Source organism: Capra hircus, chromosome 29, assembly GCF_001704415.2.
Source record: "Capra hircus breed San Clemente chromosome 29, ASM170441v1, whole genome shotgun sequence".
Lineage (NCBI taxonomy): Eukaryota > Metazoa > Chordata > Mammalia > Artiodactyla > Bovidae > Capra > Capra hircus.
Window position 1 is genome coordinate 762,738 of NC_030836.1, and position 121,896 is coordinate 884,633.

Sequence of the window (121,896 nt, forward strand, 5' to 3'; positions counted from 1 at the left end):
AATTCCATAGATCAGCCTAGCACCACACACAGTCCCTAGCATACTGTAGGCACTCATTAAATACTGATGCATGAATCAATGACTGAACAATTGGGCTGAATTGAGAAGACCTTAAGGTCCATTCCAACCACAGAATCACCTTGTCTTCTTTATCCTTTCACTTGGACAGTGTTGAACAGACTTTGCCCCAGCCAGAGGCATAAAAATCTGGAATGCTATCCACCATGATATCTTCACAGAGGCCTGGGAGAGGTGAAATTTATGCTCACTTATCATCCTACTAATGTCTTGGTCACCAAAGTGTTAACAGTACCCTGACCCTATTGTCCCCGGACTGCATGAACCTGAGACAGGCCAGGGACGGAGGAGGGCAGCTCATCAGCCGAGAGCAAGCGTCACCCACCACCCACCCCGTCAAGAGCCCTGCGCGGATCAGGAGTCTGCGGGTGACATAGGCTGGGACCTGGGACCGCTGCCAAAGTAAGAGTGCTTGCACCTGGACAAAGTCTCCTCCAGCAACCAAACACAAAGAAACTGTGAGGACCGAAAAATAACTGCATGTATGGACAATTGGGACAATTAGGAGAAAAGGATACCAACGGCCGTTCCCGAGGTGCCGGGAGCAAAAGCGGGCTACTGCGCATGCTCCCTGCACGCACACCACCGGGGGTGGGGAGCAGACCCCCCAAGCTACACCTCTCGCCCCACTCACCGACCTACCCCTGTCCTCACCCCAGTTAAGGAAATAGCGGGACCTAGAGATTAACATGCTGAGAGAAGTAAGTCAGAGAGAGGAGAAACATTATATAACACCCCTTACATGCAGAATCAAAAAGACATGGTACAAATGAACTTATTTACAAACAGAGACTCACAGACTTAGGGAAGGAACTTATGGTTGCTTGGGGACTTGGCGGGGAGAATAGGGGGAGAGACAGGAAGTTTTGGATCGGCATGTAACTCTTCTACGTTTAAAATGGATAATCACAAAGTATCCTACCATATAGCGCAAGGAACTCTGCTCCATGTGATGCGGCAACCTAGATGGGAGGGGAGTGTGGGAGAGAATGGATACAAACGTGCGTATGGCCGAGGCCCTTTGGGGTCCACCTGAAACTATCGCAACGTTGTTAATCAGCTATGTTCCAATACAAAATAAAAAGTTAAAAATAAAGAGGAACCAGCTCACCTCTGGCCCCAGGTGGATAGAGAACAAGAACACCTGCTTCTTGTTTTCATCCCCTTGTGCTGTAGCCCGACCCCAGGAAGGCCTCATTAGCATCTATTGATTAAAGAGTTTTCAAGAGCCTGGGGTGGTAACACACATGGCCCACAACTGGCGTCTGGATGTGATCATCCGTCTTCCCGCAGCTGGCCAAAAGCTCTTTTTTATAAACTTCAGGCCTGAGACATTTGCCAGGAAAACAGTTAAGCTTTTTATTGCCTGTCATTCTTTTAGGCTGATGGAGAGAAGCTGGACTGTGTCAACAAAAGCAACACTGTTAATGCAATAAGACTAATAATACATGAAAAAACAAATTCATCAGCAATAGTTTAAAGAAGACAGTCTCAGCTCACTGAAGACAGGTGAATTTTAATCTCAGATTGGGTTGGATCTACATAAATGAAAGCGGGATCATGTCTTTGGGCTGCAGGGAGGCAATATTTTTAGACAGTGCTCGTGTGTTTTCCCCGAAGGCCTCACCCCAGGTTGAGTTGATTGCTTTTTCCTTATACTTACTAAATTTGTGGGCATATATTTCTTTCTATGCCTGTTTCCTCTTCTATACCAGTGGTTCCTGGAGAACAATACTCACATCTTATTTACTTCTGCATCTCCTGCTCCTGCTACTTGGCCTCAAATATTGAATGAATAACTTAACAAGGAGATTTAAATATTGACTAGCAGGTACTGCCAAAATGTCTTATGGCAGATTAATCAGAGACATATTAATTACTGTCATAATCATCCAATATATCCCACTCTCAATAATTTTATTTACAGAATTAAAAAAAAAACAAAAACAAAAAACCCACTGGTTTTAGCCTAAGGCTAAAATTTCTTAGAATGGGCCATACCATGCATGTTTGGGGGAGGAAAGAAGCCAGAAGAAAGATGTATGCATGGCCCACCTCTGGGAATGTAAAGTGATTTTCCAATTATCCCGCATCAGACAGAATCAGAAAAGGAAATGTATTGGGACTTCCTTGGCAGTCCAGTGGTTAAGAATCCGTCTGCCAATGCAGGGGACATGGGTTCAGTCCCTGGCCTGGGAAGACCCCACATGACACAGGGCAACTAAGACTGAGCGCCACAACTCCGAGGCCCTTGCTCTAGAGCCTGGGGGCTGCAACTGCTGAGCACACACACTGCAACTGCTGAAGCCTGCGTGTCCTAGAGCCCACGCTCCGCAACAACAGAAGACCCCACAGTGAGGAGCCCACGCACTGCTACTCGAGAGCAGCTTCTGCTCACCACAACTAGAGAAAGCCTGTGCACAGCAACAAAGACTCAGTGCAGCCAAAAGTAAATGAATTAACTTTAAAAGAAGGAAACGTCTTAGAGGGGAGTCAAACCCCTGGAAGTGAAGTGAAGTGAAAGTTGCTTAGTCGTGCCCGACTCTTTGCGACCCCACGGATTATACAGCCCATGGAATTCTCCAGGCCAGAACACTGGAGTGGGTAGCCGTTCCCTTCTCCAGGGGATCTTTTCAACCCAGGGATCGAACCCAAGTCTTCCGCATTGAAGGCGGATTCTTTACCAGATGAGCCACAAGGTAAGCCCCTAAATACCTGGAACACAATGCAAAGCATTAAAAAAGTCATCATGTGCTCCAAATTATACACAGTATTGTGCCACTTGATAATGTACATAATGGTAAATTAGCTCTAATTATTAATACCAATAACCTCATTCACTGAGAAATCAGTGTATAATAAAGAGCTATTTAGCTTCTAAGCTCCTGAGGCCACAGCCAGAGAGGCAGTCACAGGGGATCACTGTTAATTATCTCCCAATCCCGCCCCTCTCCCTGAGGAAGAGCCACAGTGTATGCTCCACATTTAATGAGGGCAGGAAGGCGCCATCCGTGCCTCCCTCGCTGTTTGAGGGTCCTTTCAACAGGGAGATTGTCCTGGGTTGGCACCGAGGACCATTTAGCAGGTAACATAGCTCCATAAGAAGCTTTTAGAGCTGCACAGAAATTTCCTTCTTGAGCTAATCTTTCTCATTGTGCTCCCAATCAAACTGATTTTTTTTCTCTTTTTTGGAAATAGCTTGGGGATGTGTTATGAAAGAACCAAGAAGCATCCTTAAGTTGAATCGTGCTTTAAAAAATTACAGTAAAATACACATGAAATGTAACATTTTGACCATTTTAAAGTGTTCAGTTTAACAGCGCTTACTTCATCCACAACACTGGGCAAACAGCACCACTACCCAGGTCCAGGAGCCTTTCATCTCCCCAAAAGGAACCCCTCCACCTTTAAGTAGTCTGTCCCCGTTCCCTCTTCCCACCACCCTCTGGCAACCACTGACCTGCTCGTCATCGCTATGGGTTTGCCTGTTCTGAATATTTATTATTCAGTCTGTGACCTATTTCAAAGAGCCGCCTTTGCTTAGCTAGGTGCATCCACTTTGTGACATGTGTTAATACCTCACTCTTTTTTATGACTGAATAGTATTCCACTGCATCACATTTTGTTCTTTAGTTGATGAACTCTGGGTTGTTTCCATCAACCAACCATTTTTTTTCCTTTTTAAAAATTTAAAAAATTTATACAATTTTTAAAGTTTACTTTCTGTTTATAAAATATTGGCTATATTCCCTGTTCACCAACCAAACCTTTTAAGGCTAGCCCCTATGTATTATCTCCACTTCCTTAACCTAGTGGGATCTGGCTTTGGCCTTAACCAGAATAACAGCTAGTATCGACTACAGCCGATGGTGATGGAGAGTTTGCCCTGTTCTGGGTATTGTGCACAGCGGTTTATGAGTATAACCCCACCTAATCCTCATGGGGCAAAAGCTTGTGTAGGTTAGCCTTACATCAGACGGCCCAGCAGAGGGGCTGGGAACTGAAAACTAGCCCAGATTCTGGTGGCTGTGTGTGCTTGGAGGGAGAGGCAGGGGCTCCCCAGTGTGCACAAAGGCAACTCTGTCACCAGCACTTTGGGTAAATATTATCTTTATTCCTGGAGAGGGAAATGGAAACCCACTCCAATACCCTTGCCTGGAAAATTCCATGGACTGAGGAGCCTGGCAGGCTACAGTCCATGGGGTCGAAAAGAGTTGGACACAGCTGAGCAGCTTAATTTTCTTTTTTCTAACTATCCTTGTTCTCCTACTATACTTAGTGTGCAGTGTTAGTCACTCAGTCGGGCCTGACTCTTTTCGACCCCATGGACTGTAGCCCACAGGCTTCTCTGTCCATGGGATTTCCCAAGCAAGAATTCTGGAGTGGATTGCCATTTCCTTTTCCAATCTACACTTAAGGAAAGGGAAAATTCGAGAGTTTCCATGATAGTCAAGATTATGCAAATATCTAACAAAGAGGAAGACACCAGGGCTTAAACCCAGACACAGATGAGTTTATATCCTCAGCCTTGTACCCTGTACAAGGATAACATTGGGAAGAACTTCTGTGCTCTCCCTCTTTCAAGATTTTCTTCCACCATAATCCAAAGCAAAAATTATATCTTACACTGTTACCCATTACCTAATCACGTATATAACAAAATAAGTTTCATGAAACTGTACTTAAGCTCAGTACCTGCAAGGTACTTTTCCAATCTGTTTCATTAAAAGAAATACTGGTGAAGCTCCCCTAACCTGACTTTTGACAGGTTGTCATCCACAGTTTCAAAACCATGGCTGAAAACAAACCATTCATCTTTCAGTCTTTTTTACTTGAACTCTTGGTGATATTTAATGTTAAATGATCATTTACTTCTTGAAATTCACCCTGTTTTATGATCACTCTCTCGCAGGCTTGAGAATGCTATGTCCACCTCTTTCTCTACGGCTCGCTTATCTTAGTTAATGCCTTCTCTACTTTCCCTGTCTCTCAAGGTATATAACTAACTCATAATCAAAAGACAGAACAGGTGCTTTATATTTTTCACCTTAAAAATTTTTATTTATTTAGTTTATTTTCTGGCTGTTGTGGGTCTTTGTTGCCGCACAGGGGCTTTCTCTAGTTGCATGGCTGCTCTTGCTGAGGAGCGCAGGCTGGAGGCACGCAGGCCTCAGTAGCTGCAGTGCATGGGCTCAGCAGTGGCGGCTCCCTGGTTCTAGAGCACAGGCTCAGTAGTTGCAGCCACAGGCTTAGTTGTCCACAACATATGAAATCTTCCTGGGCCAGGGGTCTAACCAGTGTCCCTTGCACTGCAAGGTGGATTCTTAACCACTGGACCACCAGGAAAGCCCCCAGAACAGATGTTTTACAAAGAATACATACAAATGGACAAGTGTGTGAAAACACTGCTCAACATCATCAGTCATCAAATAAATGAAAATTAAAACCACCATAAAATAGCATTATATACCCACATGAGTACTTGCTAAGTCACTTTAGTCATATCAGACTCTGTGCACAGGAATGTCTACAATTAAAAGGACCAACAACATAAGTGTTGGCAAGGACATGGAGCAACATCTATTGCTGGTGGAAATTCAAAATGGTGCAACCACTTTGGAGAACTATTTGGCAGTTTTTTATAAAGTTACTTTTACATTTACTCTGTAATCTGGCAATTCACTCCAAGCTATTTCCTTAATAAGAAATTAAAAACATATTTCACACAAAGAAGCAGCTTTGTTTGTAACAGCTTCAAATTGAAACCAACACAAACATCCATTGGCGAGTGACTGAACAAATAAAACAGGGCACATAAAACAACACAATAATATTCAGCAAAATGAAGGCACAAACTACTGATATAGACAACATCCTACATGAATTTCAAAACTATTGTGCTGAGTGAAAGAAGGCATATACAAAAATAGAGTGCATGCTGTAAGATTCTACCTACATAGAATTCTAAAAGAAGAAAACTGACTTACAAGGACAGAAAGTAAATATATCAGTGGCTATCTGGGCAAGGTTCGGTTCAGTTCAGTTCAGTCTCTCAGTTGTGTCTGACTCTTTGAGACCCCATGAATTGCAGCACCCCAGGCCTCCCTGTCCATCACCAACTCCCGGAGTGCACTCAAACTCATGTCCATCGAGTTGGTGATGCCCTCCAGCCATCTCATCCTCTGTCGTCCACTTCTCCTCCTGCCCCCAATCCCTCCCAGCATCAGAGTCTTTTCCAATGAGTCAACACTTAGCATCAGGTGACCAAAGTACTGGAGTTTCAGCTTTAGCATCATTCCTTCCAAAGAACACCCAGGACTGATCTCCTTTAGAATGGACTGGTTGGATCTCCTTGCAGTCCAAGGGACTCTCAAGAGTCTTCTCCAACACCACAGTTTAAAAGCATCAATTCTTTGGTGCTCAACTTTCTTCACAGTCCAACTCTCACATCCATAGATGACTACTGGAAAAACCATAGCCTTGACTAGATGGACCTTTGTTGGCAAAGTAATGTCTCTGCTTTTGAATATGCTATCTAGGTTGGTCATAACTTTCCTTCCAAGGAGTAAGAGTCTTTTCATTTCATGGCTGCAGTCACCATCTGCAGTGATTTTGGAGCCCCCCCCCAAATAAAGTCTGACACTGTTTCCACTGTTTTCCCATCTATTTCCCATGAAGTGATGGGACCAGATGCCATGCCCAAGGTTAGGGGTGGCGGCCGAGAGGAGCAACCCCATGTCCAAGGAGTGGTGGCTGAGCAGGCGCAGGAGGGTCGAGAGAAGCTACTCCACATTCAAGGTCAGGAGGGGCTGAGGTGAGGAGATACCCCTCATCCAAGGTAAGAGAAGCCCAAGTAAGATGGTAGGTGTTGCAAGAGGGCATCAGAGGGCGGACACACTGAAGTCATAATCACAGAAAACTAGTCAATCTAATCACACTAGGACCACAGCCTTGTCTAACTCAATGAAACTATGCCATTCCCGCAGGGCAACCCAGCAGGCAACCTAAGATGGGCGGGTCATGGTGGACAGGTCTGACAGAATGTGGTCCACTGGAGAAGGGAATGGCAAACCACTTCAGTATTCTTGCCTTGAGAACCCCATGAACAGTATGAAAAGGCAAAATGATAGGATACTGAAAGAGGAACTCCCCAGGTCGGTAGGTGCCCAATATGCTACTGGAGATCAGTGGAGAAATAACTCCAGAAAGAATGAAGGGATGGAGCCAAAGCAAAAACAATACCCAGCTGTGGATGTGACTGGTGATAGAAGCAAGGTCCAATGCTGTAAAGAGCAATATTGCATAGGAACCTGGAATGTCAGGTCCATGAATCAAGGCAAATTGGAAGTCGTCAAACAGGAGATGGCAAGAGTGAACGTCGACATTCCAGGAATCAGCGAACTAAAATGGACTGGAATGGGTGAATTTAACTCAGATGACCATTATATCTACAACTGTGGGCAGGAATCCCTTAGAAGAAATGGAGTAGCCATCATGGTCAACAAGAGTCTGAAATGCAGCACTTGGATGCAATCTGGGCAAGGTAGGGGAACTGTTTACTGACTGAGAGCATAAGAGAACCTTTGGGATGATGAAAATATTTCAGGTCTTGGCTGTGGTTACATGGATGTAGATATTTGTCAAAACTTATCAAAATCATATATCAAAATTGACACATTTTGACTTTATGTAAAGCATAAGTTTGTAGAGTTAATTTAACCAGCCAATAAGAACTTTTCAACCTCTTCCTTCTATTCCTTTTTGTCACCTCCTCCAACTAATCATTTATTCAAGTCTCCTGCTTTGACTTCAGACATTTCCCCCAGATGGATCTCTCCTCTCACCCTCTGTCCCTGGGTTTTAGTTCAGGTCCTCAGAGTCTCCCTGGGCTGAGGTGAGAGCCTCCAGTCTTTCCTCAACCCCTCTCCCCTCAACTCCAGCCAGTGCTTTCCTCCCCACTGTTCCTATTCACATGCACTCCCTGGTGAAATCGCTTCCGTTGGATACACTCTGTTGACAGGCTGAGACAAATGCTTCCGCTTCCTCCCTCCCTTCTTGCTCTCACAGATGCTCCCTGGCTGGAGCCTCTCAGGGCCTGGTCTCCCTCCAGGCGCATTGTTGGTCCCTGGGAGCTTTCACAACTCCGTTTCTTTGTACCTTCAATACCTGCCACCTGTTTGCCCTTCCTTCTCCCTCTTCTTGGGCTTCCCAGGTGGCTCAGCGGTAAAGAGTCCTCCTGCCAATGCAGGAGACACAGGAGTCCCAGGTTCCATCCCTGGGTCAGGAAGATCCCCTGGAGTAGGAAATGGCAACCCACTCCAGTATTCTTGCCTAGAAAATTCCATGGACAGAGGAGCCTGGTGGGCCATGGCCCTTGGGGTCACAAATAGTCACAACTGAGTATGCATGTACTTTCTTCTTATTGATTTCTATTTCTTAGAGATTCTCACTCTGTGAAGCTTTCCTCCATCTACAGGCAGATGTATGAGTCTCAAGACCTTTTGCTTACCCCTAAAGTAACATCGCCCGGTTATCATTTCACTATCTGTGAAGACTGTTCCCCTTTTAGACTGTATAATTTGATGCCATAGCCATATCTGTGCCTCTAATAACTAACATGATGGTGCTTAATAAATATTGTTTGAATTAGAAGAACCAGACACATCGGCCATATTTTTTTTTGATGATGAAGTTAGCATCATAAAAGCTCCTGTAGGAATTAATTTTTTCTTCTCCTATCCTCCTATAATCTTTTAACAATGCCTCTTTTATATTGCTTTTCATTTTTCCACTTGATTGGGACTTCTTAAAAGTTTTGAAATATTCTAAGCACCTTACAAAGTGTATAATGAATAATAAACTCCCAGGTACTCATTCTTGTCAAATCATAACATTTTTGCTCTATTTGCTTCAGAGGTTTAAAAAAATTAAACATAACTTTTGTAGATACAGTTGAAGTCTCCCTTCCCCTTTCTTCACTCTCAAAGGTGCTCATTCTCTTAAATTTTGTATTTATTGTTTATTTGTATATTTTTATATGGCAACCCACTCCAGTACTCTTGCCTGGAAAATCCCATGGATGGAGGAGCCTGGTAGGCTGAAGTCCATGGGGTCGCTAAGAGTCGGGCACGACTGAGCGACTTCACTTTCATTTTTCAGTTTCCTGCATTGGAGAAGGAAATGGCAACCCACTCCAGTGTTCTTGCCTGGAGAATCCCAGGGACAGAGGAGCCTAGTGGGCTGCCGTCTATGGGGTTGCACAGAGTTGGACACGACTGAAGTGACTTAGCAGCAGCAGGAGCATACCATGTATGAGTGAATTCACAAACAGTGCATGATGGTTTTACATATTTAAACTTTGTACAAATAATATAATATTGCACATATTATTCTGTAAGTTGTTCTTTTGTTTTGTCTCAACATGATATTTTGATTTATCCATGTTGCTACATGCAACTCTAATTTAAGTGAGGTAAAATACATATGCCTGCATAAACGTTAAATGAGGTGTAACCCATTGTAAGCAGAGAACAGATTTATGCTGTGCAGTCATGATTCTCTTAATTTGCTTGCAACAATACGAGGCATCATTAGCTCGCCTACTGTTGTCTGCTGTACTGGAGACCATGTCACAGTACAGGACAGATATCTCTGCAGACACATTACGTGAAGAATCAGGACTGGAAAGCATCTTTCATAAACTATGGAGATGGACTGAATCTACAGATTTGAAATTTAATGAAGACAAATGGAAGATGCTACATTGGGGTAAAAGAAATCCAATGGCACAAAGGTAAGGGGGAGATGTGGCTTAGAAGCAAAACATGAGCAGAAAATGGGATGTTCTTTAGTTGACAAGCAAGCAGGGCTGTGAATGGAAGCCCCAGCTGGGAATCGCTGAGATGAAGTATGGAATGAGGGGGCTTGGTAATGGATATGCTTCTTGGGGCTGCTTGGACCACACAGGGAGGTGGGCTTCAGTTTCTGGATGTGGAGCTTGTTCAGAAGAAAGTGATGAAGATATTTGAAGGAAAAGTGTTGCTTTCAAGAAAAGAGGTTGAGGCCCACAGGGATCTTGACGTTTGATTTCCATGATGGAAAAGAAGTTCTCTGTGGCCTCGAGAGAGGGCTGAACCAGTCCTGCTCCTCTTTCTGAATTCCCGCCTGTGCACACCACCCACCCGGTCCCAAAGCTGGAAGCCTGCCCAGGGTCCCCTCTCCTGCCTCGCTGCCCAGGGTCCCCTCTCCTGCCTCGCGGCCTGCCTCCTCCCTGTGTGGCCATCACCTGACTTGATCTCTCAGCAGCCTCACGTGCTTGGAACCAGTCTTCCTGCAGAAGACACTATCTTCTGCTGGTTTTGTGTATTGTTTGTTTTCCTGAACTTCCTCCTACCTCTAAGAATGCCAGAGGTGCGACCAGATTTTGTGGAGACAGAAAGAGTTTCAATTTTGGGGTCTTTCTTTAAAAGAATACAAAATTATGAATAAAAGGCCTTGGATGGGGCTTATACCAGTGGGAGAATTATTTCCCGGCAAAACCACCTCAGGCCTTTTTACACTCATCTGCTTTTTCCAAGCTGCATGGTCAAATCCCTGAAGACACCCCCAAGCCCTTTTCTCTCCTGGCTTGGAGGATTCCATTCATATCTTAGACGTCCACGACTGCCTGGTGACGCCCAAGTTTCCACCTTCAGCTCTGGCCTGCCTGTCTCCAGTCTCGTGCTGAGACAGCCATCCTCACCAGTCTGTCTCAAGATACTGTAGACCCCCTGTGGCTGAGACGGAATGACCTTCCACTGAAGCATCTGGCCCTTCTATAGGGCTCCCATCTCACTAAACAGCACCAGCATCTACCCAGTTCCAAAAACTAGACGCCCAGGCACCATCCTTAAGACTCCTTCTCCCTCAGGCTTGTATCCAACCGTCTTCAGCCTCATCACATTTAACTTAAATACCCCTTTCTCCTCTCCACCCTCTTTACCATCTTCCCGGCCAAGGCGTCTTCAGGCCTCGGCTGGACCGCCACTAGAGTCTCCTAACTGGTCTTCCCACATCACGATCTGACCACCTCCCTCCTCCTCTTCTCTGCACAGCTGCCAGGGTGTCTTGCCAAGAGGCCTGTCTGATCAGGTATGAACTTAGGACGAGGACCAGACGAACCACAGAGCCCTGACGGCCCCGCTTGGACTAACTCCGCCCGGCTCTCAGCTCCCCTCCCATCAGCTACCTGCTCTCCAGTCTCTCGGGCCCCCTGCTCCCTGGCCTTTGCTTGGAAACCTCTTCCTCACCCTCTCCACTCCTAACTCCTCATTCTAGGCCAGGTCCCCTGATTGCTCCCTCTTAAAGATATCATTTGACTCCTGAGTCTGTGGATTCAGTAGCACACATTAGCTAGTGTGACTGACTTGATTGATTTAATGTCCGGCTTTTAATTAGACTCTCAGCTTCATGCAGCTTAGACATGCTTGTCTCTGTTGGCTTCTCCATGTGCCATAGCAAGCCCTTCAACAAATATTTGTTAAAGAGCATTATGAATAGATTGCTGGAAATGGATAAAATAAAGTAAGATAGGATGATGCAAGCCTAGCTTCTAAGTTTTGGGTCAAAGAATCTTTAACTTTGAAAGAACAAGATTCAAGGACACTGTACATTGTGGAGGCATCTACCCTATTAGGTCAGAAAATATATTTCTCTTCAAAGGTTGGGATTTAGCAATTCCCAAAACCCTGTCAGAAGCCAGCTGGCTGCCCACACTTTTGAAAGCATGGTGATACATTAACCCTCAGTGGCAAAGTCCAAGAGCAAGGCTTTGCCATCAGGGCCGCCGTATGCCTGCCTGTAGCTTTAACAGCCTGTCGCCAAGTATGCAGTGACGTCAGAGGGAGTTCCTTGGGCCCAGAGCATCTGACTTGGCCTCTGCAGTGCAGTTTGGAGCAAAGGATTTGGCCTGAAGACATTTCACCTGCTACCTCTTTGGGGCTTGGAGTGAAATTTAGCTTTTATACTTCTCTTTTGACCTGGTATAATTTAACCTTCAGTTACTGTTTTTATTTCCTATTTCATTATTTACAAACTATTAAATAAAACTCAGAATGTGGCTCTGGGGCTGGTGAAGGGGAGCAGAATCAAGTTCTTTCTAGTCTTTTCCCAAAGTTCCAAACTGGCACTGTTAAAGGTACAGGAGAAATGTTCTGTCATTTTAGGATATGACAGGAGCTGCAGGATCTAAAGTGTTTGGTGGCTTTTATTATTATTATTATTAAAGCAAATCTGTTCTAACTTTCAAAAGAAAATGGATTAGCCTATGAAATCCCAGAAAATTCATACCAAATGACTAATCAGAGCAACATATTATATTGGGTTGGCCACAAATTTCGTTTGGGGTTTTCCTTACTCATTGGCCAATCCAATAATACAAAAAAGATGCTTGTAATGAAAAAAAAAATCCTGTCAACTCTTCTTTAAAATGCAATATAGTAAGATGCCCCAATATTGTCAGAAATGTTTCCAGGAGCCTTAAAATAAGTTCCCCCTCTTTGTGCTCTCCAAGTTTCGCAGACTCACGTTCCCGGTGCTTCTCAGGGCACCATGATGGCTGTGGAGCGCGTCCTTGCGGAGACTGTGAGTCCCTGAGGCGCGAGCGCGTCTTTCAGCTCTCTGTGACTTTGTGACAGGCCGCGCTTCAGGGTGTCTGGCACACTGTAGGTGCCGAGAGAACAGGAACTGGAATCAGAGAATTCTGTGCTCCAACCCTGTTCTCGTGTTTTCAGACTCTACAACCTTAGCAAATTCTTAAACCCCCCATAGTTCATTGTTCTGTAAAATGGGGACTCACACGTCCTCACAGAGCAGCTGTGAGAATAAAACGAGGTGCGTGTCCTGCATGCAGCAGCTACTCAGTAAGCTGTTGTCACTAAGGACTTGGAGCTGGGGAGCTGGGCTCTGCCTTTTGCTAGCTGTGTGACCTGGGGCAGTCCCAGAACCTCTCTGAGCCTTGGCTTCTGCTTTGTAAAATAGGAGTAATATCGACCCATTAGAGTTGTGAGGAACAGGTTTTAGACTATTGGATTCAATGGGCCAAAAACAGTCTAGTGACTCATGCATGGTTGCCAATCTTTTATTTTTTTCAGATAGGAATATTTCAAAAAATAAACTATCATCTATCCTCACGATAAGAGTATTTTAACACCAAAAGAGTAGGAAAAGTTAATTTCTTTAAGTGAACATAGCTTGAAAGAACAGTGTTTTCCAGTGGCTTTATTTTTAGACTGATGGCATCTTTAGTCTCATGCCAGCTCTAGTCCATGTCTGGCCTCTGGAAGCCATTCATTATGAGGATTAAATGAGATGATACGTGTAAACAGCTGAGCATAAAGCCCAGCACATGGGAAACACTAAATAAATTTAACTGCTGCTAGTTAATATTATGACCATAAATCAAAGTACATAACTCATCCATTAAAAAGCGTGATAAATGAATGAGCTAAATACCTGTTATGCTAGTAGTCAGTGGAGCTAAAGAAGGAAAAGAGGGGATGATATGAATGACTGACCAAAAGCTTTAGGAAGAAGAGTATTATTGATAAATACTCACTGAGGACTTTCTATGTTAGGTGCTCCTCTTAAGGAATTTAAATGCACGATCTAATTTGTGCCTCATAAAAGCCCCATTTTTACAGACAATGTAGCAGAGATGTTAGGGGGCTTGATCCAGTCACTGGTTGGTAAATGGTGAGGCTGAGATTCCAACCCAAACAGACTCCATCACCATGAGCTTTTGCCTCCCTCTAATAAACATAGAGGCTTCCCAGGTGGCACTAGGGGTAAAGAACCTACCTGCCAAAGCAGGAAATGGAAGAGACACGTTTTTGCTCCCTGGGCTGGGGAGATCCCCTGGTGATGGGAATGACCACCCACTCCAGTACTCTTGCCTGGAGAATCCCATGGACAGAGGAGCCTGGTGGGCTTCAGTCCACGGAATTGCAAAGAGCTGGGCATGACTGAAGCAACTTAGCACATAATAAACATAAGATATAGGATAAATTTCCATTTAAATGATATAAAAGTAGAGAAAAGTGAAAGATGATTCAAAGGAAGAGTAGTAGACTGTCATTGAATTAGATTTGGGGCAGAAAGAAAAGCTTTAGAAGATGGGCATGTTGCCCTGTAATCGTATCCAGTTTTATGTAAAGTGTTCTGCTCTGGAAATGTGTCAGGTACCATTTTCAGTGCAGCTGAAGAATTTGATAGGTTGAGTGTTTTGCCGCATCTCCTTTGTTTTCTGCGGGGCTTCTCCATGTGTGTTTCCTGAAGTGTGACATACCTCTGATGGCAATAGTTGGAAGGGGTTGGGGTGAGAGTGAGGGAGGAGCCTGCCCCTTTGGCTCTGAGTCTTGCTGAGGTGTTTTCAGTTCTCTGTATTGCCACAACAGCTAGGGGGGAGTTCTGGGAGGGCAGCATGTTCTGGCTAGGGTCTGGAAGAGAGATCAGATGGGCAGGAGGCCCCTCCTTGTCATCGGTCACCCGCATGGAGCCCAGGCTGGTGAGTCAGTTTTCCTGAGGAGCAGCCGCTGCTCCATCGCTCTGCACCAGCTCCATGCCAGAGAGAAAGCAAGCTCTGGAGACGCGCCCGTGCAGAACAGAATGAAGCAAGAGGTCACATTTTCCCACAGCCTCACTGACAGCATGTGGCCAGCGTCCAGCTAAACTTGGCAGTCGTGGCCACCCAAACCTCCCTCCAGCCAAAAGCAGAGTGACTGACTTCTTGGAGACGGTTCAGTCACAGCCGTGCCTGGACTGTTGCCCGGCGGACGCTTTGCAGCAGGGACCCGCGGAGGGCCCAGCCAAGGTCCCGGCCACCTAGAGGGGGTGCCAACGCCAGTTGCTCTTTTGAGGACTGGACACCTCTGTGTGGATTGGGATTATGCCTGTGAGGGTCACAGGATGCCAAGTCACATGTGATTTCCATCATCTCATTATCAACCTTGTTTCTTATTAACCCAAACAAACACTTTAGCCTTGACATCTGTGCTACTCAGCACAAAAATTATCCCCTCTTTGGGGTTTAAATTGATAGCATTTTCTATGTTCCAGGTGCTTATCTAAGCACTTTCTGTAGATTATCTACTTCTCCCAGCTGCCCTTTGCAGAAAGCGACAGGAAAGCTCAAAGAGCTGGAGCAATTCACCAAGGGGTGCACAGTACCCGAGTTAATTCCGGGTCTAAGAGCTCTGACCACATATCAGCACCTCTCTTGAGTGAGGGTCACAAAAAGAATTACTATATAAGGGTTCAGGTCTCTTTTTTCCTTCCTGAATGTACTACAAGCTCCTTGAGGGAAGGGACCATTTCTTACCAAGGTGCTCCCATAATGTCTGTTTCATCTTGGATTTCTGCAACAAATACCACAGGCTGGGTGGTTTAAATAATAGGCATTTATTTCTCAGGTTGGAGGCTGGAGATCAGGGTGCCAGCCTGATCAGATCTTTCTTGAGCGCCCTCTTCCTTGATGGGTGCAGGCAGAGAGAGACCTTTCTCCCTTCTTATAGGGGAACGGATCCTGTCCATGGGGGGTGAGACCTGATCACGACTTCAAGTCTCCCAAGGACCCTACCTCCTTATCCTATCACGTGGAGGGTTAGGAGTTCTTTAACACTTTTTATTTTGTATTTGGGTATAACTGTCACAATGTTGTGATAGTTTCAAGTGAAAAGCAAGGGACTCAGCTGTACATAGTCATGTATCCATTCTCCTCCAGACCCTGCTCCCATCCAGGCTGCCACATGATGTTGAGCAGAGTTTCCTGTGCTATACAGTAGATCCTTATTGGTTATTCATTTTAAATACAGAAGTGTGTACATGTCCATCCCAAACTCCATAACTATCCCTTCCCCTGGCAACCATAAGTTCATCCTCTTAGTCTGTGAGTCTCTTTCTATGTTGTAGGCAAGTTCATTTGTATCATTTCTTTTTAGATTCCACATACAAAAGATGTCATACAATATTTTTCTTACTTACAGATTGGGAAGGGGACCCAGGCATTCAGTCCATAATACATAATATTCATTGGTGCATTTGGGAAACATTTATTGAGGACCTATTATGTACTAGGACCTGTGCTAAGTATTTGCCAAGAGAAAGACAAAAAGATCACCAGGTCTGTTCTTTGGGAGCAGCCAACCGTCCTATAGGACTTCCCTGGTGGCTGAGATGGTAAAGCGTCTGTCTACAATGCGGGAGACCAGGGTTCAATCCCTGGGTTGGGAAGAACCCCTGGAGAAGGAAATGGTGATCCACTCCAGTACTATTGCCTGGAAAATCCCATGGACAGAGGAGCCTGGTAGGCCCCAGTCCATGGGGTCTCCAAGAGTCAGACACGACTGAGTGACTTCACTTTTCTTTCTTTCTTTCAACAGTCCTGTGAGGGTAACATCTAGGGACGTCGATGACTTTACAGAATAACCAAGACTGCCTGGCACGACACATGCCCTGCCAGCAGATCTGAGCGGTTATCTACAGACTATTAAGACATGTTGTCTTAGACTCAATGAGCAAGAGTGTTATTCTCAGGTAAAATAGTTAGATTAGTCCAACGATGGGTGTAGCATAATCAGAAATATCTATGTGGCCTTTATTTCCCATTCCGGACACAGAGCTCCTAAATCTTTTGGAATTTCCTGAGTGATAAGGATGCAAGGAATGTTAATGAAGTACTCTTGATAGGCCCCTGGATAGCTTCAGGATGGGGGCGTGTTGCCAGAAAGACCAAATCTTTATTAGAAGTCTAGAAATTTCAGCCTCATTCCCCAGCCTCTGGGGAGGGAGAGGGGCTAGAGATTGGGTTAGATGGGTTAGATTACTAACCCATCAGGCCTACCTGATGAAAACTCCAGGAAAAAAAAAGCCCTAAGCAACAGGGTTTGGAAAGCTTCTGGTTCAGTGAGCAAACACTATAGGGAGCCCTCTTTTGGACTCTTCCTGAGTTCTAGCTTTTATATTAAATTGATAATCATAAGTGAAGTGTCGTAGGAGTTCCACAAGCCATTTTAGCAAATTATCAAGCTGACTAGGGGGAGGTGGGAACTCCCACCTTAAAGCCCATCACTCAGAAGTACAGGTGCCCCAGGACTTGTGATGGACATCTGAAGTCAGGCAGCCTTGAGGAACTGAGCTCGCTGCATTGTGAGTGGTGATGGTTTAGTTGCTAAGTCACATCCAACTCTTGAGACCCCCTGGTTGATAGCCTGCCAGGCTTTTCTGTCCGTGGGATTCCCCAGGCAAGAATACTGGAATGAGTTGCCATTTCCTTCTCCAGGGATCTAACCCGGGTCTTCTGCATGGTAGGCAGATTCTTTACCAACTGAGCCACCAGGGATCAGGTTGGTAGCACCAGAATTGACCTGTGGCTTCCCCAGCTGGTGCCTGGAGACTCGGCATGGGTCACTGGTGTTGGAAAACACGCCGGTGGCCTTCTTGAGAGAACAACGTAAAGCTGTTCATCTTTAAACATGAAGAATGTCAGAAGATACAAACATTTGTCAAAAGTGGGCTGTCAACTCAGAAGTACATACAGTTTGAATTTTATGAATTGTGTAAAGATCAAAATAAGAGATGGGTGTTCAGACATTTTATGTTGTAAAACCTCGCATCCAGATTCTTATAAAGGCCTCCTAACTCCTCTCTCTGCTTCCACTCTTGTTCTGCTCTAATCTCTCTGCACTGAGCAGCCCTGGATCTTTTCAAAACAATAACTCAGACCATGTCACTTACCTGCAAACTCCTAATCAATGACTTGCAGTTGTTTTTAGATTAAAACTCAGATTTCCTATGGGCTGCAGTGACCTGCATGGTGACCTCACTCTACAAACTCATATGATGATGACAGTTGATAGACAGATAGCACTTTTTGAGTATCCATGATGCACTTTACACACTTTCTCTCACTGACTCATTTCAACAGCTCTCCTAGCTGTTTCTCTAGCTCTCCTGCCCTCGAATTTACACACACACGCGGCTCCTTTTTATTCCAAATACCCAGAGAACCCTTTCCCAATCTGGACCTAGGCATTTGCTGTGCCCTGGACCTTGGACGCTCTATACCAGTTCTCATGACTGGCTCCTGTGCTCCCAGTCAGGAGTCTGCGCAAATGTCACCTCATCTTAGAGGCCGTTCTGATGGTGTAAGCAGCTCCTCCCGCTGTTTCCTGATGATGAAGACTTATTAGGGCCTGCTGTGGTCATGTCTACTTCTTTCCTTGCGTTCATCTGCTTTTCCACTTGGAACATTTTGTAAGCTCTTCATGGTGGCTTTCTCACGAGTTTTGCCCACTACTCTATCACCAGCACCTAGTGTGCTCAAGGAACAGAGGAGACACTCATTATGTAATTTTTAAAATTTTTATTGGAGTATAGTTGCTTAAGAAGAGGTGGCAAGAATACAGAGAAGAACTATACAAAAAAGATCTTCACGACCCAGATAATCACGAAGGTGTGATCACTCATCTAGAGCCAGACATCCTGGAATGTGAAGTCAAGTGGGCACTAGGAAGCATCACTATGAACAAAGCTAGTGGAGGTGATGGGATCCCAGTTAAACTGTTTCAACTCCTAAAAGATGATGCTGGTAAAGTGCTACCCTCAATATGCCAGCAAATCTGGAAAACTCAGCAGTGGCCACAGGACTGGAAAAAGTCAGTTTACATTCCAATCCCAAATAAAGGCAATGCCAAAGAATGCTCAAACTACCACACAATTGCACTCATCTCACACGCTCGTAAAGTAATGCTCAAAATTCTCCAAACCAGGCTTCAACAGTACATGAACTGTGCCCTTGCAGATGTTCAAGCTGGATTTTGAAAAGGCAGAGGAAACAAGCAAAAGAATTCCAGAAAATCATCTACTTCTGATTTATTGACTATGCCAAAGCTTTTAACTGGGTGGATCACAACAAACTGTGGAAAATTCTTCAAGAGATGGGAATACCAGACTGCCTGACCTGCCTCTTGAGAAACCTATATGCAGGTCAGGAAGCAACAGTTAGAAGTGGACATTAAACAACAGACTGGTTACAAATCAGGAAAAGGAATACGTCAAGACTGTATATTGTCATCCTGCTTATTTAACTTATATACAGAGTACATTATGAGAAACTCTGGGCTAGATTAAGGACAAGCTGGAATCAAGATTGCCAGGAGAAATATCAATAACCTCAGATACTCAGATGACACCACCCTTATGGCAGAAAGCAAAGAAGAACTAAAGAGCCTCTTGATGAAAGTAAAAGGAGAATGAAAAAGTTGGCTTAAAGCTCAACATGCAGAAAACTGAGAGCATGGCATCTGGTCCCATCACTTCATGGGAAATAGATGGGGAAACAGTGGAAACAGTGTCAGACTTTACTTTTGGTGGCTCCAAAAATCACTGCAGATGGTGACTACAGCCATGAAATTAAAAGATGCTTACTCCTTGGAAGGAAAGTTACGACCAATCTGGATAGCATATTCAAAAGCAGAGACATTACTTTGCCAACAAAGGTCCGTCTAGTCAAGGCTATGGTTTTTCCATTGGTCATGTATGGATGTGAGAGTTGGACTGTGAAGAAAGCTGAGCGCCCAATAATTGGTGCTTTTGAACTGTGGTGTTGGACTGCAATGAGATCCAACCAGTCCATCCTAAAGGAGATCAGTCCTGGGTGTCATTGGAAGGATGGATGCTGAAGCTGAAAGATGGAAGTGAAGAACTGATTCATTGGAAAAGACCTTGATGCTGGGAGGGATTGGGGGCAGGAGGAGAAGAGGACGACAGAGGATGAGATGGCTGGATGGCATCACCGACTCGATGGACATGAGTTTGGGTAAACTCCGGGAGTTGGTGATGGACAGGGAGGCCTGGCATGCTACGATTCCTACCCTCAATCCCTCCCAGCATCAAGGTCTTTTCCAATGAATCAACTCTTTGCATGAGGTGGCCAAAGTATGGGAGTTTCAGCTTCAGCATCAGTCCTTCCAACAAAAACCCAGCACAAATCTCCTTTAAGATGGACTGGTTGCATCTCCTTGCAGTCCAAGGGACTCTCAAGAGTCTTCTCCAACACCACAGTTCAAAAGCATCAATTCTTTGGTGCTCAGCTTTCTTCATAGTCCAACTCTCACATCCATATATGACCACTGGAAAGACCACAGCCTTGACTAGATGGACCTTTGTTGGAAAAGTAATGTCTCTGCTTTTGAATATGCTGTGTAGGATGGTCATAACTTTCCTTCTAAGGAGTAAGCATCCTTTAATTTCATGGCTGCAGTCACCATCTGCAGTGATTTTTGGAGCCACCGAAAATAAAGTCTGACACTGTTTCCACTGTTTCCCCATCTATTTGCCAGGAAGTGATGGGACCAGATGCCATGCTCTCAGTTTTCTGCATGCTGAGCTTTAAGCCAACTTTTTTGCTCTCCTCTTTCACTTTCATCAGAGGCTTTTTAGTTCCTCTTCACTTTCTGCCATAAGGGTGGTGTCATCTGCATATCTGAGGTTATTGATATTTCTCCCAGCAATCTTGATTCCAGCTTGTGTTTCTTCCAGCCCAGCATTTCTCATAATGTACTCTGCATATAAGTTAAATAAGCAGGGCGACAATATGCAGCCTTAACATACTCCTTTTCCTATTTGGAACCAGTGTGTTGTTCCATGTCCAGTTCTCACTGTTGCTTCCTGACCTGCATACAGGTTTCTCAAGAGGCAGGTCAGGCAGTCTGGTATTCCCATCTCTTTCAGAATTTTCCACAGTTTATTTGATCCACACAGTCAAAGGCTTTGGCATAGTCAATAAAGCAGAAATAGATGTTTTTCTGGAACTCTCTTGCTTTTTTGATGATCCAGCAGATGTTGGCAATTTGATCTCTGGTTCCTCTCCTTTTTCTAAAACCAGCTTGAACATCTGGAAGTTCGTGGTTCACGTATTGTTGAAGCCTGACTTGGAGGATTTTGAGCATTACTTTGCTGGCTTCTGAAATAAGTGCAATTGTGCGGTAGTTTGAGCATTCTTTGGCATTGCCTTTATTGGGATTGGAATGAAAACTGACCTTTTCCAGTCCTGTGGCCACTGCTGAGTTTTCCAAATTTGCTGGCATATTGAGTGCAGCACTTTCACAGCATCATCTTTCAGGATTTGAAATAGCTCAACTGGAATTCCATCACCTCCCCTAGCTTTGTTCATAGTGATGCTTTCTAAGGCCCACTTGACTTCACATTCCAGGATGTCTGGCTCTAGGTGACTGATCACACCATCGTGATTATCTGGGTCATGAAGATCTTTTTTGTACAGTTCTTCTGTATATTCTTGCCACCTCTTCTTAATATTTTCTGCTTCTGTTAGGTCCATACCATTTCTGTCCTTTATTGAGCCCATCTTTGCATGAAATGTTCCCTTGATATCTCTAATTTTCTTATATTCAGTAGTGTGTATATGTCAGTCTGGATCTCCCATTTATCCCTCCCCTCTTCTCCTCTGGTAAGCTCAATATGTATTTGGTAAATGTCTTAAGAATATTAAGTAATACATTCTAAAAATATCCTGAACATTTCTTTGTAAGTAGTGACCACCTAACCATGTTAATATTCATAAATTAGCATGACTTGTTTTAGTATGGTCCTCGATGGGCATGCATTTGTTGCCTGAGTAACCATACAGAAAGCAGGTCAGGGGAGATTTGGGGAAATGCACCTCAGTGTTTCAGAGGTAACTGGATGGTCAGGAGGGCACTGCCATGCATTTAGGAGCAGAGCTGTGGGACGGAGCAGTGACAGCCATCTGGGCCCCCAGGAATGAAGACAGTGTTTGGTCTTTGGATAGGGGTGGTTTGATGTGGGTGGGCCTTGGGGAGGATGGAGTGGGGATGGAGGGGTGAGAGGAGGCAGGAGACGAGGTTGCAGGTTAGACACAGATGGTGGGGAGAAGTACTAAGCACCATGCTGAAGAGGCCAGAGTTTGCACTGGAAGCTGTGGTTGGCTGTGGAAGTGGGAGGAGCTTAGGAAATGAGAATGGTTGATCCATGCCACGTAGGAGAGAGGACACGGACTGCAGAGAGAGAGCCTGCTGGCATGACGTGAGGCCCACGGTGCAGTAGGAATGGAGAGGGTCTGGGCACTGGGTTCATGCTCTACGTGTTTGCTCAGGAAACAGCAGGTGTTAGAAATACGCATGATGAAATATACAACATATCATATGAACTGGTTAAAGGAAATCTGGGTGCTGGGATAGAGAGGTATGTACTTCCATAAGGCCAGCATGATAGACAAGCATTGCGTGTCCTTGAATGAATGATCATAGATACAGTTTGTAAGTAAGGCACGGTATTGAGAACCGGAAGGGTCTTCAGAGCAGGCCTGTGTCCTATGCTTCGTTTTCACCCGTGCGGCCTTGCTGCTTTCACCAGGGCTTTCTTAGCATTCCCTGACTATGTCACATGTGCGCCACCTCCAGAGTTGTGCTCTTGATGGTTTCTTTCCCCTTTCCCTGCTGGCTGAGACCCTACGCATTTTTTTGGGCAAGATACAGAGTCACGTCTGATGCCTTCCTTACCTGTGTTCAGGTAAAATCAATAGCTCAGCTCTTTGTTTCTGTGTCATTTGCATTGAGGACTATTATGTGAATACTCACTGGGGCACTGTCTGTGGTGAGCGGATAGTCCAGGGCGGACTCTTTTTTAAAACTGAGGTTTAGTTGACGTCTTACAATTTTGTGTTACTTTTAGATGCAGAGCATAGTGATTCAGTATTTTTGCAGATTATATTTCATTATAGGTTATTACAAGATAAGGGGTATAATTCCTTGTGCTATACAATCAACTGTTATTGTCTACCTATTTTATGCATAATAGTTTGTATCTATTGCTCCCATGCTCCTAATTTGCCCCCACCTTTCCCTTTTCCTTTTGGTAACCAGACATTTGTTTTCTATATTTGTAAGTCTGTTTTGCATATACATTCCTTTGTATTATTTTTTAGATTTCACATATAAATGATATCTACAGTATTTTTCTTTCTCTGACTTATGTCACTAAGGATAATATTCTCTAGGTCCATCCACATTGCTGCAAATGGCATTATATCATTCTTTTATATGGCTGAGTAATATTCCTATATATATATACATGTGTATGTATGTGTGTGTACATATACACACACATATATGTAGTCAATCCTAAGGGAAATAAACCCTGAACACTCATTGGAAGGACTGATGCTGAAGCTGAATCTTCAATATTTTGACCACCTGATGTGAAGAGCCAACTCATTGGAAAAGATCCTGATTCTGGGAAAGGTTGAAGGCAAAAGTAGAAGAGGGCAACAGAGGATGAAATGGTTGGATGGCATCACCGATTCAGTGAACATGAATTTGGGTGAACTCCAGGAGATGGTGAGGGACAGAGAGGCCTGGTTTGCTGCAGTCCATGGGGTTGCAAAGAGTCAGACACAACTTATTGACTGAATAACAACAACAACAATAGATACACGTTTCCTTAACCCAGTCATCTGTTGATGGGTTGCTTCCATATCTTGGCTATTGCAAATAATGCTGCATGAATTTTCTTGAATTAGTGTTTTTATTTTTTCTGGATCTATACCCAGGAGTGAAATCACTCGATCATGTGGTAGTTCTGTTTTCCATAGTGCCTGCTAGTCTCTTACTAGCCAGGTAATTACTGAACCACCCTGTGCTTTAGTTTCCTCATTTGTGAAATGAAGGTAATAATAGTATGAGTAATGGTATCCACTTGTAGGGATGTGGGAAGGATCTTATGAGTTAACATGTATGAAATGCAAGAACAGCCCTTGGCGCATGGTCAGACCTTGAGTGTGCTAGCTAAATCGCTGCTTGACTGGCTCTGTGAAAGCAGAAGGTGTAGCTCTTCCTTTCTTCTGTAACCCAGACCCTGGCCTAGTGGGCGGCTCCCTGTGATCCTCGGCGAGTGCTGCTGAGTGAAGAGCCTGCCCAGGTGCAGAAGCAGGCTCCACGCCATTAGGGGACACGTGCACGACCCCCGGAGCGTCACACGGGCCTTGAGAGCCTTAGGTTGGTATTGACCTGGTCACTCGTGCATGTGCAGTAGGTGGTAAGCTCTTCTATCTGTGTACCTGGAGCAAAGAAGGCTCAGTGCATTTAAACTCACTTTTCAGATTGCCTTTTATGATATCTATAGAGCAGCATTTGCAGTTACAGAACACGTGAAAAAAAGTGAATGTAAGTGTAAACTTTTGATATTACTGTGATTTCGGGAATGATAGGTGTTATTTTTTCTCAAGTTTTATGTAATGTGAATGCATGCTCTGGAATAATCTGAACAAAAGTTGTAAATAAGCCTGAAGAGTATTTATTTCTAGGATAAGGTGTGATGGCAGTGTGTCCCTTATCTTTCAAATGTTGGCAAAATGTGTGGTATTTCTAACGGTGCAAGTGTGAGATATTTCCTCACAGTATTTGTTGGCCTGAGATGCTATGAAACAAAGCCATACTCTTCTTTGGAGCCCTGATTTAGAATCTTCAGTCCTCAAGGATGCTGCTGGGAGCAGGAAGGTCAAGGGAAGTTTTGACTTCTTACACTCACAGTTAAGACTGCTTGTCCTCCACCTGGAGGTGTCTACCCTGCCCTGGCTCTGGGCCCAGTTCTGATTTGAGGGCAAAGTGAAGGAACCCAGGTCCCTTGCAAGTTAGCTCTGCTGTTGGACTCATTCTGATCTGGGTTCTGATTCCAGGTAAAGAAACCAACTTGCTGATTGACCTATCTATGTCAGGCTTCTACATGCTTTATCTGGTTTACTCTTCATTAAAAACGTCATGTGTGATGAAACAGGTGCCTAGAACGATTAAGTGACTCGACTTAACCAGGATTCAAAATCTGGTTCATGGTGGAAACAACCCAAATACCCACCCACTGGTGAATGGATAAACAAAACATGGTATATCCTTGCAATGTGATTGTATTCAGTCATTTAAATAAATGAAGTACTGATCCACGTTATGTATTAGTCAGGATTCTCCAAAGAAATGGAACAAATAGGATATGTATAAAATATATATTTTATAATTAAATATATTAATATTGGTATACCTATGTACCTACATATCATCTACCACTAGGAGATATATAAAATATATTAATATATCAATATATACTTGGGTCAGACAGAGAAGGAGAAATATTGTATGGCATCCCTTATATGTGGGATCTAAAAAGAAGTGACAGAAATGACTTACTTATAAAACAGAAAGAGACTCACAGACTTAGAGAATGAGCTTATGGCTGCCAAGGGGAAGGGGTAGTTAGTGACTTTCAAAAGGTCATGTACACACTGCTGTATTTAAAATGAATAACCAACAAGGATCTATGGTATAGCACATGGAACTCTGGTCAATATTATATGCTAGCCTGGATGGGAGGTAGGTTTGGAAGTGAATGGATACGTGTGTATGGATGGCTGAGTCCCTTTGCTGTTCATCTGAAACTACCACAACATTATTAATTGGCTATACCCCAATCCAAAATAAAAAGTTTGGGGAAAATATATAAATATATAAAATATATTAATATATTATATATTCATACTATGTTATCCCTACAAAATGGGGAAATAAGTCACACGGTGATGGAGGTTAACAAGACCCAAGATCTGCAACCTGCAAGCCAATACTCAGTGGAACCAAAATGGTATGGTTTTAAGTCCAAGTTCAAAGGCACGAGAACTCGGACAATCAATGCTGTAAGTTCCAGTCTAAGTCCAAGTTCAAAGACCAGCCTCCCTGCTTGAAATCAGTCAGGCAGACAGAGAGATAGAGGGCGAATTTTCCCTTGCACAGCCTTTTTGTTCTATTCAGCTCTTCAGTGGATTGGATGAGGCCCACCCACACTCTGCAGGGAAAGGGGCATAACTCAGTCCAGCAATTCAAATGTTTATCTCATCCAGAAACACTTTCACAGACACACCCAGAAATAATGTTTAACCAAATATTTGGGCCTTTTATGGCCCAGTCAAGTTGACACATGAAATTAACCATCACAGACTACTCCACAGATGAACCTTGAAACCATTATGCTAAGTGAAAGAAGCCAGACACAAGAGGTTACCTGCTGTGTGATTCCATTTAAATGAAATGTCCAGAGCAGGCAAATCCAGAGAAACAAAAAGCGGACTAGTGGCAGCCCAGGAACTGGTGGGGAGATGGAATGCCAGTGACTAATTCGTGGGTATGGGGCTTCTGTTTCACACTAAGTCACTTCAGTCATGTCTGACTCTGTGCAACTCCAGGGACTGTAGCCCGCCAGCCTCCTCTGTCCGTGGGATTCTCTAGACAAGAACACTGGAGTGGGTTGCCATTTCCTACTCCGGGGGATCTTCCCGACCCAGGGATCGAACTCGTGTGTCTTACATCTCTCTGCACTTGCAGGCAGGTTCTTTACCTCTAGCGCCACATGGGAAGCCTAGGGTTCCTGCTCAGGGTGTGGAAAATGTTCTGCAGCTAGACAGTACTGATGGCTGCGTGGCACTGTTAATGTAACGAATACCATTGAATTGTACACTTTAAATCAGTTAAACTGATATCAGTTTATGGCAGGTGATGTGTATCCTGCCATAATTTAAAAAACCTCACACCTTGTTTCTCTCATACAACAGTGCTTCTGCTGTGTCCCTAATTCACAGCGATTTCTCTGTGGAAAAGCTGCTCAGCCTTCCAGTCCCCGCCCCTGCAGCACGGGCTGTACTCTTTGACGCCAGCCCCCCACGTCTCGCCCCTCCAGGCCTCGGCCCTCCCCGCGGGGGCTGGGCTGGAGCTTTGTCCTCCAGCAGGGGCGGGGGTGGGCGGGTGCATGACGTCACTCATTCCGACTTCCTGCCTGCTTGTGGGCGGGCTGCTCCTCCGTCGCTCTGCGATCCCGCCAGAAACCTGCTCCCCTTCTAAGCGCTCATCTTCAGCCTGACCCTGCAGGGCAGAGTTTCCGTGGCCGGTGCTGCCTGTCCCAGGGAGCTGCTCAGGCTGACCCGCGTCAGACGCTTCCTCTGTCCCCCTGCCCCTCGTCTCACGCCCTTTCCCCCACAGACGCTGCCTACCCCTCCTACCGTACCCCTGACTGCCCGTACCTGTCAAAGTGTCCCCAGCGGGACGATCAGTCCTGTGTGGAAACTGGGTGAAGCCTGCTCATTCTGGGCTTTCTTGCCCTTTCCCAGCTGGACCCATCTCAGAAAACACGTGTCATCATACCCACTCTGCCCCTAATTACCCTTGCCAACAACAAGTGGGTCTAAGGCAAGGCAGTGTAGAAGGGAAGAAGCCACATAATATAAAACAGAGAAAAACTGAACATGGTAGGACATTTGAGCCCAGAAAGGAAGCAGAAGAAACCATCACAAGGTCAGAGGAACATGGTAGGAGCCCCTGAAATCTTCTGGGTCTTCTGCCTCCTGAAATCTCCTGGTGCACCACCCCCACCCAAGGCCTGTCCTCTCCTGTGGGTGCCTAATGCCGCTGAACCCTTTCTTCTTGCCAGCATGATCCACATGATCTTTCGTGGTCTCAAGTGGCTTGAAGCAGGATTTTGGTTCCCACCCAGAGACTGAAGTCAGGCTATGGGAGTGAGAGTGCTGAATCCTAACCGCTGGACCACACCAGGGACCAGTGCCCAATGACAGGCTCTGGCCCTTTGACCTTGCAGAAATGAACTCCCACAAAGACGGAAAGTAATAAAACGTGTAAAGTGTTTGTTACGAAGAAAAAGAGTACAGTATGTGTCAATAGACACAGGCAGACTCAGAGAGCATCGCGCCCTTGTGGAAGTTTCAATCACTTATATGGGGTGTTTTTTCCAGATTTCCTTGGGCCAATCACCTTCCCTTGTCTGATTCCAAGTCTGTACTTGGTGGATCTCAGGATCCTCTTAGGTGTTCGTTTGAATCTCTTAGCCAAGGTGGATTCCAGCAAAGAGGCTTATGGGGTTGTCATCACTCACCTTTTGACCTCCAAGGAGTTTTTCTGTGCATGTGTATTTGGAATGATCTCCTTGACATCAAGAATGAGAAGTATCTTGTCTGTATTATTATTGGCAGGGCTCAGTCTCTCCTGTTATCCTCCTGTTATCCTCCTCTTAGAACATCTATCCTTAGACGACAAACTCCAGCTGCTCAACCCGGAGCCTCTCTATCCCTGCCTCACACATTCCACCTACTTGGCAGCCTGCTATCGCCGGGACACAGGGCCCAACCTGCTCCTTCTCCGAATGAGCAGCCATGCTTCACTTCTGTGAATCCCCCAATGTCCCTGCTGGAGAGGGGTGACTCCATTGGACACGTAAAGGGAGAAAGAGCCCTTTCCATCGTCCAGCTGCAAAGGCAACAGGCCGCGTTTGTGAGAGGCCTTGCAGCAGGAACAAAGCCCTGAGTGCGGCCGGCCCCCCTGTGCAGGGGGAGCGGTGTAGAGCAACTCGGAGCCCTGTCAGTCTTCCCGGTGCAAGGAAAGGGGCCAGGGAAACAGGCCTGAATCTTCAGTCTGAAAAAATATCCATCTCCTGCTGATGGGAGAGAAGCAAGCGATTTCTGTCTCTCAACCCTGTCAGGTACTGCATGCAGTAAAGACAGAGGGAAAAGACACAGGCCCTGCTCTGAGTGAGGGGTTTGCTCTGGGTGTGGCATGGGGCAGGGCAGGGAGGCAAGACCCAGCATGGCTGCGGGTGACGCCTGCTATGCTTGGTGTATGCTGGTGTAAGAAGTGCATTCAGAGGAGGCCAGCACCCCAATGGGCTGAGAAAGCTTCCTGGAGAGGGGGAGCCACACCCTGAGGAATGAGGGGGTTCGGGGTGCAGAGGGGAGAGACATTCTGGGTGAAGCCGCTGTGACACAGTCAGGGGCCAAGGAGGGGAAGGCCGGCTGAAGCTGAGCACAGGAACGGAAGCTAGAGGATGGAAGGGAGGTGGCGGGACACGGGGAGGGCTTGACGAGTGCGACCCCGGCCTAGTCTCTGCATCTGTGAACGACCGTGAGAAAACCATGATGTTCACAAGCGTTGCTGAAGACACCCAATTGGAAACCTAGCCCAGCAACCAGCACTGTCTGGGCCCTCCTGAAATGACAGTTCTGGGCTTGAAACAGGAAGAGAGGAGACAAGGCACAACCTTGGAAGCCTGAGGGCGCAACGTACACTGCTGCCGCTGCTAAGTCACGTCAGTCGTGTCCGACTCTGTGCGACCCCATAGACGGCAGCCCACCGGGCTCCCCCTTCCCTGGGATTCTCCAGGCAAGAACACTGGAGTGGGTTGCCATTTCCTTCTCCAGTGCATGAAAGTGAAAAGTGAAAGTGAAGTCGCTCAGTCGTGTCCGACCCTCAGCGACCCCATGGACTGCAGCCAGGCTCCTCTGTCCACGGGATTTCCCAGGCAAGAGTACTGGAGTGGGGTGCCATTGCCTTCTCCGACGATGTACACTAGTTAGAATCAAATGGGTCCGGAATGACAGACAAGTCAGCTTCGACTAGACCTTGACCCTCAGTATATACTTGTGACATCGGCAAGCTGAATGTCTTGACACCAGAGGTGCCATGACAGTTCCAAGGCCAACCGTCAAAGACAAAAAGTGGGCAGTGGCCCAGTTCCTGGTCATATCCGTCCCTTCCCCAAAACAGTCGGAATAATTTTCCCACTCATGAACCTATGAAATTACCCAGCCCATGTGGCACAGTGGTAAAGAATCCACCTGCAATGCAAGAGACTCAGGAGGAGTGAGTCTAATCCCTGGTCCGGGAAGATCCTGCAGAGTAGGAAATAGCAGCCCACTCCAGTATTCTTGCCTGGGAAATCCCATGGACAGAAGAGCCTGGTGGGCTACAGCCCGTGGGGTGGCAAAAGAGTCGGAGATGACTTAACAATAACATGAAAAGTAACCACAGCACGTTCTGAGGCTGCACTCGTCCTCTGCAACAGCCCTCTGCAGCACGCTCTGTGGAGTGTGTTTCTCTCTGAATAAAACCACTCCTTACCTTTCACTTTGCCTCTCAGTGAATTCTTTCTGCCACAAGACAGTAAGAACCTGAGCTTCACTGGGTCCTCTGAGGTAAACGGTTTCAACCTGAGATACTTGGGCATTATCCCACAGGCTGTGTGGAGTCACAGGAGCTGGTGAACAGGAAAAGGATTTCAAAGCCCAGGCAGAAAGGGAATTATGAAGGATGTGAGAGGGGCTTGTGGAAGGTTAATCCTAGCCTTCTCTGACGGAGGCCAGCAAGAACTGAGAACCCTGGTGGGAGCCGCAGAAGTCCTAGAGCTACCGGGATGGGAAGCCTTCCAGCGACCTCTCAGACCCTGCTTGAGTTCATCAGATCATGCTGGAAACCTTCCCTGAAAACTCTCTAGAGCTCTCAGGAGGTAGGGGCTGCCAATCCCTAGCTCCTCAAGGCGAAAGCAGAATGTGTGGGTAGGATGGGAGAGACTCTCTCCTCCCTTCTCGGTCATCACTGTCAGCCGTTTTTCACTCCAGTGAAAATTTAGTAGGTATATTAAAATGCATCCAGGCACAATAAAGCCTTGTTTCAAGTTTAAAATATAGCTTGTCAGATGAGTATTTAGTGGTGTGTTTTAATGTGCATAAGTGCAGACCAGAATTTCATGTGTAGCCTAGGGTACACATTAGCAATTTCACGAGTGTCCATGGGCCGCTTGAGGGGCAGGATGGGGAGGAGAGGGAGCAAAAGAGCTTGAAACTTTGGGACCTTTTTACTTTATCCCCCTAAGTAGGGCCTTGAATTCCCAGGTGACTTTATAATGGAGTTTCTTTGCACTTATTATTTTATCTTATGTTTTATTGAGAGAGAATTCATATAAAATTAGCCCTTTTATGGTGGGTATTACAACGGCATTTAGTGCACGCACAGGGTTGTGCTCTCCGACCGTCATCGGCTCCTAGCTCTGTGACGTTTTCATCGCCCAGAAGCAGGCCCTGCATCCATTAAGCAGTCACCCCTCCTCTCCTCCTCGTTTCAGCCCCTGGCAACCAACCACTCATCTGCTTTCTGTCTCCATGGATTTACCTATTCCAGACCCTTCTATTTTTAAAATGTCTCATTAATTTTTGGCTTTTGTTTCTGTCTTATGATTCATAGAAGGGTTTGTGTGTTTCTCTGGACCACAGGCAATCATGCCTGCTGTTTTGGAGGGATTCAGAGATTGCAAAATGGTAGCCGAGGCATCGAGTTGTTGCAAGGAGAGGGACTGCAGGGAGGATGCTACACAGGTGCCGCTGCAGAAGCCAGCACAGGCAAGGCGGGAGATGGTCCTACCATCCTACCAAATTGTTCCCAAGCAAGGCTGTTAACCTTTTCGTATGACTAGTGACTAACCCCTTGGCAGTCTGATGAAGCTCTTGGACTTCCTCTCAGGATGGTGATTTGGATAAAGTAGAGCATAGAGGATTACAAAGGAAGCTAATTATATTGAGATTCAGTTATAAAATATTAAAGTATTTAGTGATCGTGTTTTATTTAATGCTTCTTTATTAACGTATTGAATAAGGAGACCTAGTTGTGGGTCTAATAATACTGTAATCTTAAAGTAGGGAGAGGTGCAAATTATATTTGGAGGTATCTGTAACACTAGAAAGTGGTATGAAAATATCTTATATTGGTGGTGAAGTCACAGATATTGCTAATATTACTGTGATTTGTCACTTATATTCATAACGGAAAGGAACATGCGTGGAAGCTAGGGGAAACAAAGTTATCATTTTTCCCCAATCCTTATTCTGGAGTCAATGGTTTCTAATCTATTTTCAGCCATGGATGTCTTTGAGAATCTAACAAAAGCTATCTGTACGCCGTCTCACCCTCCTGCAAATGCATTTATTAGTACAAAATTTACATCATGTACAAGTACATGTACAAAAATTACAACATGTCTGTGGACCTCCTGACACCTGTCCGTGGACCATGTCCAAGCCCATGGACCCCAGGTTAAGACCACCAGTTTTACCTGCACCAATAGTCAAGGGCACTGTATGACTTAGCATTTCTTGGCTGTAGATAACAGAAAATGCCTGGAGCCTGCAGTTCTAGAGGATGGCTGTAGCAGAAGCTTCTAGACAGTCTTATCTGCACTCCACATCTAGAATAAGTAGGTTCCATCTGGGGCCAGGCTTTTGACCCTCAATCATCATTCCAACATCTGCGTGTCCTCAGTCGGGTTAGGAGCCCATTGCTGCACTAGAGGAGAACTGGGTACCTTGATCAGATACCTCAGCAGGCTGTCTGTGATGAGGAAGAAGCATTTCTCAGAAGGAATTTGAGGCACACACACACACACACACACACACAGAAAGAACAGAAAAAAAATTGCTGTGGATATGAGGCAGAAAAAAGAGAATATAATTTTTTAAGTTCCATGAAAACCATAGACAAGTACTATTTTATTATTATAAGATACTTTCTGGGAACATTTTAATATTTCTGCAATCAGGATATAACTCTCAATATAAACACACATTGAAAGCACCCCAACTCTCCTCCCCACGCCCAGACAAGTAAACTGCTGTTATATCAAATCAGTTTTGTGTCTTACAGCTTAGTCTTAGAACTGTGGCCTCACAGAGTCATACAAGCTACATTTCCAGAAGCTTCAGAAAGTCCTTCCATTCCTATTCTCTTCATGCTATTTTCTTTTAATCTTAGCTCTTCTAAAGCATACTTTATTTGTCTAGTTTGGCTCCTTTTTCATATCAGATGTTTACCATATGACTAAACACTGAGATGAAGCCTGATGCAATTAAGCAGGTGTCCTCTGAAGAGCAGCTACCAATCCAGCTCCTTTCTGAGCATTGTGAGCATCAGACAGGGAGAATAAAGCAGAGTCACGTGCTCCCTGAGAGCTTACAGCGTAGATGTGGAGGCTGCACACACACAGGAACCAGGTACAGCACTCATCTGGACTGCTAGCCTAAGTGATGCACACTTTGGTGTTCAGGTGCTCAGTCGTGTCCCCATGTTGCTCTGAGACCCCATGGACTGGAGCACACCAGGCCTCCCTGTCCTTCACCATCTCCTAGAGCTTACTCAAATTCAGGTCCATTGAATTGGTGATGCCATCCAACCATCTCATCCTCTGTCGTCCCCTTCTCCTCCTGCCTTCAGTCTTTCCCAGCGTCAGGGTCTTTTCCAAGGAGTCAGCTCTTCACATCAGGTGGCTGAAGTACTGGAGTTTCAGCTTCAGCATCAATCCTGCCAATGAACACTCAGGATTGATCTCTTTTAGGATGGACTGGTTTGATTGCCTAGCGGTCCAAGGGACTCTCAAGAGTCTTTTCCAGCACCACAGTTTGAAACCATCCATTCTTTGGCTCTCAGCCTTCTTTATGGCTAGGTGAGCCTTTACGAGCTGCTGCTGGGAGTCAGGAATTGAGAGAGCAGGGGACAGGTTGGCAGCAAAGCAAGACGCTGGGCTCCTGTCCCGGGTCTGTGCCTGTGTGAACACGGGGCTGTCTGGGCATCTCTCTGAAAGCAACGAGTCTTTGAGAAGTTGCACTCCTTGTCTTGGTCATGATACAAGAAACACAGAATCTTTGAGTAAGGAAGACCATGTGGCCCCTGGGCCCCTCACAGGGCCAACCCTGCATTTACCTCCCAGGTCTCTGCTTTAAGGTCACTTCCAGAAAGTTCCTCTCCACCCTCTCAATTTAGAACTAAATCCTGTTATGAAACTTTCTCATAGTACCTTGTTCTTTTTCCTCAAAACACTTAAGATCATTTGTAATTACATGTTTATTTTTCTCTCTCCTGGTCTGCAAGGTTTTCTAGGTAGGCAAAGGACTGTGTCTTTTTCGCTTACCTCTGCATTCACAAAACTCAGTGCAGTGTCTGTGTCTTTGAAGTGCTCAGGAAATACGTGCAGAGTGATTAGAGATTTAAGTGTAGGCTACAGGCTTCCCTGGTGGCTCAGGTGGTAAAGAATCCACCTGCAATGCAGGAGACCCAGGTGCAACCCCTTGGTTGGAAAGATCCCCCAGAGAAGGGAATGGCAACCTCCTCCAGTATTCTTGCCTGGAGAATTTCGTGGACACAGAAGGCTACAGTCCACAAGGTCACAAAGAACTGGACATGACTGAGTGATTTATGTTTCAGAAACCACGTCAGTGTTTTCTGATAATGATGAGGTTCAGTTGAGGACAAGGGCACCACTGACAGGAAACATCGTTTGATGTTAAAATTGTGCCAGACCAAAAGGACAGCTGGTATATATGTCACTGATGCAGATCTTAAGGGTTATGAATCTGAGAGTTACGGTAATTAAGAAACATTGCTTTCCGGTTTGGAATTGAAAACCTGTAGTGAAATACAACCTATGGAATAAAGTGGAGAGGCTCCTGCTCTGTTGCATCCATGCCAACTGTTTCAACTGTTCTGCCTTTAATGGGACTCTGGGGAGTTGTGTGTTACTGTGGTCTTATTTTCTCAAGCCAGGAAAAAAAAAATGCCATGAAACCCTGAAAGGAATTAGACGACTACAAAGACAGGCAAGTTAATGAAACTCTTATTTCTCTTCAAACAGAAACTTAACATTTGCCAGCAGGGAGAAAGTTGTGAAGAACTGAAGTTGAAAGAGTCCACTGGCCTTCCTGGCTTGAGAGTTTGCTTTGGTTGTTGGCAGTGGGGTGAAGCAGGGATTCCTTTCCATTTTTTAGCTGAAGACTTAAACTTCAAAAATCAGAGGCAGTGAGCATAAAGGTCTTGGTTGAACTTTGCATTACTGCTCCAATGTGTGTGTTAGTCACTCACGTCTGACTCTTTGCGACCCCTGGACTGTAGCCTGCCAGGCTCCTCTGTCCATGGGGATTCTCCAGGCAAGGATACTGGAGTGCATTGCCATTTACTCTTTCAGGGGATCTTCCTGACCCAGCTGGATCTCCTGCATTGCAGGCAGACTCTTTACTGTCTGAGCCACTAGGGAGGCCCGATGTCTTTGTGCAAATGAAAGCAGAGATCCTGAAAGTTTCCTTATATGGGATTTTACAGCTTTATAAAAATGAGCAAGCCTTCCTTTACTGTAGAATTGAGTAGGTATAATTTGGCTCAAAGTCTTTTTATTTAATTTTTAAAAACTATGTATGTCTGATATTGCTATCAGTGAGAAAAAAGACATTTTTATTGTAAGACTTGATACTTATGCAGCAGTCTTCTCTGAGGGATTCAAAAATTCCAGCTAAGTGTATGACATGGGTAGGCTTGCTCCTGGTGAGAATGTGAAAGTTTGGGACTTTATGCTACTTTTGAAAACACAAGAAGTTGGATATTTTCCTCTTGCAGCTTAGGGAAGATAAATTTCACCCCTTTTTTAGCTCTAGAAGAGTCTTTCTGAAATGTCAGCTTCTGGGAATTCACATCGGATTTAATTTTAACCAGTTGAGTACCTGCAGAAGGAAGCATTGTCGAAGGTGTTGAGTGTTTGGCCTCTGTATTCAGCTGGGCTTGGTCTCAAACGTGCTAAGCCTCAGTTTTCCCCTTTGTATGTGTGGGTTTTAAGTCACCTCAATCATATCCCACTATTTGTGACCCCATGGACTGTAACCTACCAGGCTCCTCTGTCCATGGGATTATCCTGGCAAGAATACTGGATTGAGTTGCCATGCCTTCCTCCAAGGAATCTTCTCAACCCAGGGATCGAACTCGCATCTCTTGTGGCTCCTGCATTGCAGGTGGATTCTTAACTGCTGAGCCGCCTGGGAAGTTCCCCGTTTGTAAGATTAAAACAACATCTTCTCTTAGGGTGAAGTAGCCTCCCTCTGGTGAACAGTTTTGGTGACCTGAGAAGGACTCCCCTTGCCACAAGCACACACCTATGAGCGTGCTCGCATATGTGTGGGCACACACACGTACACACACATACTCTGTCACTGACCAAACCCCAAGCCCAAAGTCTCAGTCCTGAGTCACCCCCAGTTTCTTCCTAACCCACAGCCACAGACGCAGTCCCTGGAGCGATGCCTCTTGAGGCTCCATATTCTAACCTGCTAATGTGTCCACCAAGTAGGTAAGCAAGAAGGAGACAGAGGCATGATTCAGACAATAGCAGTTGAACGAGTAACGGTGTATTGAGTCTGCTGAGCCTTTGCGGGGGTCACCCAGATCTCTGCGATTATAAGGCAGTCACGTCCAAGGCTTTCAGATGGCATGGCCCTGTCACATTACGAAAATATTTAAGGGGCAAACTGAGACTGTCAATGTTCTATTTTGCTGAAAACAAAAAACCCTAAGCCATCATGAGTATAATATTCACTGATATAAAAATGGAATGCATTTAGCTTTACATTGCTCTAACAAGATCTCATTTTGCTTCTGAGTAGCAGAAACCTCTCCACGGGTCTGCAGCCATCAGCAATGAGCCTGGGATCCTGCTATAGAGATGACACAGCTGGGCAGGGCCAGGCCCAAGGGAGCAGGTTCGTGACCAGGCACTGAGCTGTGCTCTGGTGGCTGTAGCCAGGGTGCTCCCAGTCTCAGTTTTGAGGACTCCTCTCTGTGAGCGCCCAGGCCTACTGCCTTCCCCATCCCAGACCTGCCCCTTTTTACTTCTCAGCTTTTAGAACTCATTCCCCAAGACTGGCACAGGACTGTTCTGGTGGTCCAGGGGTTAGGAGTGTGCCTGCCAGCTCACAGGGCATGGATTCAATGCCTGGTCTGGGAAGACCCCACATGCTGAGGACAGCTAAGCCTGTGAGCCCCAACTCCCGAGGCCCGCACACCCAGGGCCCAAGCCCCGAAATGAGAGGAGTCCCCCTGCTGAGGAGCCCACATTGCAACAGAGGGGCCCCTGCCTGATGCAACTAGAGAAAGCCATCCACAGCAACCAAGGCCCAGAACGGCTGAAAATAAAGAAATACAACTAAAAAAGAAAGACTGGCATGGTCCAGCACAACACGGCCCATCTCAGATGCGCAAGCTATCGTTTCCTCCTTCACCCTGAGTACGTGTCCTCCTCACAGGATCACGGACGGACCCAGCACGGTGTGTCTTCCACAAATCTATACCCACCACATTCTCTTTATTTTTTCGCCATTCCTATAAAGCTAATGTCATATGGAATGAGTCAGAAGAGTCAAAGGCCTATATTATTCGTTCATTGATTCATTCATTTAATAAATTTTGAGAGCCGATTATGCAGCAGGCTCTACGTCAGGTTACAGGGATACAGCAGTGGGCCAACAGCACAGTCCCTTCTCGCATGGGGGGAGAACATGACAAACAAACAAATATGTAATCATGAAATGTGATGAGCACAGTGAAAGGTCAGGAGTGTCATGACAGAGTGTAAGAGATGCAGAAGGTAAGAGACGCTTTCCTGAGAAAGCTACAGCTGAGCCGAGGCCTGAGATAATGTAGTAGATGTCCACTGGTTTTGATCACCTTTGGTTCGCTTTCTCTTCTTTTGTTGACAACACTTGATGATTGTCTTTGGGGGCTTTCTTTATGGGAGTCCCATTCTTCTTAGGTTGATGCTGTGATCAAGCTAGGTCATGTGACCAAGCCTGGTCAAGCTGGCTTTCATTGAGGGCTTGGACTCTGAGCGGAGTGACACAGGACGGAAGACAATCAGAGAGGGCAGGGCGTGCCGCGCGTGACAGCAGGAGCTGAAACGATGGGCTGGCTGCACCAGGCTTCGTGGGGCCAGATGAAGGCTTTGGATTTTATCCTAAATGCAAAGGAAAGTTGTAAAGCTATTTTGAGCACAGGGAGGATATTTTTGGGAGCAACCAGTGTCACAGGGGAAAAACAACCCAACAAACAATCCAGTCCAACGAACAGTGTGAAGATCTTTGGTCTTCTCAGTTCTGCCCTAGGCTAGCTCCAGGACCCTGAGAATTTGTCAGGCTCTTCTCATCTCTAATCTCTCTGAGCCCCAGTGCCTTCCTCTGCAAAATGAGGTAGGGGATTAGCTGACCTTTAATTTCCCTTTCTCCTCGGATGTTTCATGATCTACAGAGAAACCCTGTCAAATAGAATGAAGTGCTCATCATCAAGAAGTTTATAATCAAACGGGAGATACGAACACCCAACCTTTATAACCCCTGCTGTAGTCCAAGGATCTATGTTTAAAGTGGTTTCTAAGCTGGTTTTGCCAGCTCATTGTCATGTTGGCTGCGGAAGGATTTTAACCAGGCTCAGTAGTCATTCAGTGTAGAACTTTGAGAGAAGGCAGTATTTGAAGTGTGATACTCTGTTAGGCTGAGACATACTAACTTCAACTGAGTGTTCCGTGACAGAAAACACGAGTGAGAGTATTGACTCTTGGCTGAATTTAGCCAAGATCTTGGAACTGTGGAAATGGCTGCGTGTGATATGTCTGCTGCTGCTCCGTAACTAAGTCACGTCCAACTCTGCGACTCCATGGACTGCAGCACGCCAGGCTTCCCTGATTTCACCAACTCCCGGAGCTTGCTCAAACTCATGTCCATTGAGTTGGTGATGCCATCCGACCATCTTGTCCTCTGTTACCCCCTTCTCCTCCTGCATCGTCTATCAGTTTATCTATTGCTGCTAACACTCAGTGGCTTAAAGCATCCACCATTTTATTTCTCACAACTCTTCGGACGGCTGGGTCATTTTGGCTAGACTTTCCTGGCCTCTGTCATACGGCGGCATTCAGCTGGTGGGTTGGCTGGGGAACTGCTACAGCTGGGATGACAAGCCTCTCTCTGCCTCAGGCTTTCATTTTTGAGGAGGTTGGACCAGGTTTTTTTCACTTTCTTCATAGCATTTCCAGAAGGCAAGGAGCGAGGCACAAGTGCTTGTCAAACAGCCCTCGTTTGCCATGTCTGTGGATGTCCCAGCGGCCAAGCCCAGGCTTAACAGAGGAGGCTCGACACCAAGGACGTGCATAAGGAGGTGAGAGTCATCAGAGGCCATTAGGGTGACTGTGTGAACTGTCCCTCTTAGATATGCATTGCAAGACGTGCAAGTTTAACCTATATGGTGCTTTCACAAAGACACAATGTTCATGTTATTACTAGTATAAGGAAGCATTTGGAGTCACCTTATTAAGGGACTAAATCCTACATCAAGTGGTTCTGCTTGCCTCATAAAATTATTCATTAATTTTTGCAGTGGCCTTGGAAAGTTATGTACATATTTAGAAGAAAATACCATTTGCAATTATAATGAATTAAAGCAATCTTTACTGCAGTACCACTGTCTCAGTTTGGAACTAAGGCTTTCTAATTTCATATTAGCAGCGCCTATGTCCTCCCAACCCCTCTGCCCAAGGATGTGGGTGCCCTTCTCGTCGAGCAGACCTCAGTCTCTTTTGAGGACAGGAATCCTACCTCACCCATGTTTCTTTCTCTCATTCTCCCAGAATGTATGACATTCAGTGGATGCTCCTCGAGCTGTGCTATGCTAGGCTCAGATGCTGAGTCGTGTCCAACTCTCTGCTACCCCATGGACTATAGCCCACTAGGCTCCTCTGTCCATGGGATTCCCCAGGTAAGAATACTGGAGTGGGTTGCCATTTCCTCCTCCAGGGGATTGTCCTGACCCAGGGATTGAACCTGTGTCTTCTGCACTAGCAGGTATATTCTTTACCACTAGCACCACCTAGGATGCTCCCTAAATGCTGATTAAATAAACAAATCAACAGTTGCCTTTTAGTAAACACCTTTATATTCCAAGCACTTCACTCACAGATTGGATCACCAATCTCTCAACGCCACAGATGGATCATTCACCACAGTTTACAACTCAGGGGACGGAGGCACAGAAAACCCAAGGTGGACAGGCTGGGATTCCAGCCCAGTCCTGTCTAATGTAACTTCATTGCACTCACTGCTGTTTTCCATGCAGAGCAGGAAGGAGACTGTCAGAAGTGAAAAGACACCTCCAGGTGTTGAGAGAGGGGCAATGAGGAAACAGTAGAGGCTGTAGCTTGCAGAAACCCTTAAGCATTCACTGCCTTTACAAGAAAATAAACACTGTTAATTAAGAGACTGGCCACCAAAACCCAGGTGGAAAACCAGTAGGAGAGCTGGTTCTACAGGTCTTAAAAAACCCCGGTACCAATTAGTTAATTCTTGGGGATGGGGAAGAGGAGAGACTGGAGAGGCCCTGTTGGGTAGGTGACAATTCCACACTCACAAGGGGTGTCCTCAGATGAAAAGGTGGCCGTTAGTTTACATTTTGCATATAATTTTTATTACCTACTGGATCAGTAATAATAGTAACAGTAGCTACCTGTTAATGATCATAATAACGGCTTCTACCACTTAGCTCTGCAGCATAGGTGGGTGGAGGGGCCGAGCAAGGCACTTCACATACAATGCAAGGTCTCAATGCTCACAACAGCCCAGAGAAGTAGGTTTTACTATTCTCAGTGTGTAGACGAGGTAACCCGCTCAGAGAGATTAGCTTTCCCAAGAGCTCCCAGCTTTTAAGTGGAAGATCTAAATCCTAAGTCTGTTCGACTAAAAGCCAGGAGTAACTGGGCGGTGGGCCCTGTGCCGCTCCGTGCTGGTCTGAGGTCGGGAACTGTGAATCTTATTTATGCAACGTTGAGCACGTGTCTGAGTGTGTAATTCACAAACGAAAAAACAAATCTGGGTCCGGGTATCTGTTCTCTGGAAGTTTAGAAGCCTGCGTGGTGGAGAGCTGCCAAAGTCTGTCCTCATTCATTCGCTCCTTGGATCCCGTAAGAAGTGTTTGTGGCGCACTTGGGTATTCCGGGCGGGGCGCTTAACTAGGAGAGGGGACGGCGAGCCGGCTGCTCCCCAGCCTGCCTTGACTTTCTCCGGGGCAAGGGTTAGGGTTAAGGGAAGCAGAAACGGTATGGAGCCGGCTGGGGCGCGACCCGCACCGGCGGCGGGGCGCGGGCGGGCGGCGAGCGGCGGCTGTCCGGGGCGAGCGCCCGGAGGCGGGCTCCCCGAGTCGGGCCCGCGGCCTCCGGCGGAGCGTCTCGGAGCAGCGGCGGTAGAGAGCGGGGCGAGGGCCCGCGGCACGCGGGCGGGCGGCCGGGCTGGGCGGGCGCGTTAGGGTTAGGGAGGGAGGATTCGGCTTCCCGGCGGCAGAGGGCGCCTGGCACTGCCGGCCGGGGCCGCGCGCCCGGGCGCCGGGAGGCGAGGCGGGGAGCGCGAGCGGCGGCCACCGCCACGTCTTCCCGGCAGCGGCGGCGCGGGCGGAGGTGAGCGGCGGCGCGGGCCCGGCCGGGCCGGGCTGGGGGCGGCGGCCCCACGGTTCCCGCCGCGCCCGCCCCGCGCAGAGCCAAGCGGCCGCCGAGGCCCGGGCCCCGAGCGCGTCCCGAGCGCAACTCGTGCCGGCCGCGGGCGGGGGCCGCGGGGCCGCGCGTCTCTGCGCGGGGCCGGGGTCTCCGCGCTGCGGGCTGGGGCCGCGGCCGGGAAAGTTGGGGCGGACCGCGAGCCCCGCGGGCCGGGCGGGAAGTGCGGGCGCGCGGCGGCTCCGGGGGACGGGGGCACGGGGGGCGCCGGAGGCGGCGGGCGCGGGTGCTCGGCGCGCGGAGAGGAAGGGGCGCGCTCGGGGTCCCCGGCTGGAGCCCGCAGGTGCCCGGCGCGGCCCGTGGTGAGCAGGGGAAGGCAGGCCCGCGGGGTGCGCCGGGGGGCGGGGGGCGGAGTGGAGCGGCGGTGGGCTTGCCCCCTCCCCGCTGCCGGCGGACGCGGGGGAGGGGTCGGGCTCAGAGTTGGGGACGCCCCTGGGCTCCCGGAGACCCGGTGGGGAGTTCCTGGAACTGCTGGAGAGGCGGCCGAGCCGCGCTTCCTCTACCGCCTGGGCCAAGTACCTCCCCTCCCCGTCTGCCAGACTCGCCTCCCCGACTGCGGCGCTGCTGTCTGGGAAGTTGAAGAGGGACCCCTGAGTGGATGGGATATTTAGGGGTCCCGTGGGCAGTAGGATTGGGCTGCATGCAATCATTAACCGTTGCCAGGAGAGAACGCAGCTCTGACCCCCTCTGACACCCACGCACCCACCCCCATTCCCCTCTCCAGCACAAGCCACGTCGGTATTCCCAGGGTTCGGCTACGGACCCGCAAAGCCTAGCAGCCCCTCTGTTTGCAGAGTCGTGGTCATCCTGAAGGGGCGAAAGACACGGCCATTGATTCTCGGGCTGAGGCTGGCTATTTCAGAAACAAGTGGTTCTGCAGATGCTTTATTGGAATAATCTGTGTGGTGCCCCTTGACAGTGGAGATGACTCATGTTAGCTTTTTTTTTTCCCTTCAAATAAATATTGTATTCAAGACACAAGCGCACTAGGTCATTTGCAACAGTGGTAGAGCTGGAGACCCACACTGTAGGCCTTGAGACCTTGTCCTAGTCCTAGATGTATTAGCAAGGATTATGGCCTCCAATAATGGCATCACCAACTTGATGGACATGAGTCTGAGTAAGCTCCGGGAGTTGGTGATGGACAGGGAAGCCTGGCTTGCTGTAGTCCATGGGATCGAAGTCAGACATGACTGAGCGACTCAACTGATGGCCTCTAATGCATCACTTCCCCTCTTTGGAACTCAGTTTCTTTATCTGCAAAATTCGGTATACAGAATGAGTTAGACAGTCTCAGGTGGCAGGAGTAGGTGTTTGAGGGAACCTTTTTCCTTGTGAACCTTGATCAGCCACACAAAGTTCACCTCAGCCTATTATAAAGAAATTAGGATGGACTGAACACAGCTCAGAAGCAAGAGAGGCTGCACAAGGCAAAACAAAACCAAAAACTAATAATACTTGGTACTGGATTTGCAGTCGGGATACTGTTCTTATGCAGACGATTAGTGTATTGCCTGTTCAGCTATCATTATCATAAAGTAGTTAACTGTGCTTTAAAAAGTTATGTATGTCTCATCTGAGGACCTGAAATTTTTCTTTTGTTTGAACCTTCAAGCCTGGAGTGGATGCGCAGTGGCTCCACGTGGAGCAGCCTTACTCGAAGAATACCCCCAGGATCTCTCCTTGCCGTGGGTGAGTGCTCAGTCATGCTTGACTCTGTCACCCCATTCTGTACCGGAGGACCCCACCAGCCTCCTCGGTCCGTAGGATCTGGCAAGAATACTGGAGCGGATTGTCATACCCTCCTCCAGGGGATCTTCCTGATCCAGGGATCGAACCTGGGTCTCATGCACTGCAGGCTGATGCTTTACCACTGAGCCTCCCGGAAGCCTCTCTCGTTGCCATAGGACCATAGGTTTCCTTCTGTCTGACTGATGCTGCCGTCCTTGTACCACCACACTTCTGTCATCTTTCCCGTTCTGACTTGAGAAGTGGGGAGCTGATTCCTGTTGCATGTGACGTTTCTGAACCTCCCAGGTTTCGAGTGAGTGAAATTAATAGGCAAATAGTGCATTAGATACAGCACATTTAAAATAGCTCAAGGTAATAATGTGTCTGCTCCACCCCTATTCCCTGGACCCTCTGGACAACCTCTCAGTAGAAGTTCAGAGGCACTTCCTGCCCATCTTGTTTTGGATGCTGAGAGGTTGAAATGCCATGGCTGGGTCAAACGGGACATTCATGACCAAGTCATGGTGCTGGTGGGCGGGAAGGGTTCTCTGTGTGTGTATTTTATCGTAACTGAATGCTTCTGTCTTTCTGTTCTCTTCCATTAGTAGCTTTCAAATCCATATTGGGTTTGACCACATCATTTTCAGTAATCCTTTTTTGTCAGTTTCTTGTATACATTTTTAGTTTAACTGAGAGCTATTAAATTAATAAAAGTCCTGGTGCTAATAGTAGTTGTCATTAGAGCCCCTACCATGTATCAGGCAGGACAAGATACGGGAGCTCAGCAGTAGAGAATCTGCCTGTGATGCAGGAGATGCAGCAGGGGTCATGGGTTTGATCCCCGGTGGGGAAGATCCACTGGAGGAGGGGATGACACCCACTCCAGTGTTCCTGCCTGGAGAATCCATGGACAGAGGGGCCTGTCAGGCTACCGTCCATGGGGACATGAAGAGTCGGACATGACAGGCTGCACGCGTGTGATGTTTTATGATAGTGGAGGAGTAATTCTTTTTTTTTAATGTTTTATTTTGTTTTGGGATGTAGTGATTAACAACGTTGTGTAGTGTCAGGTGAACAGCAGAGGCACTCAGCCATGCATATGCATGTACCCCTTCTCCCCCAAGCTCCTCTGCCATGGAAAAGTAATTCTTAACTGTTTCTTACAGGATTGGGATATTAAAGGAGATCTTATTTGTGAAAAGCAATGTGTGCACTGTAAAGTGCCCTCATACCCAGGGCAGGTTCTACACTAAGCACCCGAAGACTCTGGAAGCATATGAGTCCATGACTCAGGAGCCCAGTGTCTGGTGGGCCTGGTGTACATGCTGAGCCCATTGCGTAATCCCTTGAGCCTGATTTCCATGTGTGTAAAATTAAGATGATAATATCTGCCTTGCACTAAATGAGATGCACCTGTGAGTTGCAGCAAGTACTCAGTGATGGTTAGCATTCACCCCTTCCTCTCCCCTTGCCCATGGGCACTTGGAATAATGGGATTGATTAAGTCTTCCAGTAGGAATTGTCCTCCAGGGAAAAAGGCTTTAAAGTATGATTTTGTACTTATAAATAATTCTTTTAGCTTTTGGCTTCCCACTGCACCCTCAACACACACAGTGAATATTCGGGGTCTTAGCATCATCTGAAAGGAGGGCATTGCTGGGACTAGCTCAGCCTTGTGAATCAACTATACTTCAAGTGAGAATTAAAAGAAAGGTGGGGCTTGAAGCAAACTAGAAGCCAGAAGGAACAGGTCTTTGGTAGGGGCTAAAGATGGGTGTGGCTAGTTACCTTTGTCCGTTTTGTGCAAAAAGGGAAAGAGACTGAATTTGGGGACTTCTGGCTGGAAGGAGGCATTGTTAGAGCTGTAGTATACGGTGGGAGGGGAGGGAAGCTATGGGCTGCGAAGGGGATGGAAGAAGTGATTTTGATGGTAAAATCTGGACAGTTTGTCATGGGGGAGTTCTCTGTTAGATGAGGATTTGGCTAAATATGGGACCAATTTCCATCAAGTCCTAAAGGAATCTGTTGTGGCACTTTGAAGTTTTTGTGCTCCAGGCAGATTTTGACTGGTAGTGGTATCATCATAAATGAGTTTCCATAGTAAGTTGTATGCGGAAAATGAAATTAAATTCCAAGAGGGTGTTTGTTGTGACTGATGCCAGAATTTCTCTGAGAATTTTATTAAGATTCAGTCAGTCTGTAAAAGTACTTCTTAGTTCTCTGAAGATATTTAATTAAGAAACAATTTAAAAAAACCCAGAAATGTCTCCTTTGTGAGCTTTTGAAATGTAATCTTCCTAAATCTTTGGAAAAAATGAAGTCTAAGAAAAAGTCGCAAAGCTATATATTTTAAAAGCAGTTCCTCTGAAGTGATGTTTTTCTTTTTTTCCTGTCTCTTCCCTCCTCTCACATTATTTTGATAATGAGTTAATTTTGGTATCTTTCACATCTTGGGAACCTAATTTTTATGTTTATGACCCTTCACCTTTAGATCTCGAATGTGCCTTTTTTCTGAGCTTGCCCATGTTCATTCATTGTGAGGAAGCAGCACAGCGAGGTCGTGAAGAGTGGAAACTCTGGAGCCAGGTTGGGGACAGGGAGAGTCATGGTCCTTCTTGGAGAGCCGGGGTGTCCTCTGCTGAATTCACAGAGGCTCCGGAGATCAGTCGTGTTATCCCCCTGCTCAGATGAGGAGACGGCTCAGAAGCACCTGTGTCCCCAGAGCTGGGGCGGGATGTTTGCCTGCGTGGCAGCCCAGATGTCTGTGAGTCCAGAGCCTGGGAGGCGGGGATCAGGCCGCCCTGCCAGCGCTGGACTCTGCCCCAGAGACGGGGCTGGGTCAGGGCTGTGTGGAGTCCACAAGGGGTGGCAGAGGATTGAGGCCTTCAGGGTAACTGGCCTGAGAGAGCATGAGGGTTGGCCTCACGGCGTTGAGGCTGGCAGCTGGTGGGCACAGGGGGCGCTGGCCATGGACGATGTTCCATCCTTGGACCTGGGCTTGAGAGATGCGGGGCCGAGTCTCCGCTCTCCCCCTGCCCCTCACGGCCAGTCTCACGCCGCAGGCAGGGTATGGATGCTATGTGCAGACCGAGGGCCTCTCTAGAAACCATGGTGGCCTCCTGTGGTCTCTCTCTCAGGCTGGAGGAAGGTGCTGGCATAAGCCCCAAGCCCTCCCCTGTCTTTACCCGCCTACCTGGCCTCCATTGCCAGCTTTCCTGGAGCAGCTCGGGATGGAATTCAGGTTCTCAGACCCCAGTCCATGAGGGGCGTGCAAGCTTGCTTGTTCATACTTCAGGTGAAAGGATCGCAGGGGAAAAGCCCCGTGGAGGCCTCCTCCTGGGGTAGGGTCCACACCCTCCTGTTCCCGGGGGACCCAGCGGACTGTGCTGGCCATGGGCCTCACCTCTGACAGGTCCCCCAGGGCCTGACCCATCTCTGGACATGGGTGGCAGGTGGTCACCACACATCTGAGGCCGGTTGGTGGGCAGAGGTGGTGGGTGAGTTCTTGGGGTGGCTGGCCCTGCCGGGAGGTGAGCCCACCCCCCGAAGGGTGCAGCGCGGTAGGGAGCCAGGCTGTGCTCCGGGGAAGCAGTGCCAAAGCCCAGGGGCGTGCGCGGTGCCTGTGCTCTCCAGGCCTGCGTGTCCTCATCGCGCGGGGCCTGCCGCCACGTCAGGAGTGCGCTGGCCCCGGGCCGTTCCCCTCCCAGTGCCCGTGTCTGTGCAAACTTGCCCAGGCTTCCCATTTTCCTTGCGTAAACACTGGGACTCTTCAGGTAGCTCCACGCTGAGCTCCAGCCCGTTGGCCAGGTCCTGGCTTTTCTTGGGTTGCGTTCTCACTGCGAGGGGGCCGAGGATCCTCGCTGGGCCTGCCTGCTCCCGGCTTCTGCAGGCAAGGCTCACCCCGGTGAGTCATGCGCGGGACTCCACTGCCCCCAAGACGGGGCTTCTCTTCCTTGTCCTGAGGGTGGTCCCCTAGCCGTGGGCTGTTCCAGTGCCCAGAGAGTTTGGTGCACCTGTACTGATGGGAGGGAAGCACCTGACCTGGGGGTGTCAGCTGTCAGCCTGCCTCCTGAACATCATGTCCTAAGCAAAGCCCTTCTCTTTTTCTTTTTTGCTCTGTGTTTAGCTGTGTACTTGTGTGTTTGTTTTAGTTATTATTAGGAAGCAAACAAGGTCTTTATCAAATCTTTAATTTTACAGAGATGTTACTATGGGCAAGCAGAAAGAGTAACTGTCTTTACCCAGGATATCACTGATTGATCTCTCCTTGTACCACATTGTTCTTGTTCTGTTGGCAGAACCCTCTGATGTGTGTACCAGTTCAGTTTCAGTGTTGAATGTGAAGTGAGGCTTGACTGGTTGTTCGGAGGGAGTTGAATGTGTGGACGCTGGGCTGCCAGCCTGGCTGTCCTTGGAGCCTCAGGAGCCTGGCAGCAAAGTGGCTCAGATGGTAAAAAATCCACCTGCAGTGCAGGAGACCTGGGTTTGATCCCTGGGTTGGGAAAGTCCCCTGAGAAAGGAATGGCAACCCACTCCAGTGGCCTGGAGAATCCCATGGAGAGGAGCCTGGCGGGCTACAGTCCGTGGGGTCACAGAGTGTGACACGACTTAACAGCTGATACGTTCCCTACTTTCCCTTTTCCTCCAGCTTCACTCGGGGGTGGCTCTGCTGCTGACAGTGGGTGACCGCCCCTCTGCTGTGGGAAAAGGAATTCTCCTTCACCCTGGTTCTTACTTTCTTCTTATCCCATGGGGTGAGAGGGAGGCAAGTCTCAGAACAGTGGCTCCTGGAGCCCAGCAGCTTCAGGGGGACAGCTGCAGCTCCCACAGTGCTGCCGTCCACCTTGCCCTTCCTCCCTGTCAACCCTGATCCCGTCTGTCTCTGTGGCTTAGAGATTACACTTGAACTTCATTATTCATTCTTGCGAAGACCTTGGAGTGTGGCCCCAAACTTGTTCAAATTGCGGAGGCAGCTTCAAGCCAGAACACAAAGGAACCCTGTTTTGGTGGTAGTGGTATTTTTCAATCAGTTTGTTGCCTTTTTTCTAAGCGATACATTAATTTGTTACATTCTTGCACTCCACCCTCCCAATCACTTAGTAAAGTCAGCAGCAGCAGATACAGAGTTCTCCTTCCCCTGGGACCCCCTCTCTCAAGGGGCCCCTCCCTGCTAACTCCTCAGCCCTGACCGGTTGGAACGTCCATCAGCCTGTCCAGACCCAGAAACATACTGCTTTGTTTCTTCTGAGGCATAAATTGCATTGCATCATATATGTCGTTTCACTATTTTATCTTTTCATATAATGGATCTTACAGATCTTCTCATGCATTCTTCTCTCTTTTACTTTTTCTACAAAATATTTTATGGTATAGATGTATCATAATTTATGAGTCAGTCGCCCATTGATAGACATAATCTAACTCCTTAGTTTTGCTACTATATCTTCATACATGCATACTGTTGTACACATGTGTATTTCTCTAGGAATGGAATCAGTATGCCACAGGTTCTACATGTTTGAACTGTTATAGCAAATCCCCACGCTGCGCTCTTGAGGGCTGGGCTGGTTTAAAGCACCAATAGATAATGAGGCCGCCCCTTCCCCCTGGACTGCCATTCTGCTAGAGGATAGAAATGGATAGTGTTTAGTAGGCATTTCACCACCGCTGGTGTGGCTATGAGACTCACTTGGCTTTCGGATCTTACTTGTGGGGGAGGCATCATAGCCCTAGAGGATGGGGACGCTGAACCCCCAGGACCATGGCTCTGCTCAGGGTGTCCTGCAGACAGGGGTGGGAATGTGGCAGTGGAAGCAAGTGCTCCTGGTTTCATGTTTTCTCCACTTTTCCCAGAGGTTGGACACTGTAATGGATCATTTTAATTCTGGCATGACCTGCCAGAGTCTTTCTGCGAGCCTCTCCCCAAGGAGGCAAGTGCTTGTAAGCAGCGCTTTGATAGCAGTTCTGTTCTGCGTAGCTGAGGCAGAGGTGCCAGGCCTGGGAGCTGAGCTAGGGAAGTGCACGCCAGAAAGTCAGAGGCTCTGGCTTCGGGACAGCCTCTGTTCTGGGTGTGAAGCAGCACCCTGTGGTGGGGCTGTCCCTGCAGCAGGCGGTGCCTCTCTGCCCGCTCCCAGCTCGCTTGGGAAGAGAGTGACGGGCGGTCCCTGAGCTGCCTGGGCCGGCAGAGAGCATGTCCTGAGGCCTCCCCTGGCCTTTCCATGTGGGCTGAGCTGCACAGTGGGCTCTGGAGGCTCTGACTTAATGACAGCGTCCTGCACCTGCTGGTCAAAGACGGCCAGGAGGCAGGAGTGATGGAGGCGCTGGTGGAGTGGGAGGAGGCTCCACTTCCAGCTCCCCCTCTGTCGTTTGTGGCTGTGTGATGTAAGTAAAGTTGTCTTTTCTCCTGGCCTCCGTTTCCTCATGTGTAAACCAGGAATAATATCAGCACCCACCCCACAGGGCTGTTGCAGGGATTCAGAGAGTCATGTTTGTGAAGATCAGCACACTACTAGTGTGCACCCAGCAACAGTGAGCAGCTGCCACTTTGATTTGTGTTCTCCTTTCCTTAAAGGTGGCTTAATCACTAGGTAGTATTGACCCCATGGACTGTAGCCCACCAGGCTTCTCTGTCTGTGGGAATTCTCCAGGCCAGAATACTGGAGTGGGTTGCCATTCCCTTCTCCAGGGGATCTTTCTGACCCAGGGGTCAAACCGAGGTCTCCCGCATTGCAGGCGGATTCTTTGCCAGCTGAGCAACCGGTGAAGCCCAAGATTACTGGAGTGGGTTGCCATTTCCTTCTCCAGGGGACCTTCCCCACCCAGAGGTTGAACCCACGTCTCCTGCATTGTAGGCAGATTCTTTATGTCTGAGCCACCTGGGAAGCCCCTTTTCTTACTTAGTAAGTGTTTCTAAATGAACAAACAAGTGTTGCCTTCGGTAAGTGTAGCAGTGCACATCGTCTGGTAACGTCGAGGAGGATACAGGCAGATCCAGGTCAGGCAGGGCTGTGGGAGTGCTGCGGGGTGGAGGCTCTGGGGCTCTTCCTGCATCAGCCCTGCCGTGGGGTGTCAGAGCAGAGGCCCCCTGCTTAGGGTGACTGGGTCCTGCGGATCCTCTTACAGCCTCTCCACTTTGTTTCAGAGGCTGAGCCCAGCCGTGAGAGGGGACGTGCAGCTGTGAGCCTGGTGGCTCAGCGTGCAGGTGGGACGGGGCTCTGGGCTCGAGGCTTGGGGCTCTTTACCCTGTTCTCCACGCCGGGTAAATGGGCCACGTGCTGCCTCTTCTAGCTGCAGGAAAATAGAACCACGCAGTGTTCGGGGTGCCCTGTAGAGTCTGCCGTCTGCTGCTCTGGGGCCCTGTGAGCTGAGGTCGCTGCAGGGAGGGCCAGGAAGTGCAGCCTGCAGGTGGGGGGCTCTCGCTTCACCCCCTGCCTGGTTGTGCTCCCAACAGCGCTGGCCCTGGGGTGCTATTGTCGCGGGTCTCCTGCCCTGACCACATGTGTGTGCAGTGCACGCAAGTGTGATGGCACGCTCTTCTGAAGTCCCTGCTATGTTTTCTGATGGTTCCCCCAAACCAGAGAGGCCTGCCGGCTAAGTGTGGGCAGGGCTGTGCCCAGGATTCCAGAGGACCCTGGCTGCCTGGGTCCAGGGGGCAGAAGGGAACCTTGGTCTTGAGAGCAGAGCGTGCTGGGGGAGCCCCATGTGTGCGGGGGAGGAACAGGGCCGCCCACCTGGCGGGGACAGAGGTGGTTCGCAGACTGTGGGGCTTGCAGAGCCACGGGTGTGGGGAGTCCAGGTGCGTGTGCATGTGACAGGGTGTGACTGTGGGGCGTGCAAGCACGAGTGCCCTGTAGTGCGAGCTGGACTTCAGAGTAGTGCTCAGAGAGCGCCAGAGGCGCCGCCTGCATCAGCCGCTGGACAGCCGTCCTCTGGCCTCTGGGCCCTTGAGGGCCTTGCGGAAGCAGTGTGGGAAGACAGGCCTCGCTTGCATCCTCACTCTGCAGGTGAGGACGCAGCCCTGCCCAGGGGATGCCTGAAGCCTGCACTGCCTGCACTGCTCCACGCGCATGCTCACCAAGGGCTCGCGTGGCAGTGCCTTGCTCGGCGCCCGGAGGAGCTGAAGGTTGCTTCCCAAAGGAATGAACGAGGTCTTGATTCAGTTCTGGTTCTGGCTCTTCTGTCTCTGGGTGGAACTGGGACCCTGGCCCCTCAGTTGTGCCCTCTGTAGGGTGGGCGCAGCACCCCACCTCCCTTCTAGGCTTATCTTCATTCACTCAGAACCTATTCAGCAAATACATTTTTTCAGGCGGATGCTATTCCATGCGTTGGGTGTTTTACAAAGAGCAAAAGACATCAAAATCCTTTTCTCTTGGGGCTTATTTTCTCCTGAGGGGCAACAGACCATAAATAGCTGGTCACCATCCATGGTCGTCCCAGTTTCCTAGTGTGCTGCAACAAAGGACCGCAACCAGATGGCTTAAACACCAGGACCTTGTTCTCTCGCTGTCCTGGGGCTCTGAGGGCAGACCTGTCCCTTGCTCCTGCCGTTCCTGGGGGTGCCTGCGTCCTCTGCTCCCGGCCTCCCGTCACCACATGGCACCTTCCCTGTGTCTGTGGCCCCTCTTTCTTTGCAGGCCCCCTCCTCCACATGACCTTGCCCTAACCGTGTACATCTGAAGGCCCTCTCTCCAGAAGGGGTCACATGGTTCCAGGTGGCTGTGGGTTTGTGGGGACACTGGTGGACCCAGAACAGTGTGTGAGGTGGGGGTAGTCGCTGAAACGTTAGGGGAGCGCCTAGGGCAGGGGGTGGTGAGGCGCTGAAAGAGGGTCCAGGCAGGCCTTGCTGAGCAGTCATGTCTGAGGGGAGGTGTAGTGTGGAGGGGACGTGGTCCAGCCAGGGGACAGCTGCCACAGAGGCCTTGAGGTGGACACGTGCGCCTGCCAGGCTGGTGTGGGGGCATGGAGATGGAAGTCATGCCTGCGTGTGTGCATGTATGTGCATGCATGCGTGCGTGCGTGCGTGCGTGCATGTGTGTGTGTGTGTGTTTGGGGTGGGGGCCTTTTGCCCCCATGGGATGGGAGCCAGTGTCGAGTCCGCAAGCACAGCGAGAGAATCATTGGCAGGTGGGTAACCGGTTGCAGCTTTTCCGGGTTTAGATGCCACTGCAGTGCCGTGTTCAGGCACCAGGGTATTTTGTGGCAGTTGTCTCTCTCTGCTCTATTGACCCTCGACCCACCGCCCTCTTCTGTGTGTCCTGCCTCCTCATAGATGCCTGTACACCACCCGCTCCCCACGTGGAAATCACAGGCAAGAAGAGAGAGCAGAGGAGGCCAGGGCGCATCTTGCCGCCAGCCTGGCGTGAGGGGTACCACCTGGGATGGTGCCCGCACCCCAGCAGGTGTAGAAACTGCCGACTGAGGCCGGCACACCCAGGGCCCACCTCCTTCCATGGACCCCGTCACCGTGAGAAGAGAGTCAGCGCAGGGCCGGGAGGGGTGCGGCACGGGCCAGGCGCCCAGGCGGCGTCAGGGCACCCAGGCCCTCCCTGCCCCAGCTTGTCGTGGGTGCACAGAGCTGTGCGCTGTTGTTCCTGTTTGCCGTGAAAGCTCTCGGGCCCACGTCCGAGCCCCGTCATCGTTGGAAGGAAGGCGCCTCGGGCATGGCTGGCCCGGTCTGGGCTGGTTTGGCTTGCGTGGCCCCCGGGGACTCATAACTGTGGATTACTCGGCGTCGGAGCTCCTTATCTGGCTCCCGTTTGATTTCCTCTCCGTGTCTCCAGAGGAAAGGGCCTGGCACGGCTGCGATCTGGGCCTGGGAGGAGTGGGCCACGGGTGGCCGTGCTTTGGGCTGTCTTCCAGGCCTCTCTCTGTGATGCTGGTGCAGAAGCAGCCGGTCCAGGAGGTGACCTGGGGCCGCTGGTGCTGCCAGCCCTCCAGGGAGTGCCGCTGTAGAGATAATTACGTGTAAGCAGAGATGGAAATAGAACTCCCCAGCGCCCGGAGCAGCTGCTCCTCTGTTGGATTTCAGGAACTGCCTTGGGGGTGCCGCTCGCTCCCTGGCCCTACTTCCCAACAGAATACTCACCCGTCCGAAATGAAAGTGGGGGAAGGCCATGCCTCACCGTGGACAGAACCTTTAAGTGCGTTTTGTGGGATCGTGGTTCCTTCTCCACTAACTCCCTGGAGTTAGTCCTGGGGCTGCTTCCCCAGCCCAGCAGAAGAGCTTCCTTCTTTGCCGGGTGCTCCGGGAAGTTTTGGCCCATGTGGCATCCCCAGGAGTCAGTGGAGTCTGGCCTTGTTTCCGCATTAGAGGCAGAGAGGCCTTGCCCACGGACGGGAGCCAGGCAGAGCCCGAGGGTCTGGGTAAAACAAGCTCCTTGTCCTGTGCCCAGGCGCCACTGTCTCTGTGCTGACACGCTCGCAGTGTGTGCCTGCCCGATTGTGTCCGGCTCTTTGTGACCCCGTGGACTGTAGCCCGCCAGGCTCCTCTGTCCACGGGATTCTCCAGGCAAGACTACTGGAGCGGGTTGCCATTTGCTTCTCGAGGGGATCTTCACCACCCAGGGATCAAACCTGTGTCTTCTGTGTCTCCTGCATTGGCAGGAGGATTCTTTAATGCTGAGCCAGTGGGGATGTGCCCCAAGCACCTAGTAAATAAGGACTGGTACGTACATACAGGATATTGGCCCTGATGGTTTCTTTTTGTTTTTTTATTGTGTGTGTTTTTTTAAACTGGGCATCTGTGAGCTACCTCAGGACCCTGAGAACTCAGCCTTCTGGCCTGAAGTCAGGACTGGTCTCATCCCTGCAGCCTCGGGGCCGTCGCTTGTCTCCTGGGCCTGGGTGACCTCCTCCTTACCAGGGGCTAGGTGGGATGGCTGTCATGTGTGTCTCCTTCCTGTGCCCCCACACCCTGAGGCACAGGCCCCAGGGTGACTTGCCTGCAGAGGCTCCTCTGTCACTGCAGGAGCTCCTGAGGGCGGGGACATGGTGTGCAGAGCTCCCACGGGCTCCTCCGTGGCCCTTGTCCTGCTTGGCCAGACCCCCAGGGTCTTGCTTTCTGGCTGAGCATCGATGGGGAGGGAGGAACAGGTGGCCGGGGTTTGATGGACACCTCCCTCCTGGCTTTGGGGGCAGGTGTCCCCAGCTGTTCAGCGTGAGCTCTGTGTTCCTGCCTCAAGTTTCATGCAACTTTTGATCCTTGCCCTGAACAAAGTCCCTTTATTTCTGGGTGTTGTAGAGAGAGCTGTTTCTGCAGTTTTGCAGAAAAGAATGGATCATGATGACAAAGTTGGCTATTTATTATATTCCAAATTTACAAAATATCTATGCTTTGGAAAAATACCATAAAGAATTTTATTTCAGTGGTTGCCTCTGGATTTCAGTGTTAAAGGAGATTCTTTTTATCTTTTTGTTTTTCAGCATTTTCCATGTTGAGCACATATTGCCTAGATAAAAGCTATTAATATTAAAATTACTATGAATAATAAATAGCTATTTATTATGCTTTAGTATGTGCTACACACATAAGAATTGCCATTAAACTCTTGTTTAATCCTTGTTATGAACCTGTGAGGTTCTCTAACAATATAAATGCTAGCCCATTTTATTTTACTATGGTGAAATATACAAAACTTATCTCTTTAACCATTTTTAAGTTCTGTGACATGAAATACATTCACCATGAGATCCTTTTTTTGAATTCCTTATTTTAGAAATGAGGAAGCTGAGATTTAGAGAAACAAAGATGCTTACGGTCACAGAGAGTAAGGAGTCCCAGAAACAGGATGTAGACCCAGGGTGCTGGTACTCGGAGGTCTAGGATCTCTGGCTTGTGGGAGATCTCTGGGATCTGTGATTACCTACCCTGCACCGTGATCGCCATTTGATTGCAGAAAGCAGTGTGTGTGTCTCTCTCCTTTGAAAGCTCTGGAGTTGGGTTTAGTGTGTTTACAGGGAGGTGGGTGGTCACCTGGCTTGGGGCACAAGTGGCTGACATAAGTGACACCACGGTTGATGATTTCTCTGCACCTGTTTGTTAAGCAGGTGGAAGTGTGTGTGTGTGTGTGTGTGTGTGTGTGTGGCCTGTGTGTTAGTGTTCTGTCTCCAGAAGGTTTTCAGTCGTAGGGGCCAGTGGGCTGGAGACCAGAGGGCTGGAGCTCAGATAACCTGGCTTTCCCAGGCCTGGGCACACTGTGCAGGTGATTTTAGAGAAAAGGCATTGAACTTGGAGTTAGAAGGTCTGTGCAGCAGACCTGATTTTTACCATGGGGTAGACATACTGTGGCCTCAATTTCCTCATTTCTAAGCGGGCGATGAAAGTGCTTGTTCTGCTTGCCTCGTGATTGCAGAGGATTAAAAGTCATGATGAGGTCAAAGTGCTAAACAAACTAAAGGCCTACCAAGTAAGTTTCTGGGATGGGTATTTGAGAGCTCAGTCTGGGAGAGGAGTCTATGCTGCTGATGCTGGAGCCCTGGGGAGGGTGGATTTGGATGTGAAGACTAGCAGCTTTGCTCCGACTTGTTCTCTTTGGTTTTGGCCATCAGCTTGCTTCCTCCACCGTTGCCTAGTTGGTGAAAGACAGTGTTCCACTGTCTGCCTCGTACTGTACGTTGGAATGCTCTGAGATTTTACTGGCTTTGACTCTGCCAAGGCCCTTGGATTCACTTTCCTGGTTCCCTGTCTCCTGCCCCAAGGGTCACACCGCCCTAGTGAAATGAATTATGATAGAGGAGGTCTGTTTTGTAGCACCTGGTGGTTGAAACTATGTAGCAGCTTTCCCTGGTCTTCTGTGCCTTTCTCATCTTTATAGCCAGCAAAGTCTGTCTCTTTCTCTTCCCTAATCTTGAGGAGCCAAGCGTGGGAGTGGGTGGGACCTGGAAGACTTGCTGGCGAGGCAGTGGTGGTGAAATGCAGTGCTTGCTTCTCACTGCACCAAGACACTGTGAAATATCACGATAAAGAAGACAGGGTCTCGAGGAGCCCACTGTGTCCTGGAGAAGGTACAGATACTCCAGAAACAACTGTGAAGGTGAGGGATAGGTAGCTTGAAAAGGGACTGTCAAGAGAGGTCCTTTTGTTTAAATGAATGAAAATACATCATGAGAGCTGGTCAGAGGGGTGCACTGTCATGACTTTGAGACTCTTTGCTTTTTAACAACTGTTTGAATCAGCTGTTTCTAAGCTAAGGTTTCTGTCTGGCCCCTCCCAAGATAATTTCTCAAGCCATCACTGTTTCAGTGCATGTTTTGAATTACAGGAAAACTGGGGTGCTGTGCAGGGCCCTGCGGAAGTCAGCGGACCCGCCCACCCCCCTGGGTCTAGCGTTGGGAATGGTACTGGAAGACTAAGTAGGTCACAGAGATCTATTTTGAACTGAGTGTGGCTGGGCTGCCTGGACGTTTAATTTCCGGATCAAATATTGTTGGGCTTGTTTGCCCAGGAGGTTGGCAGCGAGCACTCTCTGGTGGGTCGTGTGGTATATTTATAAAGTGTGAAGAGTCTGGAGGTAAGGAGACCTGCCAGCCATTTCTCATCTGGTAGGGGCGCCGGTGATGGAGAGGTTTCAGAATCCTTCCAGAAGGCGGGGGAGTATAGTTTTCCCCACCCCGCAGCCTTGATTTTTCTGAAAATGGTCAGTCCTCATTAACTTCCTGAAATCTTTTTCTTTTAAAGAATGAGATCTCATTATTACCCAGGGCTGGGTGGCTTCTGCTTATGTTAGTAAGAGTGGCTGGTTGCCGATCAAGTCTTTTAGGTGTATTGTTTTATTTACTCCTCACAACAACGTTGGAAATGTGGAATTACTGTCCCTGTTTTGTAAGACAAGAATCAGCTGATGCCAACAGACCTGGTGTGTAAGTAGCAGCGCCAGAGATTTGAACCCAGGTCTTTCTGTTTTAGTTTCATTACAACCTTTAATTTTGTACTGGAGCATAGCTGATTAGCAGTGCTGTCACAGTTTCAGGTGCACGGCAGCCCAGCCACAGTTGTACATGTATCCATTCTCCCCCAGGCTCCTTCCCGTTCTCGCTGCCGCATAACACTGAGCAGGGGAACCAGGTCCGTCTGCCCAGTGTGGCCTCTTGCTTCACTCCGCGTGCTCCGCGAGCCCATCTGGGAGTGGGGAGTCGGGTAGCGGCTCCTGGGCCTGTTTGGAGGCAGGAGTGACCTCCCCCCGGAGGGGAACAGGTGTGGGCGCTGGGGCGCCGGCCTCCCGACTCAGGCATTCTGTGTGCAAATAGAGCCAAATTTCAGGCTGGCTCTCTGATCTGATGGACCACAGAATCATGGGAATTTTGCTCTTTGTTGGCGTTTTCTCCCCTTTCCCTGTTTGTTCTGTAGGTGTTCTTGCCTAAGGCCTTGGGTGAGTGCGGTGGGGCGGTGAGGTCCATGAAGAGACGCAGGTGGTGATGGAGTCATCTCCACCCACTCCTCGGGATGCAGGGCCTGTCTGCCTGGACATCCTTCTGTCCTCAGGACTCTGCTTTCCCTGCATTTTTGGGGAGTAAACACAAGCTTTCGGGTGTGTGTTTGCCCATCTCTGCAGTTCTTCCCTCTGAGCCTCTTGCAGAGCCCCGGCAGTCAGCCTGCTGCGCGTGGTGTCTGCGTCGCGGGCGTGTAGCACTTCTCAGGCGCTGTGCACAGGCTTGCCTCACAGTGAGCCACGGTTGACCTCAGCTCACAGACCGGTTCTTTTTCTTTTCTTTTTTTTACAAATTTTATTTGTTTGTTTACTGAGCGCACTCAGCATCTGTTGCTGCATGTGGCCTTCCTCGAGCTGCAGAGCTCTGGGGCTGCTCTCCAGGGGCAGCGACCGTGGCTTCTCTTCTCTGGTTGCAGAGCACAGGCTCAGTAGTTGAGGCACACAGCTTAGTTGCTCCGCAGCATGAAGAATCTTCCCAGACCGGGGACTGAACCCGTGTCCCCTGTATCGGCAGGCAGATTTTTTAAAAATTTATTATTATTATTATTTTTATGTTACAATCTTGTATTGGTTTTGCCACACATCAACATGAATCCACCACGGGTGTACACGTGTTCCCAATCCTTAACCCCCCTCTGACCTACCCCCTGACACCTTTCCTCCTGGTCATCCCAGTGCACCAGCCCCAAGCATCCTGCACCCTGCATCGAACCTAGACTGATGATTCGTTTCTTATATGATATTATACATGTTTCAATGCCATTCTCCCAAATCATCCTACCCTCTCCCTCTCCCACAGAGACCAAAAGACTGTTCTATACATCTGTGTCTCGTTTGCTGTCTCGCATACAGGGTTATCGTTACCATCTTTCTAAATTCCGTATATATGCGTTAGTATACGTTAGTATGCGTTAGTATTGGTGTTTTTCTTTCTGGCTTACTTCACTCTGTATTCGGCTCCAGTTTCATCCACCTCATTAGAACTGATTCAAATGTATTCTTTTTAATGGCTGAGTAATACTCCATTGTGTATATGTACCACAGCTTTCTTATCCATTCATCTGCTGATGGACATCTAGGTTGCTTCCATGTCCTGGCTATTATAAACAGTGCTGTGATGAACACTGGGGTACACATGTCTCTTTCAATTCTGGATTCCTTGGTGTGTACACCCAGCAGTGGGATTGCTGGGTCATAAGGCAGTTCTAGTTCCAGTTTTTTAAGGAATCTCCACACTGTTCTCCATAGTGGCTGTACTAGTTAGCATTCCCACCAACAGTGTAAGAGGGTTCCCTTTTCTCCACACCCTCTCCAGCATTTATTGCTTGTAGACTTTTGGATCGCAGCCATTCTGACTGGTGTGGAGTGGTACCTCATTGTGGTTTTGATTTGCCTTTCTCTGATAATGAGTGATGTTGAGCATCTTTCCATGTGTTTGTTGGCCATCCGTATGTCTTCTTTGGAGAAATGTCTATTTAGTTCTTTGGCCCATGTTTTGATTGGGTCGTTTATTTTTCTGGAATTGAGCTGCAGGTGTTGCTTGTATATTTTTGAGATTGGTTGTTTGTCAGTTGCTTCATTTGCTTTTATTTTCTCTCATTCCAAAGGCTTTCTTTTGACTTTGCTTATAGTTTCCTTTGTTGTGCAGAAGCTTTTAATTTTAATTAGGTCCCATTTGTTTATTTTTGCTTTTATTTCTAGTATTCTGGGAGGTGTTCATAGAGGATCCTGCTGTGATTTATGTCAGAGACTATTTTGCCTATGTTCTCCTCTGGGAGTTTTATAGTTTCTGGTCTTATGTTTAGATCTTTAATCCATTTTGAGTTTATTTTTGTGTATGGAGTTAGAAAGTGATCTAGTTTCATTCTTTTACAAGTGATTGACTAGTTTTCCCAGCACCACTTGTTAAAGAGATGGTCTTTAATCCATTTATATTCTTGCCTCCTTTGTCAAAGATAAGGTGTCCATAGGTGTGTGGATTTATCTCTGGGCTTTCTATTTTGTTCCATGGATCTGTATTTCAGTCTTTGTGCCAGTACCATACTTTCTTGATGACTGTGGCTTTGTAGTAGAGCCTGAAGTCAGGTGGGTTGATTCCTCCAATTCCATTTTTCTTTCTCAAGAATGCTTTGGCTATTCGAGGTTTTTTGTATTTCCATACAAATTGTGAAATTCTTTGTTCTAGCTCTGTGAAAAATACTGCTGGTAGCTTGATAGGGATTGCATTGAATCTATAGATTGCTTTGGGTAGTATACTCATTTTCACTATATTGATTCTTTTGATCCACGAACATGGTATATTTCTCCATCTATTATTATCAAAGACTGTCCTCTTTGATTTCTTTCACCAGTGTTTTATAGTTTTCTATATCTAGGTATTTAGATCCTTTAGGTAAATATATACCTAAGTATTTTATTCTTTTTGTTGCAATGGTGAATGGAATTTTTTCCTTAATTTCTTTTTCTACTTTCTCATTATTAATGTATAGGAATGCAAGGGATTTCTGTGTGTTGATTTTATATCCTGAAACTTTACTATATTCATTGATTAGTTCTAGTAGTTTTCTTGTGGAGTCTTAAGGGTTTTCTATGTAGACGATCATGTCATCTGCAAACAGTGAGAGTTTTACTTCTTCTTTTCCAATTTGGATTCCTTTTATTTCTTTTTCTACTCTGATTGCTCTGGCCAAAACTTCCAGAACTATGTTGAATAGTAGTGTTGAGAGTGGGCCCCCTTGTCTTTTTCCTGACTTTAGGGGAAATGCTTTCAATTTTTCACCATTGAGGATAATGTTTGCTGTGGGTTTGTCATATATAGCTTTTATTATGTTGAGGTATGTTCCTTCTATTCCTGCTTTCTGGAGAGTTTTTATCATAAATGGATGTTGAATTTTGTCAAAGGCCTTCTCTGCATCTATTGAGATAATCACATGGCTTTTATTTTTCAATTTGTTAATGTGGTGTATTACATTGATTAATTTGCGGGTATTGAAGAATCCTTGCATCCCTGGGATAAAGCCCACTTGGTCATGGTGTATGATCTTTTTAATGTGTTGTTGGATTCTGTTTGCTAGAATTTTGTTAAGGATTTTTGCATCTATGTTCATCAGTGATATTGGCCTGTAGTTTTCTTTTTTTTGTGGCATCTTTGTCAGGTTTTGATATTAGGGTGATGGTGGCCTCATAGAATGAGTTTGGAAGTTTACCTTCCTCTGCAATTTTCTGGAAGAGTTTGAGTAGGATAGGTGTTAGCTCTTCTCTAAATTTTTGGTAGAATTCAGCTGTGAAGCCGTTTGGACCTGGGCTTTTGTTTGCTGGAAGATTTCTGTTTACACTTTCAATTTCCATGCTTGTGATGGGTCTGTTAAGATTGTCTATTTCTTCCTGGTTCAGTTTTGGAAAGTTGTACTTTTCTAAGAATTTGTTCATTTCTTCCACGTTGTCCATTTTATTGGCATATAATTGCTGATAATAGTCTCTTATGATCCATTGTATTTCTGTGTTGTCTGTTGTGATATCTCCATTTTCATTTCTGATGTTATTGATTTGATTTTTCTCCCTTTGTTTCTTGATGAGTCTGGCTAATGGTTTGTCAATTTTATTTAACTTCTCAAGAACCAGCTTTTGGCTTTGTTGATTTTTGCTATGGTCTCTTTTGTTTCTTTTGCATTTATTTCTGCCCTAATTTTTAAGATTTCTTTCCTTCTACTAACCCTGGGGTTCTCCATTTCTTCCTTTTCTAGTTGCTTTAGGTGTAGAGTTAGGTTATTTATTTGACTTTTTTCTTGTTTCTTGAGGTATGCCTGTATTGCTATGAACTTTCCCCTTAGCACTGCTTTTACAGTGTCCCATAGGTTTTGGGTTGTTGTGTTTTCATTTTCATTTGTTTCTATGCATATTTTGGTTTCTTTTTTGATTTCTTCTGTGATTTGTTGGTTTTTCAGAAGTGTGTTGTTCAGCTTCCATATGTTGGAATTTTTAATAGTTTTTCTTCTGTAATTGAGATTTAATCTTATTGCATTATGGTCAGAAAAGATGCTTGGAATGATTTCAATTTTTTTGAATTTACCAAGGTAGATTTATGGCCCAGGATGTGATCTATCCTGGAGAGGTTTCCGTGTGCACTTGAGAAAAAGGTGAAATTCATTGTTTTGGGGTGAAATGTCCTATATATATCAATTAGGTCTAACTGGTCTATTGTATCATTTAAAGTTTGTATTTCTTTGTTAATTTTCTGTTTAGTTGATCTATCCATAAGTGTGAGTGGGATATTAAGTTCAATTCAGTTGCTCAGTCGTGTCCAATTCTTTGCAACCCCATGAATCGCAGCACACCAGGCCTCCCTGTCCATCACCAACTCGTGGAGTTCACTCAGACTCATGTCCATTGAGTCCGTGATGCCATCCAGCCATCTCATCCTCTGTCGTCCCCTTCTCCTCCTGCCCCCAATCCTTCCCAGCATCAGAGTCTTTTCCAATGAGTCAGCTCTTCGCATGAGGTGGCCAAAGTACTGGAGTTTCAGCTTTAGCATCATTCCTTCCAAAGAAATCCCAGGGCTGATCTCTTTCAGAATGGACTGGTTGGATCTCGTTGCAGTCCAAGGGACTCTCAAGAGTCTTCTCCAACATCACAGTTCAAAAGTAAAGTCTCCCACTATTATTGTGTTACTGTTAATTTCCGCTTTCATACTTGTTAGCATTGGTCTTACATATTGTGGTGCTCCTATGTTGAGTGCATATATATTTATAATTGTTATATCTTCTTCTTGGATTGATCCTTTGATCATTATGTAGTGTCCCTCTTTGTCTCTTTTCACAGCCTTTGTTTTAAAGCCTATTTTATCTGATATGAGTATTGCTACTCCTGCTTTCTTTTGGTCTCTATTTGCATGGAATATCTTTTTCCAGCCCTTCACTTTCAGTATGTATGTGTCCCTTGTTTTGAGGTGGGTCTCTTGTAGACAACATATATAGGGGTCTTGTTTTTGTATCCATTTAGCCAGTCTTTGTCTTTTGGTTGGGGCATTCAACCCATTTACGTTTAAGGTAATTATTGATAAGTATGATCCCGTTGCTGTTTACTTTATTGTTTTGGGTTTGGGTTTATACACTGTTTTTGTGTTTCCTGTCTAGAGAGTATCCTTTAGCATTTGGTGGAGAGCTGGTTTGATGCTGCTGAATTCTCTCAGCTTTTGCTTGTCTGTAAAGCTTTTGATTTCTCCTTCATATTTGAATGAGATCCTTGCTGGGTACAGTAATCTGGGCTGTAGGTTTTTCTCTTTCATCACTTTAAGTATGTCTTGCCATTCCCTCCTGGCCTGAAGAGTTTCTATTGAAAGATCAGCTGTTATCCTTATGGGAATCCCCTTGTGTGTTATTTGTCGTTTTTCCCTTGCTGCTTTTAATATTTGTTCTTTGTGTTTGATCTTTGTTAATTTGATTAATATATGTCTTGGGGTGTTCCGCCTTGGGTTTATCCTGTTTGGGACTCTCTGGGTTTCTTGGACTTGGGTGATTATTTCCTTCCCCACTTTAGGGAAGTTTTCAACTATTATTTCCTCAAGTATTTTCTCATGGTCTTTCTTTTTGTCTTCTTCTTCTGGGACTCCTATGATTCGAATATTGGAGTGTTTCATATTGTCCTGGAGGTCTCTGAGATTGTCCTCATTTCTCTTAATTCGTTTTTCTTTTTTCCTCTCTGATTCATTTATTTCTATCATTCTATCTTCCACTTCACTAATCCTATCTTCTGGCAGGCAGATTTTTAGCCACTGGATCACCAGGGACATCCCCGGATGGGTTCTCAGGGGACGTCACAAACCTGAGATTTTAGGTAGCATACTGCGTAGGCTTCTCTGATGTTTCAGACAAAATATCAGCAGGGGTATAAACTGAAACTCAGTCGTCTTCTGAGAGTGAACGTGTGCCCCCTTCGTGTGCTGCCCCCGCTGGCAAGGACGCCGTGGGGCCTGGGGGCTGCATGTGGGCCCATCTGAGTGTCCCTCCCAGTCACCTCCTGGCTTTTTACTCAACCTCTGTGTCTGTGATCCCTAAGCTGGGCATCATCATAATATCTGAAGGAGCTGAGTAGATGTGAACAAGACAGCATACATGAAATTGCTTGGAACTCAATGAACAGGTTACTACTTTGTCTTTATTTTAAGCCAGCATGACTTGGAGAGATCACAGACCTTTAACTCGGGTGCAGAGGCCTGAGACGCTCCCACCGCCCTGAGAGCCTTAGTGACTGACCTCCCCGGTACACTCCCTTCTCCAAAGCGAGAGAGAGAGGACGGAGCATAAAGAGTCCTGCTTTAGCCAGGTATTTTCTAAGGTTGTTGGTTTGGGAGCTGGGTAGCTGACATTTGCTTCATTTGCTGGGACCAGAGCTCTAAGGGTGTCCTTGTTAACCACATGGCCACTCTCAAGTGCCCAGGCCCATTTCTTCATTTAAAAAATGAAGAAATGCCAAAATAGGATGTTGGAAACAGGTTTTTTTTTTCCTAATTGAAGTGTGATATTTTGGGCTTCCCTGGTGGTTCAGACAGTAAAGAATTTGCCTGCAGTGCAGGAGACCTGGTTTCGATCCCTGGGTTGGGAAGATCTCCTAGAGAAGGGCATGGCAACACACTCCAGTATTCTTGCCTGGAGAATCCCTGTGGACAGAGGAGCCTGGCGGCTACAGTCCATGGAGTTGCAGAGTCAGACACAACTAAGCACCTAAGCATATCACATGCATGGTAGGTTCACAATGCTGTTTTAGTTTCAAGTGTGCAGCCAAGTGATTCAGTTATATACATGCATACATACATGCATACATACAGCTGAAGATACTGAATGTAGTTCCCTGTGATATACAGTCCTTGTGGGTTATCTATTTTATATATAGTAGTCTACATGTGTTCATCACAAATGCCTAATTTATCTCTTCCTCCTCCCCTTTCCTCTTTGGTAACCATAAGTCTTATTTGCAGTGTCTGTTTCTGTTTTGTAAATAAATTTGTGTGTGTGATTTTTTAGATTCTGCATATAAGTGCTATCACATGGTATTCGTCCTTCTTTGTGTGACTTCACTTAGGGTAATCTCTAGGTTCATCCATGTTGCTGCAGATGACATCATTTCATCCTTTTTTATGGCTGAGTAATATTCCTTTGTGTATATATAACCCGTCTTCTTATCCCTTCATCTGTCATGTTGCTTCCATGTCTTGGCTGTTGTAAACAGTACCACTATGAATGGTGGGGTGCATGTATCTTTACAGTTTCCATTTTTCTGGATATATGCCCAGCAGTGGGATTGCTGGGCCATGTGGTAACCCTCTTTTAGATTTTTAACGAATTTTCATACTGAGAAACAGGCATTTCAAGTATGCACATTGGACACATGAATACTTTTAGTACACACATATACAGTGGCTTTATGATCTTAAGATGACTTTTAAAGTCTAACTTGGAGGTCTCTGGCCTCACCTTTCAGAAGACCTACTTAAGCATCCAGCAGATTCAGTCTTATTTTTGACTACCTCATGGAAGGCCTTTCATCCTGCTCACCCTTCCTTCCTCTTGTAATTTTGATTCTGGACAAATATAGAGCAAGTTCCAGAGGAACTGGAAAGGCAATCAGTGATTTACCATCTTTTGAGCTTCCAGTCTTGTGATGTTTGTCATGTGATGTTGAACAGGTGACCTTACTTCCAGCCTCAGGGCACTTACATTCCCATCAGGGAGGCAGTGCTGGAGCTGTGACAGTCCTGCTTGCTGTTGTTGTAGGAATATCCAAGGATGGGCTTCCCCGGTGGCTTGGTAACGAATCTGCCTGCAACGCCGGAGATGTGGGTTCGATCCCTGGGTCGGGAAGATCCCCTGGAACAGGAAGTGGCAACCCACTCCAGTATTCTTGCCTGGGAAATCCCATAGACAGAGGAGCCTGATGGGCTACAGTCCATGGGGTTCACAAAGAGTCGCACACAACTTAGTGACTAAACAACAGCAAGAGCAGGCAAGGATGCTTTTCTTCTGGGCTTGAGACTTGGCTTGGAGGTGGTAGTTTCTGATTCTTAATGCATTAGCAATTTGTGAGTTGTGGTGTTTTTTCCTACTAAAAAATGTCAGCTAGGATTTAGGAGTCGGCCTTCCAGCATGAGCTGCGCTCTCCCGGGATGCCTGGTTTTCAGTTACGCTGCCTGGCCCAGTGGATTATACAGTCACCTGTTTACCTGTCCATCTGCCCAGCTTGAGGGCGCGCTCCGAGGGCAGGCGCCTGGCCGAGGCCCCGTCGTAGCTTAGGTACCTCACGTGTCATGCTTCCTGTAGAAAACAGACCTTTCCTCCCTGAGAGGTGAGGTCTGAAGGTGGCCCTCGGTGCGGTGGAGGGGCCGCAGGCCAGTCTGCAGCCGCAGAGCTGTCTGCGACCACTTGGGGGCATCAGGCGCTGTGGGGCAGAGGCCAGGGTCGGGGTCCGGGCCTGTCCTGCAGGCTAGGCTTGGCCCCCTCCCGCCTGTGTCCTAGGCCTCCTGAACATCGGGGACCAGCTCCCGGGCAGGTGGCCTGCGACAAGCTTGGGGGTGAGTGGCATTGGTTCCCAGTTTACAGGCCAGAATCTGGAGGACTCGGGCAGCGCTTGGGTGCGGGTCAGAGGACTCCAGGTGCAGAACCTCGGCCAGCCCGGTCACTGCTGAGTCCGCCCCCAGGAGGTGTGCAGCTGTGCGCATTGAAGTGACCTGGCAGCCTAAGAAACTTAAGCTAGATGTCAGGGCCAGCTTCCTGATTGTTTTTTGCTGTTTTATTTATTTATTTTTAAAATTAGAGCTAAAATAGGGCATTCTGGAGCAGGGCTTTTCAAGCTATCATCCAGAATCTACAGTCACAGAGTCAATTTAGTAGGTTGACACATTGAAAAAAAAAAAAAGGGCTTCCCTGGCGGTATAGTGGTTAAGACTTCACTCCCAACGCAGGGGGCAGAGGTTCGACCCTGGTTATGGAACTAAGATCCTGCATGAACCGTGTGTGTGGTGCAGCAAAAAATAGCAAAGGGACCTAAGAGTATTGGATTAAGAGATACAGACTACTATGTATAAAATTAATAAGCAACAAGGGTATATTGTGGAGTTTCCCTGATAGCTTAGTGGTAAAGAATCCGCCTGCAGTGCAGGAGACACAGGAGACAGGGGTTGGATCACTGGGTCAGGAAGACCCCCTGGAGGAGGGCCTGGCAACCCACTCCAGTGTTCTTGCCTGGAGAATCCCGTGGACAGAGGAGCCTGGCAGGCAACAATCCACAGGATTGCAGAGTCCCACACAGCTGAGCGGCTGAGCACACAAGGATATATTGTACAGCACAGAAATATACCCAATATTTTATAATAATTTTCAATGGAATATAATTTATAAAAGTATTGAATCATTATGTTGTACACCTGAAATGACTGTAATATTGTAAACCAACTATACTCGAATTAAAAGGAAAGAGGGTTAGGAAGTGTCAGTGCGTCACACACGGTCAGGCTCTGTGTGTGCGTGTGTCCCAGATGACAATGGAAATACTTTGCTGACCGGAAATGCCCTAGAGATACGGGGGTTTGTTTAGATCTCTCTAGCTTAGACGGTTGAGTTCTTAAGGGCAGAGCTGTTTTCTCTTCCTTTTATGCTCCCTTTATCCAGCTGGTTTGTCTGGGAGAACCGCTAGCGTTTTCCCTTCAGACTGGAAGTGAGAACCCGCCCTGCGCTGTCTGAGGAGATGGCAGGGGGCCTTCCTGGCCTTTGTGCATGGGGGGAGGGAGAGCCCCGCGGGGTGAGGGGGCCGAGGGCTGGGCGCTCACGTCTGAGGGACCTGGGTTGTGCGTGTGTGTGCAGCGTCTGGGTGTGCGGCCCTGGGCAGCTCCTTTAGCCGTGCTGAGCTTCATGTCTCTGTCTTTAAAGCTGGCTGTAAGAGGGGCACCTCCTGCAGAGTGTGGGGGTTGTGAAAGGAGAGAGCTTGAGCGCAGGGCCTTCACACAGCGCTGGGCCTCTGATCACGTGCAGGAAGCCTTCTCTGCTGCCCTCGTCTTTGTGATGCACGTTGAGGATTGTGACTCACGTGGGGCCTGCGGCAGGTGGCCCTCGTGGAGCTGCAGTTCTGGGACGGGTGTAGATTGTGGAGGGACTGGAAGCCCGAGCGTGCGGTTGGATTGTGCAGGGAAAGGTCGTGCAGGGAAAGGTCGTGGTATTGCACTGGGCCAGGTGTCTGCAGGGAGACGTTCTGGTTCTGCAGCTTACAGAGCGAAGCATCTCCATGTGCAATGAGATGGCACTCTCACTGTGGTATCTGAGAAGATAAATGGCATTTCTTACAAAAGTCAGATGCTTTTTAATAAAAAAGCATCAGTTTCATTTAATGTCATTTTTTACATTTCGACAATTTTCAAAAATAACTGTTTTTTAAAACTAAATGTAGGCATGCTTATGATTAAACTGGTGATTCTGTGATGTTTTTAGTGGAAGTGCCAAGATCTGGTAAACACTGATTTCTGAAATCAACCGGGCCTGGCAGCACCACTGTCTAGTGAGAATTAACTCTGTGAAAATAAATATGGAACTTGTTGAAAGTGCAAGATGCCAGACAAAATCCCAAAGGGACGTGTTTTGGCTCTAGCCTCTAATTTTTCAGGTCTGAGTCTAATCAGTTCTGTTGTCTGGGCTGGAGAGTCTTAAGCCGTCTCACCAAAGTTAAAATATTTTTGTTCTTTATATCTCTTAGTGCAGGTTGTTGTTTGTTTGTTTTTTTTTTTTTAAATCTTGAAGGGCAAGGTGATAGACAATAAAAACTACCCAGTGATAAGAAGTTTCTGGTGTACATTTTAGTTAAAAATGTGACTTCCTCCCTTGTTTGGAGTAGTCGGATATTAATATAAGGGTTAAGAGCATGGATTTCAGCTAGACCTAGGTTTCCATCTTTCATGTGCTGCCTTTTTCCTCTCTTATTTTTCCTAGCTGTACTGAGGCATAATTAACAAATAAAAAGTGTATATTTTTAAGGAGTACCACGAGGTGATTTGATGTACATACACATTGTGAAAAGATTATCGCAATCAAGTAAATTAACAAGTGTCACCTCACATAGTCACCACTGCTGTTGTGTGTGGTGAGAACACTGAGGATCTACGCTTGTAGCAAATTAGGCATTCAGTATTACTAACTGTAGACTCCATGTTGCACATTACACCCTGGAATGTATTCATCTCATAACTGAGTGTTTGTTCTCCCTGACCATCATCTCCCCACCCCCCACCCCAGCTACCACCATTCTGCTCTGTGCTTCTCTATGGGTTTTGACTTTTTTAGATTCCATGTATCAGTGAGGCCATGCTGTGCTTCATCTGCTTTCTGTGCCAGGTTTCCTCACTTGGCATAATGCTTTCCAGGTTCACCCATGCTGTTGCACATCTCCCTTCTACCAAGCTGTGTGACTTTGGGCCAGTAGCTTAACCTCTCTGCACCTCACGTGTGAAATGGGCTGGTAACAGCACTGCACGTGCACTAAGCCGCTTCAGTCCTGTCCAGCTCTGTGCGGCCCTGTGGACCGTAGCCCCCTAGGCTCCTCTGTCATGGGATTCTCCAGGCAGGAACACTGGAGTGGGTTGCCATTTCCTCCTCCAGGGGATCTTCACAACCCAGGGTTTGCACCGGGGTCTCTCATGTTTCCTGTCTTGGCAGGCATGTTCTTTGCCACTGGCACCACCTAAGTACTACTACTGCCTTATAGTTTGTTGAGGATTGATTGAATGGGATAATACATGTAAAGCCCTCATTGTAATGTTTGCTTGTAAATTCTTCAGCGCCAGCACCACCATCATCAATACTGTTTAGTGGAAGGCCTTCCAGGAGATCAGGGTTATAGGCCTGGCTTTGCCGTTGTTAACAGTCAGTCCTGGATATGTTGCTGAATCTCTCCAAACCTCAGTATTGTTTTCTCTAAAACAAAGGAGGGGCACAGACGTCACACACTCCTTCTAGGTCTAATACTCCGCTTTGCAGCCAGGTGTTCCATTTTTTCTCTGGCCTGAGTGATGTGATGCTGGTGCCAGGAGAATCCCACTTTATCAAGGACCTGTAGCTCTCTGTCCTGATAACCTTTGTTTTTTTCACCTAGATTTTATATTATTCTCAGCGTATGTCTGTTTCCCTTGCCTCTGTCAAATGAGTCTTTGTGCTTTTTTATACTCTTTCCCATGTATTCAGACCATAGGTCTGCCTGGTAGGTGGGAGTTAAGTCTCGACTTTCCAGAGGCTCACACATGAGGGATGTTACAAGTAAGGGCGCGTGTGTGTGTTTGTGTGTATGTGTGCGGGCATGCATGCTCAGTCATGCCCAACACTTTGGGACCCTAAGGGCTGTAGCCACAAGGCTCGTCTGTCCCTGGAATTTTCCAGGCAAGAATCAAACCCGTGTCTCTTGCTTCTCCTGCATTGGCAGGAGGATTCTTTACCACTAGCGCCACCCGGGAGGCCCACTTTGCTGTTGGGTTTTAAGTCACGTCCGTGTTTGTCTTTATCACGTTCCCCAGTTAAGCACCAGGTCTGCCTGTATCTGAAGCGACCAGGCAGAGCCACTCGCGAGGAAGGAATGACTTTTTTTGATTCATGAGTTACCTTTCGCTTTGTTTCCGTCCTGGCCTTGGTTTTAGCTTGAACTTTAAAGGGCTTGCTAGAGCTAGTCTGGGAGTTCTTTTGCCTTTTGCACATGCATCTTTGCTAGACTCTGCTTTGGCCAAAAGCGGGGCTGTGGACTTAACCTCAGGCCACCGCTGGTGTTTCAGGTGTGTCTTTGTGGGGAGCCACGCACAGCGAGCTGACAGAGTTGCTGTTTATGGACCCCCTGCCCCTGAGCGCCGCTGGCGCTCTGCCTGTCTCCTGGCTCGCCGCCATCCCCGTCACGCTGGTGTTCTGCTTGTGTCAGAAGAGTCGGTTTTGTCATTTGTGGTTAGCTCACTCTGTCTTCAGCGAGCTATTTTCTTCTTCACTTAATTTAAAGGTGTCGACGTGGCCCCTTCTGGTGCAGTCCCTCCGCGTTTCCGTCTTGCCACTGGCTGTCCTGCTAAAGCGTTGGCGGTGATCAGCCGCATGAAAGCCTGTGAGGCAGGTGCAGAGAGGCTGTGTCTGCTCCATGGGCCGCTCTCGGCTTGCTCCGAACAACAAGAATTACATGTCTTAGCTTTCTCCTGCTAGCGTTCTTAGCCTTTTAAGAAGAAGTGTACTGTTTCGGTTCCTTCTGCCCAGACTTGAGCTTATTGAAAGAAGGGGTGAGACTAGAAAAACTTTTTTTTTAACTTCTTTGATCTCACTGAGGTTTTGCATTTTGCTTGCAGTGTCCTGGCTTTTCTTTGTAGCATTTCCTATTTTCAAGACATGTTAAAGGTTCCTTAAAAGTTAAACAGAGCATTACCATGTTGTTTACTGTTAGTCACTAAGTTGTGTTTGACTCTTTTGCGACCCCATGGACTGTAGCCCACCAGGATCCTCTGTCCATGGGATTCTCCAGGCAAGAGTACTGGAGTGGGTTTCCACTTCCTTCTCCAGGGGATCTTCCTGACCCAGGGGTCAAACCCAGGTCTCCTGCACTGTAGGCAGATTCCTTCTCATCTGAGCCACCAGGGAAGCGCCCAGTAAATACCAGCGTTTGTCTCTGGTCTGTGGAGGGAGACAATGAGTGGCCGCAGCTCAGGAAGAAAAGCAAGATGCTGGAAGCAGAGAAATGGGGGTGATTCCAGTGATCCAGGTTTAGGTCAGACCACTGAGAAAAGGATCAGAAGCTCCCACTCCTTGGATTGCTTTTAGAAGTCATCATAACCCTGCACAGCCAGTGGAAGCAGCTACAGCAAAGAACATCTGTAAAGCAGCAGCGAGGATGAGAGCTGTGTTTGATGAAGAAGAAGGAACCCCAGGCGGGCTGCAGGGCCCCCTCCCCTCCACTTCCTTCGCTCCCATGGGTGCTGCCTCCTGTGTTGGCCCTTTAGTCTCTTCAGAGAGTTGGGCCTTTGCCTTCATCTTGGTTGACTTGGGTTTGTGTTTCTCATTTCTGCTTCCTTCCTGAGAAGCAGGGCCTTTAGTTGTCACCTGGGCAGAGAGGAGTAAAAAGTCGTGGACCCAAGGAGAGACCTTTCACTCAGCTGTAGGGAGTCAGAAGGGAGCTGGGAGGCAGGCCTGGCTCTCATTGATGAAGAAACATGGTTTCTGTTTCATCCTAGCACAAAACTGTGGTGTGGAGATCTCTCAGTTCAGTTCAGTTCAGTCACTCAGACAGGTCCGACTCTCTGCAACCCCATGAACCGCAGCCCGCCAGGTCTCCCTGTCCATCACCAACTCCCGGAGTCCACCCAAACCATGTCCATTGAGTCGGTGATGCCATCCAACCATCTCATCCTCTGTCGTCCCCTTCTCTTCTCGCCTTCAATCTTTTCCAGCATCAGGGTCTTTTCAAACGAGTTTCAGTTCTTCACATCAGGTGGCCACACTATTGGAGTTTCAGCTTCAACATCAGTCCTTCCAGTGAACACCCAGGACTGATCTCCCTTAGGATGGACTGGTTGGATCTCCTTGCAGTCCAAGGGACTCTCAAAAGTCTCCTCCAACACTACAGTTCAAAAGTGTCAATTCTTCGGAGATCTCTAGTTTTAGAATATTCCGTGGATGTAAATAGGTGCATTGATTTCTCTGAATGCTGTTTGCACTAAGCGTCTTTACTGCACAATTAGCACCTTACTCTTCACTGGCTGTTCTTTACTGTTATTGCTTTACAATTTAGTGCCCAAATAATGTCAGCTGTGGTGCAGAATGAGTGAGATTACTGGACTTTTGGATCTGAAGAGCAGTGGCTTAGCAGTTGTGTGTGCAGGGTTTCTGAATACTTATGATTATGGTGTTATTTCATCTGCCTTAAATAAGCCTTCTTCCTTTGTTGGAGACTGGTGCACCCTTCCTGTTTTTCTGGGGAAGCACTTTTCCTCTGTTAGAACTCGGGACCTGCCAGGAGTGGTTCTTGATTGGTCCCTGCGCTGTAAGTAGACCCTTGACCTACTTGGGCCAGGCAGGGCTCCCCTTGAATCTTTTTTTTTTTTTTTTTTTTTTTTTTTTAGTAAAAGGGAAGAATTTATTATGAAGCCCCAGGTATCTCACTCCAAGGCAGTAATTGCAGTCGTGTGGGCTTCTCTGGTAGCTCAGATGGTAAAGAATCTGCCTGCAGTATGGATGACCTGGGTTCCATCCCTAGGTCAGGAGGATCCCCTGGAGGAGGGCCTGGCAACCCCCTTCAGTATTCTTGTCTGGAGAATCCCCATGGATAGAGGAGCCTGGCGGGCTACAGTCCATGGGGTCACAAAGGGTTGGACGTGACTGAGCGACTAGCACACCAACAGTAGGATGTTAACCTGGTTTTCTTTTCCTGCCTCTGTTTATCCGGAGCTGCCAGTGCTGGGCTGTCGTGTACCATTGCAAGCTTGAGGCAGCCTCCTGTGTGGAAATTCCAAGGGGAAAGCGTAACGCTGGTTTTGCCACTTTTGGACCCCTCAGCCAGGTCAGAGAGATGAAGGGGAGGGCTGCAGACGTGGAGAGGATGTGATGATGGGATGCCTCTGGGGGCCATCCATCCCCCGCCCCCAGCACAGTGCTGGGGAGCAGGGAGGCATTTCAGACTCACCCCCTGGCTTCCTGAACTCCAGGCCCCAGAGCCTTTGCGTCAGAGGTGGTGGGCGGGGACGCGGGCTCCGCAGTGCGGCTTCCTGTCTGCAGGGGAGGTCTGGGCCGTCCAGGGCGGGAAGACGCTGCGGGGTAGGGGTTGGGGGCGAACCGGGAGCCTTGCTGCCCGGGGCCCTCCTTTCTCCTGTGACCCTGCTGCTCAGGGCACTTTCTTTTGTCGCTTATAACCAGGTCCTGAGTCACAGGAACTGTGACCGCCAGGGACTCACCGGACGTCTCTTAGTCTTGCTTTGTTCTCACCCCACAGTTACTGAGATGCTCAGATGAAGTCACGCATGTCGGGGAGTTGGGCAGACTGAAACACAGCAGATACGGAGGCTGTTGCACGTTTTGTGACTGTTTTACTAACGACCTGACACTAATAATTTGATTAGTCTGAGCGTAGTTTCTTAGTTTAACTAAACATTCTTTAAAAAAACACTTTTTTTTTAAATTAAAAAAATATATATTTTAGCCATGCTGTGAGGCTTGTGGGATCCTAGTTCCCCAATCAGGGATCAAACCTAGGCCTGGTTCAGTGGAAGCATGGAGTCCTAATCATGACCCTCAGGGAATTCCTATGTTCTTTCAGAAATAAGTGAGGCCATTAGCACATTCCATTTTTTTTTTTTTAATCGTAGAGTTAAAATAAGCTTGACTTGACCCATGTGCTAGTAAGAGATGAATAAATGAGTCTTGATAAGCTGTGGCTTTCTCAAGCCTAAAAAAGCTTTCTGTGAGTTGAGCCCTGCTTAGGTCTTTGGTGAGTATTGACTGTGGACTCCATATCAGATGGGCTGTTCTCCGGCCTCTGTGCCAGGGAGAAAGAGGGCAGAAACTTCAGAGTGATTGTGTTTTTTTGTCTTCAGAGTTAAGTAGCCTTAGGTCTGAATTCCAGTGTTGCCACTTACTCAACTATCTTGTCTCTTTGAGCCTCAATCTTGTCATCCGTAAGATGGAAATAATAATCCCTACCCTGCAGATTGAAGATTGCAGGAGATGCTGTATTTAAGGTCCTTAGTTGTGCATTATATATGGTAGGTGCTTAATAAATTTAGCTGTTACTGTTTAAAATGACAGCTTTAGTAACAGTTGCAACTAAAGGGGGTAAGACTAGAAAATCTGAATGTGAATTTGGTATTTAATGCAAACATAATCAGTATAAAAACCAGTCACTCAATGGCTATTGGGTGCCTTGTCTGTGCAAAGGATGGGGGTGTTTGCATAAGAAGGTGTGTATTACCATCCCAGTTGGTTGGCGGAACAAGTCACATACATGTAAGAAAAATAGATAACCTCCAAGGAGCTGGGCTTTGGAGGATGGCAGAGGATTGGAAACAGAGGCATGCCTGAGAAGGCCTCAAGTTGATGGAAATATATAGCAAGGGGAGTGAAGAGATGAATCCAGCATCCAGGGTGACCTTGGAAGAGGTCGAATGACATACACACGTTACACCCCATCTTTCCAGTTTTATTTTTCCTTTGTCTTCCTGATTCCCTCCAGGACCTGCTTAATACCTCTCATCATTATGATGAAGATCCACACCCGTCTTGAATTGCGGCGTTTTCACAGTTTTTTGCAGGTTCCTTTTGTCTGTGAATTTGTTGGCCCACATCCTGAAGTGACCACAAATTCTCCTGGCAGGTTCTGTTTGCCTGTCCCATCTGCTGTACCTTATCTTAGTGTCCTGAACTGTAAGTGGCCTTTTTGGGGTTTTTTTTATCACATTGAATCACTGAATTGAGGACCTCCCAGAGGCAGTGGGCAGGGCCACGTGCTGGGTAGGCCTGGGGAGTAGAAAGATGCATGACCCAGGGTGGTCCCTGCCCCAAAGCAGCTCACTTAGTGGAGGAAGCAGATGGGCAGACGGACTCAGAAGGCAATGGCAACCCACTCCAGTACTCTCGCCTGGAAAATCCCTTGGACGGAGGAGACTGGTAGGCTGAATCCATGGGGTCGCTAAGAGTCGGACATGACTGAGTGACTTCACTCTCACTTTTCCTTTCATGCATTGGAGAAGGAAATGGCAACCCACTCCAGTGTTCTTGCCTGGAGAATCCCAGGGACGGGGGAGCCTGGTGGGCTGCCGTCTATGGGGTCGCAGAGTTGGACACGACTGAAGCAACTTAGCAGCAGCAGCAGCAGCAGCAGCTTGGTAGCTCCTTGTTCATTATGAGAACCTCCCGTTTAAGATAACTCTTGCAAGTGGTCACTACGGTGCCTGGCCAGGGTTGGTGGTCTCAGTCGGTTGTTCCCCAACAACGTCATCATCCCAGAGGATTGAGTCATCTGACACCCCCTCCCCTGTAACCAGTCACCCCAAAACTATCAGCTCTGTCTCCTCTGTTGCCATAACCCAGGTCCAAGTCCTTGTCTCTAACTGGACCCTGGTAACGGGGTTCCAAAGTTAATCCAGAGGGTCTCTGCCAGTATTAAAAAAGAAGAAGAAATAGAATGGAAGGAAGGCATGAGAGTGGAATACACATAGTCAGATTAAGTTTTGTGAAAGTTGTGTATAGTAAGACTTTTACAGAGAAAGGTTGACGCCATGAAGTGCTTTACACACGTTGACTTATTTCTCTACAACAGCTGAAGTTGTGGTGTCATTTTTCCTGTCCTTGACTCACAGGGGAGAAACTGGACTGTGGGGAGTGGAGAAACTGACCAGGGTCAGGCTGGAAGCCTGCGTCTCAGATGCTGTGTGTGTGTGCGCACATGTGTGTGCGCACGCTACTGGGTTGCCAAGCAAAGTGTCTTTCTCACTCTGCCGGTTGTGGTGAAAACAGAAGTTGGCCGGTTTCTGTTTGACAGACGTCTGAACCTATCCTCTTGTCCTCTCCCACGTCTGACCTGCATCCTTGCAGCCTGGATGCTCCTGGTCTCTGTCGCAGGGTCCGGCACTTTTGGGAGGGTGTGCAGTGTGTGTGGTCTCAGGGCCTGTGAAGCCTGGTCCTGCTGACCTCCTCGGCTCGGAGGCTTTGAGAGAACAGAACTCCCCACCTGGCAGAAGAGAAAACCGAGGCCCAGGGAATCTGAGAAACTTGCCAGCCTCTTCTGTCCTCAGCGCATGCTGTCCGCATTTTCCTCACAGCTGGCCTGTGAGATGTTTGTGGGGTTAGGTTTCCTTGTCTTTTTCGTTTGCAGCTCTGCAGGATCTTCCCCAGCCAGGAACCAAGCTTGTGCCCCTGGAGTCTTAATCACTGGACTTCACTGACTGCCTGGGACGTTCCTTGGTTTTTGTTATTGATTTAGAAAATAATGATTATAAGCTCTTCGAGAGCAAATTCTAATAGTTGTCTTGTCTGTTCTCGGTGGTCTGGGTTTTTGATTGGCGTGATGCATCTTTTCCTGGGCAAGACTCTGGTCTTCAGGTAAGGATCCGCAGCCTCTGCCTGTGCTGGACTCTGCAGAGGTCTCCTTCCTCGGCAAGTGCTTCGTGCCCGCTCCCCCAGCAGCTCTCCAGCCCCCGCCCCACCCTGGAGTGGATGGAGCCCACGCTCTGGAAATAGGAGCTGATTTCCTCCCGGCTTTTTACTTGTGAAGACTCCGTCTGTCTTCTCTGGGCTACATTCGTTTCCCCTCTTTACTGCTGCGGCTTACTGCTCTTTACTGCTCATTTGTTTTTACTTTTCAGCCTTGCCCAAAGTGCACCTTGATTTTGGTATCTTTAGATCTTTAAAGCCCTGTACTGTTACTGATGATTTCCTTCATTTTGCAGAATTCTAGTTGGTTGCAAGTCTATTTTGCGAGACCCTGTTCCTTTCCCTTCTGTCGTTAAATTTTAATACATTTCTGTTCCTCCTCTTTTATAGGAATTTGTATTTCATTTTTTTTAGATTGTAGTAATGGACCTTCAGTGTCCTGCAGTCTGACTTCCCATCAGACTGACTGGCGTTTAGAATCGGATGTTCATCGAGCAGGGGTCAGCTCTACGGTGTCCTTGCTCTTTCTTTGGCAGGCGCGTCTGTTGCACCCTCTTGGTGCTCCCCACTCCTTTGCTGGCACTGCTGGCCCTCCAGCCGCTTCTTCACCCTCTTCTCCCCACCCCCCACAACCAACAGCTCTCTAACTTTTCATTTCAGACCCCTTTTAAAACTCTTAAGAGCTAGTGAGATCCCCAAAGAGCTTTCAATTGAAATGTGGGTTATATCTAGCAGTGCTTATAATATTAGAAATTGAAGTTGAAAAGATTTTAAAGTGTTTATTAGTTTAAATATGTAATAAACCCATTACATAATACAGATAACACTTTTAATGAAAAATAACTGTTTCCAAAGCAGAAAATGAAGGGTGGCATTGTTTTGCTTCTTTCCAGATAACTTTATTGCCTGCCTTAATGGAAGAGAGGTGGATTCTCATCAATGGTTTTACCTTCATTCTGTTGTAGTATGTTGTATGTGTGTGTGTTTTTCTTTTAAGAATTAAAAAAAATTAATTTATTTTTGGCTGTGCTGGGTCTTCATTGCTCCGTGGCTTTTCTCTAGTTGTGGGGGCTTCACTACGTTGCAGCGCACAGGCTGCTCACTGTGGTGGTCTCTCCTGTTGCTGAGCACAGGCCGCAGGGCGGAGGTTCCGGCCCTCTGGGGCGCAGGCTCGGACGCTGTGGCGCATGGGGTTTGTTGCTTTGCAGCACGTGGGATCTTCCCGGATCAGGGATCCAACCTGTGTCTCCTGCATTGGCAGGTGGATTCCTCTCCACTAAGCCACCACGGAAGCCCTGTTGTGTTTTATGTATGAAGAAAATACAGCCTTACTTGGATATACTTGGAAAAGGGAGGAATGTTTTAACAACCTGTTCAGTTAATTGTGGATAGTCTTTGAAACTATATCAGAGCTTGATAAGTGGTAGTTTCTTCAAGGTTTGTTGCAGCATAGAATCTGAAATCTTATATCAAAGAGTCTCTCGTATTCCGTTACATTAAAATCTTTTGGTCTGTCTTGCATTTGAAAAGGTCTTGTATGCATTTTGTAACATCATGCATGAGTCATTTGAATAACATCACATTAGTTACTGTCACTACCACTCTCCTCTGAAAAGCCTTAAAGTATTGAAAGACTCTAAAGCTCATAGTGGCCAATAGAGTTTTTCCAAATTTTAATTTTTGCTTGAAAGCTCAAATTTTTCTTTAGTAGCAAATACTGTCAGTTTTCCTTGAACTAACAAGCTCCCTTTATTCATTCTAAAGACACCCAGATCTGAGTCACTGTAGCTTTTCTGTCAGTCATTCTTTCAAGTTAAAATGGCCTTCAGTGGAAAAGAGTGGCCAGTTCGGCTTGCCGCTCAGTTGTACGAGTGCTTTTCCTGCCAAGAACCACCACGCTTGGGCTTGTAGCAGAAGTGCTGTGTGTCCTCTCGTTTTGTCATGGGATAGTAAAAAGATACGTACTCAAGGTTAATATTTAGTGGAATTAATAACTTTTACTGCTTCCATTAGTATATTCTTAGATGAAATTGACCTTTTTTTTTTTTTAAACTGTGAGAGTGTGGTGGTGGAGATTACAATGACGGCTATCACAGTCAGATACCACTGCCTTATTACTGGCTGAGGCTCCAGCTATTTTCCCCACCACTGTTTTTGCACCGTCAGTGCAAATGTCACACAACTGAAGATAGTTTTGACCTGGCAGCACCCCCAGAGAGGGTTTTGGACCATATTTTGGAAACCACTGGATAAGACCAATGTGTGCATAAAACCTCTGCACACATTGGACACTCTTGCTTCTCATCTGCCTGGAAAACCCTCTCCCTTTCCATGTGTGTGTGCAAATGCACACACTTATGCACATATATGTGTATGTAGCTATATGTGCATATATGTGCCTGTCTCTGTCACTTCAGTTAATATTGGTTCTACTCATCATGTGTTCATGGGTCTCTTCCAGTAGACAGTAGACTGTGAGCCAGGTTTCACATTTATCATAGGTGGTGATAGCCCCAAGTATCATTCCTATTAAATATTAACTTGTTTAATGTTGCCTGTCTTCATCACCCTTATATTATTTTTGTTTCCAGGGCTTAATAAATGTTTTTTGAACAAACAAAGAATTGGGTTACTATTTTCCCAGGGTTTTCTTAGGATGTTGGTTCTTTTATTTCAGCAAGTGTTAAGCATGAAAGGGCATCTGTGGTTAAGTTGATTTGGGAAGTTTAAAAAGTGTTTAATTGAAGGCTTTCCTGTATCCTTCATTGTATGATATGCACTGTGAATTTTTAAGTGGGATGGGAGGCTACAGAACGTACTATTTCTCGCCAGTTGAATAACACAGGAAACTTTTCTTGGCATGTCTCACAGGATTAGGTTCCTTGGAATTTTCTTTAGGAAATAATTGTGTAAACTGCCTTTTTCAGTTTTTACAGATTAGTAAATTGATTACACATGTTTATTCATGCATTAATTTATACCTTGTATTTAGTTAGTACTTCTTAAGGCTAGACACTGGTAGATTTAGACATTCAATGGCTAGCAAAAAGAAAAAATACTTTGAGAAAATATTCATACACTACTCTGTGGAGTAGATGGTCAAGTGAGAGATTCAAGTATCATGAACTGATCCCTGCAAATTACAGGTGTTAGGCTGATGGTATGTTTGAAGGTACCCCTGGGAGATTGGTCTCAGGACTCCTGCAGATACCAGAATCCTCAGGTGCTCAAGTTTCTTGCATAAAATGACTTAGTATTTGCATAAAACCTGCGTACGTCTTCCCATATACTTTAAATCTATAGAATATTTGTAGCACCTTCCCGTATATGCTAAATCATCTGTATATCCTGTGTAAACAGTCATATGTGTGCTTGGTCGCTCAGTCATGTCCGACTCTGCGACCCCATGAACTGTGGCCTGCCAGGCTCCTCTGTCCATGGAGTTCTCCAGGCAAGAATACTGGAGTGGGTTGCTATGCCCTCCTCCAGGGGATCTTCCCAACCCAGGGATCCAACCCAGGTCTCCTGCATTGCAGGTGGATTCTTTACCATCTGAGCCATCAGGGAAGCCCAGGTAGTCATAAATACAATGTAAATACTATGTAAATAGTTGCCAGTGTGTGGCAAAGTTGTTTTGCTTTTGGGGACATTTTGGAAATTTCTTTTTTATAGTGTTTTCCATCTGCGGTTGGTTGAATCCTTGGATGTGGAACCTGCAGAGACAGAGGGTGGATGGTCCGTAGTGCTAAAGCATTCGCTTTTTGTTTCTCTCCTTCTCAAGCCCCCACCGGGCCTGTTCAGGTGTCCCTGTCTGCATTTTGCTGCTGCTGGCATTCTTGGGATCCGGAAGGCTGATGAAGAGGCTGCGTAATGATGGGGCCTCACTTGGCCGTGTCATCGGAGGGGATGGCGTGTCGGAGACTAGGCCTTTAGAAATGTGAACCAGCTTCCTGTTAGAGCCTGGCATGTAGTAGGTTCATGTATGTTGACTGGCTGAACAGTGAGTGAATAAGTGTGCTCAGAGACTAAAGGAAAAATTCCACACTGTGATCCCATCAACCCTGTGCCTGAGCTTGCTCCGCCATACAGGGTGGGCTGAATAAAGCCCTGTACCTGCTTTTCACGCCCCTCGGGTCTGACCTAGCCTGTGTTGTAGGGAACCAGTGACTCTTCTACCTTCTCTGCCATGCAAAACAAAACGTGAAGCCTGCCCTCCTTTCTGTGCTGATCCAGTTCTGTCCATACACTGGGAGAAGATGTTAACACATTCTTGATATGAAAGTATTTAATCAAAGGATATAATTTTGATACAGTGAAATTGGCCTTTGTCCTCTGACTTCCTGGACAGATGATAGCAGGATGGTTTTGCAACAGAATGGTCTCGGAGTCTGGACTTCAGTAAGATTAAGCCCAAGATTAGTGTGTTGTTTCACTCTGTGAAGTCACCCACAGAGAAGGCAAACATTCCATGTTTAGTAACCAGTCCTGTTGGTTCTTGGAGTGTGGCCCATGCCAGTTTGGGCTGGATGGGCTAGATGGGCTCTGGGGACATGCGGACTTCTCCCAGTGCTCCCCGCTACCCACCACCTCGTGTGGATAGATAGATAGGAAGACATGCACCCGCTCAGACTGTCCTCTTCTTTCCAAGCCTGAAACTTCTTAAGCCACGTCATGGTCCTGCCAGAGTCTGGAAACTGGTAGGCTTTAGAGAGGCCAAGGGTCGGCTAGAGTCTCTTAGGAGATAAAATGCACTCGGGTGGTTGGTTTCTTCAGGTGTTGCTCTGAGACCGAATTAGGAAAATCCTCAGGGAGTTTTCTTGAGTTTTCATTTTTGTGATTGAGTTAGAGTTGCAGAAGTATCATGAGTTGCTAATTTAAAAAGTGGTTTTTTTTTTTTTTAATTTCTTTGTAAAATTCACATTAATTGTAGAAATTTGGAAAAATATCAAAAGGCATAATGCTGAAAATTACCCATAATTTCTAGTATTCAGAGATAATCACTACAAAACGTTTTGTTGTATTTGCATGCATTTTATATGCATAATTAAGATCATTGTGTATAAATTTTGATTTTCCCTTTTCCCATTTAGCATATTTTATCTTGCATTGAGAGCGCTACAGCATGGGAACTTGTATTAGTTTCCTCTGGCTGCAGATTTCCACAAACTGGATGGCTTAAGACCATGGAAATGGATTCCCTCAGTTCTGGGGGCCAGAAGTCTGAGCCGGGCCTGAGGACGGTGCGCCCCCTGGAGGCTCTTTGGGGGAGTGCACCCTCGACCCTCAGTTTCTGGTGCTTGCTGGAGTTCCGAGTCTCTCCAACACCTGCCTCTGTTTTCACCTGCCTTTCCTGTGTGTGTGTGTGTGAGAAATCTCCCTCTGCCTCTCTTGTGAGACATTTGGGAGGGCATCTAGGGCCCACCCGATGATCAAGGATGTCTCTCCATCTTAAGATTCTTCACCGGCAGAGGTGCCACATCTACCCAAGCTAGCATTTAGAGGTTCCAGAGTAAGGATCTGTTATCTTTGGGGACCATTATTCAGACTGTCAGAGGATTTAAGAGCATAGACTTTTGAGCCAGCCTGGGTGGGCTCAAAACTCCGTGTGGTCTCTTACTAGCAGGGTGATCTTGAGCAAGTGTCTGAAGTATTGGTGCCTCCATTTTCTGATCTGTAAAGCGGGAATAACAACATTAGCAACCTGAGGATTAGGAGGATTAATGTTTGTAAAGCACCTTGTAAGCTTAGGAGACAGTGTTTGACCCATGTAAAGATTAGCTCTTGCTATTGTAGTTGGTTTTTATTAGAAATTCTTTGAAAAGCAGGCAAAGTACCCTGTCAAGGGTAAAGACCACGGCTATCATCGACTTAATTTCCAGCTGACTGCTTTCATATTGGTGCTTTGGGTTGTCTTTTCCCTCCATAGCCCAGTTTTAGCATTCTACATGTTCAGAGTGGTAATAATTCTCTCAGAGAATGGAATTAGCCTGTAGTCATCTTGACTCTTAAGCTGCTTGAATAAAATCCAACTTAACTTGGGGCTTCCCAAGTGGTACTGTGGTAAAGAATGTGCCTGCGAGTGCACGAGGCGCCAGTCTGATCCTTGGGTCACGAAGACCCCCTGGAGTAAGAATTGGCAGCTCACTCCAGTATTCTTGCCTGGGCAATCCCATGGACAGAGGAGGCTGGTGGGTTACAGTTCACGGGGTTACAGAGTCAGACATGACTGAGTGACTGAGCATGCATGCAATTTAACTTGACATTCAGACCCCCTGAAAAACCATCTACCTTCTAGCCCTGCCTCCCAGCCCTCTCTTTCATAGCCCTTATCTTTAAACTTCATGAAAATCTTACTCCCTAATAGAGGGATTAGAAGAGTTTAGAGTCTTGAAGCCCTACAATAGGTGATTTCATGGTTGATCCACTGAGGAACCAATGGAAAATTAGGTCAAGGGGATAGTGGGCATAAATGTTTTAAGATCTTAGCAAAACAAATGTTCATGTTTACTAAAATAGACTCTAAAGATAGCATAAATAGCTAGTACCACTAGTATGTGAACTGAGTCATCTGGTCTACCATCTGGCTCAGCTGAACCACAGATGCCTGTAGCCACATGAGTAAACCAGGCAAGACCAGAAGAAAAACCACCCCACTGAGCCCAGCACTAATTGCTGACCCACCAACCATGAGTAAATAAAATGTTTATTAAGACCAAAAAAAGGACAGCACAGTAAATCAAGACTTATCTGTAAGTTATTTCACCTCTCATTGTAGTGTTGATAGGCGCTGTATGGTTACTCAATGTGTCCTCATGTGCTGTAGACACTTTCAGAGTCTCTCATGTTTATATTTTCATTGAAATTCTTTTTTATTTTGTTATGGATAATATCCATATTAGGAGCCCTCTCTCCCCAGTATCTGGGTCTCCATCTTAGTACTGGATACCGCCGAGATTTTATGACTTGTTTGCTGGTTCTCCTCTCTGGGTTTCCGACCTCTCTCTCTTCCTCTCCTCTCATATATTATGGGATGGTAGTTGAGAGGCCCAGGTTAGTGTCTCTCATCTTTTATTTTTCCTTTGTTTCAGAAGTCTTTATTTCATCACCCTCTACTTGTGGTTTTTTTTTTTTTAGTCCTAACCCTGGATCTTGTAGTTTTATTTATTTATTTTTTATTTATTTAATTTTTTTTGATCTTGTAGTTTTAAATAAGTAACTTTTGGTTGCAAGGAAAAGAAATGCTCTCTTTCCAGCTTAAGTCAGCAGATGGTCTGTTGCAGGAACCTCAGGAATGCAGGGAACAGCCTGACCAGCGTGCTGGGGGCTGGAGAGGCAGGCTCCTCCGGTCCTGCCTGGTGTGAGGGAGGGCGGGGTGGGGCCAGATGAGTGCTGGTGAGGAGCAGCCGGGGGAGCCACGCAATTGCCCTCTCAGCAGGGACTTGGTGGAGGTGTCACAGGAGGTCTGCAGAATGCAAACCAGCCAAACCTATTATACCTCTTCTGATTTCTCAACAGGAATAATCCAGATCACCTTTCCTGGAAGTCAGTTTGCTGAAACTACTGAAGCAGCAGTTCCTGGAAGTTGAAGAAAAGGTAAATAGAAGCAAATTCGTGTCTGCTAAAGTCCCCTTAAGAGGGAAACCCATGTTTGGAGGGCCCCTATTGTTTCTCAGACATCTCTGTATGTAATATTTTACCTTCCTCTGCCTGGCCACACCCTAGTTTACCTTCGCCAATGGCTGCCATCTTAGAAATGAGGGCTTTCCCCTCTGGCTGATGTGGTTTCTCCTGCCTTTGAACCCCCCCTGTACCGCATTCTTCTTACTGACCTGTATCCCTGGGGGCACTCCGTGCCTCTCCTCTCTGTCCTCCCACAGCCGTGTGGGATGTGGGGCTGCTTTCTGTGGCCCTCACCCCACTGTAGCACTTCCGTACTGGATTATAGTTACCTGTTTGCGTGTTTCCCCCAGTCACTTCCTTAAGATGTATCTGAACTGTGCCTCAGACATAGAAGATGCCTTCATAAATGTTTATTGAATGAGCAGTGGTCACCTCATATGTGGATTCACTATGTACGTCCACCATTCGACCCATATAGGGCCTGTACTGTAAATCGATTTTATTCTTTGAGCATTCATCAGAGATTTTTAATCTCTAGTTGCTTTTTGCATTTTGGCTATTGGGGAAATGAAGCAAAGCTTTCATATCTAGTTTTTATTTTTCATGGGCAGTTTGGTTCCACGTTAAGAGCTGTGGTCCAGAAGCTTGAGGGGAAGGGAGGTGACGGGCAGGTCAGGGAACCAGTGACCTTGGAATCGTGGCTCCCCACCCCACTCCACCTTGCTGGGGGTGGTGTTGAATGGGATTGCACGAGGTGGGGTTTGGTCATGCTGTGTCTGTGGCCCTCTTGTCTGCTGGATGGCAGACCCCTCTTCCACCCACCCACCCATCCATCTATTCATCCATATAATCCTCCAGACTGCCTCAGTCATCAGAGAGTTGCATCTGAGCCCACCTTCCTGCTCCTAATCTTTTTTTTTTGCTTTAAATTATTGTCAGTAGATTCCTTTTCTCACCTGCTTTTACCGAACCTGCTGAATATCCCAAAGATGTTCCTTACTTATTTTATCTGTTTTGTTGGTCACAATCCTCTTAAAAGGACTCATTCCAGCCTTTCCTACCTGACAGTAACCAGCAGTTGTCTGCTACATTTGATGAGTTCTTCCCCTTTCAGAAAGTGCTTCTGTGCACACCACCAGAGTTCCTTCTCCCACCAATCCTAGGAAATAGGCAGGGGCAAATGGTAACTTCCCATTCCCGGAAACTCAGAGTACTAGATATGTGAGGCCCATTGCCAGTGTGAACAGCGTCTGGTTTTTCTCTCCCTGGCACCGTCTTGCTAGTTCTCCTTGGCAGCTGCTTCTGTCACAAAGCCAGGGGGCCCTTTTCACCCACTCCAGGGTCCTCTCGGTGGGGAGCCTTGGCCTGTTGACCCGAGATGCTGTCTGATGCTGCCGTTTCCTCTACCCCAGCCAGGTCTGATTCTGGCGTTTCCTCTACCCCCAGCCAGGCCTGATCCTGGCGTTTCCTCTACCCCCAGCCAGGCCTGATCCTGGCGTTTCCTCTACCCCCAGCCAGGCCTGATCCTGGTGTTTCCTCTACCCCCAGCCAGGCCTGATCCTGGCGTTTCCTCTACCTCCAGCCAGGTCTGATTCTGGTGTTTCCTCTACCCCCAGCCAGGCCACTTTCTTAAAAAAAAGTAGATCTCCTCTTCCCAAGAGCTTCCAGTCAGTCTTGTGAGTTTTATTTTTTGTTCGGGCTTATTTAAATGCAGGAAATTGAGTTAGTTTACATGAATGCTGTGCTGTCTTACTCTGGGAGCACAGGAAGACGCTAACAGGGATTGGGGCAGCCTAATCTGGCTGTCTCTAATGATCTTCCTGCCTCCCCTCTGAAGTGAAGTCGCTCAGTCGTGTCTGACTCTTTGTGACCTCATGGACTATAGCCTACCAGGCTCCTCCGTCCATGGAATTTTCCAGTCAAAGAGTACTGGGCTGGGTTGCCATTTCCTTTTCCAGGGGATCTTCCCAACCCGGGGATTGAACCCGGGTCTCCTGCACTGCAGGCAGACGCTTTACCCTCTGAGCCACCAGGGAAGCGCCTCTAAGTAACTGCAGATGGGGCCATGCGTCAAGGAGGCAGAGCACAGCGCTTTATTGCCTTGTGCGGTTATCTGGTTAAATGCGTTTTGTTTTCTTTTGTTTTTAAAGAAATGGCTCAACTTTTAATTGGAAAACAGAATGTTGAATGGCATTTTGATTTGTCCTTTGGTGGCAAAACTGGAAAAATAGATCCATTTTGATAGGAAAGCAGGTGCTGGTCCCGAAGAAGGCATATTAACTTCAGAGCAGGATGTGAACTCAGAGTCATTGTTTCCCTAAAACAGGCCAAATTCAGAGTCATTGTTTCCCTAAAACAGGCCATCTACTCTTTGCTTTTTCTTGTGAGACCTTCTCCTGCATCTGTACCACCTTAGAGTGATGTTTCCCTGGGGAGGTTCTATTTGGAATCCCCCAAACAGGGCAGTATCCCCGGCGACGTAACTGTCAGGACACAGGGCGAGATGGTGAGACCCTTCTGCCTGGACGCCTTGAAAATGTCAGTGTCAGGAAATCTGCACACCTGTTACGATGATTGTAATTGAAAAAAATACCAGGCTGTATACTTCACTTCGGGCTTCCCTGGAGGCTCAGATCATAAAGAATTTGCCTGTAATGTGGGAGACCTAGGTTTGATCCCTGTGTCAGGAAAATCCCCTGGAAGAGGGCATGGCAACCCACTCCAGTATTCTTGCTTGGAGAATCCCATGGACAGAGGAACCTGACGGGCTATAGTCCATGGGGTCACAAAGAGTTGGACAGGACTGAAGTGGCTTAGCACACACACACACACACACACACGCACACGCACACGCACACGCGCGCACACACACACACACACACACGCGCGCGCTCTACTTCGCATTGTGCTGTGATGCAAAGCCCATTTTATCATTAACAGGACTGTTTTCTTAGCCCCAAAGCTGGCGTCTGCTTTACTGAAGGTCATCTTAGAAGCAGCTTGCACGTGTCCTGGCTGAGTTTGGCCACATGAGCTCCCCATGAGGTGCACCCCACCTTGAGCTGGCACAGAGGTGGTCATATGAGCACCCCGAGAGAAGGGCAGGAATGATCATTTGTGAGATCCGCCCCAGGCTTCCATTACTCTATTCTCTGTGCTTCACGGCTCTTTTTGTATCTTTTTTTAAAACAATTATTTGTTTTTTAATTGAAGGATAATTGCTTTACAGAATTTTGCTGTTTTCTGTCAAACCTCAACATGAATTAGCTATGCTGCTGCTAAGTCACTTCAGTTGTGTCCGACTCTGTGTGACCCCATAGACGGCAGCCCACCAGGCTCCCCCGTCCCTGGGATTAGGTATACATATATCCCCTCCCTTATTGAAACTCCCAATCCCTCCCCATCCCACCCCTCTAGATTGATACAGAACCTTGTTTGAGTTCCCTGAGACACACAGCAAATTCCCATTGGCTATCTATTTTACATATGGTAATGGAAGTTTCCAGGTTACTCTTTCCATATATCTCCCCATGTGCATAATTCTATTCTCTATGTCTGTTTCTCCTTTCCTGCCCTGCAAATAAATTCTTCAGTACCATTTTTCTAGATTCCGTATATATGTGTTACAATATGATATTTCTTTCTTTTCTTTCTGACTCACTTCACTCTGTATAATAGGTTCTAGGTTCATCCACCTCACCAGAACGGACTCAAATGCATTCCTTTTTATGGCTGAGTAATATTCCATCCTGTATGTGTACCCCAACTTCTTTATCCATTCATCTGTCAATGGACATCTAGGTTGCTTCCATGTTCTAGCTATTGTAAACAGTGCTGCATGAACAATGGGATACATGTGTCTTTTTCAGTTTTGGTTTCCTCAGGGTATATGCCTAGGAGTGGGATTGCTGGGTCATATGGTGGTTTTATTCCTAGTTTTTTAAGGAATTTCCATACTATCTTCCATAGTGGCTGTATCAACTTACATTCCCACCAACAGTGCAAGAGCATTCCCTTTCCACCACACCCTCTCCAGCATTTATTGTTTGTAGACTTTTTGAGGAGAAGGCACTGGCGACCCACTCCAGTACTCTTGCCTGGAAAATCCCATGGACAGAGGAGCCTGGTGGGCTGCAGTCCATGGGGTCGCTAAGAGTCGGACACGACTGAGGGACTTCACTGTCACTTTTCACTTTCATGCATTGGAGGAGGAAATGGCCACCCACTCCAGTGTTCTTGCCTGGAGAATCCCAGGGACAGAGGAACCTCGTGGGTTGCCATCTATGGGGTTGCAGAGAGTTGGACACGACTGATGTGATTTAGCAGCAGCAGCGGCAGCGGCAGCAACAGCAGCAGACTTCTTGATGATGGCCATTCTGACCAGTGTGAGGTGATCAGTTCCGTTCAGTCTCTCAGTCACGTCTGACCCTGCAACCCCATGGACTGCAGCACGCCAGGCCTCCCTGTCCATCACCAACCCCTGGAGTTTACTCAAACTCATGTCCATTGTGTTTGTGATGCCATCCAACCATCTTATCCTCAGTCGTCACATTCTCTTGCCTTCAATCTTTCCCAGCATCAGGGTCTTTTCAAATGAGTTAGTTCTATGCATCAGGTGGCCAGAGTGTTGGAGTTTCAGCTTCAACATCAGTCCTTCCAGTGAATAGGCAGATCTGGTTTCCTTTACAATTGACTGGTTTGATTGCCTTGCAGTCCAAGGGACTCTCAAGAGTCTTCTCCGACACCAAAAGCATCAATATTTCAGTGGTCAGCTTTCTTTATAGTCCAGCTCTCATATACATACATGACTACTGGAAAAATCATAGCTTTGACAAGATGTACGTTTGTTGTGTGGTGTGAGGTGATATCTCATTGTAGTTTTGATTTGCATTTCTCTAATAATGAGTGATATTGAGCATCTTTTCATGTATCTGTTAGCCATCTGTATGTCATCTTTGGAGAAATGTCTGTTTAGGTCTTTTACCCATTTTTTGATTGGGTTTTTTGTTTTTCTGGTATGGAGGTGTATGAACTGCTTGTATATTTTGGAGATTAATCCTTTGTCAGTTGTTTCATGTGCTATTTTATCCCATTCTGAAAGTTGTCTTTTTACCTTGCCTATAGTGTCCTTTGCTGTGCAAAAGCTTTTAAGTTTAATCAGGTCCCACCTGTTTACTTTTGTTTTTATTTCTGCTACTCTAGGATGTGGGTCATAGAGGGTCTTGCTTTGATTTATGTCACCAAGTGCTCTGCCTATGTTTTCCTCTAAGAGTTACACTCTGGTCTTACATTTAGGTCTTTAATCCATTGTGAGTTTATCTTTGTGTATGGTGTTAAGAAGTGTTCTAATTTCAATCTTTTATATGTAGTTGTCCAGTTTTCCCAGCACCGTTTATTGAAGAGGCTGTCTTTGCCCCATTGTATAGTCTTGCCTCTTTTATCAAACATAAGGTACCTGTAGGTGCATGGGTTTATTTCTGGGCTTTCTATCTTCTTCGTTGGTCTGTGTTTCTCTTTTTGTGCCAGTACCATACTGTCTTGATGACTATAGCTTTGTAGTATAATCTGAAGTCAGGAAGGTGATTTCTCCAGCTCCATTCTTCTTTCTCAAGATGGCTTTGGCTATTCGGGGTCTTTTGTGAAATTCTTTGTTCTAGTTCTGTGAAAAATGCCATTGGTAATTTCATAGAGATCTCATTGAATCTGTAGATTGCATTTGGTAGTATAGTCATTTTCACAATATTGTTTCTTCCTACCCAAGAACATGGAATATCTTTCCATTTGTTTATGTCGTCTTTGATTTCTTTCGTTAGTGTCTTATAATTTTCTGGGTACAGTTATTTTGTCTCCTTAGATAAGTTTATTCCTAGATATTTAATTTTTTTGTTGCAGTGGTGAATGGGATTGATTCCTTAATTTCTCTTTCTGATTTTTCATTGTTATATACAGAAGTGGAAGTGATTCCTGTGTATTGATTTTGTATCCTGCAACTTTGCTAAATTCACTGATTAGTTCTAGTAATTTTTTGATAGTATCTTTAGGGTTTTCTATGTACAGTATTATGTCATCTGCAAACAGTGAGAGCTTTAGTTCTTTTCTGATCTGGATTCCTTTTATTTCTTTTTCTTCTCTGATTGCCTTAGCTAGGAATTCCAGAACTATGTTGAATAATAATGGTGAAAGTGGACACCCTTGTCTTGTTCCTGATCTTAGGGGGAATGTTTTCAGTTTTTCACCATTGAGAATAATGTTTGTTGTAGGGTTATTATATATGACCTTTACTATGTTGAGGTAGGCTCCTTCTAGGCCCATTTTTTGAAGAGTTTTAATCATAAATGGGTGCTGAATTTTGTCAGAGGCTTTTTCTGCATCTATTGAGATGATCATATGGTTTTTATCTTTCAATTTGTTAATATGGTGTATCACATTGATTGATTTCCATATGTTGAAGAATCCTTGCATCCCTGGAATAAACCCAACTTGATCATGGTGTATCAGCTTTTTGATGTGTTGCTGAATTCTGTTTGCTAAAATTTTGTTGAGGATTTTTGCATCTATGTTCATCAGTGATATTGGCCTGTAGTTTTCTTTTTGTGTGTTGTCTCTGTCTGATTTTGGTGTCAGGGTGATGGTGGCCTCGTAGAATGCATTTGGAAGTGTTCCTTCCTCTGCAATTCTTTGAAAGACTTTTAGAAGGATAGGAATTAGCTCTCCTCTAAATGTTTGATAGAATTCTCCTGTGAAGCCGTTTGGTCCTGGGCTTTTGTTTTTTGGGAGATTTTTTAAAATCACAGCTTCAATTTCAGTGCTTGTAATTGGGTTGTTCATGATTTCTATTTCTTCCTGGTTCAGTCATGGAAGATTGAACTTTTCTAAGAATCTGTCCTTTTCTTCCAGGTTATCCATTTTATTGCTATATAGTCATTCATAATAGTCTATTATCATCCTTTTTATTTTGGCATTGTCTGTTATAACCTCTCCTTTTCATTTCTAATTTTGTTTAATTCTTCTTATTTTCTTGATGAGTCTGGCTAAAGGCTTGTCAATTTTGTTTATTTATTAATCTTTAGTATTGTTTCTTTCATTTCTTTTTCATTAATTTCTGCTCAGATCTTTATGATTTCTTTCCTTCTACTAATTTTTGGGGGTTTTGTTCTTCTTTTTCCAGTTGTTTTAGGTGTAAAGTTAGGGTGTCTATTTGATGTTTTCCTTGTTTCTTGAGGTAGGACTGTATTGCTATAAACTTCCCTCTTTGAACTGCTTTTGCTGCATCCCATAGGTTTTGAGTTGTCATGTTTTCATTGTCATTTGTTTCTAGAAATTTTTTAATTTCCCTTTTGATTTCTTCAATAACTTGTTATTTAGGAATGTGTTGTTTAATCTTCATGTGTTTCTGTATCTTACAGTTTTTTTCTTATAGTTTACGTCTAGTCTCATAGCGTTGTGGTCGGAGAAGATGCCTGATACAATTTCAATTTTCTTTAATTCACTGAGGTTTGATTTGTGATCCAAGATGTGGTCTATCCTGAAGAATGTTTCATGTGCACTTGAGAAGAAGGTGTATTCTGCATTTTGATGGAATGTCCTAAAGATATCAGTGAGATCCACCTTATCTAATGTCTCATTTAAGACTTGTGTTTCCTTATTAATTTTCTGTTTCGATGCTCTGTCCATTGGTGTGAGTGGCGTCTCACAGTGTCTCCTACTAAAGTCTCCTACTTTTTTTGTGTTACTGTCAATTTCTCCTTTTATGTCTGTTAGTGTTTGTCTTGTGTATTGAGGTGCTCCTTTGTTGGGTGCATAGATATTTACAATTGTTATCTCTTCCTCTTGGATTGATCCCTTGATCATTATGAATGTCCTTCTTTATTTCTTGTAATATTCTTTATTTTAAGGTCTATTTTTTCTGATATGAGGATTGCTACTCAAGCTTTCTTTTACTTCCTATTTGCATGCAATATATTTTTCCATCCTCTCACTTATAGTCTATATGTGTCTTGAGGTCTGAAGTGGATTTCTTCTAGACAGCATATATATGGGTCTTGTTCTTATATCCCTTCAGCCAGTCTGTGTCTTTTGGTTGGAGCATTTAATCCATTTACATTTAAAGTAATTATATATATATATATATATATATTTTTTTTTTTTTCCTCTTGCCATTTTCTTAATTGTTCAGGATTGATTTTGTAGATCTTTTTTCTTCTGTTGTATTTCTTGACTATATAAGTCCCTTTAACATTTGTTGTAAAGCTGGTTTGGTGGTACTGAATTCTGTTAACTTGCTTGTCTGAGAAGCTTTTTATTTCTTCATTAATTTTGAATGAGATCCTTGCAGGTACAGTAATCTTGGTTGTAGACTTTTCCCTTTCAGTACTTTAAATATTTCCTGCCATTCCCTTCTGGCCTGCAGAGTTTCTGCTGAAAGACCAGCTGTTAAGCATATGGGGTTTTCCTTGTATGTTACTTGTTGCTTCTCCCTTGCTGCTTTTAATATTCTTTCTTTATGTTTAGTCTGTTAGTTTGATTAGTATGCATCTTGGCATGTTTCTCCTTGGGCTTATCCTGTATGGGACTCTGCACCTCTTGGACTTGATTGACTATTTCCTTTTCCATGTTAGGAAATTTTCAACTATAATCTCTTCAAAAATTTTCTCATACCCTTTCTTTTTCTCTTCTTCTTCTGGGACCCCTATAATTTGAATGTTGGTTCGTTTGATGCCGTTTCAGGGGTCTCAGAGACTGTCCTCAGTTGTGTAAGCTTGTATGAGGTGATGTTTGTGCTGAGTTTTTTTTGTTTGTTTTTCCTCTGATGGGCAAGGTTGAGTGAGGTGGTACTTTTCTGCTGATGATGGGGCTTGTATTTTTGTTTGTTGTTTAGATGAGGCGTCCTGCACAGGCTGCTACTGGTGCCTGGCTGATGCCAGGTCTTGTATGCAAGTGGTTGCCTTTGTGCGAGTTCTCAGCATTTGATAGCACCTCGGGTTAGCTCTCTGGTAGTCTAGGGTCTTGGAGTCAGTGCTCCCACTCCAAAGGTTCAGGGCTTGATCTCTGGTCAGGAACAAAGATTCTACAAGCAGTTTGTTATGGCATTAAGTGAGATTAAAACAAATACCCTAAAACAAAAAACCAAAGATGAACCCCAGGCAAATGGCAGTTACAAAATCAGGGAACAATAATTAAAATAATGGAATATACACATATACATAGACAGCCATCAACAAATCAAAACAGTCTATCAAAAATAAAGTACAATAGATTGACCTGGTGAACAAAGAAAATAAAAAATTATATTTACGAGTTAAGAACAAAACTAACTAAAGCACAAACTGGAAAACAAAACTGAAACAAGGTGCCATGTGGGGAATAAAGTGGTAAAAACAAAACTAACAAATTTGTTGAGAGGAATGGAAAGAAAGAAAGAAAAAAAGAATAGATACGCAAAGTTAAACAGCGGTAGATAAAGAAGATTTATATACATTAAAGATTAACTCCAAGGGGTAAAGAACAGTGGGAAAAGCAAACAAAGGAATAAATGTGGAAAAAATAAAATAAGTTAAAAAAATTAAAAATTAAAATTTAAAAAAGTGGGAAAAAAAGGAAGAATATTGAAAAAAACAAAAGGATAACTCCACAGAACTGCAAAAGCCCAATGTAAAGGCAGAGGTTTATACCAACAGTAAAAAATATGACTTAGGAAAAAAAAGCTCAAAAGCTTAATTAGATTTCATAGTGCCAATAAAATTGACAACTACAGCAGAGGAGGGGAAAAAAAGAAAAAAAAAAATCCAAAAGAATCTATAGAACAAGTCAAAACATAAGAATAAAAAGTATTTTTCTTGAGTCACTGCTGTCAGAGTTCTTTCCCTCGCTGGGAGTCACAGCCTCTCTCACCTCCCTGTGATGCCCTCCAGCACTCTGCTGACCTCTGGACCTGATGTGTGGGCAGCTCAGAGTCTAATCTGGTCCACTCCTGTGTGTTCTTGCCACCAGTGTCCACAGCTGTCAGAACTAGTGCGTTTTCTTCTGTGGGAGCTCTCAATGGCCTTTATGTATCCCATAGACACAGAGAGGGGTTCTGGCAGCACCAGGTACTCAGGGGGGTTGGCGGCTAGGGCAGCAGGAAATACAGTGCTCTAGAAGGGGATGGCGACCAGTGTTGGACAGTACGCTCCAGTATTCTTGCCTGGAGAACCCGCTGACAGAGAAGCCTGGCAGGCCACAGTCCACAGGGCTGCAAAGCATTGGACATGACTGATGTGACGCTGCAGGCATATACGAAAGACTTCTTTTGCCTCTGGCAGCTCTGCCCCAGTGAGGGTTGAGCATGAAGCTGGTGCAGCTGCTTGGCTTGTGGGGATTCTGGTGGCATCAAGTGTGTAGGGACACAGATTGCCTCTGCTGCAGGAGTTATGGCCCTATGAGAGTCTTTTTTCCAGCCTCTTGTATCTGGTGATCAGAAGGCCTCTTTGGCCAGTCTTTATCGGTAGCTCCAGCCATTCAAGCACTTAGAGGGCTCCCTTGACTGGGGTCCTTCTCTGTTGTTCAGTGCATCAGACACATAGGGGGGATCCCCTGCCTGGGGTCCTACTCTGTAGATCGGTGCATCAGTCACTTAAAGGGGCACCCTGAGCGGGATCCTACCCTGTAGTTCAGTGGGCCAGCCTCTCTATTGTTCACCTACAGATCCTGGCCTGTGGGGAGAGCAGCTATGGTGATGGCTCCACCCCTATGCGTACTCAGCAGTATCGCCTTGCTTCCATGGTGCCTGGCTTTCCTCCACCCGCATTTCCCACCACGATCTCCTCCCTCACATCCCCTGATCCGTCTCTCCACAGTCAACAGCAGCCCTCTCCCTGGGATTGCTCCACAATCCCTGAACTCCAGCTCTCAGCTGCTGCGCCTTCTAGGGGACCTGCATCCCTGTCCAGGGTGTGCGTGCCTGTGGCAAGGACTGTCTGATTCTCATTCCATTTAGGCTGCCGCAGCTCAGTGGTTTCACTCTCAGCCTTAAATGTTTCTCCTCTGACTCAGACAGTTGCCCCGATGTGGGGATCGGACGCCTGCTTCAGTTCCCCCACCCGCCGAGGGCAGGTCCAGTCCTACTAACACTCCTGTTTTTCCCCCTAGTTCCTTCGTCCTACCGAGTTTTGCGTGGGTCTACATATTCTTTCTGCTGGTCAGGTCCTCCTGCCTGTCTCAGCTGGTGTTTGCCTGCACTTCTGCATCTGAAGGTGTGTTCCTGATGTATCTGTGGAGAGAGATGCACTCCACGTCACCTACCCCTCCACCATCTTGTTCTCTCCTCTGCTTATACCTTTGATAGGAGTTAGTGAACTTGGCTGTCTCATGGGCCCCTCAAGCTTAATGGGTCCCAATTTTAACTTTTGGTCCCCTTCTGCCACAGCCCCTTTCCAGCGTTCCCTTCCCCCCATCTCATTAAGGAGCACAACTGATAGCTCACTTTTTCAGTCCAGAAACTGGGGAGTCATCTGTTATCCCTTACTTCTCCCTTCTCCAAATTGCTGAGTCCGAGTGGCGCTTCTGAAGCAGGTCTTGAATTCATCTGCTACCTTTCCTCACGTGTCTCCCAGGTTGGTGATGTCATTGTTTGCCTGGGTCACTGCAAAGGCCCTTGAACTGGTTGCCCTGCTTCTACTTTTCCTCCATTTTGCTCACCATGTTGGAGCCAGGGGATCTTTAGCAATGCTTTTCTCATCATTCACTTCTTTCTCAAAGCTTCAATGACCTCCTCCCACACTGGGATGGAGCCCATGCACCCAGCAGGGCCCGTGGAGGGGACTGTGAAGTCTGGGCCCCGGGCCTGGCTGGAGATGCCACAGCATTGTCGCCGTTGCATTAAAGTAGCTCGTGAGATGCTTTGCCCTTTCACTTTTGACTTCCTGGGCAGATCGAAGTGACTCTGATTTTCCTAGTGCAATAAAATACCTGCTGGCTGGCTAAGGTACACTTAGGGTGGATACGGAGTTCTGGGAAATGGTGAGTGCTTTGTTCCTCAAACCCTATCAACGCTTAGAACACAGAGGTGGACCATTATATCATTTAAAGCCTTGACAAGTAAATAATCAATATGTAGTTAACAAAAATTCTAAAACCTAATATTGTGCTATTGTCCAAGTGCTCCTCCCCCTAATATTTTGACATAAAAATGTACACAACATTTTAGCTCAGGAAATCATGAATGAAACTTTGTTCCAAGCCAGTAGAAGAAAAGACTGACTTTCTACAAGGGAAAAAAAGAGACAGACAAAATACCAGTACACAGCTTTTCTTTTTATACACATTTCTCCTACTATGATGCCTACTTGCTTTCTTCCCTTTCACCTTGGAACTTTGCTTATGTGTGTATGTGTGTTTGTGTGTGTGTAGCCACCTGAAAAGTGGGTTCTGTCTGAATCCAGTGACACTCTCCATTCTCCTTGAGCCTTTCAATCAAGGTAATGGGAATTACTGAAATTCCAGCTTTATTTTTGGTGCACTTTGGCTTCAAATTAGGACAACTTTTCTGTGACCTTGAGTTTGGAATTTTTTCTAGTACCAGTTGGATGAATCACTGTGATGAGCTGCAAGCAAAGATTATAACATAATGGGAATAGCAGACGTGGGCTCTTAGTGCAGCATGGTGAGCACTGGGGTGCAGTTTGTCCCCAGATGTAATGGGAGCACAGAGATGAGCCCCCCACTCACCTCAGGGACTGAGGAGTCATGAAATGCTTTCTGGAGTGTGTGGCCCTTGAGCTGGGTCTTGAAGGAGGAATTTGCCAAGTGGAAGGGTGGCTGGGAGAAAAGAGGTGTATGAGGGCATTTCAGATAACTGCATGAGTGGAGGCCTGGGTGGTCAGCAAGGGGGTGCCATGCCCAGAGGGCTCAAGGAGGCTGCATAACCACTGTAGTTAGAGGCGTGGACTGGGCTGAGGGCTGAAAGATGGGCAGGGGTTAGGTCATTCTGCAGAATGTCCCCATGGGACTTTACACAAGGGAGATCCTGGAGGTTTGATTTTACAGTAGGGATTCTTCAGTCTGGGTCTTTACTTAAAAGGCTTCTCCTGGATGGCAGTGATCTGATTCAGACATGTAGTTTCTTTCAGCGGTTCCTAAGGGTGTGGGTCTCGGAATTCCACAGACTTCCAAGTTCAAGGTATGACTGCAGGCTATCTACTTCTGATCACAAGGATGTCATTAAAAGCTACTGAAATGTGATTGGTGTTGCAGTCTGACCTCCTTGTCCTTGGGTTCTCCACTGGTGACTCTAATCAGCCCTGGACTGAAAATATTTGAGAAAAAAAAATTCCAGAAAGTTCCAAAAAGCAAAAGCTGAATTTGTCACACACAACAACTAATTACATATCATTTACATTATGTTAGGTATTATAAGGAATCTAAAGATGATTTAAAGTATATGGGAGGCTGTGCCATAGTTTACATGCAAATACTATGCCATTTTATACCAGGGACTTGGGTGCACATTGAAGACGGGGGCCCTGGAACCAACCCCCTGCAGATCCTGAGGGATGACTGTCCTGCCTCCTAGAGTTTCTGGATAAGTCTGTCTCATCCATCACTTGGAGGCTAGTTCCTCACCATGTGAGCAGTCATGCGTTTCAGGTTCCCGTAGAGCATGAACTTACACAGGCCGTAGAATTTCCCGTAGATTTTTGCAAACAGCACTGTAATAAGAGTGTGCTGTTGCCAGCATCTTGAATTTGTGGCAATTTTTAATTGGTAGAAATCTAGATGTTTAATTATCAATCACTGATAGCTTGGCTTTCTCATTATTAGTTGGTTGATTGTTTACCTCCAACAGTTCAGTTAAGTCACTCAGTCGTGTTCGACTCTTTGTGACCCCATGGACTGCAGCATGCCAGGCCTCCCTGTCCATCACCAACTCCTGGAGTTTACTCAAACCCATGCCCACTGAGTTGGTGATGCCATAGACTTTAAAACATGCATGTGACTTAAACGAGCCATCCATGTGAAAAAGTGAAAGTGTTAGTTGCTCAGCCGTGTCCGACTTTTTACAATTCCATGCCCTGTAGCCTGCCAGGCTCCTCTGTCCATGGAATTCTCTAGGCAAGAATACTGGAGTGGATAGCCATTCCGTTCTCCAGGACATCTTCCCTGCCAAGGGATCAAACTGGGTCATGTGCCTTGCAGGCAGATTCTTTACTGTCTGAGCCACCAGGGAATGAGTCATCCATACCTTAAATGGGTACATCTCCTGCATTTGCTTCTACAGTGATTCTTCACAACTACTACTGCGTATGTTTTGCTCAGAAGGGGAAAGTGTGTGGAGTGGGTCCACACCCATCCATGGGCAGTGATTTTAGAGAGATTTAGTAATGTTTGTACTACTTAGAGCTTGAGAAAGTAGCAAGGCAAGGCAGGGAAACACAGGTTGCAAAAATCTGCATGAACCAGACAAGGGCCTGACCTAGTGGTAGTGGGGATGGAGCAGGAGAATGTGTTGAGAGATGTTGGAAAAGGGATTAGTAGGTCTGTTTTGCCAAAAGTTGTACTTTCCTTTTAGGTTCAAAGGATTGATTAACAAAAGAAACCACTCTTTACACACATAAACAATTTCAGTTTTTTGTAGAAGATTATTTGACTTAATTCCAATATGCATTCACTAAAAGAAAAGAAATAGAAACAATAGAAATAGCAGCATAAACATCACCAAATTGGGCCCAGCTATATCCAGACTTCAGCAGCACTGGAAAGGCCCTCATTAACAGCAATCTGGGGTCCCAATTGGGAAACGGTTCCAAGGTGGTGTGTCATCCCATGGGTGACATTTCAAATTGCAGTTTTGTGGGCTCCCGCTTGTAATCCCAGGCTGCAAACTGATGTCATCATCAGTTAGCATGCAAAAACACAGCTCTGGTTTTACACTGTAACCATTTTACAGTGTTCATTTCAGTTTGTGAGTCATGGGATTTCATTAGACCCTGGGGGACTGGCCAGACCTCCAGAGACTCAAAAATTCCAAGACCCACTCGCTTTCTTGATGAAAGTGAAAGAGGAGAGTGAAAAAGTTGGCTTAAAGCTCAACATTCCGAAAAAGAAGATCATGGCATCCGGTCCCGTCACTTCATGGGAAATAGATGGGGAAACAGTGGGAACAGTGTCAGACTTTAGTTTTTGGGCTCCAAAATCACTGCAGATGGTGATTGCAGCCATGAAATTAAAAGATGCTTACTCCTTGGAAGAAAAGTTATGAGCAACCTAGATAGCATATTCAAAAGCAGAGACATTACTTTGCTGACTAAGGTCCGTCTAGTCAAGGCTATGGTTTTTCCCGTGGTCATGTATGGATGTGAGAGTTGGACTGTGAAGAAGGCTGAGCGCTGAAGAATTGATGCTTTTGAACAGTGGTGTTGGAGAAGACTCTTGAGAGTCCCTTGGACTGCAAGGAGATCCAGCCAGTCCATTCTGAAGGAGATCAGCCCTGGGATTTCTTTGGAAGGAATGATGCTAAAGCTGAAACTCCAGTACTTTGGCCACCTCATGGGAAGAGTTGACTCATTGGAAAAGACTCTGATGCTGGGAGGGATTAGGGGCAGGAGGAGAAGAGGACAACAGAAGATGAGATGGCTGGATGGCATCACCAACTCGATGGACGTTGAGTTTGAGTGAACTCTGAGCGTTGGTGATGGACAGGGAGGCCTGGCATGCTGCGATTCATGGGGTCGCAAAGAGTTGGACATGACTGAGAGACTGAACTGAACTCCCTTTCTTATCTGAAGTGTTGCCTGACTTGCTGTGTTTGCCGGCAGGCAGGGAATCTGGGCAGTGTCCAGGCAGGTCAGAGGCCTGCTCTCCTGCTTTGAAGCCTGAACAAGACTTCCTCTATTTTGATTTCCCTAACATAGGTCTTGGGGGATAATTTGATACAAGGAACTGGGGCAAGGGGAGGCACCCAAAAACCCCCCAACTTCTGCGTTGGGTGACATTAGTAAGAGGACCAGGTTTAGACCATTCAGTAAATGCTTACTGAACTTCTTCTGGCGGGGGGCGGGGGGGTGGACAAAAATGATGAACTCTTTAAAAAGAAAAGAGTGGAGCAAAGAAGGGCTATTTTAAAGATGTAGACGTAGGCAAAATGGCACCTGATTTTGACTAAGGGGCTCAGACAGGCTTTCTCATCTGTGTGTGAGTAAAGCTGGCCGAGATGAGAAGCTGTGAGCATGAGGGCATGTGGGCTCTTTCTGTCACCACGTCAGGGGTGCTGGATGCCATACGGGGAACCGGGCAGTGTTGCCGCTGGGTAGATTCTGCACAGCAGCCTGGTTTACTGATGCCTTTTGCAGGATACCTGGACTTTGTCAGTGGTCAGGGCCTGCAGTGAAGCACAAACAACGGGCTTGGAGACCTCGCTGTGGGGCTGTAGCATCCGCTTTGGTGTGATCTTCTCGCCTTCCCTGCTCCTCCTCTCGCTCACCAGGCATCAGGCACCTGTGGGCCCACATTGTGGTGCTGCAAAGGTGCCATCTGTTCAGGCCCTCCTGCCCTGGTTCTGCTCAAGCCTCAATCCTGCCTCTCCTTGAGGTCTCTGCTGTCTAATCTGATACGGGCCCCTGTAACACTGATAGTATTGCAGCGTGCCCTCTGCTGTCACCTTATGCTGCTTTGTCTTTCTCACGGCACTTCACTCCTTGACACGCTATGTATTGATTTGTCTTTCGTCCATCTGCCTTTCCTGGAATGTATGTTCCATCAGAGCTGGAACTTTGTGTTGTTCGTGATTCCGTCTCCACTGCCAGGATAGTGCCTCATGCACCCAGGTGAATCAGTGACTGTCAAGATGGACCGGTCAGTTCATCTGTCTGTATGTGCAGACGAGCAGGGCCTGGCATGCAGTAGGTGTCTGCTAAATGCTTGATGGAATGAACTGGTGAGTGAGTGACTCCCTGTCATTGGCTAGTCCCCAGCACTTAGGTGCCCAGTGAGTGTCTGTTGAAAAGAGGAGTGGTCTAGAGAGCTTGCCCTTCTCTCTCTGAGGCTGGCCCTCTGTGGGGTCAGCCTCAGTAACTGTGTTTGAGAAGAGAAACAAACAAACAAACAGACAAACAGAGAGGAGGGCCCAGGCATGCAGTCCTGGGTGCGTGTGGTTGCAGTTGTTCTTTGCATCTGATGTTTGAGCCAATGCTTCACACTCTCTCAGTATGTCTGCCATCAGCCAGGTGCTGCAATTAACTTGCTGTGATTTAGCATAGAGATGAATTTTTCATTTTAAAGATGCCACAAACAACTGGCGCTGGTGATACGTTGGTTGTCAATGAAGCTCATGTCTAAGAGAACACGAGGACGGTGTCCCGTGTCTAGGAGAGAAGGGCTGGTAGCCCACACCTGGCTACACAGTGTGAGGAAGCCAGAAGCATTCTGGCAGACTTGGGGTTCCACACGCCCAAGGTGCTGCCCATCATGTGGGCAGATCCTTGGGGTGAGTGTGGGTCCTGTTTTACCTAAAGGTTTGAGTGAAACAACATTTAAAGAATATTGCACAGGACTGGGGAAACAGACTCTTAGAGGGCACAAACAAAACCTTGTGTACACCAGGACCCAGAGACTCCACAGAGACTGAGCCAGAACTGTGTTTGAGTGTCTCTTGTGGAGGTACGTGTCAGCAGTGGACTGCCACGGGGGCTCTGTGTGCAGCAGACCTGGGTCATACAGCCTGTGGCATAAGCCCTCTTGGAGTCAGTCTCTCCCATCAGGAAGCTTCCATAAGCCTCTTATCCTTATCCATCAGAGGGCAGGCAGAATGAAAACCACGATCACAGAAAACTAATCAAACTGATCACATGGACCACAGCCTTCTCTAATTCAATGAAACCATGAGCCATGCCCTGTAGGGCCACCCAAGACAGACAGGTCATGGTGGAGAGTTCTGACAAAACATGGTCCACTGGAGAAGGGAATGGCAGACCACTTCAGTACTCCTGTCTTGTGAACCCCATGAACAGTATGAAAAGGGAAAAAGGTATGACATTGAAGGATGAGCTCCCCAGGTCAGTAGGTGCCCAATAAGTTACTGGAGAAGAGTGGGGAAATAACTCCAGAAAGAATGAAGAGATGGAGCCAAAGCAACAACATCACCCAGTTGTGGATGTGACTGGTGATGGAAGTAAAGTCCGATTCTGTAAAGAGCAATATTGCATAGGAACCTGGAATGTTAGGTCTATGAGTCAAGGTAAATTGGAAGTAGTCAAACAGGAGATGACAAGAGTGAACATCGACATTTTAGGAATCAGTGAACCAAGATGGACTGGAATGGGTGAATTTAAATCAGATGACCATTACATCTACTACTGTGGGCAAGAATCCCTTAGAAGAAATGGAGTTGCCCTCATAGTTAACAAGAGTCTGAAATGCAGTACTTGGATGCAATCTCAAAAACAAGAGAATGATCTCTGTTCATTTCCAAGGCAAACCATTCAGTATTACAGTAATCCAAGTCTATGTCCCAACCAGTAAAGCTGAAGAAGCTGAGGTTGAACAGTTCTATGAAGACCTACAAGACCTTCTAGAACTAACACCCCAAAAAGATGTCCTTTTCATTATAGGGGACTGGAATGCAAAAGTAGGAAGTCAAGAGATACCTGGAGTAACAAGCAAATTTGGCCTTGGAATGCGGAATGAAGCAGGGCAAAGGCTAACAGAGTTCTGCCAAGAGAATGCCCTGGTCATAGCAAACACCCTCTTCCAACAACACAAGAGAAGACCCTACACATGGACACCACCAGATGGTCAACACTGAAATCAGACTGATTATATTCTTTGCAGCCAAAGATGGAGAAGCTGTATACAGTCAACAAAAACAAGACAAGGAGCTGACTGTGGCTCAGATCATGAACTCCTTATTGCCAAATTCAGACTCAAATTGAAGAAAGTAAGGACAACCACTGGACCATTCAGGTATGACCTAAATCAAATCCCTTATAATTATACAGTGGAAGTGACAAGTAGATTCAAGTGATTAGATCTGATAGACAGAGTGCCTGAAGAACTATGGATGGAGGTTTGTGACATTGTACAGGAGATAGGGATCAAGACCATTCCCAAGAGAAAGAAATGCAAAAAGGGCAAAATGACTGACTGAGGAGGCCTTACAAATAGCTGCGAAAAGAAGAGAAGAGAAAAGCAAAGAAGAAAAGGAAAGATATACCCATTTGAATGCAGAGTTCCAAAGAATAGCAAGGAGAGATAAGAAAGCCTTCCTCAGTGATTAGTGAAAAGAAATAGAGGAAAACAATAGCATGGGAAAGACTAAATATCTCTTCAAGAAAATTAGTGATACCAAGGGAACATTTCATGCAAAAATTGACACAATAAAGGACAGAAATGGTATGTACCTAATAGAAGATATTAAGAAGAGGTGGCAAGAATACACAGCAGAACTATACAAAAAACATCTTCATGACCCAGATGATCATGATGGTGTGATCAGTCACCTAGAGCCAGACATCCTGGAATATGAAGTCAAGTGGGCCATAGGAAGCATGACTACAAACAAAGGTAGTGGCGGTGATAGAATTCCAGCTGACTTATTTCAAATCCTGAAAGATGATGCTGTGAAAGTGCTGTCCTCAATATGCCAGCAAATTTGGAAAACTCAGCAGTGGCCACAGTAGTGTTACAGGTCAGTTTTCTTTCCAATCCCAAAGAATAGCAATGCCAAAGAATGCTCAAACCACACACACACACACAATTGCACTCATCTCACAGGCTAGCCAAGTAATGCTCAAAATCCTCTAAGCCAGGCTTAACAGTACGTGAACCATGAACTTCCAGATGTTCAAGCTGGATTTAGAAAAGGCAGAGGAATCAGAGGTCAAATTGCCAACATCCATTGGATCATAGAAAAAGCAAGATAGTTCCAGAAAAACATCTGCTTTATTGACTATGCCAAAGCCTTTGACTGTGTGCATCACAACAAACTGTGGAAAATTCTTCAAGAGATTGGAATACCAGACCACCTTACCTGCCTCCTGAGAAATCTGTATGCAGGTCAAGAAGCAACAGTTAGAACTGGACATGCAACAACATACTGGTTCCAAATCGGGAAAGGAGTATGTCAAGGCTGTTTATTGTCATCCTGCTTATTTAACTTATATGCAGAGTACATCATGCAAAATGCCAGGCTGGATGAAGCATAAGCTAGAATCAAGATTGCTGGGAGAAATATGAATAACCTCAGATATGCAGATGACCCTACCCTTATGGCAGAAAGCAAAGAAGAGCTAAAGAGCCTCTTGATGAAAGTAAAAGAGGAGAGTGGAAAAGTTGGCTTAAAACTCAGCATTCAGAAAACTAAGATCATGGCATTCGGTCCCATCACTTCATGGCAAATAGATGGGGAAACAATGGAAACAGTGACAGACTTTATTTTGGGGGGCTCCAAAATCACTGTAGATGGTGACTGCAGCCATGAAATTAAAAGACGCTGCCTCCTTGGAAGAAAAGCTATGACCAAACTGGACAACATATTAAAAAGCAGAGACATCACCTTGCAGACAAAGGTCCGTCCAGTCAAAGCTATCGTTTTTCCAGTAGTCATGTATGGATGTGAGATTTGGACTACAAAGAAATCTGAGCATCGAAGAATTGATGCTCTTGAACTGTGGTTTTGGGGAAGAGTCTTGAGAGTCCCTTGCACTGCAAGGAGATCCAACCAGTCCATCCTAAAGGAAATGACTCCTGAATATTCATTGGAAGGACTGATGCTGAAGCTGAAGCTCCAGTCCTTTGGCCACCTGATGCAAAGAACCGACTCATTGGAAAAGACCTTGATGCTGGGAAAGATTGAAGGTGGGAGGAGAAGGGGATGACAGAGGATAAGATGGTCATATGACATCACTGACTCAATGGACATGAGTTTGAGCATGCTCCTGGATCTTGTGATGGACAGGGAAGCCTGGCCTGCTGCAGTCCGTGAGGTTGCAAAATGTCGGATATGACTAAGCGACTGAACTGAACTGAAAACAAATATGGCTCCTTGTTGGAGGGGAATTCAAATAGCTTAGTGGTTACAGCAGGGTTCTGAAGCTAGACTGGGTACATTTGAATCTGTCCCATCACTTCCTTGCTTTGTGGTCGTGGGCAAGTTACACTGACTTTCAAGACCTCATTTCTCAGGACATCCCTGGTGGTCCAGTGGCTAGGACTCTGAGCTCCCACTGCTCAGGTTCCCAATGACCCAGGTTCGATCCCTGGTCCAGAAATTAGATCCTACATGTCCCAACTAAGAGTTCACATGCTACAGCTAAGTTCGCATGCCGAGGCTAAGCATCCTGCATGCCACATCAAAGACTGAAGAACCTGTGTGCCACAACTAAGACCTGGCACAGCCCAATTAAAAAAAGAAACAAAAACATTCCTTGCCTGGGACACTGAGAGCCCCCTTAGCACAGTGCCATGCACATCCCAAGTGAACAGCAAGGGCTAATATATATAATTGCTTGACACTTTCAAATAAAAGAGGAGACAATTACAATTTTAGTCTTGTATTGGCTTTGCCTCCAGGATTGATTCTCCACCCCTCTCTGCCATGTTTGAGATGGAAAAGTTAGAGAAACACTGCCTTAAAGAAATAGACATCCAGTGCAGTACATGTAGTTTGCTGGTATGATTATCTTCAGGAATTTTCCTTCAACCTTGTCTTAGTTTTCACCTGTCACAGAGTTGAGCTCTCATTACCAAAGTGATAAATTAGTGATGCTTACTTTCAGTACCTAGGATCTAAGAGGACCTAGTTGAATAGCAGATGAGGTTCAGGGAACCTGCAGGTTTGAATCAAGAATTGCCACTTAAGGAATGACAATACCTAGAAGAGCTTGTAAGTTCACATGTGTTTCTTTCATTTCATTCTCATAAGAGCTTGTTATTCATCAAGGTGAAAAAGGCTGTCGGGCTGTTTCTGCGACTTCTTCTGGGAATGAGATTGAAACGTTTACCAGCCCTTCCTGGTCTCCTTCCAGTGTTTTTTTGACTGCAAGTCATTTTCCATGGATTGAAGTGGCATTTTCCCTAATGAAACAAAATATGAAATATCAGAGCATGCTGCACATGATAAGGCTGCATTGGTGTTCAGTCACTAAGTCGTATCCAATATCATGCGTAAAACTTTGGCTTTAATTTGTGTGGTGTGTGCTGCTGTTAACTGTATTTCTTTCTGGGCATCTTAACCATTTCAGAAGTTACTGTTTTGGACCCTCTTACAGGACTTTCACGTTCTGTTGCTTCTGTTTAGTCGTCTCCTTTGCTCTTTCTGTGGTCGAGTTTGCTTCAGGTCAACTAGTTAAAACAAATTGCTGTGCTTGAAGTTGCTGATCACTGTAAATTTAACTCTGACTTGTCTTCGAAGGAGGGCAGTGGGCCGTCACGGGTTAGTGATGAGATCCATCAGCGTCTGGGCGTCCATCGCTTTGCCTGCCTCATGACCACCCCCCATCTTTCCCCTGCCCCTGTGTGTGCCTCTGCTTGGGCCACAGAACCGTGAGTCGTTGTATTATTTCACACTCCCTTTCCAGTCTGTTGGTGAGTCATGTTGGCACTCCCTTCAGAAAGCACTCAGTGCCCGGCTGCTTTTCAGCATACCTGCCCCTCCAGGGACCAAGCCACCACGTCCCTCCTGAGTGGCTCACTGGCATCTGACCCCTTTCCCCGCCTCGGCCCTGGCTTCCCACAGCCAGCAGCCCAACGCTGCTCTTCTCATCACAGGCAGAGCCATCCAGTGACTCCAGACTTGCCTCGGTCACTTTCTCGCCTCCTGGAGTCTCTGGTCCACTTTCTCAGGAACCTTCCTTGATTGATTTCTCTAAACTTGCAGCTTCTCTTTCCCTCATCTTTGTTTTCTCTAAAGCATAGCATCATCTGACACACAGTCTATTCATTCGTGGGTTGTCCATCCCCCATGTTCCTGTAAACTACCCACCGTGTCTCCTGACATAGATGCTCAAAAAATATTTGAATGCTAGGAATTTTTATCCCTGTTTTAGAAACAGTCATTGAAGGTCTAAGAGACTAAAGGTTCCTTGCCCAGACCCTACAAGTGCCAGGATGGGAGTTAGAACCCAGACATGAAGTTGCCATGTACACTCCTCTTTCTCGTTAAAAAGGGCAGAGTCACCGCGTGAGGAGACAGATTCTAGGCAGAAGCACTTGGCAGGAAGGCTCCTCATCCCGCTTATTGAGACCCTCAGCTTTTTTCGTCTGTGTTATTCAGCAACCCACCCCGAGTTTCTTTTAGTGTTCCGGATTTTTATTTAGGAGTAGCTGACCCTGCTATTACCTATTTTACCCCACCCAATTACCTATTTTCTTCTTTTCCTAGCCTTGATGAGAGAAGCGTGCGCGCGGGTTGGCATCTGTCTGCATCTGTCTGTCTGCTCGACGCCCCGAGGCCGTGGTCAGCGGGGTGCTGCAGCCTGGGGGGCTGTCTCTGTGCGCTCACGGCTGCGCCCCCGGGAGGCACAAATGTCAGCCGCACGTGCAGACTCCCAGCCTGCTCAGTTTTCCCGGAGACCCGACGGGCTCTGCCCCTTCTAGCCGGCAGGCGGGAGTGGGGTCATCACTGGCCCCTTGTGGCTTAATCTGAGGATAGAAAGTGAAGCAGCCTCCCCCGATGAGCCGCTTATGTTTCCCTGCACTCAGGACGGCTTCCTGGGGTTCGTGGCCGGGAGCGCAGAGCAGGTAGGCCTCCTGATGCTGCACGTTCGGATGATGCAGCCAGGAGAAGAGCTGGTGAGGTCCTGCGCCCACTGCGCAGACACCCTTCTTGGTGGTGGTGGGTTAGTCGCTCAGTTGTGTCTGACTCCTGGCTCATCGGTCCATGGGGTTCTCCAGGCAAGAATTAGCTGAGGGGGCTGTCGTTTCCTTCTCCAGGGGGTCTTCCTGACCCAGGGATCGACCTGGGGTCTCCTGCATTGCAGGCGGATTCTTTACCACCTAGCCACCAGGGAAGCCTACCCCATCTTCTGTGCTGTTTGAAAGTGAAAGTGAAGTCGCTCAGTCGTGTCCGAGGACCCCATGGACTGTAGCCTACCAGGCTCCTCCCTCCATGGGATTCTCCAGGCAAGAGTGCTGGAGTGGGTTGCCATTTCCTTCTCCAGGGGATCTTTTTTTGTTTGCATTCCTGATTTGGAAGTAGGAGAAGCCTGCAGCATTTTCTCCATGAGCACCTCATGCTCACTGCCTTTTCTGGGGACAGGGGGTCCAGGGGTTTTGAACCGGTGGACAGCACGGAGGTGGGCGGCAGTCTCTGGCCGTCACCCCGGGAGTGGCCTCCCCGGGGCTGCCCCTGGGCCTGGTTTCCGTCCTCCCGTCGCCAGTGTGGGGAGGAGGGCCGCAACCCACAGCCCCTCCATGTGGTCACCCAGACATGCTGCTCCTTCGGGCGCCCCTCGAACGGCCGGGCACATCCCGGGGGCCTTTCAGGCTGCCTAACCCATGGTGGGTCCAAGCAGCAGGCAGTGCGTCTTTAAACCCAGGACAGCGGCCCAGCCTGTGGGGGGTGTGCAGGATACCGTCCAGGACCCGGGGCAGGTCGGGAACAGGCTTTACCCTCTGCCAAGTGAGGCAGGCTATGGAAGGCCTGGCTCCCGCTCACCCTGCCCGCTCCGCACAGCCTCCCTCGGGAGCTAACAGGCAGGAGCCTATGTGGACCCTTGACCCTGTGCCCCGTCACTCCGTGTGCTTCTAAGGGACGTCCTGGCCGCCTGGAGGCCGCTGTAGGACTGGAGCAGGCAGAGGTGGGGCAGAATCCCAGATGCACTCTGGCCTGGCTTCTCTCTGAGCCTCAGTTCCCTTGTCTGCAAAGTGGGATATAGGTTTGCGTATTTGTAGAGGGATTTAGTGGGGCCTCCCAGGTTGCTCAGATGGTAAAGTATCTGACTGCAGTGCAGGAGACCCAGGTTTGATCCCTGGGTCAGGAAGATCCCCTGAAGAAGGAAATGGCAACCCACTCCAGTATTCTTGCCTGGAGAATCCCGTGGACAGAGGATACTGGCAGACATCCATGGGGTCTCAAAGAGTCAGACACAGCTTAGCAACTGAGCGCACATACATGCAGAGGAGTTAGGTGCAGAAGTCCAGCAGGAAGTGAGTCTTCAGGATGTGACAGGTGACATTCTTAATTGTAGGGTGACCGAGAGGCACTGTGGGGTCATGCAAAGAGGACGCATGGACTTGGAATTAAGTCCAAGTTCAAATCCTCGGTCCATTCATTCACTCAGTGTTTAATGAGTGATGATGTTTTTCGAATTGTGGTGCTAGAGAAGATTCTTTAGAGTCCCTTGGACTTCAAGGAGATCAAACCGATCAGTCCTAAAGGAAATCAAGCCTGAATAGTGATTGCAAGGACAGATCCTGAAGCTGAAGCTTCAATACTTTGGCCACCTGATGGAAAGAGCTGACTCACTGGAAAAGACTCTGATGCTGGGAACCATTGAGGGCAGGAGGAGAAGAGGGTGAGATGGTTGGATGACATCACCAACTCAATGGACATGAGTTTGAGCAAACTCTGGGAAATGGTCAAGGACAGGAAAGCCTGGCGTGTGCTGCAGTCTGTGGGGTTGCAAAGAGTCATAACTTAGTGACTGAACACACACACATTATGGGATTTACACTTCGATTGAGACTGTGTTGATTAGTCTTTGATGTGGGCAAATCACCATGCTTTCTGACACTCAGTTTCTTCGTATAAAATGGGAGTGAGGATACCAACCTTGTGTTGAGAATGAGATGAGCATTTCTAAGTGGCAGCTAGCTGCTTGGTTATTTTCTGCTATAACTTTTTCTCCTCTGCTGAGGCATTTTCTGCTGTAACTCTGTGGTTAGTATGTAAGATAACTGCTTGTATTAAACTCTTCCACCTTTGATGTTCAATCCAGAGGTGCTTGTTTGAGCACTTGTTATGTGAGAGGCATCCGGCCAGCCTAGGGGAAGTGCATGGTCCTGTGGGAACATCAGAGGCCAGTGCTGCAATAAAGGCATAGACTGAGTGCTGAGCTGGTGCCAAGGAGGGAGTGCTGAAGGCCGGGCATAGGGTGGACCACGGATGAGTGCACCGAGAGGACGCCAGTGCATGGGCAAGGGCATGAGAGTTACACAGGGGGAGGGCCCGTGACAGAGCTCCGGCGTGGGCATGACCATGGACGTGGGGTGTGAGTGCGTGGGGTGAGTGCTCAGGTGTGTCAGTAGCTGTGGGTCGCAGGAGGTGTGAGGAGGCTGGAGAGATCCACGGGCTGGACTGTGAGAGGTCTCAAGTCCTCGCCGTTGTGAGTTACGGCTGTGATGTGGGAACTTCTCAGGGGCTGAACCTGGTGCTTATTTGCATGGGGCAGGCACAGGACTGCTCAGTTAGAGTGCCATGTGAGCCACTCATGGAATCTGATGCTTCTGAGTAGCCCACATTAAGACAGTAAGAAGAAAACAGGTGAAATAACTTTAATAATATAGTGTATTGGACCTAGTATCTCCAAAATACTATCATTTCTTATAATTAATATAGAAGATATTAATGAGATCTTTTATATTCTTTCTTTTAGTACTGAGTCTTCAATCTCTGGTGGGTATTTCAAATATTTCAAATTACAGTACAGCTCAGTTTGGATTGCACCGTGTCTCAGGGCTCGTAGCTAGCTGCATGTGACTCTGGCTGCCATACTGGGCAGTGCAGGCCTAGCCCATCTGGGATACGGGAGCTGGGCATGGTCTCCATGATTCTGAACCTTCCTTCAGTTGCCATGCCAGCCTACTTCTCCCATTAAACCTCTGGGAAAACCTGCCCAACAGCAGATTGGTAACTGGTGGTTTTCAGCAGGGAAGAGAAAAAACTGGGGGATTCTGTCATCCAGGGGTTATATGGTTCAAAACCAAAACAGGGGCAGAGTTCCCTGGTGTCTCCCTCCTTACCTGTATCTGCACTGGACAAACATCCCTGGAGACTGCGTTACTCTGCATTAGCTTATTGAGCATCTAGTTTGGCCTGTTAATCAATACTTCAGTCTTTCTCTTTTTTTTTCAGTAACTCCACAAAACAGGTTTTCTTGTCCCATTTTACAGAGGAAAGCCCATGAGAGATTAAGTACATTGCCCAGGGTTGTATAACTAGACATGGCGCGGCTGAGGCTCGTGAGCATCTAGTTTGGCCTGTTAATCAATACTTCGGTCTTTCTCTTTTTTTTTCAGTAACTCCACAAAACAGGTTTTCTTGTCCCATTTTACAGAGGAAAGCCCATGAGAGATTAAGTACATTGTCCAGGATTGTATAACTAGACATGGCACAGCTGAGGCTCAAACCTGGTATCAAACCCACGTTCTAACCTCTGCTCCTGACTGTTTCCCTCATAAATTCTAACGATGTTATGCACATTATGATCTCTAAGTTGGAAGAAATATACATAAAGCTTTTAATAAGCACGTGTATGCACACATGTATATACACACACATGCACACGTATATATAGAAAAGGCTATGGTTTTCCTGGTAGTCATGTACGGATGTGAAAGTTGGACTGTAAAGGAGGCTGAAGCCAAAGAATTGATGCTTTTGACTCTTGAGAGTCCCTTGGACAGCAAGATCAAACCAGTCAGTCCGAAAGGAAATCAACCCTGATATTCACTGGAAGGACTGATCCTGAAACTCCAATACTTTGGCCACCTGATGCAAAGAGCAACTCATTGGAAAAGACCCTGATGCTGGGAAAGATTGAGGGCAGGAGGAGAAGGGGTTGAGATGGTTGGATGGCATCACCGACTCAATGGATATAAGTTTGAGCAAGCTCTGGGAGATGGTGAAGGACAGGGAGGCCTCCTGTGCTGAAGTCCATGGGGTCGCAGAGTCAGACACAACTTAGACACAAGTTCAGTCTGAATGACTGAACAAAAATATAGCAAAAAGATTGGAAAGCTTTGCAAAAATCCATAAAACAAGTCAAAACTAAAGGATGTGTTTCCTCCTCTTCTCTACCCTCCTCCCTTCTATCCACGCACTGGGGACCAGTTGGAATGTTCCAGTGCTGACCAGTTGCTATGGGCCTGTTGTCAGGGGAGGGGCATCGGTGGAACTCCAGTGTTTGTGAAGTCTTCCATTTCTTTGGTAGGGGAGCTGGAGACAGCGGGGTGGCCAGGGGGCAGTCACAGTTGGGCTCTAAAGCTAGAACTCAGCTAGTGGCCTTGATCCGGCCTGGGCTGCTTGCTGGGAAAGAGCCAGACTACACCTCGTGAGCTTCATCTTTGACTTTCTCTCTGACGGAGGCTGGTGAGCAGTGATGTTGCCGCAAAGGGGGTAAAGGGTTGGGAAGGTCCATGGGGAAGGCACCGGAGGATGGTGAGGAGTTGGGCTTCAGGGTCAGACTGCTGTGGGTTTGACTTAGGACTCCGCCACTCCCTCATTTTGGTCTCCTTGTTTGTAAAACTGGAGCAGTCATTTTAGCCAGGGCTCCTTCATTAGAGGCCACAGTGACCCACTGGAAATAACTCCAGTTCAAAGAGATGTCTATGCTAGGATTCAGAAGCATGTGTACACAGGTCGGCTCGGGAGCCTGTGGCCAGCAGGCCCTTGCAGGCTGTGCTAGAGACCGCAGCGGACCTGCTCCTCAGCTCTCAGGAGCCCCTGCACCCCAGCTCCAGTCCACAGCGCGGCCTCAGGTTGCTTCCCCGGCGCCCGCCCCTGCAGGGTTTTCCAGCTTCAGTGTCCATTCAGGTTTCTTAGTTTAGACTCCTGAAATAGAGGTGGATTGGCCCGACTTCCTTTCCAGGCAGCGCCACACATTTCAAAGGTCTGGCAGACCTGGAGGAGCCACCCCGGGACTGGCTAGCCCCCCGGTCCAGGCGGCTGTGGCCAGAGTGGGTGAGCCGGTCCTCAGCCTGCCGGGGGCGGGGCATGGACATGGAGGACGCAGCGGGGTTGGCCGTGCAGGCTGGTGTTTCCCTTCTCGGCTTGACCTCTCCCTCTCCACCAGGGTTATTCCTGCCTCCTCTTCCCTTGAGCCTGCCTCCCAGCTCCCTAGGTTTCCCCAGAAGCCCTCCGCTCTTTCACTGAGAAGGGAAAGCCTCTCATCCCCGCCAGGCCATTCAGACCTGCCCCCTGAACCCGTCGTCTTTGTCTTGCCTCCCACTGGATCCCAACCCCTGCCTTAGCTTCTCTCAAAGGCAGAGCTGTCCTTCTGTGCTCTCAGCTTTCTCCTGAAGATACCCCTCCTTTTCTTCAGCCTTGAGGTTTTCTCCCTTCTGTGGGAGCCCTCATACATCCTCACGTTTCTCTCTGCACCCCCCAGGGGCTTCCTGCAGAGCTTCAGACCAGCTGTCTGTCCAAGGACCAGGCCCAGGGCTGGGCTGTGAGTCCCTGGCCACGAGTCCTCACAGGACTAAGCAGTTTGTGATGGGATATTGATCAGCTGTGCACTGCAGACACTTTGGTTCAGCTGACATTTTTTTCACGGTGAAACTTTCTCCATGAAGGAGGAGGTGTGTCATTTACAGTCGGGCACAGCTTCTGTCTGCTCAGGGACAGTGTGTGACCTCTCCTGTAATAGCCCCAGCCTGGGCGCTCCCCTCCTGCCCCCTAAATGAAGTTCCTCTTGGCAGCTCCCCGAGTCACCAGGTCCAGAGGCTCCTGCTTTACAGCATGCTCTTCTCAACTCTTGGTCCCCAGGGCTCCAGAGTCTTTTCTCTTTTTCATCCCAGGGCTTCACAGTCTTCTCCACAGGCTCCCCTGTCTCCCACAGACACACACACACACACGCTCCCTGTGCCCTCTGTCAGATGCTTGGGCCAGGCCCACTTCTGCATCTGCCTTGTCCTTGCTGAGCTCTCGTCCTCAATCGCTGGTGACTTCCAGTACAGACCTTCAGCCCAGGCCAAGCTCTAGACTCCTGTCCTCCCCACTTCCTGAGTGTCTTCATGCTGATGTCTGACGGGCTGCCTCACGTGTGGATAGGTGCAAGCAGAGCCCTGATGGCCTTTCTCAAATCCAGCCCCACTTCCCATGATTCCCCTTTACCTCAATGAGGGTGGTCACCATCCACCCAGATGCTCAAGCTCCAAACCTGAGGTCTTCCCCATGACTCTCTTTCCCTCTCGCGCCATGTCTAATCTGTTGTTAGGTCTTGTTCGTTGTATCAAACCTGGCTTCCCTGGTGGCTCAGATGGTACAGAACCTGCCTGCAATGCAGGAGACCCAGGTTTGATCCCTGGATTAGGAAGATCCCCTGGAGAAGGGAATGGCTACCCACTCCAGTATTTTTGCCTGGAGAATTCCATGGACAGAGGAGCCTGGCGGGCTACAGTCCATGGGGTTGCAAAGAGCTGGACACTTCTGAGCAACTTTCACTTTTACCCTCGTCTTTATCACTACTGGTTGTCCCCACTATGTCTGAGCCACCCTTGTCCCTCCCTGGCCAGCACCTTCCTTTTCATCCCCCTATACCCAAGTCTCCATGGACAGGCCTGAAGAGCTTTTTAAAGCTTGCGCCTCCCTGTATGCAGCCCTCACTCTGCTCTGAGAGTGAAGCCTGACCCCTAGCCGTGGTCCAGCAGCTCCTGGGTGTCCTGGCCTCACTGCCATCTCCATGTCCCCTCCTGTCACCCTTCGGGCTCTGTCCACTCCCTCTGCCTGCCGCCCTTCCCCGGGCTTTGTCCCGCTGGACCCTTTCTCCTCCCCTCGGCTGTCAGCTCAGAGGCGTTTCCCCTCCCTCCCCATCACCCCCTCTTCGGCCGAAGGAGCACTCCAGGCTGTGTTTCAGGCCCATGGCACAGGTGACTGAGAGCAGGGAGGCCACCACTGAGCCTGTGTTTGTCCTCTAAATCCTGGCCAGACCTGCACTATCCCCAGGAATGAGGCTTTTTTAAGCCTTGGGGAACTTCTGACACTGAGGCTTTGTGAAGCCCCAAACCATTCAGCCAGCAAGTGATCGTCCTGAGTTTGAACCCAGATTAGCCTGCCAGTTCTCTGAAAGATTTGAAAAGGAGGGTTTATAAAAAAGGAGAGTTTGTAAAGCCGGGGGCTCCTGCACCTGTCAGGTCCTAAAAAGTAGTGGCCTGTTGGTAGAGGGCTCCTAGTCTCTTACCACTCCTCTCGTCCCAGACCCCAGTATCTTTTTTGTATTATCCATAGTCAGGCGGAGTTTCTCAAAGTGCAAGAGGGCTGATGTTCCTGTAGCAGGATGACATGATGCCAGCCAACAGCAAATAGTAAATGTTCCGGGCAGCCCCATTTAGGCAAACGTATGATTCCCATCAGGCTTTGGAAAACAGCCACTATTCCTTTCTTAAGAAAGGCATCCTTTCCCAGCTGGGAACTCACATTCCATGTCCTGCCACTTCACATGTCTCTCTTAGAGGAGTACTGGTGCCCGCTGCTCCTCTGCCTCCCAAAGGGCCTGACTCCTACCAGGGCCCGGGAGGTTTTGGTTGGCGTTTGTCTCTCTTACTTCCCTGCCCAGTACTCACCCTCCGCTCCTTCACTGTACTCAGAGAGCACTCGCCTCGCTGTGGACATTGGATGGCTGGGCTGTGGGTGTACTGGGCCTCAGCGTGTCTGGTCATGTGCACGTGGTGACCCAGGAAAGCTGGGCCCCGGGGGTCCTCCGGAGCAGTGACAGCGGCCTGTCTGGTCCACCTCACCCCCCACCCCGCCTGGCTCCAGGCGGCGGCCAGGCTGCGCTCCCGCCCCTAGGCCGCCTTGAGACTGCAGGTGTCAGTGGGCTCCCGGGATGGCCGCTGGCTCCGGAGTGCTCAGTCGTGTCCGATTCTGCGACCCCACGGACTGCAGCCTGCCAGGCTCCTCAGTCCATGGGATTTCCCAGGCAAGAATACTGGAGTGGGCTGCCGTTTCCTCCTCCAGGGGATCTTCCCCACCCAGGGATCGAATCCCCGTCTCCTGCATTGCAGGTGGGTTCTTTACCACTGAGCCACCAGGGCAGCCCCTTGTCACACTGTCCTTGATCCCATGCGGTGCCCAAGGCCACGGCCTAAACTTCTCAGTTTAACTCGGCCGCAGCCTGTTTCTGTTGCTTTAAACTCGGGATGGGACTTGCACGGAGTTACGCCCGGGTTTCCTTCCTTCCCCGGCCCTGGCCAGCACCGCTGCACCCCCGGAGCGCCTCCCCGGGGCACAGACTCTACAGATGTGGGTTGAGTGGGCGGTGGGGCCCTGGGTTCAGCCAGTCTCCCATTATGTCTGTCTGTGCCAGCTCTCCACTCCGCCTGCAGCCCAGGGTGCATCCTTGGAGCATGCTCTCCGTGCGCACAGACCGAGGGTGCCACGCCTTCCTCAGCCTGTCGAGCAGAGCCTGGCACGTAGGAGGTGTGGGTGGGCGGGCAAGGGAACCCACGGAGAGGCAGAGGCAGCGGTGCCCCGGCTCTCTGCAGCCCCACTGAGGCGGCCCCTGTCGGGGGAGCCGTGGGTGGTACGGCACTGTGCTTGGCTGGGGAGATGGTGGGTTTAGAACGAGGTAAGTACATGGAGCCTTGGGCAGGAGAAGGGTGCCTCGCACCCGCTGAGGGGAGGCGGCAGTCAGCGCTCTCTTCATACCATGAAAGCTGCTGCTGCTGCTGCTGCTGCTGCTGCTGCTAAGTCGCTTCAGTCGTGTCCGACTCTGTGCGACCCCACAGATGGCAGCCCACAAGGCTTCCCCGTCCCTGGGATTCTCCAGGCAAGAACACTGGAGTGGGTTGCCATTTCCTTCTCCAATGCATGCAAGTGAAAAGTGAAAGTGAAGTCGCTCAGTCGTGTCCGACTCTTAGCGACCCCATGGACTGCAGCCCACCAGGCTCCTCCAGCCATGGGATTTTCCAGGCGAGAGTACTGGAGTGGGCTGCCACTGCACCGGTGTCCATCTGTGCCCACGCCCGGCCGGCTGCCGTGGGGCTGAGAAGCCCTGTCTCACTGCCCAGGAAATCCCTGGCCTGTCCCCGCCGCCCGCCGTCCGGAGGCATGGCCAGGCCTCTTCTGTCCTTCCCCATGGGCCTCCACTCGCAGATCCTCCTCCTGGTTTAGCGTTTGCCTTTCACTCTGGATTCCTTTTCCCTTTGCCTCTGTTGGTTCTTGACCGTGGTTCTCTCGCAGGAGATCCGGCGCCTTGACCTGAGGGGTGTGGTCCTCCCGTCGGAACCGGCTCCAGACGCGCCCTCCTAGCAGCCCGGGAAGATGCGGCAGCTCAAGGGGAAGCCCAAGAAGGAGACGTCCCGCGACAAGAAGGAGCGGAAGCAGGCCATGCAGGAGGCGCGGCGGCAGATCACCACCGTGGTGCTGCCCACGCTGGCCGTGGTGGTGCTGCTCATCGTGGTGTTCGTGTACGTGGCCACGCGCCCCGCCAGCGCCGAATGAGGGCGCAGGCGAGCGGCTTCCCTGCGCAGGGCCTCCTGAGCTCTAAGCCGGGGCCCCCTGTCTTCTCTGGTCTGTGACTTGATTAAAGTTTCTCCACTTTTCTCGGGAAGGGAATAGGGAACGTTTTATCACTGAATGTGCCATACACCTTATGGTCCACTTCATGTGCCTTTCAGACTTCAAAGCCGTGTGTGTGTGTGTGTGTGTGTGTGGTGTGTGTGTGTGTGTGTGTGTTTCTCTCCTCTAATCGATATGTCGACAGCTTCACCTGGTGAGAGGAGGAATCTCTGGGTCACGGATCAGTTGGGATCAGTGCTTCTTACCCCATCCCTGTTGCTTTGAACATGACTCTTTGCTACACGTGTTCACGATTTCCGAAGGGACTGTAATTCTTCTCTGTGCTTCATGTGATTTGAAATATATGTCGATTCAAAAGTGAAATATTTATTTTTTGAATAAAGGAGATAATAGCCTTAAATTGGACATTGGTCTTGTTTTGCCAGGAGGTGGTCTTTGCTCTTCAGGGACCACAAGAAGGTGTTGTCTGTCTGTGGGGGTCTTCCCTCTGGCAGGGCAGTGTCCCTCTGGCCCCCAGTCCCTGGGGCTTTGTCCACCTTGCCCTTCATTCCCCACTGTGAATCACTCTCAATAAAATCATGCTATTTGACTGGCTCATTTTAAGATTGAGAGAATCTCGAGAGGGCCAGAAAGGAGGCATTAATCGGTCTGTTACAGCGAACTAAGAGTTGTCCACAAGCGCTTAAGACACCGGTGAGCAAAGAGCACCACAGACCTGGACTTGGAGGTCCAGCTCAGGCTTTGTTCTGTCCTGCAGAGGGGCTGGCAGGCACAGTCCAGCTGAGTTTTGGGTACAGGCTGGATGGGCTGCTTCGTTGTGTTCCGCGGGCATCGTCTGCTGCCCTGCCTGCTGGATGCAGCGGGCCCCTTTCTAAAGTCAGATGCCTGGCAGCTGTTCCAAGGGTGTCTGTTCCATGATCACTGCTAACTGGGGGAGGTTTGTGGGGAGAGGAGCACTTGTTTAATCTCGCGGGCTACGTGACTCACTCCGACTGTGAAGGTGTGTTCTGGGGACATGCAGCCTCTTGGAGCGAGTCTCTCAGAAGATGAAGTAGCTGCTGGAAGGAAGGGCTCCAGCTGAAGCTCTGTGTGCCTCTGAGGGAGACATGTGCCATGGCCCTGGAAAAAGATTTGCTCAAGTTTTTATCAGGTGCAGAGGCTGGTTCTCAAAGGAGCTTGTTGGTCTGGGGATGCCTGGAGGCAATCACCCCCAGGACACTCACTGGGGCAGGAGTCAGGGGCAGGGCCTCGGCCAGGGCATGCCAGGCTCTTAAAAAACACTAATTTCGTCCTCTCTACTCTCCCAGCCTAAAGCAAGCTTTCCTGCCCAAAACATGTGGACAGTCTTAGACACCGTCTTTGGACCAACAGGCTGTTGTGATTCAGCTTTATCCACCAAGTGTCTGATACCTGCTCAATCTCTCACCCTCATGGTGATGGAAGAGAAAAGCCTGTTCCACAGGCTCCTCGTGAAAGTGTCTTAGTGCTCGTGCTTAGGACATTCTGGGGGTGATGTGAGAAGAGTGTGAGGCTTCAGCAGCAAGGACTGAGTCCTCCCCTACCCCCTTACTAGCCAGGTTACCTCGGTCATCCATGATGTGAGCTGCAGCTGCCCACTGCATCAGGCAAGGTCATGTTACTACTGATGCAGAGGGTGTTGGGGGGATGCATGGCACTGGGCCTCGGACAGTAGATGCTCAGTAAACAGCCCTTTCCTTCCTTCTTGTCAGTGTGCTCAAACCCCAGGGCATGCCTGGAGGCCGGCCTCCTGGGCACCGTGCGTCACCCTGGCAACAGAGCCTCCAGGTGCTTCTGGCTCTTCTGTTCTCCTACTGCTTCCCTCTTTACTGTCCATCCGGAGGCCTGGTGGACTGGTCCTGGGTTCTCAGTGGAGGCACTTACCAGGCGGGCTTGGTGAATGGACCATTACCAGCAGTGGGCTGAGAATGGACTCCTGGAAGTGAACACAGCTTTGATGTGAGCCCCCTCCTGGCAGGAACGAAACGCCAGTTTACATGGAACCGAACAGATCTCGGGGTAAATGGTACTCTACTGTGGAGGCACTGGGTAATGATTTGAGACACAGCTTCTAAATTATGCCCAGTTATTCAACAGCTTCAAAGCCAAGTTGAATGGTTTATTAGGAGTTTCACAGAAAGTTGTGCTGTGGTTCTTCAGCAGGATCTGGGGGCTCTTGGTTTTCGGAATCCTCATTTCTGAGCGTAAGGTTTCTCAAAAAGCAAATTCCAAAAGAGGAATCAGATTAGAAACAGGAATAGAGGCCATTGTTAGGGACTTCCCTGATGGTCCAGTGGTTAAGACTCCTTGCTTCTAGTGCAGGGGCCTTGGATTTGATCCCTTTTTGGGGAACTAAGATCCCGCATACCACATGGTGCAGCCAAAATAAACCCCCAAAAACCATTGTCGTTGGTTTGAAAGGTGTTACTTGACATGTTTTAAGAAAGTTGTGCCAAGATGTGTCTGTGTATCTGCTGGTTCTAAAGTCACCCCTTTAATTCCTGCTCGGTTGGTTCAAAGAGCGGCACACGCCGTCTTCCCTCCTGCATCCTTCATGAACCACCAGGAAGGAAACAGGAGGCCAGACTCATCTGTAAGATGGAGATGGTTTTTAACACCTGCTTCAGGGTTGTTTAGGACAGTGAAAGAGATGATTGTTGTCCTCCTTTCCCCGAAAGGATCTTAACATCATTATTTACTTGCTAGAGGCAGAGAAAGAAGGACATCTCTTGAAATTACGGCTCTTAGATTTCATTTTGGAAGTCTGCCATCACATACACGCGTGTGGATGTATGTGTATGTGTGTGTGTACGTGGATATGTTTATCTTTTATAGCTCCATATTAAAAATGCCCCCAATGCTTAGTCACCTGAAGATGTCTGTTTTGCTTCTTTTTTTTTTCAGATTTTTTGGATGCGGACCAGTTTGAAAGTCTGTATTGAATTTGGTACAATATTGCTCCTGTCTTTTGTGCTTCGGGCACTTTGGCTGTGAGGCCTAGGGGGTCTCAGCTCTCCGACCAGAGATCGAACCCGCCCCCACCCGCCTCGTGCACTGGAGGGCAGTCACAACCTCTGGACTTCCAGGGAAGCCTCTCTCTGCTTTACTTTGAAGACTCTTTTTTTTAGGGACCAAGTTTAATTCTATGTTCTCTTCAGTATTGGCCACAGACTTGCTTAAACATTAAAAATGAGATACAGAATCTTTGGATCAAGGAAATAGATGAGTAGCTTCCTCCTGATCCTTCCAGAATATCTGTACTAGGATTGCGTAGGCGCTTGCATGTACTCTGAAGTCCTGTCCCACCTGCCCCGTGCTTCAAAGGCCAGGGAAGCACAGTTGTGAGCCTGTGTCCTGCCGCACCCACTCTGTTAGGCCTCTTTGTGTCTTGCAGTAGCCAGGCTATCCTCTGTTGTTCTGAGTATTTGCTCATTACTCTACAAGGCAAATGTTTCTGACTTTAGTGTATTCCAGCTGGGTCATCCGTATTATCTCCCCACCTGCCAGGTCTGTGGAAAGGAGCCAGTCTTTTCAAAAAGCTTTTAATCTCTTGAGCTGTTGAGTAATAACTGCAGGAGGATAGACCAGAGGGAACTTTGGGTGCTCAGTGATGCCATGGTTAAGGGTCTATGCTTCCTTTGTTCACTTCCCCATCGTATAGAAGGCTGTCTGTCTTTGAACCCTCCCAGGAAGGAAACTTCTCCAGCCTGTGACTGTTCCTTTTCTGATTGGAACAAAGCACAGCTAGCTACATGGATCACAGCCACTCTTTCAGAGAGCACAGTGAGCTTTTTGGGATTAGGCCCAACTCCCAAGGCATCACCTTCTTTGGACTGGAACAGATTAAGAAGTCCATGAGGAACTCCTCCCACAAGGCCCTCCACCTGGAGTTACTTCTACCTCTAATTGTATTACAGCCTCCTTGAAGGTCTTTCTATCTAGTTCCTTCACCTAGATTCTCCAGAGACATTGAAATTCCCTGCCAGGTTGGGTTTTCAAAGATGTAGTAATATCCACAAAAGACATATTTAAAGCCAAAGTATGTTACAGACCGACAAGTAAAAAGATGGAAAAAATACATGTCAACAAGATTGAACAAAAGCCATGGCAGTAATTTTAACATTAGCAAAACAATTACAAGATGAATATGCTGTAAGGGGCAAAGGGTGTCATATATTATTAGTAGCAAATG

At 47.3% G+C, this 121,896-nt stretch overlaps 1 long non-coding RNA gene and 1 other non-coding gene across 2 annotated transcripts; one reads left to right on the forward strand and one right to left on the reverse strand.

Annotated features, from left to right (window-relative positions):
* On the forward strand, positions 41,152–117,428 carry LOC102173639. Its single transcript, XR_001917511.1, has 4 exons — positions 41,152–41,259; positions 42,968–43,044; positions 84,155–84,232; positions 117,348–117,428. It is a non-coding gene; the product is annotated as an uncharacterized LOC102173639 (long non-coding RNA).
* On the reverse strand, positions 86,224–86,295 carry TRNAC-GCA. Its single transcript has one exon. It is a non-coding gene; the product is annotated as a tRNA-Cys (tRNA).